This window comes from Phocoena sinus, chromosome 3 (assembly GCF_008692025.1).
Source record: "Phocoena sinus isolate mPhoSin1 chromosome 3, mPhoSin1.pri, whole genome shotgun sequence".
Classification (NCBI taxonomy): Eukaryota; Metazoa; Chordata; class Mammalia; order Artiodactyla; family Phocoenidae; genus Phocoena; species Phocoena sinus.
Genome location: NC_045765.1, coordinates 31,905,862 through 32,050,040, shown reverse-complemented (window position 1 = coordinate 32,050,040; position 144,179 = coordinate 31,905,862). Strand labels below are relative to the sequence as shown.

At 36.0% G+C, this 144,179-nt stretch overlaps 1 pseudogene; it reads left to right on the top strand.

Moving 5' to 3' along the window:
- The first annotated feature begins 53,115 nt into the window (after positions 1-53,115).
- On the top strand, positions 53,116-137,225 carry LOC116751005 (annotated as a pseudogene).
- The last annotated feature ends 6,954 nt before the right edge of the window (positions 137,226-144,179 follow it).

Here is a 144,179-nt window from a genome sequence, read left to right as displayed (position 1 = left end):
TCAGCTCTAAGTACCTCCTTATCCAAGAATCCTTTCACACAGAACACTGCAAATCTCTCAGGAGTCCTAAGCACCTATTTTCAACTCATTTTTATGTTATAAAATATATTGATCTTTATAGGTATATATATATTAAATATATATATATATATATATATATATATATATATATATAAAGTTTAGGTTTAGGCTTCCCAAGTAGACTATGAGCCCCTTGATGGCAAGTAGGGTGATATCCCCCATGGTGCCTGGCATAGTGCCTTGCACAAACTTTGTGTTCAACAAATATCTGATTTCTAAATTCATAGAGAAAGCTGTTTAGGCTCAATATGGAAGATTAAAACCACTGACCTTGACCTTATATGTTTAAGAGAGGCAGAAGAAATGTAGATTTTGAATCAGAGCACCTTCAGTAATTGTTACGGTTGTTGAAATCGGTATCTAAATCATACCCCCAAATAAATAACTTTACAAAAAAGCAAAAATACAAAGGAGGAGAAGATTTTGACTTAAGAGCTATATTAATCAATATAGAAAAAATTATTTGATCTAGATCAAAGAATCCTGACTCTATGTGTTCAATTTTAAGACCCATTCTATTTTAATCCCTGATTTAGGATTTATAAGTTATCTTTCCTTTCATCTCCAGGTGGAGAGGAAAAAAGTTGTGCAAGTGCTGTTTTCAGGTAGAGGAACACAAACTTTTTAAAATCGACTAGCATTTCCAACTTATTTATACCCTACCTACTTATACTGTTTGTACCAGATGTCCAGATTTTACATCTGAATAATAAAGAAAACCATGTGTTCTTTGAAAAGTTGAAATTTTACTTCAGCAGTAGGAAATTGAAACCATTAATAACTACTTCAAACCTATCTGCACATTCCAAATAAATTCACACTCACAGCTAGAATATTCTGTTTTCCTCGTGTCACAGAGATTTGCTATTTCAGCCTTGATACTTCTTGCCCACTCCACATAACTCATGTCCTTTTGCCTAAATAACATTTATTTTTCAACTCCCTTTTCAAATGTCACTTCATCAGAAAAACCTCCCTTAGTTTCCTCTAAGCTGAGATCATCTTCCTTTATAGTAAACTCTCATAGATGACCACTTCTTTCATTTGAAACCATTATCTAGCTGCTAAGTACACGGATATTTGCCTCCTCTGTTAGAACAGAAGCTAAGGAGGTGATGATGAATCATAGATACTTTTATTCACACAGTATCAGATAGATTAAGGTAGGTAGCTTTATTGAATAATAAATTGGAGTAATTTAAGATACACATTAACTTGTAAAGTACTGATGCTTCTTCACTTTAATGTGGCGTATGTTCCATGGAGGTTTCCAATTATTTTGGTAACAGAGTCAATATTGATCAATATTTTAAATTTGTCTTCAGCAATGATTTCTTAAATACATTTAGTCTCTTCACTTATTTACCTTACAGTATGTTACACTCTTCACAAGTCACTCATTATTGGTTGAATATATTTTTATTCCTTCCACCCAGTTCTCAAAACTATCTACATTTTTACCCCAAGCTAGCAATAGGACTTTTGTTCCTACTTTTCTTTACACTCTGTTTTTATTGAGGCCAGTTTCTTTAGGAGTCAAGAGGTGGTGAACACTATCCCTGCTGCAGTCAGTCCCTAAGGATGCTCAGCCTACCTCTTAGGCTTTGCTCATCCTTAAACATTCAACTTCTGTCCCACCTTCTCCCTGACAACCCCAGACTCTGTTTATTCCTTTCTACTCCTGATGTCAGTTGCACTTTTATGCTGTTTCATGCAGTTTAGCACTTCCTTACATAGCATCTTGTATTGTTAGTGACTGTTTTACGTGTTCGATCTTGGATTCCTCAACTAAAACACAAGTTTACATAGTCAGGAATTGTGCAAAAACACTTCTGTATCCAAAGGCAGTTCTAAGCTCATCATTGTCAGGGTCCCAGTAGCCATCCAGGTGCCAATTGCTACTCATTCATCCAGTTCCAGTTCCAGATGCCTTTGTGAAGCCTCCATCCTCCCTTAGTACCTGGCACATACCAGTATTATGGCCATTTCATTATTTTGCATTGTCATTTTTTTTCTTTTTTTCCCTCTGCCTCCTCAATAGGACAAGAGCTTAGTAAGTTCAGGAATCATGTCTTTTATCACTATTATTTCCTTAGGATCTAGCACAGTGTCTAATGGAGGATAGGGGTGCAATCATATTTGCTAAATAAATTAATTAATGATATTGACTTCTTTTCATTTGGCCAGGCATCAGATCTTCTTACTTTATAAGAAGATTACAGAAATTTGGATAAACTCTTTAAAAAATATCTGCTTAGTTCTTTAAAATGTATGTAAAATGATTTAAATTTTGTATTAACATTTTACTCTGTGCACAGAGGATAGCATAGTGGTTAAAGACGAGCTTTGCAATCAGATGCGTTAGAGTTCTGGTTCTGCATGACCTCGAGAAGGTTACCTAGCCTCTCTAACTCTCAGTAACCTCGTGAAAGGTGAAAGTATGACTAATTACCTCACATACAACAACCTCACATGTTGTTGAGAGGTTACCTAGCCTCTCTAACTCTCAGTAACCTCGTGAAAGGTGAAAGTATGACTAATTACCTCACATACAACAACCTCACATGTTGTTGAGAGGTTACCTAGCCTCTCTAACTCTCAGTAACCTCGTGAAAGGTGAAAGTATGACTAATTACCTCACATACAACAACCTCACATGTTGTTGAGAGGTTACCTAGCCTCTCTAACTCTCAGTAACCTCGTGAAAGGTGAAAGTATGACTAATTACCTCACATACAACAACCTCACATGTTGTTGAGAGGTTACCTAGCCTCTCTAACTCTCAGTAACCTCGTGAAAGGTGAAAGTATGACTAATTACCTCACATACAACAACCTCACATGTTGTTGAGAGAATTAAGTAGTTTGATGCATGTAAAACTCCTGTCAAACTGACTGGAGCAGAATGAGCTTTCAGTACATTTTAATCAATTATTACCTATTAAAGCAATTTAAGAGAGGAAAAGCCTAAATGTTGTTTCTTGTGCTTCACAGATGTGAAGGCAATCACATATTTCAGTTGAATATACATTTAAATATGTAACATACAAGCACAAACAAAGACAAGTAGACTACCTTCCATTATCCATCTATAAAAACCAGACTACCTTGAGACACTATATCAGGGGCTGGCAAACTTTCTCTGTAAAAGGCCAAATAGTAAATATTTTTGGTTTGGAAAGCTATATAATTTCTGTCACAACTACTCAACCCTGTTGTAGCATGAAAGTAGCCACAGACAACGGGTAGACCAATGACATTGGCTTTGTCCCAATAAACCTTTATTTACAAAAACAGTGGGTCAGATTTGCCTACCTAATAAGGGATATATGGATATCTTACTATATAATTCTACCACAGGTAATAGTTTAACATTTGTATAACATTTCTTCAATGATGCCATAATTTTAATGGAACTAGAATGCTTAAAAGGTAACCTTTAAGAAATATTAATGCATATTTCAACTTTTTGCACACTTGAATACATATTTCTAACCTCAGCTGTGAAATAGCTGTTTACCAAAGACAAGATTTATGTTCTTCAATGGCTGTGGTTAAGTCAAATTTATCATGACCTTTTACCCTGGCATAGTACTTTACAAATCATAGATGCTCAATTCGTATATGCATAAGTAAAGGCTAATAAAAGCCTCATATCTACCTAGGTATAATCCTGCTCATGTATCTTTAAAATCAATTGGAGACAGTATGAGTTAGTGCAAGGATCTTGGGCTTTCAATGGAAACATGCCTATGTCCCTGTCCAGGTGTTCATCTTGCTGGCTGTGTGTCCCTGGGTGAGTTCTGTTATGGGACAGAAATAATATTTATTAAATATTTAATATTTAATAAAACAGCGGTTGTTAACCAGGAACAATTTTGTCCGCAGGGGACATTTGTAATTTCTGGAGATATTTGTGATTGTCACCACTTGGGGGGAAGAGGGTTGCTACTGGCATCTGATGGGTAGAGGCCAAGGTTGATGCTCAACATCCTACAATGCACAGGACAGCCCTGCCTTTCCCCCAAAGAATTATAGAGCCCAAAATGTCAATAGCGCCAAGTTTGAGAAACCTCAATCTAAAGATTTCTGTGAAAATTAATTCACACCATGCTGTAAAGGTTTAGCAGAATGCCTGGCTCAGTCAATCTTAACTGTTAATTATGAAACCAAATTCTAGTGACTGGTAGAAAATAAACACTTATGCAAATTTTAAATACACACAAACACGTATAAAAATAAATGAACTATCCATTTTGGAGGGCTAGAAGCATGTTGATGCATTTATTTAGATTAAATAATAAAGTTGATACCTATTTACGTATGAACTGACATCTGGGTTCCACATGCTCTTTGTGAGCCTTGAAAGGTTTTGAATGATACTTGCTGTTCTGTCATTCTCATGACAAATGTTTTATCCTGATGTTAATATCTGACTTGCTTTAAATTCATGTGGGAAATTTGAAAGTTTTATTTCCTGTCTTAAAAATCAATGACAACTTAATCAATGCTGTTAAAAACAAGCCCCAGTTCTTATTCAAGCCCCAGTAGAAAAGTAAACAAGCTGGAGAATTAAATGTGACAGAATCTTCATATCAAGGACAGAGAACATACTTCCAGCTAGTTCTTCTGTATTTGTAACCTGAAAAATTCCATCTGCTTGGTTCTTTCCTCAGGAGATTGAAGCACCTTGAAGGGAATAAGAGAACTTCAGCATTGCAGTCATGTTTCATATCATTAGGTTTAAATTAAGTAAATAGCAGAATACTAAACTGTGACATATCTTGAGGTTACACTAACCTTAACTTGGGATCACCAGCACAATTTTCAGACCCTTCTTCCCTACCAATAGGCCTACTGCTGCCACCTACCCCCCCACCCCCCCCCACCCCCCCCCACCCCCCACCACACTGCTTCTAGGGGCAACTGAAGGAGGAGGCAGCCAAGAGGAAAAACAAAAATATCTCTGAGATGGTACTTACCAAACAATGACACAGCATTCACACACACCTTGAAGCTCATGTTCTTACTCAAATGTAAATTTGAGTCAATGATGGTCTACTATAAGTCATTGAAGTGGCTGGAAATGTGCCAGTTTCCAATTATATCCATATATGCAAACTCCTGCTTATGGGTGTCAGTTGCTACTAAATGGATACATTGAGTTGGAGTGATGGTTGAAATCTAAGGGAAATTGGACTGTTCATGCCCCACCTGAAAGGGTCAGTGACTAGTCAATTCCAGTTTTCTTTGGCCATATAGATCCAGTGTTGTCAGATCTTTCCATTTTTTTCCAAGAGAGCCAGAAATCTGGGTTTTTAAGGTTAGCATAAACGTTATGAGACTTAAATAAATATATAAACAATTAAAAAGCAGTATAAAGCATTACAACCATGTCAGAGAACTGGCAGTTTCTACTGAAGTTAAACACACCCCTACCACATGACACAACAATTCTACTCCTAGATATTTACCCTAGAAAAATGAAAACGTATATCTACAAAAAGATATTTTATATAAAAATATCACAGCAGCTTCTGTTTCACAATAGTCCCAAACTGGAAACAACTCTATCACTGCCTTTCAGGTCATTGTTCAAATGACACATTTCCTTACTTGCCTGACTGCTCTCCACTGAATACCTTTTGTCTGCATTCAACTTAGAATGGATCTTGAATCAACTAAAAGATTTTCAACATTCTTTGACAACAAAGGGCACAGTGGATCTGATCTTTGCTTTATACTACTTTCTATGTTTCTATAAATGTATTTAAAGAGGATGCTAGGATTTTGGTAGTTATATCTTTCCATTGATTTATATTTCTCTGGTGACTCATATTGAATATAGTTTCTGAAATGGTTCAAACACTTCTATATCTGCCTCTGATAGACTATGTCTGTTTTATTCTTTCCTTGTACAAAAACGTTTTTTCTGCTTTGCTTTGTTTTTGGCATAATGCAATTTGTTTCAATCTTATTGAATTTGGTTCATCCATTTCTGCAAGCTGTTTAACTATATGGAAACTTTCTGTTGTGGAGAGGTCATATCTTTAGGAACACCAGAGTTGTAATTATCTCCATCATAATAGATATATACTATATGCCAAGTGCATTTATGTTAGTTATGCCATATAGTCCATGCAATGTGTAGATACCCTCTCCTCTATTATGGTTTTATAGATGAGAAAACTGAGATTCAGAAGAATTAACTCACTTGCCTGTAGCCACACAACTAGTAAGTGGCAGAACCAGGATGGTATTCTAAGACTGCCAATTTAAAAGTCCACACTCTTAACCATTATGATTTTGCTTATCTGAAATTTGAAAATAATTCTTATCAGTTCTATCCATTGGTAAAATGTACAGTAAGACTTGGGTCAAAGTACTAAACCAATTAAGAAAGTTACTCTTGTGTGGCATATACCTTTTATCAATTTAGCTTAAGTAAGGTAACAAAACCAATTAAATTTATAAGAAGGAATGTTACCCACCCCAACTTTAAAAAATCTTACTTAAGAAATGTAATTTGAGGTCTGCATAAACCTGTGTGGACTTTAGCATAACATTTATTTCTGTTTAGAGTTTCCAACTTTGTTCCAGTCTACTCGTATGGTTATCCTAAGACACCTTTCTTGCCTCCGCGTGTTTTCACATTTCTGAAGTCAAGTTGCATCTGTAAATTGATGTCTATATTTAATGCAGTAGAGTTTCTAAAGGTGGAGTTATAACATGATATCTCATTGGAGAACTAGGGTAACCTATCTTAGAATCTTTTGATGCTAAACGTCATGTGCCGGTCTTTAGTTATCAATATCTATCTCTTTCTCCTTCTGGAAATGAGAGCTGTATTTTCCTTCTCAATTTTCCTGCAGCTCTTTTCTTGACCCTTTATTCCATAGGGTTAACTCAATACTGAGTTTTCAACCTTCTTTGTAAGTTTCTCACTTTGGAATGTAGTAACCGCAAGCCAGGCCGTGAAGGTTGTGAATGAAAAAATGTTGCCTGCCAATCAGTAAACAAAAGATGTTGCAGCCATCACATTGCAGCTGCCCTGACGGTGAGAGTTCTGAGGGAACTCAGGATAGAAACAGGATGCCAGCCATCTAGCAGTCAGCTTCGCAGCCCTGAGGAGACTGGGATGAGAAAGTACAGGATGCTGGCCCCAGACAGGTGCACATCAAAGGAATGATTTCAATGAGCCCAGTCTCTTGCATCTTCCATGCATAGAAAAATGCTAAATTCCATACCTTGAGATGTCTGGTTTTCTTTAATTAACAGTAATCTTCCGATGTTCTAATTCCCTGGTGTTTGTTGCAAAAACCACTGTGTATCTTGGCTCTTCCTTGCTTCTTTGGAGCAGTCCCCAGAGCTATCTGAGAGGCTGCGTCCCAGGCTTAAGTCCTCCGTTCTCTCTGCCGAATAAAACATAATTCTCTACTTTTAGGCTCTGCATTTTTTCTCAGTCAATAAGGCATTTAGAGCAGAATAGTGCTCCCCAGTACTTTACCTGTATGTCCCCCTCAACCATCCTTCTCAAGCGTTTGTTTTACTCTTGGAATGCTATGCTTTTAGAAAAAAATTTTTACCTCATTAACCTGAAGCGCTTCTTTGTTTTGTTCTTGTAAATATAAAACTTTGGAAAGATCTTTTGTTTGTCCTTGTGTCTTTATAAACACCATTCTTTGCATTTCAGCTTTCCTGACCTCATTTTTAACTCAGAAACTTCCATTTGTCTTTATTGTTTGTACACGCACCTTAATTTAAGGGTAGTACAGATTTCTGTGTTCAACAATGTTTAAGAATAGTATACCTAGCATTTTGGAGTATTTATAGATTAGGCATTCTAAGTACATTTCAAAACTTACCTAGTCTATACCTTTAAAAAATCATAAGCTGTTAGTCCTCTTTGACAGATGCAGAAATTGAGAGTTTAATTTGCTCAAGTTACACGACCTATTAAAAAAGCAGAACTAATCCATCTAACTCCAAACCCGTGTTCTTAACTAACATTCTTGCCAAAGTCTCACCTTCTGTTAAGTCCTTTATGCCTTTCTTACCACCTTGTTAGACATCTTACGGTACAGAATATTGCCTACTTTTCCTCTCAAGTTTTAAAATATTTCTGATGACTTTAGAATCATATATTTCTTATTTAATCAGGTCACGTAAGGAACTATTCAATAGTGTGTTTTTTAAACCGTATTGGAATGTAATAAATATTCTTATATGAAAAGTTATGTAAAATTTACACTCACTTTTAACATTTCCCCACTAAATTCACCTTATTCTTGTACTTTGGCAGATGTCAGACATATGTCACAAAGCAATAGGCTATAAAGCTAAAGAGATAGATGTTCAAATACTCTAAGAGTTGGTAGGAGGGAGGTGTAACTTCCAACTGGGAATGTGTAAGTGTCATGGAGGAGCTGGACTCTTCATTAACTCTTTGTAGCAGAGATCACAATTTTCTACCAAATCCCACTACCGTCTTTTTCTGTGTTAATAAGGTTTTGCTGGATGCATGGCTTGACTACATTTCCCAGGCTCCCTGGCAGGTTTTTTGACCTTGTGGCTAAGTTTTCTCAGAGGGAATGTAAATAGAAACATAGTGGCCTCCAGGCCAAGACTTTTTAAAAAGCAAGTGTCTTTTGAATGTTCTCTTTCTCTTTCTCTTTCTAATGTCTCGATCCAAACAAGGGCTCGGTGGGATGATAGAGCTGGGAAATAGAAGGAGCTTGGTTCTTGAATCAACATGGATAAAAGCTACTAGCAGAACAAGAACACCTGCCTTGTCTTGTAAAGGAACAAGAAATAACCTTCCATTATGATAAACACTGATATTTGGAGATGGGGTGTATCTGTGATGGCAGGTTAGCCTCGTCTATAATATAATCTTTCAAACATTTAACAATATATATCTACCACCTTTCATGATTTTACAGCTGGGATGGTTGCAGAAAAGTGTGTCCTGGGGGGCCAGCAAATAAAGAAGAAAAAAATTGTAAAACACAGTAATGCTGTAGAAGAGATAGCCAATGAGTGCACAATGAATTTTAAGAAGTTTCCCAGTGTAGAGGACTTGAAGGATGAAGATTACATTTTCAAAGAAATTGGAGAACAGTAACCTAGAGAGCGAGAACAGCTTGAACAAAGTTGAGTGAGTCAGGAATGGATAATGACCTGTTCGTGGGAAGTTTAGTCTGGCTGATGCACTAGGCACAAAAGAAATAAAGATGGACCCTGAAAGGATATTAGAATGGAGAGTTAGACTTGGCCAGATCTTGAAGCACTTTTAATTCCACGTGTGGTGAGCAGAATAGTAACCACGCTCCTCCCCTTGATAACAAACCAAGATGTTGATGTCCTAATCCTTAGAACCAGTACATATATTAGTGTCGAAGAAAAATTAATCAGTCGATCGAGGAAAGAAATGGAAAATTTCTTTCGAGCCAAATTTGAGGATTATAACCCAGGAAGAGCATCTCAGAAAGCTCTGAGAACTGTTCTGCCCATTAGAAATCAAGGCACAGTTATATAAGTTTTTTGAGACAGCGGGCTATACATCCAATGACTTATTATTGACAGTTTACATAATCCAGATCTAAGCGTCATTGTGGTGGGTCATGTGACACCTTACAAGATCAAGAAGGATTGCTTTCTTTTAAGGAGTTGTCTTGTTGGTGCTAGGAGAATGTTGCTCTTTGTGATTGAGCAGATATTCCTGCTGATGGGAGAGGTTTGGCTAGTGCATAATGCAGATACACAATGCACGGTGGGGGGAGAGGGAAGACCAAAGGGCAGAGAAGAACTTTTGTTTAAATCTCTCGTCTTGCAATAAAAATATGACTTTTATTTCACATTAGGTTACATGGCAAAGGGGAATTAAGGTTGCAGATGGAGCTGAGATGGTTTATCAGCTGACCTCAAGATAGGGAGATTTTCCTGGATTACCTAGGTGGTGATGATGTAATCCATGTAATGGGAGGTAACCGTAAACACAAACATCCTTAAAATTGTGAGAGGAAGATGTGACTATGAAAAACAGGAGAGAACTTGGCCGCATGGTGCTTGTTTTGATGATGGAGGAAGGGGTCATTAGCCAAGGAAAGCATGTGGCCCCTAGAAACTAGAAAAGGAAAGGAAATGGTTCTCCCCTAGAGCCTTCAGAGAGCACTGCAGTCCTGGCAACACCTTGACATGGGCCCAGTGAGATCTGTGTCAGACTTCCAACCTACAGAAAATAAATGTGTGTTGTTTTAAGTTGCTACATTGTGGTAATTTGTCATAGCAGCAATAGGAAATTAATACTCTGTGCTAAGCCTGACCTTAGAGAACAGAGAACATTGGGTTCAGAACTGCCTCAGAGGGTCAGCTAAGTGAGTTACCTGGGTAAGACCAGAAGAAGAGTGTCAGTGGCCTATTTTTAATAGGTCAGGCCTCAAATAAGATGTTGGAAGAGCAGAAATAAGGAAGCAGAGAGGAAGAATATACTAGGCAGTGAGAATAAGCTTAGTTTGGGGCCCTATGCCATCCAGAAAGTAGAGGGGAAACTGTGATGTATTTTGAGGGCAACGTGTCCTATAGGCTTATATAGTAGATAGAGGAGAATGATTTCAGCGGGGGGATGCTTTTCAAGATATTGTTACAAATCTTGATAACAAACCAAGAATTCTGGCTCCTGTTCATTCTTCTGAAGCATTTGTAAATCTCCTGGTGCTTCTCCCCTCCACATGTTACTTTACGGACAATGTGGAAGTAGTTTTACCCTGGAAGTGCAGGCCTATGTAAAAGAGACATCTTGTGTTGCTTTGATGCATTGCATTTCTGGTTTCCCCTGTCATGGTTCCTCTGTTCTGTAAGCTCTTTTGCTTTTCGTTCCTTTACTAAACAGAAAGGGATCACTAAACTATAATCACTGCAATGGAAGAAATACGACTCATGATGTACAAAACATTAGGCTGTTTTCTACCTTATTTACAAATTATATGATAGTCACAGATAAATCATTCCAGGGGAAGGAGTTGGCAGAATCCATTCCATTATCTTGTAACGGATTGTAGAATGATAGAGAAAAGTTTGATGATTAAAATTAGATTCAATAGTTATTAGGAAAATGCCTTAAAATAGAAAATCTACTGTTTCAAAGTGGCTGGAAACTAGCCTATTTTCTAGAAGCTATTTTTTGGAAATGTAACTCTCCATCACAAATGAGGCACTTGTGGTTCCAAGTGTGAGTATATTATCCTATCTCCTGCTCTAAACTCTTTTCACTGTGGAGTTTGAGCCTCAATGACATTTTATCAAAACATGCCAATTCATTTTAGTTAGGCCACAAATAAGATACTCACACATGGACTAAATAAAAAACCTGGAGAAATATCTAGGTGATCAGTACGATGAATAAACAGGGTGTGGATAGTTCTTCCTCATAGTTAAAAGGCTGGCATCAGAAATGCTAGGGAGGGAAAAATCTTTCCAGCACGTTAGTAAGGATTAAGGGAGTATGATGAAACCTAGAATAATAGGGAACAGCAAAGACTATGTGGTTGAAAACAAAGAAGAAAACTAGATGAAAGAAACCGCATGGGCTTATGACCATCTCAGATAAAGAGTAAGAGAAAAGCCCAAAGCTTAAAGCTAAAAGAGAAAGGTAGGTTGAAAATCCTGGATAATAAAACTAGGGGACCGCTGGGGAGAAACACTTTGGAGAATAAAGAAAAGGTGCCTGCATCAAAGATAGATGATACCGAATCTTAAACGAAGAGGAAAAAATGGTTGTCAAAGGGAAAGAAAACCACAGAAGCTAGAAGCCTAGTGTTGGAGAACATTGTTACAGATCCCAGCCTCTGGACAAGAATGAGACTGAAGGATAGTTTCACTTTTATAATTAGCCCGGTTAATTGCAGCATGTACAAACCCATCATTCACCCAATGTCTATAGCCCCGGCAAAATGAAGTGAAATGCCTACTGTTTGATGTGGTAAAAACAAAATGGGTTACGGAATCAGAAATCCGGGTTTGAAGCTGGCTTTCACTTTCTGTGTGATCTTTGCAAGTTTCTTAACTATTCGTCTTGTTTCCTCATCTGTAAAGTGAGGACAATTGCACCTTCTTCCTAAAGGTATTTTGAGGGAGGAATGAAATCAGGAAATCTCCTTGTGCCTGGTTGACACTAAAACTTCAATTACAATTTGTGAGGAGAACGGCACAGATTTCAATTGTTTCTGCCAAAGTAAATCGTAATGATGTGAGGGATCAATAAGAGAAATAGAATTCTAAAATTGCTTCTGTATCACTTATCTGGTAGAGGGGAAGGCAGTTACCACCACCACCCCTTTTTAGGAGAAAGAGCTAATAACCAAGAACAACAGAGATGGGAATTTGGGGCAGGCCGCTGGCAAAAGGTAGAAGTGTTCATCTCTTTACATGTCATCTCCCACTGTAGCATATAGAAACTGTGGTAGGCAAAACATTATACAGTTGCCTTTGTTTCAAAGTTAATCTGCAGTTTCAGGGATAATTTACCTGGGATAAGGTATGGTCTGTAGGCCACCTGAAGCATTACCTACTGTGGTGCTGGTTCAAACTGTGAAGTCCTGGAGTCACACCTAGACTTTCTGAGACAAATCTCTAGGTGCTGGGCCCAACAATTTAATGTTTTTTAGTAAGGGGGAATAAGTAGGTTTCAGTGGTGATCGGGTGGCATCTTTCAAAAAGAAAGAGGTAGGTTTGGCCTTGGGCCACTGCTGATGATTCTGATAACACTGTACTGCCTGTATCCTGGCTGGGAATTGTTTTCAGCAGCCCTTACTTCCTGTAACAGCAAACCGGATTTGGGTTCTTGGCAAGTTTCCCAAAACCTGTGCAATTATATACATTGGTAAAGGAGGTGACTACTTTAGCAGGGTCCAAATATGTGGCTTGTTATGGTTTGTGGCTTGTTTATGGTTCCTCCTATTGGAAATAGTGTTACCACTAAAGGGTACAGGACAACCAGGGTGGGTCATGGAACAGTTAATAGGTAGGCCAAGAGGTGTATGGATTGAGTTAAGGTATATTGCGTTATTATAGAAAGGCTGCTCGTGGTAGGAGAATTAGGATATGGGATCCATGCCATGAAAACCTCATGCATCAGGCATTCAGAAAACTATAAAAAGTAAGAAAATCAAATCGAGTTTAAGTTGATTCAATTTTACAAGCTGCATTTAGATCAATTCAGTAAGTTGGCTAAATGGAAGAAACTGAATGTCTACCCCATATAGTTCACACCTGGAAATTCTTCTACTCTTCTCTTAAACTTCTTAACTTGCCTCTAACAACACTGGCAATCTTCACTCAGCATGTCCACACAGAGGTGATCATTTCTTTCTTCGTCCCGTCACTGTGCCTCGCACTGTGCTGTATCGTTCTACAATTATGTCTTTAAACGTTTGTTCTATGTCCTAGAAAATGGCGACCCCCTTGAAAACAGATGCTAAGTCTCATTCATCTCTTTACCCTAAGTACTGAGCTCAGGGCCTGACACACGATAGGCAATCAATATATATTTGTTTAATGACTGATGTGATGGTAAAAGAAGTGGCACAAGTGTTCTCTGTCTTTACAGAGGACCATTTTAGTAAGAAAGTAAAGGCAAGTATATGAATTACTCTGTTGTAAGGTAGAGTAAGGTTAGAGTCATCAGAGATTTCATCTAATTAAGGGGATTTCAAAAGGCTTCACAGAAAAGATGGTGCTCAAGATAGGACTTAAGGAATTAAAGGTTTTCAACAAATGGAGTGTGTTTGGAGGAGAGTGGCTATTTCAGGTAAATGAAATAGCATGAACAAAGGTAGAGGCAAAAACTCAGGGAATATCAAGTGAACAAAGCTAAGGCCATTCTGAATAGAGTTTCTTGTAGGAAAGGCAATTAGATTTTCTCTCTTATGCCATATATGACAAATGGCAAACTAAGACAAAAATACTGCAAATATTTTACATTTAACAACTATAAATACTGAAAACTGCTAAAGATACCTTTTAACTCAGCAATGTATTGTGCTTCAGGAAGGTAGAAAAAGAGAAATATTTCAGTTTTGACTACATACTTGGGTTCTATCTAAGTTACTGTTTATGAGTAGCAAACTCTGCTTTCCAAAAAACTATAAGATTTGCAATTATTAAAGACATCATGTCAAATTTATTCTTGGCTTATCAGTGTTATGTAAATCCTTGCTACTCAAAGTAGTATCAGCATCACCCCAGAGCTTGTGGGAAATGCAGAATCTCAAACCCTACCCCAGATCTACTGAATCAGGATGTATAGATGAACATGATCTCTGGGTGATTCGTACACCTATTAAAGTTTGAGAAACACAGAAATAGTTGCATCATCCAAGGGCAAAACATTGCCTGGGAAATTTTCTGGTATAGTCATACTTAATTCCTATACATGGTAGAGTATTAGTATCAACCCAAGATGTTACTACATGGTAATCTGAAAAAGGATAATTGAGGGAAAGTAAAAAGGCTAATTGCAAACATTGACAATAGAAGACATTCTGAAGTTCAACATAAAATGGTCAAAAGATTTAGGAAACCCAAATCAATATAAATAAAAGGTAAGTGAAAACCATTTGGTCCATATTGGCATGATAGCGCTAATGTTATGGACTATCTTATATAACATTTTCCATCAGAATCTGTTAGAACAGTAGTCTAAACAAATCCCTTTTGTTAAAAAGAAAAGGCTTGGAGGAAGATAAAAGATAATTAATTATACCTGAAATTTGCACTGAACTGCAAATTTGAATAGTTAAGAAACTTGAACTGAGAGCAATATACCACTGAAAATCAAAGGATTATTGCAGCCTATTAACAGTAAAGATGTCTACTCTACTGGAAAAAAATCTTAATTTTTACAGTTTATGACTATGCTAATTCCCTAAACAGACATGTGGGTGACATTTATGGTAACTGAGGAAATTTTTCTCTCCCTTTAAGCATGAGAATTTGCATTTTCTAATGTCACATACATGGTAAAACCTTGTCATGGGGGGAGCAAGTTATTCAGAAGTAGATTTAGCTTACAATAATATCAACACTTTTATTTCAAGCTCATTGATTTTTTTTTGTTTTTTACCTTAATGAGTACTGGAATTAGTAGAGTACAAAAAGCCCTATATCAGTTGAAAATCTTCTCACAACTCAATTTAATTTAATTTGAAAATAGCTGTTTTACTGTCTCTCAAACTAAATTTAAGAAATCAAACAGAGCATTAACATGTTAATTAATAAGAGGTTCAGTGGGAAGGTAGGAAATGATTAGTTGCGTTACGATTCCTTCAGACTTTCTCTAGGAAACTCATTAAAGGGCTCTTCAGAAGTGCTTTTCTGAAAAGATGACAAACACATGGCACATGTTCTTCAGAAATTTCAAGGTGTAAGGCCTATGTCTGACTTCTTTCCACAGTGTGAAGACTCAGAGGTGTGTTCAAAAGGGGAGAAACCTTGGTGGCAGTTAATAAATAACATGTAGTATGTCCCAGGCCACGTACATGCACCAGTTTGGGAGGGAAGAGGTCAAACTCAATGTACTCAAGGCTTGGGAGCCATTTTCTTTGGGTTGGCCAAGAAGAGATATTCCATGTTTTTCTTCTAGGAATCAGAGATAGATGAAGAATTCTCTAAATAACCTACATTTTATAGCTTTTTACACTTTGCAAGAAGTTTCCATAAATATTAACTCATTTGATCTCAACCACTAGGGTAACTAGGTAGGTGGGACATAATTCCCAGAGGAGGCAAAAAGCAGTCAAAACGGTCCAAACTCACTTCAGCTTTCCTGTGGCATGTGTTTATAAACTTTAGGTTCTTTCTCTTTGTCTCACTATCTTTCTCTCCATACCTAAACAGACAGTTTTTAGATGCTTAAACAAGTATATACAATTCCAGATAAAATAGGCTTTAGATATTGTGATAGGAAAGTAAAGGAATGCCAGTTATGAAATCAGTACTCAACATACCGAAGTCTTATATTCTTGCTACAGAAAACCCCAGGATTGGATCTCACTTTTGTACCAACCAATGGAAGAAAGGGAATAGGTGGCATTTTAGTAGTGGTTCTCAAAAAAGTGTGGTCCTCAACCAGTAATATCAGCATCCCTTGGGAATTTGTTAGAATTGGAGATTCTTGGGCCCTACCCCAGACTTACTAAATCAGAATCTCTGAGGGTGAGGCCCAGTCATGTCTAATTTAAGTTCTCCAGATGAATCTGATGTCTACTTAAATTTGAGAACCACTGCGATATAGAATTAGTCCTAAGATAAAAGCAGCTAAACAATTACTTATAAGAGGATTATATTCATGAGATGGGACTTTTTCTATTTCATTGACCTTTGCATTCCTGCCACGTGGAACAGAACCAGGCATATATAGCACACACGCCATAAATTCTTATTGAATCAATAAACTATTCCTCAGGATATCTTACAAAAATTCTTGTAAAGTGGGTACTGTCTAATGTAGCAAACAAATTCTTAGTAATAAATAAAGCAACACATTTCATAGGGGTTTTATAATAAGTAGGGATATAGGCATGAGTGAATAAAACTAATTGCATGAATAGCCAGGACTTTGTAAGCTAGAACAGCTAGTCTCAGACTTGGCTGTTCAAACCTGGCCTGATCATCAGAATTACCTGGAGTGGCCACAATAATTCTGATACATTCAGTAGTCTAAAGTGGGGCCCAGGAATGGGAATTTTAAAATATTCTATAAATGATAATTTATATGTGCAAATATGTGTATGTATGTAAACATACACTTCCATACACCCATATACTGTGTTCAAGAATTTTGTACTGATTATGTAATTTAAAATGTAATTAAATGTATACATATATTTAATTGGAAAAGTAACATTAGCTTCTTTAAAAAAAATTAAATGCAAAAAATTATAAAAGTGAAATTTCCCCCACCCATCTCTCAGGAAGAACAAACATTCACAGTTTGGTAGCTTTTTCTGAACTCAAATTTGTGTCTGTGTTAATACAAAACTATATGCATTTTATTTAAAATAGAATAAATATATATATGTAATAATATATAAATATTATATAAAATATAATAAATAGAATTATTTTAATTTCTTCCAACTTGCAGTTTTTTACTCAGTGTATCATAAGCAACCTTCCTCACGTGACAATACATAGAATACATAGAGGGCTGATTCTTTTTAATGACTGCACAGTATTCTATAACATGCGTTAACTACATCTTATTTAATAATTTCTCTATAAACATTCAGAGCTACAAATAACAGTATAATAAATAAATTTGGAATTTTTTTTGCTAGAGAGATCCTTTAAGTGGAATTTGGAGTGAAGGGAAAGATATTGAGGACTCTGTTTTTTTTAATAGTGAATTATTAGAATAATTTTAAATCTGTAAAGAAACACAAACTTATGAAAAAAATCAATTTTTATTTATGAAGTATCACAACTAGTAGTTCTAATTTAAGGAGCAGAGCAGGACTCAAAACAGGCTGTCAGGCTTCAGAGTTTGTGAACTAAGCCACTAAGCTGCCTGCTTGCACATTTTTAAACAAAGAACCTCGATTGAACTATTTAACAGTTCTTTGGTATTTCAAAAGTTGGGCTTAAGAGAACATAGCAGTTGTACAAATATCTAATCTTGATATTTTTAAAGTATGTTAAAGAGTTCTCAACAGGTAGATCGCTTAAATGGTTGAGGGGTTAGAAAACAGGGAAGAAGGAAGGAACCCTCAAAGAAATTGGGGTAGTTTTACCTAGGAAAAAATGTAACAATCTATATAAAGAGGCATAGCACAGAAGAAATAAGACCAGATGAATGGTCTGATGATCCACTGTCACAACCTAATTCTGTTTGAGGGAAGAAGATTTATAATGATGAGTTGGTGGGAGTCAACAAAGTTAAAAACAAAATTAAAGTTCTTTTTAGCTCCAGGTTTTATGATTGCAATAAACTAGATGACTGTCATAAACTGGATTAATCCTTGATGTACAAAGCATTCTTTTTCCCATCTTTTTTTTTTTGTGGAAGCCATGAAATCAATTGCAAAAATATAATGCAAATTTAGAACATACAGAAAATACTCCTTTCTGGCAAATTTAATTTCTCATGTTTATATGAATAGAAAAACCAGAAAGAGCTGGCTTCTTTGCCATTATCTGCGATCCATATATTAGAAAGCTTTCTCCACTTTGCTAAGAAAGGCTCAGCAATCTATCCCCTAAAAGCATGAAATTACTGAGTGCTAAGTGGCAAATGGTGTTAGAAGCATAATTGTATTAACTATTTTCTACTTAACAACCTGGAACTTAGATAAAGATCGAAGTTTACATAGTTTTGATGGTGTTTATCAACACCCTGAAGTTTTAAAATGAAATGTTTGCACACCAGTTGACAAGGTTTCCATTTATGAGCAGCCCAATAAGATAGGCTGCTCTTTAGTGTTTATCCAAACCTGCAATTTTGGTGTAAAACTTTCACTTGCAGTGAATGATGGGACTAAGGACAGGTTTGAAACCTTTCCCCACAAATTGCAATTGGCTAAAATGGCACAATTTGATGGTATCTTATCTAGAGGGAAATGTCAGAAATTAGGCTTAAAAGTGAAAGACAAATGGACACGTGGGCAAATATGAGGCTGCTGAAAACCCCACCTTATACATGTTGTATTAGTAACTAATGTGCCAGACCCCAAAAGGAGATATGTGTTTCACCACATTTTACACTCATTCAGAATAATGAACATGGATTAAGGAAAGCGTTCGGATACTAGAAAGTAAGTTAATGTCTTCCACATTTTGATACAGTTGATCACTCTCTCCTTGAAACAACTCCAAGCGTGGGGCCTTTCTGAGTACAGGGATCTGTGCAGCTGCATTGGTGAGATGCCCATGAAGCCTGCCGTGCTCTGGCATGTAGCCTTGTTAATGACCCTCCTCCCTTTCTGTATAGACATGATAAATGAAGTAGCAGCCATTCTTACTCTGTCTGGGCTAGCAGTAGCACCACAGTGTGTTTAATTGGGGGACACGGCAGGGCCTCACTCATCCCTGATTTAGGTACCAATCACGTTACATTTTGGAGATTTGAAGTCCTTGAAGGTTGCCTCTCAACCTTGGGTTGAGGCAGTAGGCTAATAGGAAGGGGAGTTTGACTTCCCTGCCTCCTGCAGGGGCTCTGCATCTTCATTTTGCCATGGGCTCTGCAATTTAAAGGCTGAGAAGGGGACCAAGCTTTACATTTCCAAAAAAGAAAACCTCTTAATACGGGACATGGCAAGGAAGCAAGAGTGACAGTGTTCATACCTCAGCCCCTCTCTTTTGCCAATGAGGTAGGGTTTTAATATTCTTTCACTTAAAAAAAAAAAAAAAGACAAAACAGTTATGACAATATGTGACCAATCATTAATTACGGTTGTTGACACATGAGGTTTGCTAAGTCAGTCTCTGTAATTTCCAGTTTTCTTTCTGGAGGATGTTAGTGGCAGGCAGCAGAGTGGTCTCAGCTGAGTTTGGAGAGGGACGAAGACAGCAGAATATAAAGGGATTTAATTGTCCTTCATATTTTTATAGGTATTTTTCAATTTCTTGGCACATGGACAAAGCCTATAATCACATGCTCGCAAAAAAATTATAGATGGAAATATTTATATAGATAATATATAGCCTGATAGAGTAGATTCACCAAACAACATCCATAAAACCTTTATCCAGAAGAATGGAGGAAAGCTAAATAAATGGACCCTATGTAAATCTAAAAATTTCAATAGTTTGAATAGCAAAAATCAAAGTTACTCAGCTTTATCTGGATTGGATCAGCAATCTGGATGAAAACCTTTGTATTAAACTTCTCGCACACTAGCCTATGTTCTCATTATGAAATACTTCCTCAGTTTGTTCTGAGTTACTGGGAAGGACACTTCTCGGATACACAGAATGAATCTGGGAAATGAATCTTCAAAGCATGCCCTTGAGCTATCTGTATATGTATAGGTATTAACAAAAGAGGGAGAGGGTTAAAGGTTTTCCTCAACTGTTTATACTCACAGGATACATCCAGTATTATGGCAATGATGCATATTCTTAATAATTTCCAGAATAATTTAATCTGTTTGTTTGAAAGTTTAGATTGTCCTATGAAAATTTTCTTGAAGCAAGGGAATAAGCATCTGTACTTTATACACACATACACACACATGCAAAAATATTTGAACATATAGATTCATATATCCATGATGCCAGTTCAAATCCAAAAGCTATGCCACAGTGAGAGCTTATTTTGAGAATTAGAAGCTATGATTATCAAATATAGCATACACAACTTCAAAAGAAATAACCACTTGTCCTTAAATGTCGTAACTACTTCTATGTGTCCAAGTACAAAAGGGTGATTTTTTTAGCTCTCAAAATACATTCTTTGAAAGAAAGGAAATGAATTTCTATAATGATCTTAAATAAGCATATTTGTGAGAACAATTGCTTTGTCTTCTCAGCACACTATTACTGGAAACTAAGAAGGCTTGATTCTTCTCTCTTCTAGTAGTCCTTTTAGACATACACTTTACCAAATAGCAGTGGCTTAAAATACTGTCTTCAGGGCTGTCAAAAAAATAACAATATTAAGTGGCTATACACTGATGGTGTATGTTTCTTTGTTCTTAAAAATAAATTCATATTCCTTTTTTTAAACTCAACTAAATACTGAGCAGCTAATACATGGGAATTTTGGCAGTAAGGAGTTCTAATTTCAGCATTGCCTCTTGTGAGGATTACATATGACAATTCAGATAAGACTTAGCACAATGCTCGGTACCAATGAAGTCTCATCTTTTATCAGCCTACCTGAACATTTGAGGATATGATTTGTACCCAGTCTATAGAGCTATTCTAGAAGATCACTAAGAATCTGAAATTATTATAATATAAGCTTGATCTCATAGTATATTAGGTAGGATATTCTAAGTTCTGCTGTAGAAACAAACAATCCTCAAATCTCAGATTTGAGGTGCAATTTTTCTCATTCCCAGCGAAGGCCAGTAGAGTCTCTACTGACCATAGTTACCCAGTAATCTAAGCTTGTGGGAACATCTCGAATGAACCCCCAGAAATTTCTTGGCAAGGGAAAGGAAATGCGATGAATTGATCATCAGATCTTAAGGCTTCAGTAAGAAAGCAAGACTCTTTTGGTCCCATGTCTCTGGTCAAAGAGAGTCACAGCCCATTTACCTACTTTCACACAGGGTGGAGGAGTACAAATATGCCCTGGTGACAACTACTATCCCCTTTTAGATTAACTGTGAGGCAGATAATAGGAAATAAAGGTCTTCCCTATTAGATATTATGAACATATGCATCCCTATTAAGTAGGAATTTCTTAATATCTAGGGGGAAATTTTTGCTACCTACTCCCATAAGAACTGAAAACTTCCTCATAAATGAATATGACTAAAATCTGTATTTATAATTCCAAAGGAGTCATAAGCAAACTCTGACTAAATATCCAGTTTCTTTACGCCATTTGCCAGGAATTCAGGAAACAGGAAGGACATGATGCCACAGCACATCACTTTGATAATAAAGCTTGGAGAAATGTGATTTTCAAAGCTTGAACCTATCAAACTGATTATAGTATTTGCCAGCTCCAGTCTCACATATAATTTTTCAACCAGGACAGGATGACAAAAAAAAAAAACTGCAGCAAGCAATGTGTCTGAGGTGTTAATATGGAATGCAGGTTCAGTTGCAGATGGGTTTTATTTTAGATGCAATGAGACTGCCACACACAGAAAGGCATTTAAAACATTACCTTAAGCTAAACAAACACCACTTTTCCAAGGTGCCTCATCATTAACCTTGGAATGTTGATATGCCCAGGGACAGAAAAGCAGAAAACAACAAGATGCAAGATGACAGGTTATAGAAAAGGCAAAGAGTATTTGGGGTGTGTGTGTGTGTGTGTGTGTGAGAGAGAGAGAGAGAGAGAGAGAGAGAGAGAAAGAGAGAGAGAGAGGCAGAATGGAGGTATTTAGCAATGGAGATGCTTGGTAGCTCCAGAATTTCTGATTATGTAGGGATCGTAGCATGTGCAATCTGATTTATATGGATAGGGGCTTGAAGTTGCATTTTGATATCAGTTTATACTAATTATCCAAATCAAAGAATCAGGATAGGTGGAGATAATGGGGGAGGGGGATATGGGTTGCTGCTTATTCACCCCACAGATACCAACACTAATTGTGATCTTACATTTTCTATTTTTAGGGTTTTCCCCCTTCCCTACCCCAAACAGCAAAGTATTCATTGTTATTACAGAGTGCATAAGCCCCCAGTTTTGTTCTAAAATTGTAAACATCTGGGGTAATTTAAAGACTATTTCAGTATTTTTTTTTTCAAGTGTTCACAACAGTCTTAAAGTAGCTGCGTAGTATCTTTTCAGGTGAGAAGAAGTTGTAGTATGTGTTTTGCACATACAATATTGCTGGCAGGTCAGCCAAGTCAAATACTGTTACAATATGACAGTGTTGTCCTGCTGTACATTACATCAACAATTTTTATATAACAAAAACAGATTTCCTAGCCCTGGCTGATAGCGCATTTTCTCCAAACAACTGTTGATAAAACACAATTGCAAGACAGCAAGAGAATTTGGATCGTCCCTTGGAGTTTGTTGAAATGGACTTGGCCTGTGGCTCTGCTCCTGATAGCCAGCTGTCTTTTCACTACCACATTTCTTCTTCTGTGAATGTTATTTATAGCTTTAAAATGTTCTCAAGGATAAAGTGGTAGCACACACAAGGCATTTTCGGTGCTAGGACGATGATGGAAGCACTCAAAGAAATAACTGTTGTACTAAGATAATCACTTTTTCATCCTTAAGGAAACCCATCATGAAGGAGCGAGCTGCCACTTCTTACTGGCTATTGCACACTGCAGACAATGCCTCTTCCTTCTGTTCTTTTAAAGAGGACCTCAAATTAAACCTATTACACCTTAGATCCCAATTACATGGAAATCCACAACCTTTCCAGAATATGTCTAAGCACTAACATGAAGACCCACTCCATTCAATATTTCTGCTAACTGGTTTAAAGTCTTGACATTGCCTGGTAAGAAGATTATAGAACTGCCTGAAGGACAATTCTGGGTATAAGACCAAATGCCCGCATGTGCATTACAATTGCCAAAAAAAAAAACCCAAAAAACTCCCTTTCATCTTTTTATTAATTGTATAATTAATGCATTCTGTGTACTGATAAGAATAATGCCATGTAATTAATTTTTAAGAATTAAAGATTTGCCTTTATCCAGCCTCATGGTCTACTTTCATGTTTATAGCTGTGAATATAAATCCTCTTATCTAATTATAACATGACTGGTTTCATTGTTGAAACAAAGCAGTTCTTTGTCATTTTTTATTTGATTATGTAATATTTATTTTATTATATTAATTATAATCTATCTAGGAAAAAAAGAAGACCCAAGGACTTAATATTTTAAGTCTTCCAAAGCTTATCAGAAAACTGCCATGCTGCTTTGGATAAGGTATGATATTTCATTTGTTTTCTGTGTCTGTTTTTGTCTTCCATGATTATCCATTCTGTTTACCAAAAGGCTCAATTAGCATTTGAATAGTGAGCCAGAGAGCAGACAGGTTGAGAATTCTTATAGAACTAATTTGGCAGCCCTTCTCTCCTTTCCCCCCTTCTCTCTTCATAGCCTTTTCTTTGCCTCTAATCAAGCTGCAGTTATTAAAGCCAGAATAAAAGACCTGATTTTCCATTACATTGATGCATGCTGAACAGAGCCTTGATTTGCTTTTTCTTTCAGCAATGCTAATTGGACTCAAAGGGGAAAATCAGCAATGGAACTAGCGTATATATATGTATATATATATATATATATATATATATATATATATATATATATATATATATATGTTTTTCCAATTGTTTCTTTCCTTTAAGAGTATTTCTTTTAATGCTTCTCATAAATAATAGGGTTATTTAATTATCAATGCCTCAGGTTGGAGAAGTTTACAACTGACAGAAAAATTTCTGATTTCTGCTTGGAAGAAAAAAAAAATGTACTGTGTGTGTGAAACTTGGTTTAAGCTATGCCTGATCAATATAGAAGAAAGAATTAATTTAATCACAACTGTTTTCAAGTACTATTTGCACTTCAGATAGCTGGATAGCTTCCAGACTAAGCTGTCATCACCAGTCACTCTCCTTATCAGATAATCGTCTGGTATTGTTCATGAGACCATGCTGTTGAGATAGAACAAGTGCAGAACTTTACACAAGAAGCATGGTTGGGCTTCCCTGGTGGCACAGTGGTTAAGAGTCCGCCTGCCGATGCAGGGGACACGGGTTCGTGCCCCGGTCCGGGAAAATCCCACTATGCCGTGGAGCGGCTGGGCCCGTGAGCCATGGCCGCTGAGCCTGCGCGTCCGGAGCCTGTGCTCCGCAACGGGAGAGGCCACAACAGTGCGAGGCCCGCGTACCGCAAAAAAAAAAAAAAAAAAAAAAAAAAAAAAAAGGCATGGTTAATATTAAATCCTCATCACTTTAAAGCCTCACTTTGAGCAGGAAGTGCTTATATTAAAAGTATGAATCAACAAATTAACAGAGTTGCAGCTCAAAAGAAGAAAAGCAAATTTTCAGGTGGGTAGAGAGGATTTTTTATACACAATGTGCTGTTTAGATACTACATGAAGATTAAAAGCAATTTCTTCAGTTAGAGAAATGTTATCCCCTATGTCAATGTGCAGAACTTCCATTATTAAGGTGTTTATATTTTCATCTAATGCATCCCCTCCAATTATACATTTGGCAAGAGTCTCCTTGCGAACTATTTAACAGAAGCAAAACAAGACTTCATTTGGACATTTATGATTTAACTCCTACCCACTTCTTGAAATGAAGCTTTCTACCCACCCTAGGCATATCAAAGTGCTTTTATTTCCCAGAAAACTTCATGCTCTTGACTTTGGACCTTTGAACACAGTCTTCTGTGCTCTTGGAATCTTTCCTTTCCCCTGTGTACTTGGCTTCTTTCTATTCATTTTTCAAGGCTAAGCTTAAAAATTACTTCCTCTAAACGTCTTCCTTGATCCTTTATGCCAAATCCCATTAAAGTATCACACAATTAACCCCACACTATATATAACTATAGGTTCCTTAACACATGTAGTCTAGCACCTGCCCCACTCTGTATTTATACCTTTACTTGTGAAATCTCTTACTATAGCCTCTGGGAACTTGTTAGAGCCTACCCGATTCATTTTTGCATTACCAATGCCTAGCACAATGCCTGGCAGAGTGGGCTTTGGTGAATATGTATAGAATATGTTGAAGTAAATTAATTCAAGATTTGGTCCAACTTGAAAGGTCAAAAATGTAGAGAGAAATTTATTGATTTACTTAAAAAACTGATTCAGGTTTTAATAATTTATTACATTAAATCACCTGAGGATTTGAAATCATGTTATTGGCAAATGACATTTAAAAAACATATATTAGCCATCACTGTTTAATATGTCTCATATCGGTATATACTTTAATCCTTGGGTCTCTCTTCTCCCTCTTTAAAGTCACTGCAAACAACCTTAATCAGATTAATAACTCCCAAATTAATAACCACAGTCTAGACATCTCTTCTGAGCCCCAGATCCCTTTACAAAATTGCCTATGTGACATCTCTTCTGCAGTATCTCAGACATCTCATATTCCACATTGCTCAACTCATGATCATGCCCCCAAATACCTGGTCCCCTTCCACTCTCTTTTCTCAGTGAGTGGCAGTATCATCCATCCAGTCGTGCAAATTAGAAATCTTAGAGCCACCTTCTAAATACATAACTTTCTGGTCCAATCTGCTTATTTGACCTACTCCAATAGCTTCCCAAATTGGTTTACTTAAACCTATTATTGTCCTGTTCCAACTCAAGTGCACTAAGAATTGTCTTTCCACTGCCAAGTTTGAGCATTTCATCTCCTTGCTTAAAAGTCTTTAATGTCATCCCATTACTCTTAGGTTTAAAACAAAACTAATGAACCTCACCTACACCAGTCTTCAAAGTTCAGTTCTCCCTACCCCTCTAGCCTCATGTTATATTACATTCCCTATTGCTTTTCCTGTTCTTGTTTAAAGAGTCCAGCTTACATATCATAGGCTCTTCTCTCTCATAGACCTTTATACATTCTGTTCCTTCCACCCGTAACACCATTTCTTCACTTTCTTTCCCTGGTCAATTGCTCTTATCTTTCAGATTTCTGGTCAATTTTTACTTGTTATGGGAACAATCTGCTATATCTGATTAGGTCAAAATATTTTACTCTGATAACACATTTAATTCCCTTTTAATATTCCTTGTCATGCCTGTGGTGCTACCTTTACATGATTATTTGATTAGTAATATCTGTTTTCTTGACCAGGCTGGGCTCCGTGAGAGCAGGGCCCATGTGCAGCGTAGTAATGGCCCACAGTATCATACAAGTCATGTTCGCTGAATGGAAAATAAATAAGTGACTGTCTGCCAAGTACTGTGCTAAGAGCTTTAGCTGCTCAATAAATATTTGTCAAATAAATGAACTGTTCAGTAAGCTGGGTATTTGGTAACATGGAAAGCAACTAAGTATCGCACTTTTTTCCCCCTCTTAAAAAATCTATTTCCATGATTTCTATGTAACCTTTTGAGATGAATTATTATGACAATGCCCGAAATGTACCTAGTATTATTATCTTATGAAATAACAATTCAGGAGATATCTGTGCACCTTCCAAGTATGCTTTATGAGGTGAGAAAGAGCCCGAGTACTTGAAAAAGTAAAAGAAAAGAAGGCAAGTAAATGAATATTTTTGGTGTCCCCACCCCCCGCCTTGGTCCCTTGCCTCCACATATTTTCTGATAATTCTGAAGATATTATTATCCATTCAGTTTTGAAAATAAGGAAGCAAGGTCCCTGAGAGAGTAAATGTTGTATTACCAATGGGTGGTTATACTGGAATGCAAATCTGTAACTATCCCCCTCCCTACGACTTCTCGTTGTATCTTACACAGGCATAATTTAACTGGTACAAGTATAATGTGTTAACCCAAACAAAATCGTTTCATCCTTGGCAGTCAAGTTTTTCAGTTTATGCATGTAGCAGCTACCTATTTTCAGTTCCATTTTAACTCCATTAATAAATAGTAAGTAAGCTCTTGCTGGGAACGTATTTGTATTTGTTTTTTAAATACTTATTTCTCCCTGTTAGCATCTTTAAGATAATTAGATTTGGTTAATTTGCCTCTATTTTTTTTTTCCAATCTAAGCCAGCAAAAATAATCTTTATTTACCTTTGATATGTGTTTGTAGTAGGTTTAATAGTGTCCCTCCAAAATTCATCTCCACCCAGAAACTCAGAATAAGAACTTACTTGGAAATACGGTCTTTGCAGATATAATTAGTTAAGGGTTGAGATAATGGTCATAATGGATTTAAGGTGGGCCCTAAATTCAATGACTGATGTCTTTATAAAAAGAGGAGAGAATACAGAGACACAAAAAAGAGAGTGATATGAAATAGGAGGCAGAGATTAGAATCATGTGTCTACAAACCAAGGAACGCCAAGGATTGCCAGCAACCACCATTAAGGTAGAAAGAAACAAGGAAGGATTCTTCCCTAGAGCATTCAGAGGGAACGCGGCCCTGCTGACAACTTGATTTTGGACTTCCAGTTTCTAGGACAGTGAGAGAATACATTTCTGTTGTTTTAAGCCAGTCAGTTCGTGGTAATTTGTTATAGCAACCCTAAGAAACTAACACAGTGTACTGAATTACAATAATCCATTTCACTTTAGGGGAGTGTTCAGTTGAGAGATGCTTCTTAGATATGGTGTTCCTGTGGGGCCCCATGCATGCCACCTTTGCAAAAGCATATGGGGAGCTGACTCATTAGTAATGTTTTAGTAGCTTTAAAAGAAGATAAGCAGATTTCTAGGTGCCCAAGGACTTTTAAATCATGATGGATCTAGGGGACAAAACTGCAATTCACTGTGCCTAAACCTGGCCATCTATTTTAAGGATAGGAATAAAACACTGAGTTTATTTTTGAGAGGGAGCCTGAGTGGCTGGGGAACTAGTTGTTTATGGGAGACAGGAGGGAAAAGTAGGGCAGGTTATTATGGAAGAGTTGATGTGCACACATTCACCCACTCTGCCACTTGTCATTCAAGTTTCCCAGCTGAAACAGTTTTTAAAAACAACCAAACTTCTATAAAGGACTAAATAAACCATCTCTGATATATAGAAAAATTTCTTCTTGCTTCCTATTCCACTCTTGGATCATTTTCTCCTATCTATGTCTGAAATTTCTTCTCTCAATTAACCACAGATAAGGATGACTTCTTTCAAAATCCAAACCTCTTAAATTTTAGGAGGAAAAACACTGGCCCGAAGGTAAATTCATTCAAACCTCTCCGTGATACAGACCCAAGTGTGTATAGGGCAGACGATGTGCTGATCGTGCTCTTAGCTTCAGAAGATACAGATCGTTAAAACTCCTTCCCAGTAGCTGGGTTGTTTATTACAAAAGTAAGAATCACTAACATGTCCTCCTTGCTAGAACCATAGATCTGAAACCTCTCCTTATAAAAACTGATTTGACAACTGCGATACCATAGCGCCCCCTGGTGTTCCTATTCATATTGTCAGCTGCCTCTCGCAAACCATTTTATGCATTTCCCTTCCATTCTGCCCTCCTCTGACTTGTTTCTGATATCTAGGTTTCCATTTGTTTTTGAATTCTTTATCTCATCGTTCTGTGCTATTTAGCTACCAAATGGCAATTTTTAAATCTATTTTTTATGATTGTCATGTTAATATCATCTTTCACACTCAGGTGGTCCCTAGAATGACTCTGCTTTTATTTAAGATCATTTCAGACACTCTGCTAGAGCACCTTAGATCTTCTACCTCCTTCTTCTGAAATGCAGTTTCTACTTGCACAGATCCTTCATACAAGTCTCTCTGCATATTCATACACTGGTTGAATCAACTGCAAACAAAAGTGCATAAAAGCCAAAGTGTCATGAATAATTTTAGAAAACAACCATAGAACCGAATCAAAGCACTTGCAAATTTTTCCTCTTTCCAAATTAACACTCTATCAAAATAAAGGAGGCCACATTACCATTAACTGGTTTTTGTTGTTGCTGTTGTTTTATAAAGTATTTTTTATGACCATGTAGGGGAAGCCTCTATATAGTCATTTTCTCTGAGCCAAAACTTGCTCTGAGCCAAAACTCTGTCACCTTGGACAAAAGATCTTAGATACATACGTTTAATTTATGACTTGAGATATATTCTGGCAGGTGCCTGGAGCCTGAGTCATGGACAATTGCAGAATCCTGATAAAGTAAGATCTAGACCATGAAGACATTTTCCTAAGTTAAAATAATGTGTACACTGGAATAAGGAGCATGTGTGTACGTTGACAAGAATGGATGTAAGGCTGACTAGCTTTTAAGACAGACAAGGAGGAGGGTGCTGTTTGGTATTTGTAATCATAAACGTCCATGTATGCCTTATTGGATTAGGAGCTGGTTGAAGACAGACATTGTAAGTAGTCTTCTTCCTGTTTCAGCTTCAGCACAAAAGACATTTGATGAATTTTGTGTGGTTCAAAGAATTAATCCATGAATGAGTACTGCAGGCCCTTAATTGGCAGTATCCTTCCTTTCTAAATTAATCTTGTAGGGCTCATTCAGAATGGAAGTCAGGGCTTCCCTGGTGGCGTAGTGGTCGAGAGTCCGCCTGCCGGTGCAGGGGACATGGGTTTGTGCCCCGGTCCGGGAAGATCCCACATGCCTCGGAGCGGCTGGGCCCGTGAGCCATGGCTGCTGAGCCTGCGCGTCCGGAGCCTGTGCTCCGCAACGGGAGAAGCCACAACAGTGAGAGGCCTGTGAACCGCAAAAACGGAACAAAACAAACAAGCAAACAAAAATGGAAGCCAAAGAAAAATAGGACTTCAAACATTAGCTTGCCACTGAATATTTAGTTTGTTTTATTTATATTTTCTCAAACAGTATGTGATACCTTTATAAAATACCCTACAAAGTTCTTGGGATAGATATAATAAATATGTTACCAGATTCAAATACATATACTAGATATTCTGGAAGTCAAAACAAAACCAAAAAATAAATCGTATATAAACTACTTAATTTCCAAATTGTACTCTACAAATAAGTCTTTTAAAAACTGATGAATAAATATTTATTAGCCAGTCTCTGTGGCTCACCTCTGTTGAGCAAAGCACAGTGCTGACATAGTTTTCAAGAATTGTGGGCCTCAACTGGTGATATAGTAAACCCTGGGGCTTCTGCTCTCAAAAATCTTGTAAAATAGTGTTTCCTGGATATCCCATCACTTGGTATGGCATAATATGTGTGATCTGCTTTCAGCTAGGATCAAATGTGAAAATGAAACCCCTCCCACTATGGCAGCACTGGGCAGATACAGACCACCAAGTTCAAAGTCATGACCAAAGAAGACAGAGGAATGGTAAAGCACAGGATCCCAAAGGGTATGAAGGAGGACAAACCACACTGACAAATAACTAAAACTAGCAGCCTCTTTGGGATGACAAATAGCTAGGGGCAGGCCTTTTACAAAGCACATTACAGGAAGGAGTGCAGTTATTAGACATGGCCTTAATATGTACTTTCAATTGTTGTAGACGGAGAATGTAAATTCTATTGTTGCTTTGGCTCTCTGTCAAATTATAAAACCACATGTGCTGATAGTTAAAAAAAATTGAAAATACAGTATATCCCTGGGCTCATTCATCATCACCCCTAGACGGAACTATGGTGAAAAGTTTTGTAAATTTAATTTCACGTCATTTAAAACTGCATCTAATAAGCTTAAAAAGACATAAATTATTATGTAAAATAATACTTTATATCTCTCTCCCTCCCTGTGTATGTGTGTATAGACATATGGTTTTAAAAACATAAATGCGATTTTATAACATTGATATGAATATCCTGATAGAATTAAGTGACCACTCTAACAGACTTATAAAAGACAAAAGTACTAATTATGGGGCAGAAAGAAGAATTAGCAGACTGTATATGTATGTGTATGTGTATGTGTATAAAGATGGAGAAGCTGGACAAAAATGGAACTAATTTCTTTTCGGTGTACCTGAATAGGAGTGAAACCACTAAGTAAGGAAGAATTTAAAATGTGTATCAGAACTCTCTTGAGTTTATCTATATTTTGTCTGTTTTATTCTAGTACTGTACACCATACACTACACACAAATATATTCAATACTGAAACTTTGGTCATTCTCGACCTTGTCTTTCACAAGTTGAATAATTCTTTAACATGTTATTAGATTCAACCAAGCTCATCTTATGATTACTGTCAACATTCTGATTCCTAGCGTGACATGATCTAGGAAATTCTCACCTGTCGTAGAATGTTGCCCTGACAGAGTTTATTCTTGTCTGAATATGCTCACATCATAACTATGCCAGCATTTCCTCTCTTGGTGTTCAGTGGGATATTCTTTCTCAAGATATTAGTAGGAGAGTGATGGGGGAAAATGTTCCGTGTAAAAATAAGTTTGGGGAAGATAGGTGAAACAAAGTTTCACAGTAGTTCGGGAATTCTGAGGCTCCATAAGATACTAATGTGTGTTACGCGTGCCAAAGAAAGATACGGGATGCCTGTTTTCCAAATGAATTTCTTCAAGGAGCCTTATTTTGAGCAGTGGACCTGTTTATGTCTTCTAGAACTAGTATTTGACAGAATCTAGTTTTGGAAATATTGTTTTAGTCCTAGTAGTATACAGCGCATTAAGTTATTGAGATTGGGGTGATCAATTCAAGCATATTCTGGGAAAACTCAAGCTGATACATATTTTTTAAAGAGGTGAGGAAAGCCCAGTAATTTCTGCATTTGCAAGATAAGTCCATCTTTTAACTTGTATTTTAAAAATATTAGTATATTAAAGTGCCAGTAATTTTTCTCTTAATTATCTATCTGGAGACAAACAGCTAGAAGTTGTAAGACCCCAAAAGGTAATTGGCAGGAATACTGATGATCTCTGTTGTACAAAGTTTACATCTATCTTTATGAAACAAGATATCTTCTGTATCATTATCTTATTTCAAAATGATTAATACTTTTTACTTCATTTTAGTAGAGCTTTTTCTTCTCCTTTAAGTTTATATTAGCTTCAAGAAAAAACTTACAGCCTAGCCTGGTGTCGACTTAAAAAATTTGCACGATGTGAGACTTGCGAGTTAAGTTTTATTTGGGGCAAAATGAGGACTGCAGCCCAGGAGACAGTACCTCAGAGAGCTCTGAAAAACTGCTCCAAAGAGGTGGGGGGAAGGTCAGTATATATGTGATTTTGGTAAAGGGGGAAAGCATGCAATCCAGCATATATTTTTTGTAGAAGTTTTCTGCCAGTCTTATGAAAGTTACTGCTAGTCACGAGGAGATGTCACCATAAAGGATCTTAGTGCTTTTCTAGATACAGGAATTGGGCTCACAACATCGGCTCCTGAAAATACCTAACTATCTGAAGACCTGTTCTGTCACTTCTTCCCAGAGCACAGAGTGCCTCACGTCAGCTCTCCACCCTGAACTCCTTTCGGGGGGTGTTGAAAATCAGCAGCTGCAGCAGCTCATGATTTAATCCTTGTAGAGGTAGATGGCAAGTGCCAATTGTAGTTACACTGGCTTTAGTCATTTGAATCTGTTCTGTTCATCAGTGTTAGAAAATATTCATATTTTCACAATATATATATAGCATCAGATAGTCCTTTAAATATTTTGGACCATTTTTATTTGGTAGTTTTCCTTCTAGCAAGAGTTTTTGTTAAGTACAGGTGCTTTTATACCTTTGTCACTGATTACTCTGAAAAGAGACTCTCAGTTGGCAGCAGATCTACTAAGAGAAATACATTGTCATTAGAATCAAAGAAATATATTTCAATGGACAGTATTTTTACTTCATGAATTCTTTGGAGTTGAATAACTTATCAAGTATAAAATAGTGAGGGACACGGATTCTTTTGACTGCTACATTATAAAAATATAACCCTTTCTCTAATAAAGTCATAAAGCTCACCATTTTGCACCATTAAATTCTAGACTAATAAAAGAGAAAAAAATGGATTCCCTTTATTTTGATAGTAAATGAATGAATGTGGGAAAAACAGAATCGATTTTATTCTAATTTTATTTATCGTGTAAAGTGTTAAATGACAAAAATGCAGCTGAGTAAATTTAAGGATCAAATTGGCATTATTAAATGATTCATGAATTGGCCAGCATCCCATCTAGCAAATGGAAAGGAGCTCCACCGAGCAGTAGAAAAGGAAATGTTTTTAAAGGTGGGAAGGGGGCGGTAAGAAGAAATAATTAGCAAAGAATTCATTGTTTCAGGCAAGGGTGCCCTCCAAAAGGGAAGGGAAGGGAAGGGCTTATCAGGCAGATTACCTCACTTAGTGCTGACCAGATAATCCTGGGTTGACTGGTTAAAGGTTACGGGAATTGCGGGGATTGAAACTGCAATCAGGTTAAACTCTCGGTTTGGTGACATACGCTTAGCACAAGTGATTCCACTTTGGGCCCTGTTGTCTCCTTTTTTTTTTAAACAATTCCCCTTTTTTGATCCGACTCTCAGCTTAACTGAGAAATACTATCAAAGTTTAAGGCATTAGTGCGACTCTCTGCCACTGCTCTGTAGTTCTCACAGCTTTTGTTGATCCTGTGGGGTATTCACAGGTCACTGCAATTTTTTTGCTTAATCTCTGTGATATTCATAGGCCACTACTTCAGGCTTACAATCTTTTACATGGTCATTCTCTTCATTCCTTTTCTGATGTTCCAGTGTGAGGGAGAGCATTTGCTTGGTGGTTAGCAGCTGTGGCCACACATCTAAAGCTTTTGAGGGAATCTAATGCACCAGAGAGATTACTATAATTATTATAAGCAGGATAATTCCTGATGTGTGGAGTGCACTTTCGAGCCATAGTCTCCAGGACCCAAACCAATCAAAATCAAATGAGTCACAGAAAGACCCCTTGAAGGAGTCACCTTTTAAAGCCAAGTAACTTACTCAGTGATCTTATTTAATTGCATTTCAATTCCCCCAGAAGAGTTAATACAGGTGTAGCAGGTGGTGTTGGCCACAGCCCTGTACCTCCCTACTCAGCTAAAATATAATCAAGTGCTATCCTGTTATCAAGAACAACTTTGGCCAGAGAGGCTAGGATATTTTTGGGGGGTTTGGGGTGGAGCTATTGCCTTAGCTATTTTCAAAAGTTGAGGAGAGGTTCCTGATCATATTCTCATTTACATTTATTCCTAACCAGAGAAGTATGGCCCGCTAAAGGAAGAAAATCCTGAATCATGAGCGCCTCCTGGTAAGTCCCTTCTAACTTGATGATGCAAATTTAGGGAAGTTGACCAATGAGGTGTCTTAGTTGGCTTGTGGAAAGTTAGGGGCACAGTTAGATAACCTAAAAGGCATTGTCCAGTTATATGCCAGCCATCTAAGCATTCAGAGGCCCAAAGAGAACAATAACTACCTCAGACAAAGGTAAGTCGTGCCAGGGCACAAACCACTTTTCTTAAGGTGGGGAAATGGATATATTTGCAGGGATTGTTGCATCTGCACGTTCAAGCTAGGGGTCGGTTAGGTTTTCTTCTAGCCTGAAATAAAACGCTGTCCTGAAGTCCGGAGGTTACCCCCCATTAACAATGGCCTGGGGGATATGGATGATGGTATTATCTTTCCCGGCCAATGCCAAAGTACAGGAAAGAAAGAGAAGAGAGAGTTTCATGTTCAGTTTAAGTATGAAGTCTTGATCCGGTGTCTTGGGATGAAGCATTCTGCCTCAATGTTAGCTACTTCTCTTCCTAGTCAGTTTGATTTGGAGGTCTTTAATGGTAGGACCAGATGTCAGGTGGAGCTTCTTTAGCTGTGTGATATGTACTCAAGACTAGAGTCCCTGAAGTTTGTTTGCCATCTGGGTATTGAAGAGGACCTGGTATAGTCTCTTCCAAGGAGGTTCAAGGGCAATCTTTGTTCTTACTGATTCCAACTCAGAAGGGTCAGAGAAAACTATAAATGTTAGTTTGGAGAGCTGTAGCCAGATTTGCAAAAACGTTGGAGTAAAACAATAGCTATCTCTAAATGGCAAAAGACTTAAAAAATGCCCATTATTAAAGATCTGATGAGAGTTCATGATCATGGAATTGTCAAGGAAATTTGGTTATTTTTGTGATATACAGCATTTCCAGATGATAACTGGATTTATGACTGATAACATTATACCAGGACGTATCAAATTTCCAGGAATTTCACATAATTTCTGGAACATTTATAACATATACCTATACAGATACAACATAAAGAAGGCTTAGTATTACTTCATCTTTGATAATACTTCCCATGTAATTTAACATATCAAATATGCCTAATTAGTTTAACATCTCCTTTTTTTATAAGAAGAGAAGATCCTTTTATGTTCCAGGAGCCCTCTGAAAAATTTCATAGTTCAAGGTCAAAAGGACTTCATTTAGAATTTGATTTTAGGCAAGTTTATCAAAACGGCTTTAAACATTTGTTCACGTAGGACCATAGTTCACTGTAAAACAATAGTTAGTTATCCATTTAACCAAAGTAACAATTAGAGACTTTGCAGGCAAATATAGAAAATTACATAATTGTTCAACAACAAAACAAAACCCTTAGCTCTTTTAGTAGAGAAAACTTGGTTTTAAGTAATTAAAGACCTGATGAAGACAGTGTGAAATACAATTATTTTGATAAAACATAGAATCTTTGTTTTTTAAGGCACATTACTTTTAAGAAAAATCCTTTACAATGGCTCATCAAGAGCAGACCAATAGTCCATAAAACTTTGTCTTTTTAACATAGAAAAAAACACTAGGTCGCTTTTCATACCAAAGAGCATTTACTTGATTAAATTCTTATCAATCTTAGCCAATCCTGACTGCATATAAAATTCCTCTCCCTTATTATGTCTAGTAGTTTTAATTACACATATTAGAATTTTAAACCTTTAATAAGTAGTGAAAACTGAGTAGTAAGCAATCATGAATTGTATTTTACATTAGCTTTCTGTAGCTTGGCTGATTTATAAACACTTCTTATGATTTCTAAAAATGTGATTTTTTTATAGTGTGGCACAAAACACAATATTTTGGTTTACTAATAAATCCAAATATTTTAAAGTCCTCTGTAAAATGAAGCAAAACATGGATAAATCTATGTTCAGTAATTAATGTTTCAGTATTTTATTTTATTTGGGTGTGATCTGGGTACTTAATGAATTTACCTTAATATTTAACTTAGCAAAACTTTAAGGTTTCAGGTTACCAAAAATTGGGGGAAATTATTTTAAAAGTTCACCTAGAACCTTTTACCTTACATCCATTTAATCTACTTGTTTTTAACAATTAGGTTTAGTTTACATATGAAAATTTTATCATTTTATTATTTTCATTACTGACAAACTTTGTGATGTGAACTTATTTGACTAATAAACCCAGGTAGAATAAAAGTTGTATGTTTGTATTATATTCAGTATTGATAACTCTAAAGATATCCCTGTTTTACTTAAACAAAAGACCTCAAACTAGCTTTTATTTACTAAAGATTAGTCCTAGACTACATAAACTTGAAAAGCATTTGAGTTACTTTCTGTTTTATTTCTTTAATTCATATAAATGCTTGCTTGGTTTTAAGGCATTTAAATAGAGCTCTTTTACAAATTAATTTTTAGCAATACTATCTGAAGGTAGAACATAACACACATCTAAAACACACATATATATAGAGAAAGACACATGTAAAGTTCACTAGTTATGAAAAAACTGTTGGAATAAGTTAAGTTTATCTGCCCAGATGGCTAAAGCTTTTTCTACTAATATTTGTGGAGAAGACATATGATTTTCATTTGCCAAATTTCAAGTGACCTTTCCCCTTTTTGTTTTCCTTTGGATAAGAATAGTTTCCCTGAAGTTTACAGAATATTTACATCTTAAAGACAGAGGAAGGGAATGCAAATTCCTCTCAGAAGAGCTTTGGTTTCCCAAGGCCAATATTTATAAGCCATTTGAGATAAACAGGAGAAGTTTGGGGATTGAGAAAAGGAGTAGGTGAACTTTGAATTGTCTTTAGAGTGGTATTTCTAGGTTTGCAGAGATTTGTAAAATAAGGACAGTTGCTCTCAATTCCTCAGAGAACTCAGCAGTAGCCTAAGTGACATTGTAGGTTGATCCACCATAAATCTTCGTAAATATCCTGTCAGTTTGATAGGATCTTTAGCCACAATTAGAGTTCAACCCACTTTTTCATCCAGGTATATTTTGTGGCCCCCAGTCTGACAGTTACTAAGCCAAGTGCTCAGGATGCAAAATTCTTGGGTTTCTTTAGAAAGATTTTGGCCATTTTCGTAGATATTTATAGCTTATGGGACCATAGTTTTTAAATAGCTGTGGTGGTAGAAGGTGGTATACCTGACTTTGGAGTTTAAGGATTCTATTTTATTATTATTATTTATATATTTTTTTCAGCTAAGCCTTTGGGTCTCTAGGTGCCAAACTAATATCTAAAAGGGATGTGTCTATGGTAGCGGACTGTGTACAGGAAGTAAAATGTAGTCCATCACATAGAAATTTTCTTGAAGTTGGCAGGTGACCTAGTGTCAATCTAACCCATTCCATGACTAACTTATCCTAACGCAGGAGTCTTTGGGTGTGGGAGCAGCAGCTCTAATACCTCTTAAATGCTTTATTCATGCTCGCCAATCTTTGCAGCTTTTTGACTTCTGCAGTTCCCATTAGCAACTGGCCTTTAGCTACACAAAATAAGACAAACACGTGCACCTTAACATATGGCAGTAACCAAGAGTTGTTGCTGTGTCCTGGCCAAGAGAAGGCCCTGTGCGTACCACCAGTAATTCCTGTGGAAGCTGGGCTGGGGAAAGGCTTGAATCACCAGACCTCAACAACTGGGGACTGTGCCCTACCAATAACAGTTCCCACCTGGATCTCTGGACAAAATCCAGGGCTGGAGATTTTCCACTTGATCTGCAAAGCTAGGCGCTTGGCTCCAGGTAAAACTGTCTGCCAGGTCAAGCTATCCTGCCCTGTATTGGAAAGCCAGTTACATTGGGAGCTCAATGCAAAGAGAGCAGAGCTCAGAACAGAGAACTTACCCATGGCCCTCAAAAATGGCAAGAAAGTGAACTCAAAAAGGGGTTCATGGATATCACTCTTGTGTTTCTCCTTATCTCTGCTGCCATCAGAAGTTTGCTTCAGGTCCCAAATTCAACTGAGTACATTTAAGAATCAGATTGGCTTTCTTAAACAACTTGTGAATTGGGCAGCATCCCATCTAGCAAGTACAAAGGAACACCACTGAGCTGTAGAAAAGGAAGGGTTTTTAAAGGTGGAAAGGGGGTGAAAAAAAGAAATTATTAACAAGCAATGCACTGTTTTAGGCAAGGTTGCCCTCCTAAGGGGAACAGAAGTGCCTATTGGGCAGATTACCTCACATAGTTGCTGACTGGGTAATTCCAAGTTAACTGGTTAAAGATTACATTCCTGGGGGGTTAAAATGCAATTTGGTTAGGTATTAAGTATTGATTTGGTGACGTGAGCTTAGCGCAAGTGACTCCATTTTGGGCCTGTTGCCTCTTTTTTAACAAATGCTAATTAAGACACATTTATCTACTAAATGATTTAACATATATAAAGCATTTAACTAAATTTCTCATGCAATAATACTGTTTCTGTTTCTTTACCCTTTTACTGATAAACAAAAAACTCTCAAAACTTCACACACTAAAAGTAAAAAGTGTTAATTATGTCAGTAAATCATTATTTGAGTGAATAGAAAAAAAAAGTTACTGATTATAAAACATCAGCTGCCATCTGTTGAGTAGCTACTATTCATCGAAGATGTAACCCTCCGTTTTCCCAGTTGTTTCAGGGTAAATTCTAGAATTCACATCTATTGTTCAGGAACCCATTTTTACCTGAAGCTGAGGTGTGAGGTCAGCTGAACCTGAGTTATAAGGGTTAAAATGAAGGATAGGGCTTCCCTGGTGGCGCAGTGGTTGGGAGTCCGCCTGCCGATGCAGGGGACGCGGGTTCGTGCCCCGGTCCGGGAGGATCCCGCATGCCGCGGAGCGGCTGGGCCTGTGGGCCGTGGCCGCTGAGCCTGCGCGTCCGGAGCCGCAACGGGAGAGGCCACAGCAGTGGGGGGCCCGCATACCGCAAAAAATAAAAATGAAGGATAGGTGGTTTCCTCAAAAGAGATACTGGGTGCATATTACCAAAATAAGGGGGATTCATACTTAGTAGGAAAATCAGGGTTTTTACATCTTCCAACCTTTTAAAAAGAATCAACAGCACTTAAATATTTCACAGGATTTTAATTCTCAGCCTTCTTCCACTTGTAATGGTATGGGATATTAGTTTATTTAATGGCTTTATCTTGAGTTCTTAGCTGCTTTCTGGATCTTTCACTCCATCCCTTTGCTAGTCCCTTATCTTATACCTACCATTACATGTAGATATTTCCCAGCATTCCACCTTCTGCCCGTTGTCTACTATCTTCTTCCCTTAAACAAACATGCTGGGGCAGTCAGATTGTTGTTGATTACAATAAGGAGAATGGACTCAATTCTACAGCAATAACTTCCAAATTAGGAGCAGTAAATGTTCTCTCCACTTCTAACTTTTGAGGGACAGTTCTGGCCATTGTCCTGGCAGAAGGCTCAGGACTGAATCTGTCCCAGTGATTTCTGGAAATGGGCAAATAATACTATCCATTGAAGCTGAAATGTTTAAGGAAAAGTTAGGCCATCGGGAAAGTTTGGTTATTACTTAAATTTTATAGATCTATCAATTTCTCACCCAAGAGGCATTTTGATCACTGGCCCAGAATATAGATTAATGACGATCATTTGCAAATAGATGTTTTCTCTTACAAAAACAAAGTGGGAAAACCAAGTGTTCAATGCTTCCTACTGAAAGAATTTCAAAGAGGCTTATTTGCATTACTAAGTAAGATTAAGTTGGTATTCAGTTATTTTCTTTTGACACATGAGCAAATACTTACACAACATGTTTATTATGAAATTCAGTGAAAATAAATTACAAATAAGAAAGAAAAGATGGAGATTTATTTTGGAAATCTATTTCCATTTAATATTGTCCTGCTATTTGACATTAGGTAATTTTGTTTTACTAACAACTGAAAATCAAGATGTTCTGAGGAAAGTACATGTTCATATGAAGATGTACTACATATGTAAAAAACTTTAAGCAGCAAATCACATTGAAAATAATTCAGCACTTTTTATATCCACAGCTGTACAAGTTTAATTGAATATTAAAGTTTGAAATCCATGAATATCAGGAAATATTTTTAAAATTTCAAACATTTTAATAGACTAGTTTGTGGAAGAAAAGAGAAAAAAGTTTTGAGTCAACATTCTCTGAATAAAGAAGATTGAAAATGAGCACTTTTATGTGTGGCTAAGTCATCACCAGAAAACATAATAGCTACTTATCCTTGCAGTCATTCCATCATATGTAGGCAATGGAATTTTGATCTCTTGGAATTTATAATTGAAGAGAAGTAATAGTGAAGAGGAATATGAGTTAATTGTCGGGTATTTAGGATGACATATTTTATATCTTCAAGGTGCATTCTTTAAGAAAGTTACATAGGGCTTCCCTGGTGGCTCAGTGGTTGAGAGTCCGCCTGCCGATGCAGGGGACACGGGTTCGTGCCCTGGTCCGGGAAGATCCCACATGCCGCGGAGTGGCTGGGCCCATGAGCCATGGCCGCTGAGCTTGCGCTTCCAGAGCCTGTGCTGCGCAACGGGAGAGGCCACAACAGTGAGAGGCCTGCGTACAGGAAAAAAAAAAAAAAGAAAGTTATATAAGTGTATTTTTGATACAAGTGACAGTTTCTCAGTTCAGTAATTTGTTACTACTCATTGTCTGTTTCTATTTTATTCAGGTGCTTGCAATTATTTTTTATATCCTATGTACAAAAATTATGAAGTATTTGTAATCAACATATCACTGATGACAAAGGTACAAACAGTTAAAGTTGCAAACAGACATTCAGCTAATAATTTCTTCACTAGATCTTGGAGCTAGAGAGTTTACTTGGCTTTCATCTCCTGCCTTTAAAAGATTTGATGTTATGGACTCCCATCCCTAAAGATGTTACATCATATGCTCAGTATCAAAAAGCTAGTAAAGTGATAAGAACTTCGTTTTAGTTCCAGGCAGCATTGCACTACCTCATGCTTTAAAACAAAAACAAGGAAAAACAATAAAAAACATTACACTTTGTTTTCTTCTAATAGCAGAGCTAACAAGTAAAATTTCACTTTTACCAAAAGCCTTTAAAAATTAACAGGAAGCGTGTATGAAATTTAATGACTGATTGAGCCATAATATATTATTCATGTAATGTTGGAACCATACATCATTCACCTGGATATAAGAAAAAAAAAATCTTTCTTTGCAGAATTATTTGAGAGAGCATTATGTGGAAGGAATCATTGGTCCCACTCCATACAATATTCCTTATCTCATTTTATGTCTGTGATGAATTTTAAGTAAATACTTAACTAGTTTTTACAGCTGTTATTATATAAAAGTTCACAAAGAAAAGAGAGGAAAAAAGCACAAAATTATAAAGAATTAAGATAAGTTACTCAGATTATTATGGAAGGAAAATAATGTGCCATCAGAAAAACAAGTAAGAGTGGTACAATTCTCAAGAAATCTATATTCCGTTTCTAATTTTACCTCTGAATGATGCTCTGACTTTTGAAAAGTTTCTTGGCTAACTTTTGACTGTTAACTGAGAAAATTCTCCTTGAAATGGTAAATAATAGTTGCCACCTAGTAGGTGCTAAATACTGTAGCGCTAAGATTGCTACTGGTAAATATCTTTAGTTTCTCATTATTGTCTTTGGGTTATCTTCAGAGCACTATATATATATAGATGATTAAGCAAACAAAGTGGAAATATCCCTGTAGGCAAATGTAAATTATAGACAAAAATCCTTCTTACAAAGAGTGGGAACACAATTGGTCATATTCCTGCTACCAATCTGAACACAGTATTTCAATATGAGAAAGCTACCTGGATATATAGCCAATAATTTCTTTTTTGAGATGGCCAATGTATGAGCTTTTTATTATTTAAAATTTTAAATGTTGTTTCTTTTTTTTTAATGTTATTTCTTATACAAAGTGTTCTCTTTTTTATTTATCCCCGATATATCTTTGTGAAGCAGTGATGACATTATTATAAATATTCATCATTACACCTTCAAAATAATTACTCTGAAAAACAGTTCCAATAGCTTTTTGAAGAAACACTTCCTCTTTTAAACCTAACCCAGTTATGATTATCTTTCCACAAGTAGCCCCCTTTCTCACCTTCATTGCAAGCAGGACTTGAAAAAACTATGGACCAGATTCAATTCCAAAATGCATTAAGAAGTAATGAATATTTTACTGAAGTATCAACGGGAGATGTAGCCATGAGATAAAACTTCCTAAAATTCTCTTTAAAACTCTATATTCTCCACTTGCCACCCAGAACTCCTTTGCCACTAAAACCATCTCATTTCCTACCTCCCATCTCCCTACCTGGTGTAGAGGGTGGGTGCAGGAACAGGCAGTAGGAGGTGGGAGAAACTCTCAGCTTCATGCACCTGATGAAATTACTCCACAGAGGGAGAGAATTTGAAGTTCTGTAAACTGAGTCTTATGATGATATGGACATGGGTTCAAAGCCCAGTCCTGGGATTTACCAGTAGTAGTACATTTGGAAAGTTTTTAATAACTGTGAGTCCCTCTCTTTTTATTTTCCAAGTTGTAAAAGTGGAATTTAATTTCTTACCTCATAAAATCTCTGTGAGGATTAGATGATATGAGGTAGTAAAAATGTGCAGCATATGCTAGACCTTTAATAAAAGTTAGCTTCTTTCCCTATTTAGACGTTAGTGAGCAGACTTCTTTGCTTATATCCTGAGGATACTGGATTCCTAATGCTTCTTGAGAATTTTGTTGTGCTCCTTTTTCTGTTCCACTCTGGTCCCAGTGAGTAAACCTCTTACTCTGTGTCCAGATGTCTCAGTGAGCACTGACTGCATATAATACTCCAACACAAATACAAAAAGTGTATTCCATACCCTGTGGAGCCAGGCTAATGTTTAAGAGCCTTAGCACAATGAAAATGACTTTTTAAAAAGAATTTGACAATTCTAATCTATTGAGTTAAGTGACTGTAATTCACTAGTCATTCTGCAGAGGGTTTGGTGGTCTGCCAACAGCAAAGTTAGTGGTTTTGATGTTACAATTTTATTTTAGTTACAAAATACAAGATAAAGTTTAATGCAAGGGGCTCATCGTGACCTTGTCCTTTCTTTCTTTTGCTCTTATACTTCTTATAGTGGACATCTACTCTTTTTGTTTGTTTTATTTTGTTTTTTGTTGCTACCATTCATTCCCACTTATTTTTATCAAAGCTCCTTCCCAACTCTTACTCCATACAAATTGAGAGTTATGAATCCTACCTGTGTCTCCAGGAGTGGTATTCTGCTTAGGGCTGGCCGTTCAGACAATTACGTTACAGAAGCCATTGATTCAGGGATAGCACGTGATCCAAGAAGAGCAAATGCAACAGTTGTACAGATAGGAGAGAAGAAACAGCCTGTGGCATCTGGCTTCCTTTCCTTAGCATAATGCTTTATTCATGCTATGGAGCCTGAGGTGATAATAGGCTGGAGATGGAAGGGCAACTCTGTTGCTATGGAATGAAGACAGAGGAAACAAAGTTAAACAATGAAAGAAAGTAAAATTCCACCCCAGTGACATTGCTTGAAGTTCTGGCTCAAGCTGTACATGAGGCTGCCATTTGACATTTATCTGAGCCAATAAATTCCTCTTTGTTTTTCTTTAAGCCAATTTTAATTAAATTTCTATAACCCACAATATAAACATTCTTAAGTGATATTTCCTTCTATTTTTTTTTTTCTTTTTTAGTGAATAGTGATTTCCCACTCATTCTTTTCTGCTCTGTTTTGTTTTCTCCCCCTCCTTTCCCTTTGTGTACCATTTCCCTCCCTCTTTGTTACTTCACATGAACAAATAGCCCCACATGAACAAAAATTCTTAAAATTATTTATTATGATGTCTTTCTTTACTTGAGGTGTTACTTGCCTTTTGTATCTGATGTCCCTTCAAGGCCTTTAATTAATTTTTTATCATGCTTCTTAAAGGACCTAGCATGGTACCATACACCCCCTATGTACTCAGAGTATTAATTGGAAATAATGATAATGATCAACCTCATGAAACATTTTAAACTCTGTCCTTGTTCACCTGGCAAGCTGTGAACATGGAAGATGGGCAGAGAACGATTCACTAGGAAGCAGAATTAATGAGCAGGGACAATGTCTAATTCTATATATTTTTAATCATGTCTATTACAGTTAGCACTCAATTTAAATTAATAACCTTAAGAGCAGAGTTGGTAGTTCCCTTATAAGTCAATGTGTTCTGTCCTAATAGGCAATGAATCATTAGGTCACGACAGTCATATTTTTATTTGTTCTTTTTCCTTCTTTCAGCTTTTCCATAGAAATGCTGAAAAATTCTTTTAAAATACTTTAGAATAATCACCATTTTCCCATTCCTTCATGTCTTTAAAAAGCAGATCACATACTGGATTCTCTTCTAGGGCATTTCTTAAGGATTTATAAAGCCATTTTCATATAACCTTGACTAACCATCCTCATTTTTATTCTGAGAGACTTCTCACCTCTCTGAGTTGCTATTTCACTTGCAGAACTGTGAGCTGGGAAGAACCCGACATGGTGAAAACAAACGTGCACATTCTGGACATGGCATACAGACCTTTCCAGGATCAGTCTGATGGCTCAGAGTGGGGATCAACTAAATCCTTTGTTTTTCCCTTTTCTCTTCCAGTCTTTGGCAATGTGTATAAACACACATGAGGGTTAAAAGTAATTACAGAGGGCTTCCCTGGTGGCGCAGTGGTTGAGAATCCGCCTGCCGATGCAGGGGACACGGGTTCGTGCCCCGGTCCGGGAAGATCCCACATGCCGCGGAGCGGCTGGGCCCGTGAGCCATGGCCGCTGAGCCTGCGTGTCCGGAGCCTGTGCTCCGCAACGGGAGAGGCCACAACAGTGAGAGGCCCGTGTACCGTAAAACAAACAAACAAAAAGTAATTACAGAGCTTGCCTTCTCTTTCAGTGGCTTGTCACCAGGAGATCAGGGGAGATTATATATATTCTTTGGATGTTCTTAAATTCTACTTTGGATGTTAATTTTCCACACCCCTTTTCCCTGGGCCAGTTCCACTGATGCAAACTACTCAGTATAATTAAGACTTCTTCTCCACTATATGACAAATTTATGCTTGTTTAAAAAAAAATCATATAGATACATATATGGATAGAAAAAGACTGGAATGAAATATGCCAAATAATATATTTGGTTTCTCAGAATGCTAAGCTGGGTGATAGTTTGTTTTTTGTTTTTTTAATAAATTTATTTTTGGCTGCGTTTGGTCTTCTTTGCTGCTTGTGGGCTTTCTGTAGTTGCAGCGAGCAGGGGCTACTCTTCATTGTGGTGTGTGGGCTTCTCATTGCGGTGGCTTCTCTTGTTGCAGAGCATGGGCTCTAGACGTGCGGGCTTCAGTAGTTGTGGCACATAGGCTTAGTTGCTCTGTGGCATGTGGGATCTTCCTGGACCAGGGCTCGAACCCATGTCCCCTGCATTGGCAGGCGGCTTCTTAACCACTGCACCACCAGGGAAGCCCAATAGTTAATTTTTTAAATTTTACTTTCTACTTTTCTACATGTCTACATTTAATAAACTTATGTTAGTTTTTCATAATAATCAAATAATAAGTAAAAAGAAAACATTTTTCATTCTAATTCCCTGATATTTTTTCTTTTGTGTCCAAAGATTTCTAAGTGATCATGCCCATCACATTGTATACAGACAGTTTCCCTGAATTAACTACAAGAGTAGTTCAGAGAAAGATTATTCAGTTTAAAATCGTAATTTCATTGCTGCCTGCTAAGGCTATGGCATAATTTTTCTTTAGTTAAATAACATTTTCTTCTTATCAAATGTAGTTGGTGGGCTATTTGTTTCTGTAGAATAGGCATTGGACATGGCATAAAAAGAGTAAGGCATAGAAACACAGTAAGAATTTTGGAGTGTCTAGGAGCTTCCTAAAAGTGAATGGATGTGAGTGCACTTCCCTAGGAGGCTGAGAAGTGGAAGATGGGCAAGAGAAGGTCTGAGATTTCCTAAGGAAATGTGGAATAGAGACTCCACCCACTTTCTTCTTAGTTGAAATGCACTAAGGAGAAAATAACATAAGATCTTTGTCTATTAAGAAGATGGGGAAAAGTAAAAGTAGAATTCAAATGAACTGATTCCTTGTTCAATTTCTTTTTTAAAAAATAAGTAGGTAGGTACTTCCTCTCTGCAGTGAATTTTAAAATGTATAATTCAATACAAGCTAATTAACATGCAGAGAGGCATGATATAAAATTGATTTATATATACATATATTATGTCTTTAAACTGCTTTGCTAAGGTGAGTGTTCTAGTGAATCTTGTGCTTGCTGAAGACAGTTGAAGTCTTGACTGGTGCTGGGATAAGGCTCATTTAGGTTCACCAATGTGATATGATAGAATATTTTATAATTTTGCTTTTTTGAACATTTTTTGTTGGTTAATAATGCTACCCACAGAAGAAGATATAACATGATGAAAAATCCCTGAAAACTCTGTATTCAAAAAGCAAACATATGAATCTTGTTTGAAGGTTTTTTAACCTTTGACATTTATAACGGATTTGATAAAGTTGTTTGCTTTTCTTTTTTCAGCTATAAGGGAAAATGACTCCCAGCTTCATGGTTCCAGAAAATGGAATCTAAGCCAATGAAATTAAGAAAGCTCTATATAGGATAGTAATATATTATGGCAAGGCTATCTGAAAAAGAGCCTTTTCATTTACAGTAAGATGTATTGACACTCTACTTTAATCCTTGGGATACACATACAAAGTCACTGTAAGACGCTTTGGGCATATGTAAGGCTAACTCTTATGTTTTTAAGTTCTTGTTACTACAGTAATGAACTTCAAATACATCAGATAGAAAAGATCAGTCACGAGCTTACACACTTAGAAGTATCTCTGCTAGGAGCGCAGACTGGACTTGTAGGGATACTTTATTACTGGTCTGTAGGGGGAATCTCCTCTGAAATAGGATGAAATGTTAGACTCTTCTTTCTTTTATGTATTAAGGTAAAGGAACAATTTTAGTGAACTATGTAGTAAGTGACTATTCCCTACTGGTCACAGAAATTTAAACATTCCTGTGCCAGTGGTCTTGGCCGCTTTGAACTTTTAGTTTCTTGAAAATTGATGCATTCACACATTATGCCGTTAAACAATTTTGTTTACCTTGCTCCTGAGATAAAAAGAACAGCCCCGTATTATACAAAATGCCTTCAAATGGAGTAGTAGTAGCAAGAAGAGCTATTACTATTCAGGACTGTTCTGGAGTTTTTTGTTTTTGTTTTTCTCTGAAAAATACATCAATGATTAATTATGTGTTAATTTTCATCGTATTAAGAAAACAATCAGATCACTCAAAGTACCTACTATACACAGCACTGATTCTGTTGTAGGAGAAGGAAAAACACCTTCCTTTGTGATACAGTGCATTTTACTTTACGAATATTGTTAGCAAAGAATGAAAAACAGGAAAAAGAATAAAACTTCCATTTGAGCTTTTAAAGGATTTCTGAGCCCCACTTCTTTTTTTTTTTTTCCTGATGCATCAATCAGGAAATGTGATTATAATTCAGAAAGAATTATTCACTCAACTGTATACACAAGTAAGAGGTTTGACTGGGCTACTGGCTTTGAGGTTCAAGTGGCATTTACAAAATCAAAATCACAAGACAGGGCTTCCCTGGTGGCGCAGTGGTTGAGAGTCCGCCTGCTGATGCAGGGGACACGGGTTCGTGCCCCGGTCTGGGAAGATCCCACATGCTGTGGAGCTGCTGGGCCCGTGAGCCGTGGCCGCTGAGCCTGTGCGTCCGGAGCCTGTGCTCCGCAACAGGAGAGGCCACAACAGTGAGAGGCCCGCGTACCACAAAAAAAAAAAAAAAAAAAAAATCACAAGACAGAACAAGGTTACCATTACGGAGGCACTGAGACTCAGACAAGTGCCCTTGGGGAGTTAATATGGTTAAGGTTATCCATGTTAAGCAACATCTTATAGAACATTCTATCTTGAGTATTACTTCTGTTTACAAGAATGGGCTAATTCATTTATGTCAAATGTGGCTTTTGGGTATTCAGTTTTTTTTAATGTCACCAAAATTATCTCAGAGGAGCAGCTCTGATGGGTCAATCATTGCAGATGGTAAATGCTTTGTTAATTATACAGAAATTTAGAAACAATTGTAGAATGTCTTGCCTCAGGAGAAATTTCTCTCTTCCTGTTTGAGAGCCGTTTCTCCCAACCGAATTAATTTTGTGTTTGTGAACAGATAAGAATCTCAGCCACGTGGTAGAAATAACTCCTTGCTCCTTGCTCAAATACGCAAGTGTAAATAAGCAAAGGATATCACAAATAAACAATGCCATTCTTTTTAAATAATGCAGTCTGTGTAATTAGGAGTATGCAATTACAACAGTGTACAGCTCTCAGTGTAACAATTAGGTTTTCAGTAAAATGTAATTTGTTCCAATGTAAATGTTTTTCCTCAATTCAGAAGATTCCCTTGAGTTGTTTCAATAAGCGTATTTCTGCAAAGACATGCAGTAGTGCACTATGTTCCAATATACAAATCAAAGAGGACAACTATATTATAATAAGCTACTGAAATTTTTGAAGTATGGGTTACCAGTGTTGTTTTGAGATAGGAAAGTGGGGGCGATCACTTTCTGGGAACTGTTGACATACAAGAATGTCTATGCGGTAGATATAAAATATAGATGATAAAATTACTATATATATAAAAATTATTATATATATATATATAATTAGTATATATATTCCTTCTTATGGAAGTCACAGGTATGTATATATACCTCTTTGTGATGTGACTTCCATAGAAAGGTAGAGTCTTGAATCTGGGCTGGCCTTGTAACTTGCTCTGACCACTCTGGTGTAAATGATGGTATTTGACTTTTGAGGCTAGGTTTTAAGAGACCTTGGAATGTGGTCCTGAGGTCGCCATGCAAAGAAGCTAGACTAGCTTATGGAGGAGGAGAAGCAGGTGGAGAAGAGGCCCCCAGTGACAGCCCACAGCAACTGGCTAACATGTGAATGAGGTCTCTTGGGTCTTCTAGCCTCACTGACCCCTAGCTGAATCCTGGGAGCTGAGTAAGCTCAGGTGAAATATGCAGGTGAACTGTCCAGTCAACAAATAGAATTGAGAGAAGTAGCTAATTATTGTTGTTTTAGCTTCTAAATTCTATAGTGGTTCTATGCAGCAAGGCCAATTGAAATAGTTGAGTTTTCTCTTATCACAGTGTTTGGTGCCACTGTTTAACTGACTTTGTTTTCCCAGTCAGTTAGGAACTTATAAAGTTTACATACGGAATTGTGAAACACCATGACATTTTTAGTAGAAAGAAAAATGACTGAGAAAAACAGAACCTTAGTACAGTAACATTCAAAGTAAATTAGAGACTAGAGATCATCTAGTTCAATAGATTGAAAAGCGTACTTTTCGGATTACTAAACCAGGGAAGATGAAGATATTCTTTAGGGCTATTCCAGTGGGTATGATGGAGGAAGATGGTCTGGATTTCTCATGCCAGGTTCAGCCATACCAGCTCTATTTTTATTTGTTGTACTCCCATGTGCAGAAGTAATTCTCTGAGATAAAAAATGTAAAACCACTGCAGTCCAGCTCTCAGACTTTCCAGAGGAACACGTTAAGGCCCAGAAAGAAGATGTAATCAGTGTGAAAGTTTACCCTCAGTATGACACAATACTTCATCATAATGATGTTAATTTGTTTGTTGCACACAAGTGGTAGCTAAGTGTGAAACCCCTCACTGATTTGGCTTCTATCTACTTCTCTAGCATTCTTTCTGTCTCAGTCTCATGGGTCATCAGACTCCTACCTTGAAACTTTCTTTCCCCTAACTCAATCATGGAGCTCTAATACCACGTACAAGTTTCTTTCTCCCCATCTCCCTGTCTTAGAACGTGGTGTATTGCTCCATTCTGCCTGAATCATCTCTATTAGGAAACCTTCTCGGTATCGCCCCTTCCCCATCAACCCAGGCTGTGTTGGGTGTCCTCTTTAATATTTCAATTGCCTCGTCTTTCTTTGCATCACAAATATGAAGGCTTACAGGTTGTAGTAAACTTGTGTTTGCTTTTCTTGTACTAAAGACTGAAAGACTCTGAGGGCAAGAAGCATGACAAATGTTTGGTATCCCCAGGGCCTGGCATAAACAGAAGGCATGCACCAAATATGTGTGGAGTGAAGGGACAGATGAATGAATCAATGAAATTTCTAAGTGAATGAGGGGTTTCTCTTTCACCAAAAGCATCAAATGAAAGATGAACTACACGCTAGTAATGTTAATGTTGGGATTAAAAGGGAAGTGGGAGAAAGATTGTGAAGGGCCTTTTATATCGCGTGTAATAGGAGGACTAGAGAAGATTTTAAGCAGGGGAGGATACAAAAAAGTACCTTTAGAAACATCTTTCTGGCTGATCTGTGGAATTGTAATTTCTTAACATGCAAAATTAGAAATAAAGAGATCACTTAGGAAGCAGGAAACTTTCAGTCATTTTGCATAGTTTCACCAATTAAAAAAAGTGAGAAGTAAAAGAAAAGTGAGATTTGGAAGCAGAAGCCCTGAGTTTAAATCCTGACATAGGGTATGGCTTCTACCATACACCCTAGGCCCATTATGTATTTTCTGAGATCCTCAGTGTTTTCACTTGTGAAATGAACATTATAATTCAAGCTTAACAGGAATAAAAAGATTAAATGGGGGAAACATGGTGAGGTCTTGTAAACTATAATGCATTAACTAAATATGAGTTATATGATTGAAACCGATAATTTTCATTTTAAGCTGCTATAGTGACATCTGTTTAACCCCCAAATCCTATGAATTTAAGTTTTATATTTAGCATTACAGAGACTCTACTAACGTATATCTGATTGGTTCTCACTACACTACAACACTAAACTGGAAAAGCACACAATAAATGGAAAATATCCCAGTAAGAGGAAAAATCCTTGAAATCAGTTATCATGTTTATTTGAAAACTATTTGTTCCAGTTGTCTATTGCCATGTGCAAATCACTCCAAAATTTAGTGTCATAAAAAACAACTAATTATGCTCATGGATTCTGTGCGTCAGGGGTTTGGACAAGATACAGTGAGAATGGTCTGTCTTTGCCATATGATGTCTGAGACTTCAGCTGGGGAGATTCAGATGACTGAAGGCTAGAATTATGGGGAGGTTTTTAAACTCACATTTCTGAGGCTTGGACTGGGAAGATTGAAAGGCTGCGCACAGCTGGGCCTATTGGCAGCCTTCATGGAGCCTCTCCATGTGCCCTGGGCTTCTCTCACTATGGCCATCTTGAGGTAGTCAAACTTCTTACTTGCAACAAGAACAGGTGTTCTCACAAACAAAACAGCAGGTGCATGGACATTTGTCACTTAGCCTCAGAAATTACATAGGGTCACTGCCACTGTACCATATTGATCAAAGCAGACCCAGGGCAATCGAGAGATTCAAGGAGAGGAGAAAAAGACCTCACTTTTAATGGGAGGCATTCATGGACATGTTTTAAAATCTCCACACTGTTTCACGGATGGAACTTAAGAGGTGAATTTTTTAAGTAAAATATATGCTGATCAAACCACATATTATCCACATGAAAGTCATTGAAAAGAAAATAAGGATTTCCTTTGAACTTTAGTTTTTGTTTTTCTGATGAATTTTTCCCAGTGTTCCTCAATAAAATTGAGGTAGAGCGAAAAATGTAGTCCCCTGCAACACTGAGTAGGTCTGATCTTGCAAATTTATGTAAATTTTATTTTATAGTAATAATAATGCTTTCAATAATGATTGAGATAATTACAGGTATTATTAAATAACAACAGTTCAAAGTGGTATACAAATCCATTTACATATATTACAAGCTCACAACTTTAAGATGTATATACTCATTGTACCCATTTTAGAAATAAACTAATGAGCTTAGATGTTAAGAAATTTTTCCAACTTTTCTGTGTAATAAATAAAAATTTTAAATAATAGCTAATAAAATTTTAAATATCATTTTATAAACTTCAAAAAATGCATATTAAAAAGCAAAACAATAAACCCTCTTTAAACTAAAGTTAGAGCCACATGCACAGGGAATGTGAAAGTTCCTGGTAGAGGCAGCTAAACCAGACTGAAGAAATAAGAAGTTCCCTAGAGGGAATGGCATCTGAACTTAACCTTAAAGAGTAAGTAGTATTCATCTGGACAGCAGAGTAGACCATTCTGGTTTAAGAATGTAAATTAAGGGAGTGGTGAGAGACCTTGCTGGAGAGGTAGGCAAGAGTTAAATAACCAAGGAACTTACTTGTCACATTATATGTATTAGCTTTTATTTTCTAGTTAATGGATGTAGTGCCCAAACATGGTAGTTTGTCTTGGACATCCTAGTCTGCCTATTGTTCCAGAACAATTAGTAACTGTGCCCCTTTCACTCACAAAATGTTCTAATTTCCTGTGGAAACAGAAGAATGGTGTGGCCCCTCTACCAGTCATCAATATTCTTTACAAAGAGGAAAGACATTTTTGACTTATGATTTAGAGATGATTCGCAAGGCCCTGGAAAGAGTGAAATTGATCAAGAAAGTTTTAGGCACACTAACAAACGTAGTAAGGTAGATAGCTGGGGGGAAGCAGCCGCAAGGCACAGGGATATTAGCTCGGTGCTTTGTGACAGCCTGGAAGTGTGGGATGGGGAGAGTGGGAGGGAGGGAGACGCAAGAGGGAAGACATATGGGAACATATGTATATGTATAGCTGATTCACTTTGTTATAAAGCAGAAACTAACACACCATTGTAAAGCAATTATACCCCAATAAAGATGTTTAAAAAAAATAAAAAATAAAAATAAAAATAAAAAAAAAAAGAAAGTTTTAGGGTTGACTGCAGAGATTCATGGGAGAAATTTTGAGATACTGAATTGTAATAGGAATAAGATGAAAGGTACAGATTGTAGATACCTAACCACATTTGTTGACTGGCTAGATGTAAAGAATGAAGGAGAGAAAAGAGGCAGCCCTGTCTCCTAGATGTTTTATGTAGGTGACTAGGTGGTGGTTAGATCTGAAATTGAGGTAGAGAACATCTTCCCTGTCATCTGTTTTGGGTTTATTATTGGTGATGGGTTTGGAGTGAATGATAAAACCCATCTTAAAGGATATATACTTTGTATGAATAAAATGAGACTTCTTGGATTTTATATAGAAATTAATACTAAAAATAAAATAGAACAAGTATAAGAAATGAGGTGGATTTGATAGGGTACAAAGAAAGCAGCTTTATTCTTCTTTCCCACTATATTCTCTGACCTGAAATTTCAGGTTGGTCCTCAAAGCTTTCCCAGTAATTTCCAAGGTTTCGACAAACGTCCTCATTAAAAATGCCCAGTCCACACACAGCTGCGCTTGGGCGTCCTTTCTCTCTCTGACTCCATTTTCTCCGCAGCCGGGGGCTGGGGTCTCCTGTGGGGTGCCCAGCGGTACCCCAGATCTCCCTTCAGGGCCAGGATGAACCCCGGGGAGAGCCGGGAGCAGGGGAGATGGGCGGGGATTGGGACGGAGGGAGCAGCACACCCAGCGAGTTTGGGAGGGAAGTAACCAGGTGGGGTCGGGGGTGGGGGCTTGGATTGGTGGGTGGGGAGCCTGGGGGCCCTGGCGAACCTCTGGGCGGTGGAGACCCTGGTGGGGGTAGCGGGGTGTGGGGAGGTCGCGGGGACATTCTGTAGCAGGTAGGGACCATCACTGACCAGAGCCTGGACGAGCGAGGCCCAGGCCAAGAAACACGCCCTAAACTGCCACCAGATGAAACCTGCTCTCATTAACGTCCCTCGTGAAATCGAGGAGAAAACCGCACTCAGCATTCGAAGCTCCCAAGAGGAAGAGCCTGTGGACCTACAGCTGATGCACTTGGACACCATGCTTCTGGCAGAGGGTGTGGCCGACCCCGAGAAAGGGGATGGCTCAGGGTCAGCAGCTGCCACCACTGCAGCCTCCTGGGGAGGTGTGTCCCCTAACAACCCCATCGAACACTTGGACTATCGCAGCAAACTTGCCCAGGTACGCCACATGTACCACTCGGAGCTGGAGAAGTATGAGAAGGCACGAAGCAAGTTCACAGCCCACGTCATGAAACTGCTGAGGGAGCAAAGCCGCACGCAGTTCATAGCACCCAAGGAGACGGAGCACATGGTGAGCGTCATCCACCGAAGTTCAGCGCCATCCAGAGGCAACTCAAGCAGAGCCCCTGCAAGGTGGCCATGATCCTGCATTCTGGTTCCTGGATGCCAGACGAAAAAATCGTAACTTCAGCAAACAGGCCACTGAGATCCTGAATTAGTATTTCTACTCCCACCTGAGTAACCCATATCCTAGTGACGAGGCTAAGGAGGAGCTTGCCAAGAAGTGCGGAATCACTGCCTCTCAGTCCCCAACTGGTTTGGCAACAAGCAGATGCGCTATAAGAAAAATACTGGAAAGTTCCAAGAGGAGGCAAACATCTAGGCCATCAAGACCGCTGGTGAAGCCATCTGGTTCTGGGCTTTTGTTTGTTGGAAGATTTTTAATCACAGTTTCAATTTCATTACTTGTGATTGGTCTGTTCATATTTTCTGTTTCTTCCTGGTTCAGTCTTGGAAGGTTATACCTTTCTAAGAATTTGTCCATTTCTTCCAGGTTGTCCATTTTATTGGCATAGAGTTGCTTGTAGTAGTGTCTTAGGATGCTTTGTATTTCTGCAGTGTCTGTTGTAACTTCTCCTTTTTCACTTCTAATTTTATTGATTTGAGTCCTCTCCCTCTTTTTCTTGATGAGTCTGGCTAATGGTTTATCAATTTTGTTTATCTTCTCAAAGAAGCAGCTTTTAGTTTTATTGATCTTTGCTATTGTTTTCTTTGTTTCTATTTCATTTATTTCTGCTCTGATCTTTATGATTTCCTTCCTTCTGCTAACTTTGGGCTTTCTTTGTTCTTCTTTCTCTAGTTCCTTTAGGTGTAAAGTTAGATTGTTTATTTGAGATTTTTCTTGTTTCTTGAGGTAGGCTTGTGTAGCTATAAACTTCCCTCTTAGAACTGCTTTTGCTGCACCCCATAGGTTTTGGATCATCGTGTTTTCATTGTCATTTGTCTCTAGGTATTTTTTGATTTCCTCTTTGATTTCTTCAGTGATCTCTTGGTTATTTAGTAATGTATTGTTTAGCCTCCATGTGTCTGTGTTTTTTACGTTTTTTTCCCTGTAATTGATTTCTAATCTCATAGCATTGTGGTCAGAAAAGGTGCTTGATATGATTCCAATTCTCTTAAATTTACTGAGGCTTGATTTGTGACCCAAGACGTGATATATCCTGGAGAACGTTCCATGCGCACTTAGGAAGAAAGTGTAATCTGCTGTTTTTGGATGGAATGTCCTATAAATATCAATTAAATCTATCTGGTCTATTGTGTCATTTAAAGCTTGTGTTTCCTTATTAATTTTCTGTTTGGATGATCTGTCCATTGGTGTAAGTGAGGTGTTAAAGTCCCCCCTATTATTGTGTTACTGTTTTAGAACTGTTAGCAGTTGCCTTATGTACTAAGGTGCTCCTATGTTGGGTTCATGTATATTTATAATCGTTATATCTTCTTCTTGGATTGATCCCTTGATCATTATGTAGTGTCCTTCCTTGTCTCTTGTAACATTCTTTATTTTAAAGTCTATTTTATCTGATATGAGTATTGCTACTCCAGCTTTCTTTTGATTTCCAGTTGCATGGAATATCTGTTTCCATCCCCTCACTTTCAGTCTGTATGTGTCTCAAGGTCTGAAGTGGGTCTCTTGTAGACAGCATATATATGGGTCTTGTTTTTGTATCCATTCAGCAAGCCTGTGTCTTTTGGTTGGAGCATTTATTCCATTCAAGTTTAAGGTAATTATTGATATGTATGTTCCTATGACCATTTTCTTAATTGTTTTGGGTTTGTTTCTCTTGGTCCTTTTCTTCTCTTGTGTTTCCCACTTAGAGAATTTCCTTTAGCATTTGTTGTAGAGCTGGTTTGGTGGTGCTGAATTCTCTTAGCTTTTGCTCATCTGTAAAGCTTTTGATTTCTCCATTAAATCTGAATGAGGTCCTTGCTGGGTAGAGTAATCTTGGTTGTAGTTTCTTCCCTTTCATCACTTTAAGTATATCATGCCACTCCCTTCTGGCTTGTAGAGTTTCTGCTGAGAAATCAGATGTTAACCTTATGGGAGCTCCCTTGTATGTTATTTGTCATTTTTCCCTTGCTGCTTTCAATAATTTTTCTTTGTCTTTAATTCTTGCCAATTTGATTAGTATGTGTCTCAGCATGTTTCTCCTTGGGTTTATCCTTATGAGTCTCGGCAATTCCTGGACTTGGGTGGCTATTTCCTTTCCCATGTTAAGGAAGTTTTTGACTATAATCTCTTAAAATATTTTCTCGGGTCGTTTCTCTCTCTCTTCTCCTTCTGGGACCCCTATAATGTGAATGTTGTTGTGTTTAATGTTGTCCCAGAGGTCTCTTAGGCTGTCTTCATTTCTTTTCATTCTTTTTTCTTTATTCTGTTCCACAGCAGTGAATTCCACCATTCTGTCTTCCAGGTCACTTATCCATTCTTTTGCCTCAGTTATTCTGCTATTGATTCCTTCTAGTGTATTTTTCATTTCAGTTATTGTATTGTTTATCTCTGTTTGTTCTTTAATTCTTCTAGATCTTTGTTAAATATTTCTTGCATCTTCTCAATCTTTGCCTCCATTCTTCTTCCGAGGTCCTGGATCATCTTCACTGTTGTTATTCTGAATTCTTTTTCTGGAAGATTGCCTATGTCCATTTCATTTAGTTGTTTTTTGGGGGTTTTATCTTGTTCCTTCATCTGGTACATAGCCCTCTGCCTTTTCATCTTGTCTATCTTTCTGTGAATGTGGTTTTTGTTACACAGGCTGCAGGATTGTAGTTCTTCTTGCTTTTTCTGTCTGCCCTCTGGTCGCTGAGGCTATCTCCAGACAGCTTTATTACCTCAAAGGCATCTCATCTTAAACCAATAGCATCGGTTGGTGGGAAAAAAAAGTCCAGATCATAGTTTCATAGTGTTAACTTAAATTTCCTCTATACCAGGTTGGACCAACTTATACTCAAAGTCTGCAGTGAGCTGGCTGAGCTAACGGTGAGAGTGGGAAAAGGGACTGGGGGCACCCTTAATTTCTCTCCTCTTCCCCCAACTTATTCTTCTTCACATCTTCCTCTACTATGCTGATTCTTGGTCCTCCAGGGATGGGCAGAAGAGCAAAGTGAAATTAGGACAGACAAAGTGTTGCATGAGAGAATTGTAAGTTTTACCAGGGTTCTCTGGATGAAGAATACTTCTACATTATGGAATCTTTTGTCTTTTGGAGTACTTTTGCAGGTTCCCTGGAGCTTACCACCTTTAGGGTTCTGTAAGTATAGTTTGCTGATAAAGGCAGTGCTCCCTCTGTCTGCTTAGACCTCCCCTCACTGCCTACTTTCCAGTAGTCTTCACAGTTACATGAAACCCATTTGAGTAAAGCCCATTTTAAGACTCCCTAACAAAGACATGAGGGACAAAACATCTTGTCTACCATGGTGGGAATGTGACTCATTCCTATAAGAGGATGCTATCTTCATTCTGCTACCACATGTCTCTCTAGCCAGCCTCACTCTTATAGAATTTTTCTGACCTGAGCCCCTATATTCCTCAAACTCTAGAGGAATCTCATAATCTCTGAGTGTGGTTCCTTGAAGTCCTTCTGTTTGATTAGAGAAGGACATGGAGGAAGGCAGAGAAGATGCCCTAGTCTTCCAATATGTCCCTCCTTAAAAGAATTCTCTACAGTCTGCTTGATGGATTTCCTACCTTCCCCTCATACATTCTTCACCTAAGTAATGAGCCAATGGCTGCTAGTCTGGTTTCTTTATTTCTTAGCATATCTTGCATAGATATCTGATCTGAAATCTATTTTTTTCTGTTTTTTTGAGTCTAAGCCTAAAAGCTTTTAAGACAATAAGGAAATTTGCATTTAATAGTCAGATATATTTCCTAATGTGTCAATTGTATAGGCTACTGAACTAAAATAATAAACATAAACTAAATTATATTTAAGAATAAGAAAAAAGACAAAAAATATTAAAAAAATATTTAAACATATTTTTATTAAGTGTAAAATCTATTTTATCACAGTAAAAATATTAATAGCTTCTTACTGAGTATAACATGATTGATTTTTTAAAAATATTTTGAAAATCTGAATATAGTCTCCATGTTACAGTGACCAAATATCTGGATTTTAAGTTCAGCTTATTTTTATAGGTGATATTAATGACTTTTGTGACTGAAAGATAGTAACTCTCAATAGTACACAGGTATAAGGAGAAGTACATGATTTGTTGTGTTTACTATATTACTCAATCATGATGCATACTTTTTAATCACATCTACGAATTATGGAACGATTTTTATTGAATTTTTATCTGTAACATTTCTATGTTTGGTTATATAGCTCAGTTTTTCTCAAACAAATTGGAAAGGCTTATAATTCAGTGTATTTTAACACATGGGTTCAAGATATGCTGAAACTTTTTCTTGAGCATAGATTAGAAAATTCTGTTTCCATTTTTAGTGTGCACATATGAAAGTTGATTTGGTAACAAAATCACAAAATGATCAAAACACTTCCAAGCATTCGTTTTCTAAATACTTTTTCCCTGTATACGTTTTTTTAATAATGGTGATTTTCTCACTCCCTGTTAAAGCAGAAAGTGACTCAAAGGGAAAGATTAAGTGGTCATTTTTCAGAATTATTTTATAAGCTGCATAGTTTTGACAGCCAGCCATCATAAAAAATATTAAATGATTTTCTCTCTTTTTAAAAAAAAATATATATTTATTTATTTATGTATTTATTTTTGGCTGTGTTGGGTCTTCGTTTCTGTGCGAGGGCTTTCTCTAGTTGCGGCGAGCGGGGGCCACTCTTCATCGCGGTGCATGGGCCTCTCTTTTTGCGGAGCACAGGCTCCATACGTGCAGACTCAGTATTTGTGGCTCACTGGTCCAGTTACTCTGCGGCATGTGGGATCTTCCCAGACCAGCGCTCAAACCCGTGTCCCCTGCACTGGCAGGCAGATTCTCAACCACTGCACCACCAGGGAAGCCCTTGTCTCTTTTAATAGCTGTTTTTAAAAAAAAAGGTGAATACTTTTTTTCACTCTGCATTTGATTTACTTATTTATTCATTTATTTATTTTTACAGTGAGCTGGCCAATGAACCTCACTTAATACAAAAGATTCTCATAGCTTCTCTGTCATTCAAAGTTTGTCTTTGTTATTGTTATTGTTATCCTCCTTGAACTGTCTGTAGCACCTGTTATTATTCTAATTTCAACTTATTTGCTTCAATAGCTTCCCTGCTAAGACTCATTGAATGGATTTCCAAGTGTAGTGATAGCTTTTCAGCTTTACTCCACAGTAGATCTCTTTTTCTGTCTATCTTGCTCTCAATTCCAGTCCGATAAACTGCTCCATTAGTGGTTGTCCTTGCAGTTAAAATTTTTCTTCCCCACTTAAAGCTTTTTTCCCCTTCACTTACTACTGTTGAGGACATGCTTTTTGGATACATTGTTTCTTTTCTAGCTGCTTTAGTTGTTATTTTTATATGTGAAATGCTATCTAGCAAATGTATATGTAAACCAAAAAAAGGCTGGAAAAATGTATTTTATTTATTCAGCTGTATAACAAAAATGATTTAGTTTGTCCTAATACGTATTTCTTCATAGTTTCAGCAATATTTTCAATGCATGTGACAACACTATTTGCAAACAAAATAATGCATTTTAATTTGTTGCCAAATCATTTGCCACAAAATATCTCAGTCATTTTTACTGTGTCAGAAAAACGAATGTTTCCTCAAAGGGAAAATTTTTGTCTTTCATAAGGAAAAGACTTCAGAGGAGACTCTGAATGCTTACTTTAAAAGTATCTTGCTGGGCTTCCCTGGTGGCGCAGTGGTTGCGAGTCCGCCTGCCGATGCAGGGGACACGGGTTCGTGCCCCGGTCTGGGAGGATCCCACATGCCGCGGAGCGGCTGGGCCCGTGAGCCATGGCCGCTGAGCCTGCGCGTCCGGAGCCTGTGCTCTGCAACGGGAGAGGCCACAACAGTGAGAGGCCCACGTACCGCAAAAAAAAAAAAAATCTTGCTAATTGTGATGGCTTTATTTTAACATTAATACTCATATCTCAAGACAACATAACCACTGATGAAGCAAATTTCATCTATATTTCCAATGACCCCTAGAAAATTCCAAAATTTTCACCAATTTCTTATTAGACCTGATGATTTTTTTTAAACATAGTATTGTGGTTAAGGAAAAGTGTGTTGTTAATGAACAGTAGACCGAGTGTTGGCTTACCCATGTTTTTGTTGCCTACTTGGGCTTAGATTATTAGTATTGTCTTAAATTTGTGGTTTATGTGCAGTAATCTTTTAAAACTGTACCATCAGTTTAGGGAAGTTACTTTGTTCAGAACTTTAGAACATAGTTCATAAATTAATTTAGCATGGCTCACATAAACATCTGTGTTTCAATATGAGGAAAATGAACAAAAGAGTGAGGGTGTTTCCACCAGTCTCCTGTAGAACTTTACACTTCCCTCAGGATAGCATCATAGTACATCAAACCCTATGGTCTGCCCTGCAGACCTGATGAAAGACCAGAGTCATTCCACATATTTGATATTACTAAAACCTTTAAAAGATTTTTGGATTATATTCTCTAATATTTTCTTTGTACTCACAAGCAAATGTTTGCACATCTTGTGGTGTCTTAGACTGATCAGGTTGTATAACAAAATACCATGGGCTGGGTGGCTTATATACAACAGATATCTGTTTCTCACAAGTTCTGGAAGCTGGGAAGTCCAAGGTCGAGGCACCAGCATGGTCACACTCTGGTGAAGGCCCCCTTCCTTGTCCATAGCCAGCACCATTATGCAGTGTCTTTACATGGTGGAAGGTCTAGGGATCTCTGTGAGGTCTTTTCTATAAAAACACTAATCTCGTTTATGATGATTCCGCTCTCATGACCTAAGTACTTCCCCAATGTTCCACCTCCTAATACCATAATCTTTGGGGCTTAGGATTTCAACATATGAATTTTGGGTGGCACACCATATTCAGACCATAGCAGCTGATGTACACACGTCACACTTTTAAGAATTTTGTTCTAGATCAAATTCCTCCAAAGGTGGGGACCTCACCTCCAAACAAGAAAATTATTCTAACAACTCTGACAAGTTATAAATGCTAGAAATTCCATCATCATACGGATCCAAAATCTATTTACTCATAACTTTCAACCACTAGTCCTATGTCAGCCAAAGGAGGCAGACACAGAGCAAGCGCTTTTAATATTTCATTATTGTCTAATGCACAACATGTGGGTTACCAAATGATTTGTATGGTTAAAACAGTTATCACCCTCATCTAAGCAGAAATTGTTTTCATGTATTTCCAAAATAATTGTCTAATAGAGTTTAAATGATATCTAGCGTTAAATGACAATTTGTTCACAGACTCTGTTTCATCACGTAATTCACAAGTACAGAAATTCTGTAATTCTCCTGAATAGTTCTTCTGAACTGACCCACAGATATTCTGAAACTTACATCTCTTTAGCTCTTTTGATTCAGTTGGAAAGAACTTACTTCCTCTCTGTACAGATAGTGCTCTTACTAAAAATTGTCCCTTCATTTCCATGGAATGAACTGATGCTGTCTTTGAGGTGAAGGTTTGCTCTTGTGCCATTTTAATGTTAAACTGAGATCAGGGAAGAGGCTCTGCTGGAAGATTTCACTATGAATGCCATACCAAAGGCGATAACTCAACATATCATCTAGAAAATTCCCCAAAGTGGCCTCAGTGCAATGACAGACACAATCTGACAAGAGACTGTCACTTCTGGTAGTGTGATTTTAGCCTCTGATCAATAAATATGAGAACAGTGAAAGGTGCACAGTCAAAAATCCCACACACTCCCCAAATGTAATTCTAGAGTTAGCTGTGTTAGAGATGGTCCTGATTTGTTTGGGCCTTATGGTCTTCAAAGCAAAGAATATTTATCTTAAGAGGTTTGTTTGTTTGTTTGTTTGTGTTTTTGTTTTGTTTCCTTTCTTGATGACAAATTCTCAGAACATGGACTCTTAGCCAGTGGCCTGATAGTGAATTCACCGGTGGGGTTTCAACTGCCGGTAGACAAAGAGTGTGTTTACATTTCACAGCAAGGTCACATAAACAGTTTCTTCTAGTTGTGATCATACATCTTTTGCCCATTAACATAAAATTAGATGACCTTATAAAATACCCCCAAATTGGACACTGTTAAGAGTAAAAGTGTATGCTGATAACAATCATGGTAAGACAAGAGGCATAGACCAGGACCATCCCAGGAAAACCTGGCTATCTGATCATTCTGTGTAAAGTGTGTGATGGCCATCAAGACACAGCCAGTGAACCCCGGGCTTTCCACAGAAGTGTTCCCCTAATCTGACTACATCAGAATCCCAGGGCTGGTTATTAAAAATGTTGATGCCCTGTCCTTACTTCCTAGATGGTTGGATTGCCCATATTTTTAGGTCCCTGGGTGATTCTGATGATGACAATAATCAACTCCAAACTATTATAAGATTCTTCCCTCTGAACTTTCTCTACATTGTTTCTCACAGTGGAATTGCCATATACACACAGCCTATTCATCCTCTACATATATTTTAAAATCTAAGATACATATTTTCCATATTTTAACATCTTGAAAATATGGATATACCCTACAGTTGTTGGCAGGGGAAATTTTTCCCCTAAACCTCTTGGTTCTTTTGACTGATCTAATAATTAAATTGATACCAGATAGATTAACAGGGAAAAAATTTAATTTAATACGTACAGAGGTCTCACAGATTTAGGACCCAAGAAGCAACAAAAGCAGGTTGTTTATATACCTGTTACACAAAGAAACAATAAATTTGTGAGCACTGACAAGACAAAGAACCTTAGGCTTGTGTACTAGTTAGTGAACAAAATATGCAGAGTTTATTTACACAGCCTTCTCGACCCTGAACTCCCTATATCTAGTGATAAGGATGTCTCTCTACCTCCTAGTACAGGGATGGTACCTGGGAGATTTATTTCCTGCTTTCAGGGTGACTGAGTGGAGGGTCAGAGTGTCCTTCTTGCACTGGCTGTTCCCTAAGTAACTTTAATTCAAAATAATCAATATGCCACTTTGGCATATTTTGGGGCAGCCTACCCTTAACCCCCATCATGATCAATGATATCTTAAAATCGGGATATAATTTTTATTGCCTGTGCGTTCATGGACTTTGCTTGTTTTTCCTGGAGGCATGACTGGACAACTGTTGACGTTTCAGTGAATAAGCCATTTGAAGATAAAATGAAGAAATAATGTAAGACCTAGTTGTTATCTGAGAATTTTCTGTTGACACCTTCAGGTACAAGTAAGAAAACAGAAGCATCAAATTTTACATAATAGGTGTCAGCAGATTTGGAAAAAATTCCTGGAGGCAATACTGGTGGGGAGTGGGGGGCACTTTTAAGAAAATATTTCATTACCAGTGAATTTGGTGGCACAGGATGACACCCTGTAAGAAAATTCAGCCACTGAAGGCTCAGAGTTGAAGAATGATTCAGAATAATTGGATACGGGGTGAAGACATTTTAAGAATTTCTTAAAACGATTGTTTACATTAAATTTTCCTTTTTGTGTATAAGAGTGCTATGATAAAAATCTAAGTGCGGATTAATCTAAAAGAGTTCTTTCAATTAAAAGTGACAAATTCAATGTGATAAAAAACACGATATTATTTATGTGGCAGAAGTTTTAACTTCTCAGTGGTACATAAGAAACACTGTATTATAATTGACAATGTCTGAGACTTGATGATACATGGTCTCTGCACTAGTCAAAAAGAAAAAAAATAAGTTAGATCCTTTAGGAATTTTGCTGACTATTTCACTGAGGCAGCACGTGCCTCAGAGTGAGGGTATATCAAGGAACATTAATATCAGTTCATCTCAGTTCCTCCGTACCTCTAATAATAGGAACATTTCCTCACAAAGTGTGTGAATTCAGTGTTGAAGCTTTTTAAAATATGTTGCTCTAAAAGTAATTATCTGAAGCTCTATCTGGAAAGTTCTATGTTAGAAAAAATTTAGCTGGGTGAGTTAATGTATTTTCAAGGGCAGTATCTAGTCTGCATAATGACAAAAACAAGCCAAAGCCTGTTTAAGATACGACTCCACTACACACACACACACACACACACACACAAAGAAATAACAGCACTCCCTGCCAGACTCAATAGGATGCTTACAAAGTTGTTAAACACCCAGAGCAGTCAGGAAGAGGAGACTCAGGCCTACATAAGTAGGGTGTTTGGTCCCGGCCCCCATATTCCACAACTTTCCCCTCCAGTTATGTTTCTTTTCAGCCTGTATAGGGAAGCCCAGCTGCCAGCAGACAACAGGCTGAGCGGTAGCCAGCTGCTTTTATAACTGTGTTAGCCAGAAGCCCTCATGAGAAATATTTTTCCTGGAAAATAAATTATAACATGTCTAAGTGGTGCCTGACAAAGCTAAACAGGAGGCATGCTGCTCTATTGCAAATTCATCTGCAGTCTCTGGGTAGGGAGACAAATAAAAGCACTTCATCAAAATCAGTCACAGAAATCCAGGAATACCCAGAGGAGACCACTAAACTCTAAATACCAATCAATTTCTCCAACTTTTTTTGTCAAACTTGCAAGTCCTTCTAAGCACTGTCTTCTTGAATTGCCTGGCAGAAGCTGGCTGGTATGGAGGAAGATCAGTTTGGGGGCCTTCTGTGACACAGTGGCTTATCTAGCTGAGGACCCTTATTGCTGAAGGGGTTTTTCGGCCTTAGAACATCAATGAAGTAATGTTAAAGCTAAAAGTCTGCTTTCACTTCTATATATTCACAATGTCTCTATTCAAAGAGGTTTGCCTAAATATACTAGGAAATTATATAAATAGAAAGTGCATTAAGAAGCTGCCCCGTGATTGCAAGTTTAAAACTGCACCTGGGAAAGCAACTCAAAATGTAGCCTGTAGATATTTTAATATTTGCTGATCTCATAATAACCATAATATCACTAGGGCAAGGCATTGATGATTTAATAAGATGCTAGTCTCAGTTTTGACCTTGATTTAATCAAGGTCTTATGATGGTATTTAATCAAAGTATTTACTGATGAACCTATTATACTTAAGATACTTTGCTAGTTTCTGCAGTGATGCATTATAGTATATACCTTTCAGAAGTTTATCTTTTCATTCAGGAATCTAATAGTCAGAAGAGATGAGTTTTTTCCAGGCTAGGCATTTGACTAGTTGTGTGACCATGAGAAAGTCACTTAGATTTTATTGAGGAGGATTTTGGCATGTGATTTACATGCAAAAGGCTCATTTTTTAAAACTCGTGAATGGAAGAAGGAAGACCAACTTTGCGCCTGTTGAAGTGTGGAGAACATCAATCAAGGTGACAATAGAGATGGAGAGGAGTGGATGGGTCCATGAAATATTTGGAGAAAAACTCCACAGTTCTACCAAACGCTACTTGCCAGGCTAAGGATGCCATATTAAATTTACATTGATTCTGTGGAGCTGGTGAGGTTTTCATTTGGAGAACTGAAAGATAGGGCTCTAGATGTGGGACCTTCAAATATCATTTAATCTCACTGGAGATCAGTCTTCTCTATAATGAGATAGAGGTAGTACCCTTGTGACCCATCTCTCTTTCAAGAATATACAAAGTATAAACAAATGATAGGTGTGAAAATAGTTGGAAAGCAAAATTCTTTTTGGATGTGCAAGGCAGTATTATTATTTGCAGAAATGTTTTAAGTGCTAAGGATTCAAGTAAGTGGGCCATTCAGCTTTTAAATTGTCTCCTCTAATAGCTGCAGCCATATGTAATTTACATAATATAAAATTAAAGACACTAAAACAGTTAGAAAAATATGACTGTTTTCTTAAATGCATCCCATTCAAATTAGAGAAATCTAAGGCCCAATATCACGAGGTCAAAGTAGTCTTACTCAAGCCTGACTTCAAATTGCCTTAATTTATGAAATAGATTCATCCATGAGGACATTGCCAAATGAGATAATGTTAGAGCAATTCCAGCCATGAAATTAGATAGTGTCTGCATGTTGATAAACTCTAATTCTGTGCAGATTGCACTGGATTTATTGATTTTTTTTCCCCATGGCTAATAACAAAACAGAATTATGTTTATATTATAGAGTAATCTGATTTTAAAAAAGGACAAAATATAAGTTCACAGCACGAACATGTGAACCACTGGGCCAATACCCAACATGACTTGGGATAGACAGAGGAGTCCTTGTTATATGAGTATAATTGGTTAACAACAACAAATAAAAGCAAAGGTGATTTCACACTTCAGGAAATGTTTTGATTCAAGTTACTTCTTGAAAAATAAAATTAAAAGTCATGAAAAAAGTTGCTGTCGTATTTTTAAAATGTAGGTCAAAAAAGCAACTATGGTCTGGTTTTTGGAAGACCAACTCAACTGCAGATTTCTTAATTGTACAGAGTTATACATAATTCCATAAAATGGTTTGTTTGTTAGAAAGTAAAATTTATGAACTCTCCCAATATTTAACACATATTTTATGACTCATGCAGCTGTTTCATTCTGAAACTTACCTAATTAATTCTAGTCATATGCTATATGTCTCCATATACATTGCTTTAAAGATCTCATAGTTAAAAACTGACTTGGAAATAGGAAGCCTATCAAAAGTTTTATCATTTAAGTGAAGTTTAAGAAAGTTGTTTAAGGCATGCTTCACAGACGTTGGTTCTATGAGCAACCCTCGAGCCTACATATTCTTTTCTTTTTTGTTGTACATTATCTCTCAGTGGCAAAATATAATATTGTAAAAGCACTAGAATTATATAAAAATATGTTGGCAATTATGACAAAGGATGGATTTGACACAGCCTAGTTGGTTAATGTTAATAAAACTAATTTGTTTTGTAAATACAGAAATATTTCACTGTACCTAAAATATAAGCGTAGTTTAGATTGAGAAGCATTGGAACCAGGAACCAGAGTCATTAGTAACCTTGGCATACTCCAAATCTCTGGTTCACTCTCTCTCTGCCTGTTCCTGCCCCCATGCCCCATAGAGTGGCTTTCTCTAATTTTTTTTTTTTTTTTCTGTACGCGGGCCTCTCGCTGTTGTAGCCTCTCCCGTTGCGGAGCACAGGCTCCGGACGTGCAGGCTCAGCGGCCATGGCTCACGGGCCCAGCTGCTCCACGGCATGTGGGATCCTCCCAGACCAGGGCACGAACCCGCATCCCCTGCATCAGCAGGCGGACTCTCAACCACTGCGCCACCAGGGAAGCCCCTTTTGTTTTGTTTTGATTTTTGTTTTTCTTGCATAAAATTGTTCAGAACTGGAATTTTGTTGTTGTTAAAACCAACAAAGTGACTTGAACCCTAGTGACCCAACTCAAAAAATACATTTAAAGAAAACTTGATTAGTCTACTATAGGGGAGGTATGTACTCAATTGATTTTGGTCAGGGAGATGAGCTCACATAGTCCAAATGTGTTGAGGTGAGGGGGGGGAGTAGAAATTTCTTAAAAGTTATAATTGGGCTGGGGCAGGTGCCCAGAAATTTTCTACTCCATTGTTAATTCACCAGTGCTCCTTTTCATGGGATGTTTATATTAAAATGCTGGAGGCACAGTGCCATTGCTATTTCTTGGTCTGTTTTAACTTCTCTCTGGTAAGTGTATTGTACGTATGAAAATGTACACTTCAAAGAATGAGAGGCACATTCTTTCTATTTGGGACCACGTTTGAAATGTGGCCAGTCAATAATTAACTAAAGTTAGTTCCTATACATTGACTTTAGTTAGTTTCTGGGAAATTAATGGAAAATAGCATTTCAGTTGTAGTAAATCTCTAGAAAAAAGAAATTCTATAAAAGAGGATTGTCTGAGACCAAGAGGGGGGGAAGAGCTAGACTTTTTGTTAGATACTTCAAATATCAGCCTAAATGGTTAAATGCAAATTAAGAACTTCAGTTCAGTTCTAAATATTTATAAATCATTCCCCCAATCTGAAATATCTATTATAGTTAGCAAAGCTAACATTTATTGAAATTATAGGAATGTGTGAAGCAGGATGCTTCCTCTTTGCACACATTGCTTCATGAAATTCTAAGAGGTAAGTATATTTTATATTCACATTTGAATATCAGAACGTTTAAGAGTAGCTTGCAGGGCTTCCTTGGTGGCGCAGTGGTTGAGAGTCCGCCTGCTGATGCAGGGGGCACGGGTTCGTGCCCCGGTCCGGGAAGATCCCACATACCGCGGAGTGGCTGGGCCCGTGAGCCATGGCCGCTGAGCCTGCGCGTCCGGAGCCTGTGCTCCGCAACGGAAGAGGCCACAACAGTGAGAGGCCCGCGTACCGCAAAAATATAAAAAATAAAGAAATAACATCCAAATGATTGGTTATCATTAAAAGAGTAAGTAGTGTGGAGATGCTAATACTCACAATATGATTACCTCTACTTTACTCATGAGGACACTGAAACTTAGAGGAAGGGATTTCTATCTAGAAATCTGGTCACCAGCTCAAGCTCCATTGTCACTTTACTTGACCCATCACACATAATAGACTAATATTTCTTTAGAAAATATTGTCTATCAAACCCCAAATCTAAAATGAATAAAGAAAGGTAACAGGAGATCTTATTAACCTGAAAATATAATAGTAGCAATATTAAGAATATTAAGGATAATGGCAAATGTTCACTGGAGACAATATCAAGTTGTGTATACATTATCTCATTAGATCCTCACAATAAGTCCATGAGTTAAGTACTGTTGTCTTTTATTTTCCAAGCTTCCACAGAAAGTGGCAAAGACAAGATTTAGATCAAAAAAGGCAGACTCTTGGTTCTGGGATAGTAACATGATGCCATCCCACATTCTACACAACGTGCTATGGTTTTCAAAGCCTTTACCATGCTTTAAAAACGTCAGCCTTGTGTGTGTGTGTGTGTGTTTGTGTGTGTGTGTGTGCGTGTCTGTATGTGGTGTCCATGTATTTTCATCTGTTGTGGTGTTTTAGAGTAAAAGTACCCGGAACATGGGAGGCCTCACATATTTTTGGTACCGATCACTATTTTTCTCCTGTTATGCCTCATACTTCTAAAAAAAGAATATACTCAAGCCACATAATTCTCTAGGGTCTTCTGCCATGCCATACCATAGGACTGATTATATGCCTATCTTCCCCACCCTAATACAAGCTTCTTGAGGTATGGATTACACATTGTTTATTTTAGAATGCCCATAATGTTTTTCACAGTAAATCCTCAGCAATATGTTTAACAAATGCTATAAGCATGGTGAATGGTATAAATACATGTAACTGTTTAGCTCTATTCCAATAGGCACAGAGCTACCTAAATATATCAAAATGGAATTCTCCTATATGGGCTTTATACAAAATCTACTTGCCTTCAGTGGACAACCATCTACAAAACTAAATTAGAACAAGCTTATTACCTTACATAATTATTCTTGAATGTGTAAAATCAAGTAGTTCTCAGAGCCATTTTATATAATACCCCTTGTTTAACATTTCTAAAACAATCAACATGGTTCTATGCAAAGAATATTTCAATTAGTTTCTCTCAATGAATGGTGTTTCAGAATATTAGAGAATACAATACTTGAAGATGTGCTTTGCAAAGCAAAAGCAGGCTTTGAATTTATGATCCGTCCTTTTAACCTTTGTTCATGTCAGGGATAACAGTATATATTAGCACTTCGGTTACCCTCCCAGATAAGTAATAACTGTCATATGAATCATTAAAATATGTTAAGGCATTACATTTCATTATAGCTGTTCTTATTACAGTTGCATTAGTTTGTTAACAGACTTTTTGCATCAGTAGAAATAAAAGATCAATTCTCAATAACTCTTTTTAAAATTGCCTAATGATCCCTTATCTACAATATGACAAATAAATTAAATAATATTTTCAGTGAGTAATTTCTCATTTTGGACTATATTATGAAGACGAAAAAAGAGCAATGAAAGCTTTTCCTCAAACAGTTCCATAGTATGCAGATAGGCATGGTGCACACTGCTTTAATAAATGAAGCACCATCCTGATGGTCTGGAGGAGTGCTAGCTATACTTAACATACCCATCCATCTTAGCATTCTTACGTTTATTCTGTTTAGAAGATGGCTAAATCTCAGTGGAGAAAGCTTTAATTCCTTTCAAATGTCATTGGCTTGGAATGCTTTGATCATACTGAGATTTGTCCAACCCTTGTCATGGCAATTCTCTGATGATTTCAGGCTGATTTGCTTTGTACATCAAAGGCATGAAAGGGCCATTCTACAACACATGCTTTTGGCTCAACATTTTGAAGTCTCTTGAATACTCATCAGTTCTATTGTTACAAGAAGTGGCTCACTGTTAGACATGTAGAAAATATGGTGACTAGCTGCCCCCAGCCTTTATTTACTTTTTCTCAAAAGGATTCTTATATGGCTATTCCTCCATTACTTTATTATTGTGTTCAAATAAGTAGTTACTTTAAACATATAAAAGATGATTCTAAGTTATGTTCTAATGCTAACATGTCAAACTTTAATTTTGTCAGATATAAAACTCTTTAAGTAATGGAAAAATTAAAAGTCAAGAACTAAAATCAATAGGTATTTGAAAAGAGTGATGATCACAGTGGTTTATAATCCACCAGTTTCTGAACTTACATTTCAGATACCGTAATAGCAAATATTCTAGAGAAATAGACATAACTCTTGTTTATTTATATCAGGATGCAAGTCTTCTGTAGATCTTTGTTCCTTTTTGCTATTTGTCTTTTGGTCTTGTGTGTGTGTGTGTGTGTGTGGTGGGGAGGGGGTGTTAGGCAACCAGATAACAAACAGAAAAAAATTGAAATGTGAATTAAATTTAAATTGCCCAGTTAATATTTATACAATAGGATGTTAAATTCAAAGAGAGTTTTATCTATTGATTCTTATAACAACCTAGAAGGCTGGAGCATGTGCTGCTGTTTCCACTCATCATTGTCATCATCACTGAACAAAGATAAGTAATGTTAGTACTAGGAATGTTAGAATTTAGATGTGAAGGATACATTATCAAGATAATAACAATGGCTGGCATTTATTAGTCATTTACAGTGTATCTGGTACTTTTCTAATGTACAGTTTTCAGAAGTGTCCTGTGAGCTAGATTCTATTATTACCATGGTTTTACAGATAAGGAAACTGGAAGGTAGATGAATAAACTGTACAAAGTCCAAAGGCAGTTGATCATCAGAGCCCATGTTTCTAGCCTTTGTGCTCTACTATCTCCCATATAGAATATTTTACCTTCTCTGGTATTAAGATATTTTATGATAATTTTAGATTTCAAAAGTTTCCCCAATGATAATTTACTTTTTCACACCAAAAGATCTGTTCCAGTTTGCAGCAATCTAGTCAATAATTCAAAATTTTCATTATTGAGTCTTGGGCTAGAGGGTATACACTTGTTTTACAAAGATTTTAAAATGGCTATAATGAAACAATCATTCCATTACTTAAAAATTACAGAAATATTTACTTTCTAATTATTTAATGGAAACATTTAGCAAATCTTTCTCTCTTAAACCTTTTTTATTGTTTGCCAATCAGAAATATATATATATATATATATATATATATAAACACACACACACATATATATGTTAGAGAACATGCACAACTAATAGATTTTATAAATTTGAATGTTCAAAAATCTCTGATAATCATAGCGTATTCCCAATTCAATATAATATCCACCATTAAATCTTATATATGTTCTAATTACTGCTTAAAGCTTGTAAACATTATAATTATATGTTACGATTCTTCAGTAATTCATTAAAAGTAAAAGTATTAAAAAAATCTTTGATGAAATGCCTGTCACATCATGTCAGTTAATATTTAACACCTACAGCTATCTATGCAGTGAATTATTTTCAGACCTTATAACTTAGCAAACTACAGATACATCAATTGAATTAATTTGGGGTTGGTTTAACTAAGGTATAAGCCCTGAAAAAACTAAAAGAGATCAGATATATCTAAATATGTTGGAAATATGAAAATATAATACAGTGTATTTTTCAATATATATTAGGAAATGAGTAGGGTGTTTTACATAAAGATAATTGAGTGTAAAGAAGTAATATTTTAATCCTAAATTCTATTCAGAACAATTACTTTAATTCTTCCTAAGCCTTGTAAAATATGAATTGTTGAAGCTGTATTTTAAGCTTTTATTTCATAACTTGTTTTATTATTAATAATTCCATTTTGCATTCATAGTGTGCTTTAAAAATAATTTAATAAAATTATATTCACCTATTAAAGTACATGATAAGAATGACCTGAACACTTAATAATTAAACTTATCAGACATTGTTGATGAGAATTTACTGCTGTGAGCAACTTGAATACCAACTCTGAAAATATGAATGTAAGTAGTGATAGAAAATCCAACCCCCAGAGGTGATTGTCAACTCTGTTTCTTGTTTTCAGAAACATTAAAAATATGGGAAAATGTTCATCTGAAAGCCAGGAACATAAAATATATTCCCCCCAATGCAAATCTGAACCCAGATGTTTTGTTGTGGGTTTGCAGAAGGAGTATATTCATGTAATAATTTCTTGGTTTCCACTGCTTCTTTAAAATGAATCAATTTACTACATTCTACAAAATGCCAATGATCCCCATGAGTTCTGAGCATTATCAAAGCTAAGAATATTATCAGGTAGAAAGTATATAATTTGGACTAATTTTGAAATGGAATCATGTATCTAAGCCGTGTATGCTGCGCATTTCCTACGTTGTTACCAACAATTTTATAACAATTATTCTGTTTCTCTAACTATTTACAAGGAAACAGCCCCTCTTCATTTCATTCTTGGCTCTATGGAAGCAGCCTTTGTGAGAAATCTGGATTCCATTCTCAGTATAAATCCAAGCTGACTGGCACCAAGTCTATGGAGTAGAACATTTATATTCTCAGCCAAAACAACTCACTTATAAGGGAAAAACAATCATTTGGATCTGTGAATTGGTTTCCCGTGTTGATTTTAGTCACATTAAATAGAAACAGCCTCTGTCTCCATGTTTAATTGTTCTCTAGTTCTCTCCTGATAATAAGTGGAGATTATACCAAACCTCATTCAAACAGCAAGAAAACAAATGAGACTAGAACTAAAGTACAATTTTTATAACATGGAGAGCATAAAAAAGCCTTTTAGAAATTATTGCATAAGGAGTCTGAAGTGTCTCCAGTCTATACAACCAAAGAAGCCAAAAAAGTTCTATATTTAGATTGCTATATGACCTTATTTCTTCATCTAAATAGTGATCAATAGACACATATAAATTTATACTTCAAGATAACATTCATGGCAAGTATACCACTTAATGGCCAAAAACAAATCCTCTTTTCTTAAGAAACTGTGTAATATATTTTTGTAAGCCGTTTTTACAATAATACCATTTAATGAACATCTATTACGTGCCTATTATATTTTTATTTGCAGTATGTACACTTCCATTAATTCATACAGCAGCATATGCATTATTGCTCTCATTTAACAGAACTGAAGAAAACCAAAGATCAGAGAGATTCTATATACATTCATTATTTTAGCAAATGCACATTGAGCACTATTCTGCTAATATAATTTGCTAGTAAATAAATTAGGGATATAAAAGCAAATAAGTTTGTTGTAATTCCTGATCTCTCTGAGCCTAATTCCTATTGACAGTTGGCTAAACAATATGCTCAATAAGCTAGTAAGTACTTGAACTCAGCTTCCAAATACTGTACTTTTGTACTATAGCTTGTAGATGAATAGAACATACTGAGTTGTTAAAGTAATTACACAGAAAATTCTATGTAGTATCATTATTTTTATTCTTGCCATTTCTGTCTTCAGACGATTTAAATACACATTCATTTCATTTGATTTAGGGTATATGTTATTTCCAATCATGTCTATGAGTGAGATGTTCACAAAGATGCAATGAATTGGTATTTGATTTGACCCTTGAACTGATCGTGGATTATAAAGAGTGAAAAAAAAGCATCTATTGCTTTAACACGTAGCGGCAATTTTATTAATATGCTGAGAAGCTATGTACAATGTGTAAATGGAAATCTCTCATTGTAATATTCTTTCATAGTTCTAAATGGTGCCACGACTGAGGTCATGCCATGATGTTTAGCCTGGTTTGTGAAACTGTAATAGCTTGGCTTTTTTGACAGATTTTTCATTTAAATATTTGGCTCCACTTACACAGACGGTTGCCATCATTTGTAAGCTTTCCTCTTTTTCATCTTTGAATCTCTGCAGGATGAAAAATGTTCTGATGCTATGGAAATTATTCCAGCACAGATGCATTTAGATTGCAGAAATTGCTTTGGGTTGTTTAAGGCAAGACATTTTTCGATTATTTCCATGATGACTGGATGCTTCATTAACCCCTTTATTGTTGACATCCTATGGAGACTCGATATGTAGTCTTAATTATTTTAAAAGACATTTCTTTGTTGTTTAGCTGGTGATTAAAAACACATTAAAAGATGGCACAGAAAGACTATTTTTGTTCATTACCAGATCCGAAAATCTAATCATGTAGTAAGAGACTAATTTTCACATAATTCTTAAAACAATAAGTACACTACTGTAGAAATTATTTGTGCTGCCTATATCAGTTAATTAACCAAACTGCACGAGAGAGAGTGAGATAATTATTTTCTATTAATCAAATGGAAAAGTCAAGAGTAGGCACTTTTATCAATGCTTTTAAGAAGATACCTCAGAGTGGATTCATGAGATGAACCTAAAATATTTGAATGCAAGTAGAACCAATGCAAGGAAAGAAAAGTTACTGAAAGTATATGAAGTCAGTTTCAAAGAAAGAAAACAAAAAGCCTGTGATGGAATTACAGGTTTTAGGGGGAAAAACTTGGGGACATAGGTACCATATCTATTATTGAATGTATGTTAATACATTCCAAAGTAAAATAATCACACCTAATTCTTTCATAAATACAACCCAATTACCTTCATGCTTAGAGTGACATGTAAACATTTATTTCACTGTGTTCACATTGCGGAATCTGCCATTTCAAATGATCATTGCAACTTTAACAATAAAGGAAAAAATGATCACAGTGAACATATTTCAGAAGAAAATGGCATATTCCACCTAGAATATGAGATTATTTCCATTATGTTTCAGTTGCTCTAGTTGCTAAATCTTTTAGGAGAAATCTTATTTTGTTTTTAATTTCAATTCCCCACCTACCCTGACCTCTCATCAAAAGCTTTTATTTAAGAATAAGCAAATGTTCTGTGAGCATTTTTTTCTGCTTAAAAGCCCCCTCCAGTGTTTACTATGTGCCAGGCAATGATATAAGTAGCTTTACATACACATTTTAACCTTTAGCTAAAAATTTACCAGATAGATATTATGAACATAATATAGATGAAGAAAGAGACTTAGATTAAGGTTAATAGCTAATAGATGACAGTTATTCTACCCAGGTTCTCTTGAATTCTAAAGCCGTTGAAGTAACTAGTGTACAGTAGTGCTTGCCTACCAATCCTCCACGGATTTTTTTTTCCAGTCTGTAAGAGACAAGGATCTAAAAATAAGATTTATTTCTTATCAAATGCACATTATTCACAAAATGTTAACCGTAATCTCAAAAGGCATATGTAATCTTTATATTTTGAAAAATATTGCCATGTTCCATTGACTCTCTTATTCATTTAACCAACATTTATCATATTGTTGTTATGCTTAGTGACCAAGCCTTTGTGGTAGGGCCTGGCATTGGCCACTGTGTAGATAGTTAAATGATATTGGGCTGTGTTAATGTGACTTAATTTCCTCCATTCTCCAAAGTGACACATGATCTTGACTTCTCCTAGGGAAAGGGTACAAGTTAAGTTAACAAAAGTGAAGCTCACCCTTCTATTTTACTATATTCTGGTTATGCATATGGGGACAATTTAAATACTCCCTACAACTGAGATTTTGCTTTTCATTGTTTCACCATCTAAAGGGAGCTAGAGCAGTTTTTTTTTAATTTCTCACATCTGAATGATATCTAATTTTAATTGAAGACATGTAAAACAACTGGCTTCTGTTAAGCATCAATTGGATTTCATATAAAAACAACCATCTCCATCAATAAGCTGACCAAATGGCAACTTAGGTAAGGGAAGGAGATAGATGGCTTTCTAAAATGAGGGATGCCACATGTAGCGAGGTAATGAGGGTCAGTTGAGAGGTATGAGTGTGCTTTGTTTTGCTGAATAATAAATTCATGTAAGTTACACAATAACTGTGATGCATGAGTTTTCACTATAAATTCCTGTAGGATCAGTCTTACATTATGGAACATAACCGCCCTTTCAGAGCAGATACTTTAATCCATTATACCAGAGGGCAGAGTGGTTTAAAGGAATAGGTAAGGCTTAGGGTGGGGAGAGAGAGCATATTGTTCAAAGCTTTAAATTTTGACATTTTTTAGAATACAACTTTATAAACACAAACTAGACACACTACCACAAAGAACAGAAACCCCCCACCTCTCTCCCAGGACCTGAAAACAGCCTCTTCTGCAAGGTAAAGGCAGAGCAGAGCAAGGCAACATTCATTTATATCTTTGATGACCAGCTATACGGATGACTTACAGCCCTATGGCACTCCTGTGCTAAATATAAACATGAACATAGACCATATAAATACATGCTCTATGGCTTCAGCCTTATTTTAGAAATTATTTCTAAAAACCATTTTTAATGAACAATGTAACATTTTAGAACAAAAATTGGAAAATATAATGAATATTAAAAAGGAGCTTAGTGTTTGAAATCATATGAATTATGAGACTATACGAAGCTATTTTCTGTGAGGAAAAAAAGAAAATTTTCAAATGTGTTAAGTCAGAGTTGAAACAAATAATGAGCTGAGAGAGAGAATTAGCAACCAAATAAAGACATTATTTGCCCTACAGAAAATTCAGGAATGTGTTTGCCCTTCTGATAATTAAAAATGTAAACATTGGCAATTACCTATTTTGGCAACTTCATTCTTTTCTTTTTATTAAAAATATAGAAGGAAAAATATATCATAAAATGGAAAAAAAATTCCCAGCTCTGAGAATTAAGTTGGAAGAGGGTCAGCCCTTCATAACAGGAAATGAAATGGACAACTGGCAATCATCCAATGAGTTGGATGGTACCAATCCAAATAATTTAATATAAATAAAATGCTGTAATCTTGGTGATTCAAGGAACAACCCACTGAAACAACCCACTATCATCAAAACACCATCTCATTAACCTTCTAAACTGACATTCATTACATTTTTAATTCTTCAATCCCACTTGAATATCATTGCAATAGCAGAAAAGCCTGTGGTTCATGCCAACTCCACTGCACAATAAGAGAAATGACACAGTGCAGCTCCAGGGCAAGTAGATGTGAAGGACACAGTAATTTTCCAATGTTACTTCAAGTCTTAAAGAGGAAAATAATAGCTTATGCCTAGATGGTATTTATATGTTTAAGATATTTTCTTTTCAATTGTCATATTTTTCTTTGGACATAGAAATTTTAAGATGAGTATTATAGTCTGCATTGTAAAACTGAAACTTCTACATTTTCACTTATCTTTATTTGCACTTAATTTTTATAAAATGGCAATAATTTTCATATGGTTATATAAATTGAATTATTGTAAGGCAAACATCTGTGTCAAGAACTAGAACTTTGCCAACCATCTCAGAAGTCCCTCCTGTGTCTCCTTAACAAAAGCAATTGCTATCCTGAGTTTTATGGTAATTATTTATTATTTTATCATCCAAGTATACATCTCTAGACACTAATAGTCTTGCTTATTTTTTAAAAACTGAAATTAAGAAAAAAATCTACAGGTTCCACCTTAATCCTCTTTTCCTCCCATATAATTTACCTGCTGAAGAAACCAACCACTGGGATTACAAAACTGATATTACAATACTAATATTGTAACCATCAATAAGATGAATGAAAATGGTTTATGTTTCTTATGCATATTCTTTCCTCACATCTGCATTGTTAGAGCGTATGACCGTTATATATTATACACACGAGTTAAAGTGTCATTTAGTTTTGGCTTCAGAAGTAATTATATATTAATGCTCACTATTAGTGTTTATATTGATGGCTTTCTAGTCATGGTGATTGTCTGAAGCTCACTTTCTACTAAATTCCTAAGGACACAGTCCTAAAACCAAAATTCCCTGAGTTTTTGCATGATGTTAACAGTTTAGCTGTGCCTTTTGTACTTGAAAGTGAGTTTTGCTGAAAAAAATCCTTTGCTCACTTTTTCTTTCCTAAAGTATCTTTAATATACAGTACCATTTTCTTCTGTCATAAAAAATGTCACTGTCAAAAGTCTTGTGATAATTTAATTTCATTTGCCTGATACTCTAAAACATTTTTTTTTTTTTTTTTTAATGCTGTACGCGGGCCTCTCACTGCCGTGGCCTCTCCCGTTGCGGAGCACAGGCTCCGGACGCGCAGGCCCAGCGGCCATGGCTCACGGGCCCAGCCGCTCCGCGGCATGCGGGATCCTCCCCGACCGGGGCACGAACCCGCGTCCCCTGCATCGGCAGGCGGACTCGCAACCACTGCGCCACCAGGGAAGCCCTAAAACATTTTTTAAAAAAAATATTTTTCTTTAAAGTTAACTAATTTTACAAGAATATATATTGGTGTTTATTGCTATGGGTAAAAATTAACAAACACATGGCATGTCCTTTCCATATGTAGTGTCATTGGTTTTTTTTTTTCTGGATTTTTTTTTCTTAAATTACAGTTTTTAGTATGTATTCTACTCACTGGCTTTGGTTTTATTCCTCAAGGATTTCTGTTATCTATGTGTTGGAACTTTTGTGTGTGTGTCTCTTTTCAGTATTTGTCATTTTTCTAAAAAAAAATTATCTCAATTAATTTCATTTCAATTTTTTACAATTCTCCTGTTTTTTTTTTTTGTATGTGGTACGCGGGCCTCCCACTGCCGTGGCCTCTCCTATTGTGGAGCACAGACTCCGGACGCGCAGGCTCAGCGGCCATGGCTCACGGGCCCAGCCGCTCCGCGGTATGTGGGATCTTTCCGGACCGGGGCACGAACCCGTGTCTCCTGCATCGGCAGGCGGACTCTCAACCACTGCGCCACCAGGGAAGCCCCTCTCCTGTTTTTGATTTGTTTGTTCCTGTCCTCTGGTTTTGTGTTTATTTCTGAAATGAGATTTTTCTTTTATCTGTAATTATTTTCTGAGTTCTGTCACAACATTATTTTTCGAATCATCGTTTATATGGTTATTTCATGTTTTAAAACATTTTCTTAAAGGCTTTAGTGTATTTTGAAGAAGGTTAGAGTTGTAATTTCTTTTATGGGCAATTTTTTCTGGTTATTTTATTTTCTGTATGGATGTTAGTCTACTCAACATTCTCTTTTTCCTTATAGTAACTCCATATTGAATGTGACCTTGATACTTTGTTGTACCTCCTTTTGAATTAAAATTGGTTTTCCTGAAATTTTATAATGTGTGAATCAGTTTAGCTTTCTTACTTCACAGAGCTCCCTCCTGTTGAATTATGAAGGTTGTCTCAGATGTTTGCCCTTAGTGTCCTGGAGGGAAGCCTTGGCTCATGAGATTTCAGAATTATTTATTAAATACCCCTTTCACCCTGGTTTGTCAGATTAGCCCATTGTCAGTTCTAGGGAAAATCTATGGCTATTCTGGTTTATCTCATTCTCAGGCTTCTCAGAAGCCCCCTTGTTTTCCTCTGCTTTCTTCAGCAGTCCTGGGTATTATTCAGATTCTCTTGCGACTTTTCCTGTCTGCTTGTAGTTGGTTTCCTAGTATATTGTAAGTGTTGTCCGTGGATTTTGGATTTACTGTTAGTAGCTCTGTCTGCTTTTAAATGGAAGTTCAAGGAGTTTCAGAATCCACTATTGTCTCAGAATCCCCTTGGTAACATTAATAGTAAAAATAGCTCCTCTTTGTGTCTTTATATGTGAAAGCCATTGTGATAGGCAATTTATGTTAGATTTCCTCATTTAATTCTCACAGTAATATTCTTAGGCATTGTTGTTACATTTATATACAGATGATTTTAGGAAGAGGTAAATAATGCACCCAATATTTTACATGTAGTAAATATGAAAGCAAGATTCAATATACCAGTCTAATTAATTCTTAAGTTCTTTATAACTCTGACATTAATAACATGTTTTAGCGTCCCATTTTTCATAGTGGGTGACAAGATTTCTTTAAATACAGGGTAACTTAATTTTTTTCATATTTTTGGTTTAAACAAATAATAATTCATTTTCTCACCAAAGTCAAGGGTAGTGCTAATAGTCAAATTCACTGTTATCAAGATAATTGTTTAATTTTCCTTTGTGATATCACTCTTTTTTTTCAGATTTATTTATTTATTTTTTTAAATTTATTTTATTGAAGTATAGTTGATTTACAATGTTGTATTAATTTCTGCTGTACAGCAAAGTGATTCAGTTAAAAATATAAATGCATTCTTTTTCATATTCTTTTCTATTATGGTTTATCACAGGATATTGAATATAGTTCCCTTAGGAACTTGTTTATCCATTCTATATATAAAAGTTTGCATCTGCTATTACCATGCTTGTTGTATGTGCAATTGTTAAAATGAAGTTCAAGAGAGCTTTTCTTTTAACTTCACAAAGTTCCCTGTTCTGTTTTGAATATTTTTGTGAAATATTCAGAAAAATAATGTCTTACTTTATGAGAGCTTTGGTCATTTACATATGATGACTTTAAAAGTGAGGTAGAAAAGGTATGAAGTCCTGTAGTATATAGGCAGTCAAAATACTCACAATTTTAGTTGCTGTAGCTCCATAAGACTGAGAGACAGATATGGGGACAAAGTAGCTGTTAGTCAAAACGCTAAAATATTCTTCTCTAGTAAATTTTGGTAATGACTTCAGGTCCTGATAAAAAGGGTTATATACCTTGTCTGGTGTCCTTATCGTTTGGCATTTATGGGTTTCACTACCACCATGCAAGCCATAGCCAGATATCTTAAGAACCATCAAATGTCCTCTTACATAATGATTTTATTTCATACATAAGGGAAAACAATTTTCCCCATCTTTTCTTACCTTTATCATCCAAAATGGTTATAAATGGGTCAAAGCCAAAAATTCTCTAGAACTTTGCAAAAAAATGATTGTCTGAAAACCAAAGAAATGACAGAAAAATCCTTATGAAAATATTGAAACATTTGGTTTGGAGAGAAAGTATCATTTCTAGAGTCAACATATTGGGATAAAGGCACATTCAATATTTTCTGTGTGTTTTTATTTTATTCTCATTCTATTTGAGTATTACCTCTCCATTAGATTGATGTGCACCTTGTAGCAACAAGCTAGTAGTTCTGTCTATTCATTCATCCATTCTCATTTCTTCTACAAATATTTTTGAGTATTTCTCCCTGGTCCAGTTCTAGGCTGGACACAATACAATGGTGAGCACCTGTAGACACAGTTTCAGTCCTCTTGGTATTGACACTGAAGTGGTAGAGACCAATGTTACATTTCTTAGTGTGTAGTTATTTCACTTAAATTATAACTTTGATAGAGCATATGCAGGGGAAGATCTGAGTCCAATGAGAATTTAAGAGATTTTGGTCTTGTTAGGAAGATCTAGAAACTGATGAGATTAAAGAATATGCAGGAAATAACTAGGAAAAGATGGCAGGAGAGAGAATTCCAGGAGGAAAATACAGCATTTATTAAAGATCTTTTGGAGCCCATGGGCTCAATTGGGCCTAGTTTTGGACATATTGGACTTGAGACACAATTATGATATTTAAAAAAGATTTCAAGTAATCAGGTTATTATGAATCTAAAGCTCTGGGGAGATGTGTGTAGAGAATAATTGGAAGACGTGTATGCATGAAATTATTAGGGAGCAAGTACAGAGTGAAAAGAAGAAATGGATTAGGATAGAGCCTTGAGAAATTATGACAGCAGTACCTTGGCAGAAGCAGCTCAACTTGTGAAAGAGAGAAAGAAGAGCTAGAAAGGCAGGAGGACCACGAGGTAAGTGCTTTGAAAAGGAGAAAAGAGCTCTTCCTCTCCAAAATAATGACATCGCCAAAGCTCTGCTTCCTGTGTCATTCCATAGTTTTTGTTGTAGAATAAGATAATTTTGAAGTGTCATTAAATTATTTGCAAGATTGCTAGAAAGATCCTCAGGCTTCAAAACCCACTGTTGCAGAGATTCAGTGGGTGTGCAAATGTAATTAGCAGAATTTGTTACCGCAGGTCTCAATACAGCTCCTTTTGAAAATGCTAGATCCTAAGATCAGAAGTTAGTGTGGCTTTCCCGTTACCAAATAGCATGCTCCTAAGACCCTTTTCTATTCTGTGCCTATCATGGGGGTCACCGGGCTTACTCGCTGGTACTTGTTATTGCATTTCATTTGATCTGGGTTGTCCAGATTCCACATAAGATGACAGACAGCTGAATAATTGAAAACACATAAAACTTGTATACTGTCAGGCCTTCTTTTTAGCATCTAGTCTGACAAGGTGACTCAAAAAAAATATGATAAATCCTTAGGAACGTAAGAGGAAAGTTCTCATGACTGAGGCTTAGAGATGGAGAGAAACTCGTACACAGGTCTGTAAATTATAGAAATCTTCCTTGATGTGATGAGCCATTTACTATGAGATGGCAACAAGCAGAATTCAGCATAGAATCTCTGAATCCGTAAAATGTTAATATATGTTTAGAATATTAAAATGTTTTTATTAATTCCTCATAGATGATAACATTTGCTTGGATACCTAAGATTTATGTATTAGATGAACATGAAGTAGTTTTTACTTTTCTATTTAATGGACGTCAGAAACTAAGGTCAAGTAATATTTGCTATTAATAAAAATGTTATGATTTTTGCTTTCTTGGTTTTAGCTTTAGTTAATCATGGCTTGAGAAAATTTAGTTTATGATGTTGGGCTAACAGGTTTCATCCATAGTAAATCATTTCCTTGTAAGAACTGACCTTTGCAGAAATACATGCAGAAAGTTAGGAGAGTTTGGAACTAAGCCAAATGAAAACTTATGAAGAATTTTTCCTATTTGTTTGAATTTAAGGATAAAGGCTATATATATCATTATGTTATAAACTTTTATATATAGTATCAAAGTTTTCAGTTTTTCCAATTCATATGACAGGCACAAAATCTTTTCCTCAAGCAAAATAAGAATAAGGGTAAAACTAATCCCACACTACAAATTTAGAAATTTTAGTATTGGAAAACTTTCTAGAAGAAAAATGATTTTTCGTAAAACTATTCATTCTGTTACCTCGAATGCTGCTATTTCTAAAACATTGATTTAACTGAAATGAAGAGTCTTCAAAAAATAGAAAAGCAGTCTCAATTATTTTGAAAAAATAAATAATTTTTATCTGTAGTACATAGGCCAATTAATTATATATTATTTCTCAAAATATCCTTCATTATTGAGAAATATGAAATATTGGTTATGGGGATGGTAGCTCTTCAGAAAACCATCCCCGCTGATGGAGAACATCTTTTACAAACTCAAAGCGTGTGGCCTACATTCGTTTAAGATATAAATGACATCTCTTTGTTATTATATATTTTTCTTTTTCTGGTACTCAGCACTGTGCCTGGTACATTGTCAGAGTTTATAAACGCTTGATGAATAGGTAAAAATAAAAGCACAGTGCATTGACAGTTTCTAGTTAGAAACTATGCAAGTTTTAGAAAAATGGAATATTTAGTTTAAACCAAAGCAATCATTTAGGCTAAAATGATTAGCCTAATGCAGAGAAACTGCGTTATCATTTCTTTACCTTTACGAGAATGAGACATAAAGCCAAACCCTGACTGAGACAGGAGCAGGGAGAGATTAGAAGTTAAGGTGCTCTGGGGTCTTTTTGAAGATGGTTACTAGTGGGGAAGAGAGCGATCATATTGTGAAAGGGTGACAAGATGAAAGAAGCTTCTCTTCACAATCAAGATCAGAAAGAAAACTGAAAAAGCAAAGGAGAAAGTATCACAAAATGTTAGCCTTATGTTAAGGAAAAGGGCATAAGAAAGAGCTTTGGGGTAGAAAGTAGCCCTTTTACCTAAGACCCTCAAGAACTGAACTTGCTTACTGAGAATACACACACACACACACACACACACACACACACACACACACACACGTAATTACATACACATACATCCCGTGAATAGAAGTGAAAACAATTCACAAGCACTAGCTAACATTGCATTATATGATGTAAGATTTAAATACAGTGATAGAAGTGGCACCAGCCATGCCTTAATCAATTCAATATCCTGGCATCTTGCTTCTCTCATAAAATATGGGCATAGCATCTCCATTCAACTACACAGAGGTCTCATGTAACTTTCATGTATTGCTAGTCAGGTTAGGGATAGAAATCAAAGTAAAGGGAAGCAATGTGAGGGCTGCAAAACAAACGACAAGATCAATCTTGACTTTCTTTTTATGTCTAGAAAGAAAAAGAAGCCTTGATCAATCAACACGTATTTATTGAGTGAAAAATCTCATTAAAATCTTAAATGTTAATTTTGACCTGAGAATACATTCTTTTAATTAGACCTTTAAGCAAATATATTCTATTTGTGCATGCTTATGAGCTAGTATAACATTAATCACCAAGTGTCTTGGTATATGGTCTTATGGAATACTTTTCTTTTTAATTTGGATAGACAAGACTACTATCTTTTATGTCTATTATGGGTAATTAAGTATTTGGCTTTTCTAAAAAAACTTTTCAGTGTTGAAGTCAAGGGTAATAAATGAGCTCTACAAACCCCAGAAGAACTTGAGAAGGAAATTATGCAATCTATTTTTTTTTCTTTTTGTAGTCCAGTTACACCTTAATTATTTTAAGTTATATTAGAAGTTAATTTTTCTGTTGTAAGCACTAGCACTGTGATGAGACAGACATTTATAAATAAATGGCCTTTTCTGTGGCTTGAGGCAGTTCATGAAATTACGAAAGATGTTTAAATGATTAAACATATAGGAAATTATTTAGCCGTTGAATGACCTGGCTTATTCTGTTTGATCTATATTATAGATCTATAATATTGTGAATACATATTGTATACATTGTGTATATATGTTCTATATTACATGTAATCTTAAATATATAAGGATGAAGACATATTATAAGAACTTTCTAATCATATCACTTTGCTTGACAAAATATAATCAACATTTTCCAAAATACTTAGGAGCTCCTCAGAGAATAGGATAAGATATACCATAAATTTAGTCTCTTTTAAAACTTGAATTTCTAGGGTGATTCAATTCAGACTTTAAAACTTATTGTAGTAGATTTAAAAAATTCACAACCAATATGGAAGAAAATTTGTGGTAAAAGCAAGGGAAAATAACCTGGGAGTGGAGAGGGGAGCAACAACCATCCAAAAGAAGTGATCATCAAAAGACAGAACATTACTTGGTGATATGAGGGGTATACTGAACTTCTAAAAACAGTATAGAAGTGCTGGGTTCCGGCTAACAAGTTAAAATCCTTTCAGAATGTCAGACAATCTTATGAGGCTTCTCCATTTCTAATTCTACACACTAACAAGGTTAATCAAACCATGAAGTAACAGCGAAGACTTTCACAATTAATGTTGTAAAATACATAAAACAACAGCTAATTAATCAGCCCTAAGGTCACTATATCGCTCGTGGAAAATTAGTAATAGCAAAGATTCATGACAGAGAGAGAGAGAGAGATGACAGGTCATGCTCTGTGAGTTTCAATTTTAACTAGCAAAGACTGTCAGAGTTATATCTAAAGCTGCAGTAGTCTTTTTTTCCTTTTTTTTTTAACAGCAGTAGAAGCTTGACTAGCATTAGAAAGAATTATATTTTGAACATATTTATAAAGTTCGAGTAACTATATCTTTTGTAGTTTTTAACAATGAGAGGAGACAAGAAAAAATCATTACATTTATGTTTCGGATTTCTCCACCAAATAGCATTTCATCAACTTATTAGTGAAAGAAAAGTTGGGTTAAATACATGAAACAAGTTTGCTAGATGATATATTTAACCTTTTAAACATTATAGCATAAAAATGTCTTACTTGCTTTTTTAAAATGCATGCCAACCATAATTAACATACTGCTCAAGAAAGAGAAAGATGAGAATTAGAGAGATTAATCATAATAAATTAACTATATGAAAACAGTTCTGTAAATCCTCTTATTTTAGATATAGAAACTGAAATTATCAATTACAGACCTTATTTCCTTGGGGAGACCACATTTGACATTCTAAATAAAAGGAAATAAAGGTAATGTTTCAAGTATATTACTATGGTCTATTTTTCAGTGGTGTTACAATTTTAAAATTATAGAAATCACAAGCATAGCTCCCTCTCCCTCTAAAAAAAGAAACAGACAAGCCAACAATATAGCCAAGCTCCATATTTTAAATAAAGTTGAATATGAAGCATTGGCAGTGTGAGTAGAGACTCTTGACATTGGGACTTGGTATATAGAAGATGATTAGTCAAAAGTATATAGTATGGATCTGAATTGAGAAAGAGGTTACAAGACTGAGATAAAAATGATTGGGAAATTAAGGTACAGCCACACTTTGGAATAGTTGGTGACAGTCTAAAAGAATTGGGCGGCCATATGTGCACATATATGGAAAATGTTGATTATATTTTGTCAAGCAAAATGGTATGATTAAAAATGTTCTTATAGGAGTCTTCATCCATATATATTTAATATTACCTGTAATATATAACATATATACACAATGTATACAATATGTATTCACAATATTATAGATCTATAATGCACAATATTACACATACAATATTATATATAATTTTATATGTATTATTTATATATATTATTTCATGCATAAATATTTGTGTATCCATGTGAGAATACCTACCAAACTGTCAATACTGATAGCATCTAGGAAAAGGAGTGCATGAAATATAGGTTGAGTAAGGGGTTTTCCTTTTAATTGTAAATATCTTGGCATGGTTTTTGTCTTTTGCATATAATACAAAGTGTGCTGATCACTTGAGATGATTAGTCTATGAAATATATATTTTATATGGGAAATATATAAATGGTAGGTGTTCAATAAGTGCATCTCAGAAAGAAAATATTTTTAGGTGCTATTATTTTTAGGAATGATGAGCTTTATCAGTTCATGTGGTTAGATGATCATAAAGTACCATGGATTATGATGCTGCTGTATGGCATGGTCAGAGAAAGTGAAATAGTGGGAGCATGTTTAAATCTAATAGTGGTTTAGCTGAGAACAAATATGAATTAATACAGAAAAAGCCTCTCAAAGAAATTTTTGCATCTCATTCAAAGTTAAGGAAAATAGAAATAATAACTATAAATAAAACAGTGATGCTTATGAGACCTTGTTAAAGGAAAAAGTAGAGAAATTAGTGATTCTGTGGAGAAGAGTTGTGGGTCAACAGAAAAAATGAAGAATCTAAGTCACTGTAGTATTTGTGGGTTATGTGACATGTTCAAAGGAAGAAAAGGAAAAATAGGTATATAAAATGTATATTTAATTTTTAGTTTAGAGAGTGATTTTTGGTTTTTTGTTAAGTGATGGATTTAGTTAGAAATTAGGTGTATTTTACCATAAAAATTAAGTATAATTTTCTAATTGTTGGCAATTCAAAAGTTTTTTCATATATCACAGTAAGACTTTAAAAATATTTTAATATGAAGAAGTATGAGGAAAAAACCAAATGGCTCATAGGCCCAGATAATTCTTGATTATAATTAAAACAAAACAAAATTTAAAGTAAAATGACAACATTACAGAACAATATTGAAGAAATATAAAAGCATCCTGAGAAGCTGGCTTTAAAATTTTATGGGAATGCAGACACAAGATGTTCTTGAGGCAGAAAAGTTTGAAGCTCTTAGTTTATTAAATAACAAAGCTTATTATAATGTTTAATAATTAGAATAATTGGTGCAAAAGTAACTAGTACAATGGAAAAATGATAGTTCAGAAACAGATCCACACATATAGGGACCCCGGATATTTGATTTAGGAGGCACTACAGATTTTTGCTTTTTTTTTTCCTCTATTTTTTGTTTTGATTTGTTTACTTTTTTGATGGGAGAGAGGAAGAAAGGGAGAAAAGAGAAAGGCAAAGGGGGAGGTTGAAGGAGAGGGAGAGGGAAGTCAGGTAATACCAGGTATTGGTGAGGATGTTGATCAGTGGGAACTCTCGTATATTGCTGGTGATAGTGTAAATTACTACAGCTTTGGAAAATGTAGGAGTTATCTGGTAAAGTTAAATAAATGTGTATCTCGATAATTTATATCCCTATAGATATAAGAGAAATACATAGACTAGAGAAAAAAATGGGTGTGTTCATATACAAGGATATTTAAGGTAGCTTTATTCTTAATACCCCAAAACTTGACAAAAATGTCCCTCAACAGTAGAATGAATAAATAAATTGTGCAATATTTGTACAAGATGCATAGAAATTATAATGAATGAACTTTATGCAAACAGTGTGCCTTAATCTTATAAACACAATTTTGAGTAAAAGAAGCAAGACAAAATAATACATTTCAGAGTTGCTAAAATTATAAAGAAAAGTAAAGGAGTGGATGTCAGGCTAGCAGTTCTTTTTTTTTTTTTTCATGAGCAAACAAATGTTTATTTGTTTTAAGCCATTGAGTTTTGGGGTAGTTTGTTACACAGCAGTTGATAATACACCTCTTTCAAAGACTGCTCAAATGTCAACTTTTTTTTTTTCAGCTTGTTTTTTTAAAATTTTTGTTGGAGTATAGGTGCTTTACAATGTTGTGTTAGTTTCCACTGTACAGCAAAGTAAGTCAGCTATACGTATACATATATCCCCTTTTTTGGATTTCCTTCCCATTTAGGTCACCAGAGAGCACTGAGTAGAGTTCCCTGTGCTATACAGCAGGTTCTCATTTGTTATCTCTTTTATACATAGTATCAGTAATGTATATATGTCAATCCCAATCTCCCAATTCATCCCACCCCCCTTTTCCCCCTTGGTATTCATATGTTTGTTCTCTATGTCTGTGTCTCTATTTCTGCTTTGCAAATAAGATCGTCTATAGCATTTTTCTAGATTCCACATATATGCATTAATATGTGATATTTGTTTTTCTCTTTCTGACTTAACTTCACTCTGTATGACAGTCTCTAGGTCCATCCACGTCTCTACAAGTGACCCAATTTTGTTCCTTGTAATGGCTGAGTAATATTCCATTGTATATGTGTACCACATCTTCTTTATCCATTCCTCTGTTGATGGACATTTAGGTTGCTTCCATGTATAGTGCTGCAGTGAACACTGGGGTTCATGTGTCTTTTTGAATTATGGTTTTCTCTGGGTATATGCCCAATAGTGGGATTGCTGGGTCATATGGTAATGAGAATAAAACAAAAATAAACAATGGGACCTAATTAAACTTAAAAGCTTTTGCAAAGCAAAGAAAACCATAAATGAGTTGAAAAGACAACCCTCAGAATGGGAGAAAATATTTACAAATGGAGCAACTGGCAAAGGGTTAGTCTCCAAAATATACAAACAGCTCATGCAGCTCAATATCGAAAAAACAAACAACCCAATCCAAAAGTGGGTGGAAGACCTAAATGGACATTTCTCCAAAGAAGACATACAGATTGCCAACAAACATGAAAAGATGCTCAACATAACTAATTATCAGAGAAATGCAAATCAAAACTACAATGAGGTATCACCTCACACTGATCAGAATAGCCATCATCAAAAAATCTACAAACAATAAATGCTGTGGAGAGGGTCTGGAGAAAAGGGAACCCTCTTGCACTGTTGGTGGGATTGTAAATTGATACAGCCACTATGGAGAACTTTATGGAGCTTCCTCAAAAAACTAAAAATAGAACTATCGTATGACCCAGGCTAGCATTTACATCTAAGGAGGGAAGTAGAGGGTTGAATCCAGAGAGGTGAGATGGGAACTTCTGAGTTGCTAGTATCTTAATTTTTTAAAAAATCTGTGTGATGAAGACATTGTTATTCATTTTATAGTATTTATTTTAACTTTTACATACTTTTCTGTACATATATTACATTTTTAAAAAGAAAGAAAGTGTTAAAATTATAAAGGAAAACTTCCACCTGTTGCTTTTCCTGGACCTTCAAGTTAACTGTTAAATTTCATTGTGATCCCCTCAAGGTGGAAAATAATTATTAAAAGACATTACTGTATGTCTCTTTCTCTCTTCACGTGTCTTTCTGAATACAAATGCACATTTTATTTACGAAAGATGTATCAAACTCTCCACACTGTCCTGTACCTTGATTTTTCCCACTTATGTATCTTTTGGGGCCCATTCCACATATGTGCATACAGACCTGTCTACTTTTTGAAAAACAAAATTCTATTATTTTCCATATGGATGTAGTATAATTTGTAACCACTTCTGCATATATGAGCTTTTGGTTGTACTCAGATTTCTTTGTTTTGTTTTGTTTCTGTCACATAGGTGGCCATTAGTACAGTTTGATATAAAATTTGATCTCCAAATGTATTCTTAGGGCTTGCCCTGGGATCACTGGGACAAAGTATTATAATTTTATGCTGTGACAAATGTTGCCAAATTGTTTTCTAAAAAGGTGGCGCCAATTTACTTTTCTAACAAGAAAAGTATGAAAGTGAGCTATGAGACTTCTGGAAGGTTTTCTTGAAACCCTTAATCTTGATAGAGTTTATAGACCTTTGAAACTTCCATTATATAAATAAATATCAGTCATTTTAGGTTTTCAAAGTAATTGATGTATTTTAAAATAAAAATGACTGCTCTTGAAAATTGTTTTTGCATTAAATATTAAAGCAATACAAAAAGCAAAATTAAAAAAAAAAATACAAGAAGAAAGAAAATGTCCCACAGTATCCAATCACAGAGAACCACTGTCAAGGTTAGGAGAATATCATTTGCAGAATCTCTCTCAGAATGTACATAGCTAAAGGAGAGATAGCTAAGGGAGAATAATTTTAGTAAAACAGGATGATGCTACATATTTAATGTTATTGTATTTGAATCAAAGAGAAGTTATAGAATTTGAAAAGAAATTGAAGGAATTGTTATGGAGCAGATATATTATTTTTTCCCTCATATAAGATATGAGATACTTAAAGTATCATTCTCAGGTTAGAAATATAAAAAATATTAAAAGAATTAAGTAATGTTTAACAGCAGTTCTCAACATGGACAACATTTATGATTCCCTAAAGTGAAAGATGAGAATAATGGCACTTATTCCTAGTTCTCCTCCATCCATAACCTACTCTTTTTTTTTTATCGTATTAGCAATTGACAAGGTGTAAACCATTTTTGTTCTATTTTGTAATTAAGATAAACATTTAGAGGTGCTTAATCATCTGATTAAATCATCCCATATTTACCAGCAATCCTTTTATCATAGCACCTTTGTTCTTCAGGCCCTTGTTCAAATTCACCATTTTGATACCTGTTTTTTATTGTTAAGTAGTGTTTTGTAATACTGTACTATAAATAATACTACTTACATTTAGAGGAAACCCAAAAGCTGCAACACATATGGGCCAAAGGAATCTAACACTGCATTTGTCATTTTCTCAAAAGCAGGTGAAAACTGCAATGAAAATGATAAAAAGCTATCAAAATGTTTGATTGATCATTAAGCACATATTTTCAAGAGTTAAAAATCTTAAAGGAGTAATTTACTAGTAATTTACAACTCCCTCTTCTCCTTCACTCTCCTTTCTCTTTTCTGCTTTCCTAGCTGACATCTATCTATACTATCTGTCTATCATCTATCCATGCATGCATGCATACATCCATCTATCTCTCATCTATCTATCCAGCTATCTCTCTATCAATATGGTGTAAAATGCTTATTTTGTGCAGCTTTTTCCATTATAATGTTGATTTGAAACAAATAAACTGCCAGATATTTCTCCAGCAAAGATGGGTTTATTTGGGATCAGCAGAGAATTGCAGTTTGGGGTCTGCAACCATGGTGAGCCACGTGCAAGGCCTCAAATGCCAAGGGTAGGAGAATGCCTTTATAGGGAGGAAAAGGAAGTTGGGAAAACTATAGTAAAAATGGAGTCCATGGCTTTTCAATGGCTGAGTCCTTGCCAGGAAAGAAAAGTCTTTCTTCTTCCTCATGGATTTTGTTATAGTTGCAGGATGTGGGAGCTCCCCCTACTGGTCTCCTGACTCTATTTACTTGAGGTTTCTGGTTATTAATATTTTACAATAAATAGGATTCTAGTTTTCAATGACTTTATATTTCTTCTTGGCCCTCCTACTTTGGATATTCTCACTAAAACAGGGAAGATACAATGATGGAAAAAATAATAGAAATGTAATTTAAGTAAGATTACACATCCAAAACAGACAAAACCTGGACCAATGCATAATTATGTCAAAAGCTGAAGCTGAATTTTACGTGTGTGTGGTTTTTTTCTGCCTCAGGACCATCAGTAATTTCTCTCATATATTCAAATACAATGTTACACTAAAACATTCTTATAGAACACTCCTAAAATGAAGCTAAAATCCTTAATAAAATCACAGGTATCTTTTGCATAAAACTCACATGATATTGGCGAATGTCTCTCCTCCCTGGAGAAACTACTTTATCCTCATATGTTTTGGAGTTCAGATATGTACACACACACACACACACACACACACACACACACACACACACACACCCCTCTCGTTGTATAACTAAATCAGAGATGAACTGAATCTCTCTTATTAGAAAGAGTTAAAAGTTTTCCTTGGCTTCTATTAACCTGTATAATGTGATTTCTTGAAGAATGAGATCTTAATTATTATGATTTATTCAGCATAAGAGTTCAAAGTTTTGCATTTTACATTTTGATTTGAAGATTCAAAAAGGCTTTTGCTGTGAGAAAAGCAATTTCTATGATTACTTTATGAAATAGAGATCACTTGAAAATGGAATCTATATAGCAAGTAAATTTTTGGCTTTAAAAATTGAGCCTGCCTTGTTTTCTAACCTCATTTTTTTTTTTTTTACATTTGATCTCATCTTTTCCTCCTTTCCACAGCGTTAATAAAATGGGAGATGAGTGAAGAATGTTTGTGGGCCTGATTATAAAACAGTGAACATTTCCTGTATGGGCACATGCACATATGAATCACCACGCAAATGGATCTTTGATTACTCCTATAGCTTTATGCAAGTTATGATTTGTAATATCAGTGAGGACCAGAAATCATTTTCAATATTTTCACTGCAGCACAGATCAAACCTACAGTGGAAAAATGAGTCAAGTGTTGTGCTAGCTGGTTGCTCTCCCTATCATTACAGAACACTTTAGGAGGTCCCCTTTTATTCATGTCAGCTGTATGGTTTAATTTAAAAGTAATTCCAAGCATTTAACATGCTTCCTTCACTTTAAAGAGTACTTCTTAAAAATGAAAAGGATTCAATCACTTTTTGGAGACAGACAGAGGGTACGATATGAATGTAAGTCCCATCAGTGCAGGTCTGATGGTTTCTGATTTAAATAGTTTTTATTAAATATGAAATGTCCAAATTACCTAATCATTGTCTCCTGTAAGATAAACACAGTTTTCCTAGGCCTTTCTGCAGAGTCTTATCTCAGAGCTGCAGGATGTCAGTTGATAATGTTGCCTTCATGTTAGACAAGCAGACAAAATAATTTGATTGTACTGCTTGCCATGTTGTTCTAAGCAGTTCTTTAAGAACTAAAACCACTTTGTTTCTGGTGGCATGACAAAGCCCATTACTTTCATTTTTTTGAACTCCTTAGAAAGCTTCAACATCAATAGGACTGATTTCAGAGCACACTGGTATAATGTGTTTAGTCTTGTCTAGTCTATCCATCCAGAGGTAGACATAAAACAAAAGTTAGGATGGTAGGAAAAACGTTTTTCATGCTGCAGAAACATGGCAAAATTATAGGTAATTACTTTTTAAACTGACAATCACTGAAGTGAGTGTTTAAAGTTAAATTTTAAATAAATTATTCAAAAACCTATAAACCTATATCCAAATGCTAGGCAGTAACTTCTGTACTGTTTGAATATTTTGCAATGCTCATGCAAACAGAGACTGTGGAGAAAAAAATGATCAAAATAATCTTTACCATTATTTTCTGGAAGTAAGAGTAAAATGTTTTAATTTTAAAAATGTGAAATGATAAGTTTTCTAATTATTTTTTACTCTTGTGAGAAAGGAGCACAGGAAATGTAAAAATCAACTCAAGATAATGACAATCTCATTTGAAATAAGAGGGTAAGTTAAGTGATTGGGTATGTCTAAAAGAAAAGCATGAATAGATTTAAAAATAAAACTTAAGGTCAATGCACAACCACTTTGTGACCTCATGCGTTGTACACATTCTAAGTCCAGTTTTCTAATTTATAAAATAAGAATATAATCATAGCTACATGAAGGTAGGTCATCTAATCAACTAACTCTGCACTCAAACTGATGGACAGAAATCAGCATGGCCCCTGTACTTAGGGAGCTTATGTTCTAGACTGGAGAGCAAAAGATAGCCACATCATTGTATACATAAGCGTAAAATTGTGACTGTAGTAAGTACTACAAAGAAGAACTACATGATTTTATGAGAGCTTATGCAAAGGACAGTTTGATGTAGTTAGGGAAGTCAGAAGAGACTTCTATGAGGACACAGATATTGTACTGCAGTTTGATTGAGTGAACTAGGTAAATAAAGGTGGGAAGAACATTTCAGACAGAGGGACTTTGTATGTAAGGATACTGTCAGGGTCCCTGAAGGAAGAACTAACCTTATATAAAGAATGGAGAACATGGTAAAAAATGAGATTTAAAAAAGAGAAGACTGCACAGAGCTCTCGAGGATATTGTAAGGAATTTTGTCCTTATCCCTCCAAGGGAAGCCTTTGAAAAGATTTAGACAGAAGGGTGATTTCTAATCTGCTCTTCAGAGTAGACTAGTCTGAGCTGCAGTGGAGGTGCTGGGCTTGAAAATGTGCTGTAAATTTTCAGATGCCCCTAATGCTGGTCCTGCATTGCTGGTTGTGCTTCTGAACCTTATCATCACTGCATTCTGAAGAGAAGTTTACCTGCTTTTCTTTTTCATTTCATTTCATTTCATTTCATTTCTTTCTTTCTTTCTTTTTCTTTCTTTCTTTCTAAATAAGGATAGGAATAATGTACATGTGATTGTAATACACAATAAATAGGTGCCAATTTATTCGCACAATGACACTGTAGGACAAATTTTTCAACAAAAGGTGCATTAGGAAGTTCTTAGATTTGAAGTATAAATGTTCTTTCCAAGGAGAAATAATTGTATTCTAACATGATATCAACTCTACTCATTAATTATGAAAATGCATTATGATAAAAAGCAAGTATATCAAAAAGTCATGTACCACAATGTTCATTGCAACTCTGTTTGCAACAGCCAGGACATGGAAGCAACCTAAGTGTCAATCAACAGATGAATGGATTAAGAAGATGTGGCACATATATACAATGGAACATTACTCAGCCATAAAAAGAAACGAACTTGAGTTATTTGTAGTGAGGTGGATGGACCTAGAGTCTATCATACAGGGTGAAGTAAGTCAGAAAAACAAATACTGTATGCTAACACATATATATGGAATCTAAAGAAAAAGAAAATGGTTCTGAAGAACCTAGGGGCAGGACAGGAATAAAGACGCAGGCGTAGAGAATGGACTTGAGGATGGGGGAGGGGGAAGGGTAAGCTGGGACGAAGTGAGAGAGTAGCATTGACATATATACACTACCAAATGTACAATAGATAGCTAGTGGGAAGCAGCCACATAGCACAGGGAGATCAGCTTGGTACTTTGTGACCACCTAGAGGGGTGGGATAGGGAGGATAGGAGGGAGGCACAAGAAGGAGGCGATACGGGGATATATGTATATGCATAGCTGATTCACTTTGTTATACAGCAGAAACTAATACACCATTGTAAAGTAATTATACCCCAATAATTTATTTTTTAAAAAGCAAGTATAAAATATGTTTAAGTGAATGTGTTTATAATTTAAGATTATAAGAAAAAAGATAAATTTATGCCCACAATTTATTACTTGATCTTTTTAAGCAACATAGAATGGTTGAACTGATATGAGTTCATGATCCTGTTGAGTAACTCCAAACAACAACAACAACACAATGCACACTGATTCCTATAACCTCCGATTTAGGAACAAATGGGAGAATCATTATGATAGAAATATCTGCTCCCTTGGATTCTCCTTTAGGAGAAATTGCCATTTTGTCCATTAAATAACTGTAAATGTACACAATTTACCTAGCTCCTCTGGGATACAGAATCTTCTTTTGCAAAATGAAGGCACTATTCAGAATGACCACCAAGATCCCTCTAACATAGTGCTGTTAGAGACCCTTTAAGTTGTGATTATGAAAATATTTTCAATGAACAATTGTTGGGAGCCAGCCATCAAATCCATCTCCTGTTCATCTGAGCACCAATATTGTAAAATAGCACTTTAGGGAAATTGCCAACAAACTATATCATAATGAATATACCTTTTTACTCTCTCAGTATCAGTTATCCAAGTTTGATTTTTCAAGGTATATCTCTTGTATTTTAACGCCACAATATTCTGTATATTTTCCATCAAATTGCAATCACCAAGAGTAGCTATTATTTTTTTCACACAACCATTGATATATGATTTTTAAAATAGTAAAACTAAGGCAGGTATTTTTTAAAGATCTGAATTGATGTGCACATCTGGTTAAAAGGTGTTCCCCCAGTTTTTAAGTACTTGACTAACTTCTTAATTCTGAGGGATCAACACTAATTTCCAGTGTTTACCAGCAATCATAGATGACTAGCAGTTAAAAAGCCATCAGCCCTGTCACATTTTTCAAAGAACAGAATCCCTTTCCAGATGGTCCTTCATTTGGCTAATGGACAGCCTAAGGGGATAAAAATGTCACCTGTTGTAGCTAGTCAACAATATTAATAAAAACACAAAAATAGACCTCTCATGCAATGGCAACGACCCAAAAACAGATTTATGAGTTCCTTTACTGAGTTAATTTGCAATGATCATCATTTTAGCATTCTAAAATTTCCAGTTCTTCTCTGAATTTTCCAATGCCATTTTTTAAAAACACTGAAAGATAAATATTAGAAAATAAAAATTTATTTTCCAAAGCAAAGCAATATTTAAAACATTTGCACCACAAAAATACAAGTTAATAGTTTTTAAATGTATTTCTCATGTGAAAGAGAATGGTCACATAAAGAATCAACCATGTATATTTTTTGAAACTTTGGTAAAATAAGCGAGATTTTACCTTTTCTAATTCATCTTTACTAAATTACATTTTGGACTCTAAGCCAATACAACCCAATTGCTGTTTCTCAATAGGCTGTTTTCTTTTCACTTTCTCTAACTTTATACAAGTGATGCTCTCTATTTGCAATGTGTTTTCCACTTGGTAAAGTCTTACTGATGATTCAAGATCCATCTTCAAATTTCCATTATTTATATCCATATATGTGGTGACTAACAAGGTCATAAATGCTCAAAAAATGAAAGCATGGATGGCTAATCATTGTAATAAGATTCTTCTGAAGTCACCTTTTCAAGTCACCCACTGAGATGATAGTGCAGAACGTGCTGAAATCTAATCTATAGGACAATCCAAAATCATAAATATATTCGTTAAATTCTAACTAATCATTTAGATTAGTTAGATTAGTTAAATTAAATTCTATCTAAATCATTTTCTTTTAATTTGTATGGAAAACTTATTTTTTAATTACTATACAATCGAGAAATGTAACAAGGCAGCATACATTTAAAAAGTCCACTGGGAATAAAGGAAGCCAGTTCTGTTAGCCTATTCTATCTCATCTTTTGTTTCAGTGAAGTAAAACCAAGACACATACATTCCATAATTTCCTTTTTTATATATTCCAAAAATTATGTTTTATATATTTCTAATAATTTAGATCTTTGATTTTCTCATTTTCTAGTGTGCTATACTTTTTCTTCTTAAAAATCATAGGGTATATTGAAAGCAAATGTCAACACTATGCATGCATAATAGTATTCTCTCTTTTGTGTGTCTAAGGGACATGGTAAAAATTCAGCAAGTCTTCATAGCTCACCAAGCAAGTCACTAACAAAGAAGTGAAGTAATATTTTTCTTCCAGGATTGATTATGATGCCAATGTCCATTCAGCTACATTTAGTGGTGAAGAAAGGGCACAATTAACAGTGGGACATGGTCCCACCAAAGGATTCCCATATGAGAAAAAAACCACAAGATTAGAAACTAGTTTAGATAGTTGTAGAATTAAATTTACTGGAAATTGAAACAGTGTCATAAATTTCTTTCTTTCTTTTGATTTTTGTGTAAAATATGCAAGAAAGTTTTCAGGGATAATTTTTAAATTTAATTATAACAATAGGAACTTTGGAGAAGATGCACATTTTTCTTAAATGAAGTAAGATTCCAAATCTAGCATTACACAGGCAGAAACATGCTCTTCAGTTGGAATTTTAAAAAAAGTCATGATGTTGGCATTTTATTTTGTGAAATCTTAGAAACAGTATTCCAAAGTAATTGACTAAGAGTCTTTGCCAGATTCCTCATTGCATTCTTAGCAAATTCACTTTAAAAATTTCAAATAATGATATTTAAGCACTTTTCCAGAAATCTTTGTTTTAGGTCCTGCAGCACATCAAAATGAGAATAGGTCTCAAACTGAGTAGTTATATTTTTTTCACTTTTCTCTAAAATCAAAAAGTAATAACTAAAGGTTCAGACACAAATACATATACAAAAAAAGAGAGAAATCTTTATATAATATCAAGAAAAATAACCCACATAAACAACTGAAAACAGCATTACAACAGAGACTTTATATATCTGTAAATAAATGTGCATTTGGGAATCTGCTTTCTACTTTGAATTGGCAGAGAAATCATGTTACCTAATAATGACCCTGAATGTCATATTTTCATTTTTTTCTGTATACAGCTCAATAAGCTACATTGAAGCCTTTAAGAAAAGAATTTGTGACTGAAATTCCTATGTTCTGGGATCATTAGCAGCGATATAAATAATGGCTTCTTATCCATTCTGAAATCCCTTACAGAAAGTAAACCACCACTACAAAAAGAACATTTAAGGGCACACCTCTAAATGATAATATTTCTAGATTTAAGAGGTATTTTCCTTATCATTTAAGTAAGTTATCACTATTAATCCAGAAAATTGTATAGAAATTGATCAAAGCCAAATTACTTAATTTGATCTTTTATCTTCAAATTCATAGGGGGCCACATAGTGTTTGATATTTTTGAATCCCAGATAAACATATTTTCACACTTTTCTCTCTAACCTACCTCTTTTACTGAGCTGCTCCTGTACCAGTTTCAATTCATTCTTTTCCAACAGGTGCCTTTTGTCTGTAGCTACTGTACCTATGGCAAACAAATTGGAGAAAAAGATCCCAACCAGAAAGAAATACTCTTCAGAGCTTGCAAAACAGATAAACAAAGAAGGCCATCTATTACATTTTCCCAGAAACTTTTGGCACTTAATCTCTAAGGGATCAATTCAAGAACTTTTGGCCTTTTACCTCCAAAGGAATCAATTAAAGCAGTTGATATATTTCATCTTAATAAAGGGCTTAGCCATAAAATGCCTGGGTAAACTTTGCTTCTAACTAAATATTAGTTGTTCTAACTGCATTATAAAATAGAGGTTATTATAATTTCTAACATTAAGAGTATTATAATGATTGCAAGAGATGATTTATTTAAACTATTTAGATCATTATTTGGGAAAAAACAAATCCTCAATGAATGTTAGATAGTAATTATAGTAAGACACATGAGAAATAATAAATATGAAGAGCCTGTCTCCATATAATACCTTGGTATAAATATAAGCGCTTTAAGTTTTAGTTACATTTATAAATGTCTTATCAGGTTGTGGGATATAGATGTCTCCCTTTTGACCTGAAGATTCATACCTTAAGAAATTGACAATATAAAATAATTTTCTTATCCACCAGTTGTGATCATCAGTTTTTATAGGGGAAAACCCCATCAAAGATGGTATTTGCTTTCCTAACAAGACAACTATAGCATTGATACAGGTACATTTAAAAAAATTAAAGAAGAAAAAGATAACCATTACCATCTCATTTTTATGACTATGCCACGGTCTTGTTAGACATGGACTATTTTATTTCTTTGGATAATTCAGGGACTAACAAAAGAACATCTGTGTAACAAAGCACTACCACTTGAAATTTAAAATCTCATAAATGAATTAAAACAGAACATTAGCCACCTCAATATCATGGAATTAGTCAATTATGAAAATGATCATCCTTGTTTAACAAAGTCAAATGGAAATATTGCAAGGATGTTGTCCAAGGTCACTAAGAATCACAAGCCAAATTTATAGTCTGCTTTTCATGTTCAATTTTGTAGCTAATTGATGCATTTCGATGGATAACACTTGGTGATAGACTTAATTTCCTAAATGTATTGAAAGAATCTTTTCAAATACTTCATAAACATTTATTTTCGTAAACATATTTTCCCCAACACAGTAAGTTACCTAAGTTCAGGATCCATATTTGTCTTATTCACTGCTGTATCTTTAGCTCCAGCGGTAATGCATGGGATGCAGTAAATTCTCAGTAAATATATGTTAAGACAAATTAATATTGAGGCATTCAAGCAAGACTAAGAAGCTGCTTCTGTAACACTGGTTATTCAGTTTTTTGAAGGCATACAAAAATTCCCTTAAAAATCCCTTTATTGAGTATGTGCAAAGGAATGTACTATTTATTATGGGGGGTATGAACTCTGAATTGAAATGTATACTTTGCCCCCAGGAGTTTGCAATACAATAGGCGAACTAACTAAAAACATTGGTAAGTAATACATACATTATGAGAAGTAAAAATAAGTACCGAGGACATAAAAATCAATAGTGAATGAAGAAATCAAGAATGGTTCTGGAAAAGCAAGTAAACGGGTGTGTCAGTGGTGATAAAAAAGAGAGTTGTGCAGAAATATTCAATGGAAGCAAGGTCAAGTTGACATGGACTTAGACTGGATGTAGAAGGCAAGAAAGATTGAAAGAGAGAGAGAGATGAAAGCAAAGATATTTATGGTTTTAAGGAAAAACAGAAAAGGGATGCAGAAGGGGAAGCTGGTTTGGATGTAAATGGAAAATGATACATCTGAGGTACTGTGTTAGGCTTATTTTCTAGGATCCTGTTTTTGCTAAGTGCATTAGTGACAATTTTGCTGCTATAATATAAAATGGTTAGGGAGCACTGAGGAATATGTAGGTGAAATGCTAGGTAATTGAGATTCATTTTAGTGAAGAATGAGTTTTCATATTAGCAACATGCTGAATGTAATGCTGTTAAAAGTTCATTATAGTGTTGCCGATTATCCGATAATTTATTGGTAAATACGACAGTTTGACCTGCATTTGATAGTGAGTGATAACTCTTAATTATGTGGTAATTTTACTCCCTCGTATAGATATTTGCATATAGCGTGAAGTATGTATAACATGAACTATATGTTTAAGCATTGACGCATTATAAAATTGCCGGATAGCTCATACTATGTTTCAGGCACCCACTGGAGGCCGAGCAAAGTCAGGAGTAAAATGAGGTTTACAATTTGAGGAAGAGACAGACACACATTTAATAAACTCTAATCTAGCATTTTAAGTGCTTCATTAGTATAAACAAATTACCAGGACTGGTCCGAGAATAGAGTGGCATTTATACTGGGTTGAAGAAGATTCAGAAATCCTCAGAAAGCGGGTTCACTTGAGATGTGCCTTAAACAATGACCAGTGTTACAACAAATAGAAAAGAAAGGGAGAATATTAAGAAGAAGAGGATAATGAATAAAATATTAAAGGAATTACGTATATCATTTGTTTAATGAATGGCATATATCAAGAAGGAGCTTAAATATTAGTTAGAAGTGGAAAAGATGGAAGGGAAAATAGTGTCCAACCAGGCTTTGCACTGAGTTGTATATTGTGCTACTCAATAGGTAGAAGTGAATTATCCAGAAGAAGACAAATAGTAATAGCAACATTTGTACCTCTGGCAAGCAAGAGAAAAATTGCTCACCTCTATGCCTAAGCAATAGATTCCACTAGTCTGGATATCTGTGTGCAGGCTTGACCAGAAAAAGGGTCCTGTTCAGAAAGCCTAGGCACCTTGAAATTCATTTTGGGGTGGTACTTTGCTGGGTGCAATATAACATAAACCTCTAGATCAACATGGGATTGCAAACTAAAGAACCCATTCTATTCAAAGAGGAAGTGAAGACATATTCAAGGTAATACACAGACACATACATGCACATTTATAAGTATATATATATATATATATATATATATATATATATCACGTGTTTATATACATACATACCCAAACACATATATAGATATGGACATGCACACACATATAAATAGACAAAGGTCCATTTTTGTACATGCAGATTTATTTTACTCTCTTTTAAAGGCTCTATAATATTCCATGACATGATATCCCAAATGATTTATTTATTTCCTTTCGGAGCATTTTTTTCATTCTTTTTGCTCATACAGTGAATACTATAATAAACATCTTTGTACATGTAACTTTGCCTACGTTGATCTTGTTCCTAGTAAATATTCTGACGTTTATTAGTTGTTTACAGTTTTCACCTCATTCTCTCAAATTTGGGTAGTTACTAATGTTGAGAATTAATAACATTTTTTTCTTTCTAGTACTTATAATTTTAATTATTCTATAAGTTTAATACATTATAAAAGCAAAGTAAAGTAAATTTGATTGATAGCAAGTGTCCATGTAATGATAATAATGTTGATAGAAATGCCCTTAGGAATCAATCTCTGTACTTGCTATAGATTTTGATAGATGACTTTTTTTTTTAATTCCCTCTTTGATTTCTTCAGTGATGACTTCGTATTAAGTAGTGTATTTTTTATGTTTTTACATCCTTATTGGAGTATAATTGCTTTACAATGGTGTGTTAGTTTCTGCTTTATAACAGAGTGAATCAGTTATACATATACATATGTTCCCATATCTCTTCCCTCTTGCATCACCCTCCCTCCCACCCTCCCTATCCCACCCCTCTAAATGGTCACAAAGCACCGAGCTGATCTCCCTGTGCTATGCGGCTGCTTCCCACTAGCTATCTATTTTATGTTTGGTTGTGTATATATGTCCATACCGCTCTCTCGCTTTGTCACAGCTTACCCTTCCCCCTCCCCATATCCTCAAGTCCATGCTCTAGTAGGTCTGTGTCTTTATTCCTGTCTTACCACTACGTTCTTCATGACATTTTGTTTTTCTTAAATTCCATATATATGTATTAGCATACGGTATTTGTCTTTCTCTTTCTGACTTACTTCACTCTGTATGACAGACACGAGGTCCATCCACCTCATTACAAATAGCTCAATTTCGTTTCCATTTATGGCTAAGTAATATTCCATTGTATATATGTGCCACATCTTCTTTATCCATTCATCCAATGATGGACACTTAGGTTGTTTCCATCTCCGGGCTATTTTAAATAGAGCTGCAATGAACATTTTGGTACATATCTCTTTCTGAATTATGGTTTTCTCAGGGTATATGCCCAGTAGTGGGATTGCTTGGTCATATGGTAGTTCTATTTGTAGTTTTTTAAGGAACCTCCATACTGTTCTCCACGATGGCTGTACCACTTCACATTCCCACCAGCAGTGGAAGAGTGTTCCCTTTTCTCCACACCCTCTCCAGCATTTATTGTTTCTAGATATTTTGATGATGGCCATTCTGACTGGTGTGAGATGATATCTCATTGTAGTTTTGATTTGCATATTTCTAATGATTAATGATGTTGAGCATTCTTTCATGTGTTTGTTGGAAGTCTGTATATCTTCTTTGGAGAAATGTCTATTTAGGTCTTCTGCCCATTTTTGGATTGGGTTGTTTGACTTTTTGTTATTGAGCTGTATGAGCTGCTTGTAAAATTTGGAGATTAATCCTTTTTCAGTTGCTTCATTTGCAAATATTTTCTCCCATTCTGAGGGTTGTCTTTTGGTCTTGTTTATGGTTCCCTTTGCTGTGCAAAAGCTTTGAAGTTTCATTTCATTTTTGTTTTTATTTCCATTTCTCTAGGAAGTGGGTCAAAAAGGATCTTGCTGTGATTTATGTCATAGAGTGTTCTGCCTATGTTTTCCTCTAATAGTTTGACAGTTTCTGGCCTTACATTTAGGTCTTTAATCCATTTTGAGCTTATTTTTGTGTATGGTGTTAGGGAGTGATCTAATCTAATCCTTTTACAAGTACCTGTCCAGTTTTCCCAGCACCACTTATTGAAGAGGCTGTCCTTTCTCCACTGTAATTCCTGCCTTTTTTATCAAATATAAGGTGACCATATGTGCATGGGATTTTATCTGGGCTTTCTGTCCTGTTCCATTGATCTATATTTCTGTTTTTGTGCCAGTACCATACTGTCTTGATTACTGTAGCTTTGTAGTATAGTCTGAAGTCAGAGAGCCTGATTCCTCCAGCTCCGTTTTTCATTCTCAAGATTGCTTTGGCTCTTCGGGGTCTTTCGTGTTTCCATACAAATTGTGAAATTTTTTGTTCTAGTTCTAGTTCTGTGAAAAATGCCAGTGGTATTTTGATAGAAATTGCATTGAATCTCTAGATTGCTTTGGGTAGTAGAGTCATTTTCACAATGTTGATTCTTCCAATCCAAGAACATGGTATATCTCTCCATCTGTATCATCTTTAATTTCTTTCATCAGTGTCTTATAATTTTCTGCATACAGGTCTTTTGTCTCCTTAGGTAGGTTTATTCCTAGATATTTTATTCTTTTTGCTGCAGTGGTAAATGGGAGTATTTTCTTGATTTCACTTTCAGATTTTTCATCATTAGTGTATAGGAATGCCAGAGATTTCTGTGCATTAATTTTGTATCCTGCTGCTTTACCAAATTCATTGATTAGCTCTAGTAGTTTTATGGTAGCATCTTTAGGATTCTCTATGTATAGTATCATGTCATCTGCAAACAGTGACAGCTTTACTTCTTTCCAATTTGGATTCCTTTTATTTCCTTTTCTTCTCTGATTGCTGTGGCTAAAACTTCCAAAACTATGTTGAATAAGAGTGGTGAGAGTGGGCAACCTTGTCTTGTTCCTGATCTTAGTGGAAATGCTTTCAGTTTTTCACCATTGAGAACAATGTTGGCTGTGGGTTTATCCTATATGGCCTTTATTACATTGAGGAAAGTTCCCTCTACGCCTACTTTCTGCAGTGTTTTTATCATAAATGGGTGTTGAATTTTGTCAAAAGCTTTCTCTGCATCTATTGAAATGATCATATGGTTTTTCTCCTTCAATTTGTTAATATGGTGTATCATGTTGATTGATTTGCATATATTGAAGAATCCTTGCATTCCTGGAATAAACTCCACTTAATCATGGTGTATGATCCTTTTAATGTGCTGTTGGATTCTGTTTGCTAGTATTTTGTTGAGGATTTTTGCATCTATGTTCATCAGTGATATTGGCCTGTGGTTTTCTTTCTTTGTGACATCCTTGTCTGGTTTTGGTATCAGGGTGATGGTGGCCTCGTAGAATGAGTTTGGGAGTGTTCCTCCTTCTGCTATATTTTGGAAGATTTTGAGACGGATAGGTGTTAGCTCTTCTCTAAATGTTTGATAGAATTCGCCTATGAAGCCATCTGGTCCTGGGCTTTTGTTTGTTGGAAGATTTTTAATCACAGTTTCAATTTCACTGCTTGTGATTGGTCTGTTCATACTTTCTATTTCTTCCTGATTCAGTCTTGGCATGTTGTGCATTTCTAAGAATTTGTCCATTTCTTCCAGGTTGTCCATTTTATTGGCATAGAGTTGCTTGTAGTAATCTCTCAAGATCCTTTGTATTTCTGCAGTGTCAGTTGTTACTTCTCCTTTTTCATTTCTAATTCTATTGATTTGAGTCTTCTCACTTTTTTTCTTGATAAGTCTGGCTAATGGTTTATCAATTTTGTTTATCTTCTCAAAGAACCAGCTTTTAGTTTTATTGATCTATGCTATTGTTTCCTTCATTTCTTTTTCATTTATTTGTGATCTGATTTTTATGATTTCTTTCCTTCTGCTAACTTTGGGGTTTTTTCGTTCTTCTTTCTCTAATTGCTTTAGGTGCAAGGTTAGGTTGTTTATTCGAGATGTTTCCTGTTTCTTAAGGTAGGATTGTATTACTATACACTTCCCTGTTAAAACTGCTTTTGCTGCATCCCATAGGTTTTGGGTCGTCGTGTCTCCATTGTCATTTGTTTCTAGGTATTTTTTGATTTCCTCTTTGATTTCTTCAGTGATTACTTTGTTATTAAGTAGTGTATTGTTTAGCCTCCATGTGTTTGTATTTTTTACAGATCTTTTCCTATAATTGATACCTAGTCTCATAGCGTTGTGGTCGGAAAAGATACTTGATACAATTTCAATTTTCTTAAATTTACCAAGGCTTGATTTGTAACCCAAGATATGATCTATCCTGGAGAATGTTCCATGAGCACTTGAGAAAAATGTGTATTCTGTTGTTTTGGGGGTGGAATGTCCTATAAATATCAATTAAGTCCATCTTGTTTAATGTATCATTTAAAGCTTGTGTTTCCTTATTTATTTTCATTTTGGATGATCTGCCCATTGGTGAAAGTGGGGTGTTAAAGTCCCCTACTATGAATGTGTTACTGTCGATTTCCCCTTTTATGGCTGTTAGTATTTGCCTTATGTATTGAGGTGCTCCTATGTTGGGTGCATAAATATTTACAATTGTTATATCTTCTTGCATCGATTCCTTGATCATTATGTAGTGTCCTTCTTTGTCTCTTCTAATAGTCTTTATTTTAAAGTCTACAAAAGTCTGATATGAGAATTGTGACTCCAGCTTTCTTTTGGTTTCCATTTGCATGGAATCTCTTTTTCCATCCCCTTACTTTCAGTCTGTATGTGTCTCTAGGTCTGAAGTGGGTCTCTTGTAGACAGCATATATATGGGTTTTGTTCTTTTATCCATTCAGCCAATCTGTGTCTTTTGGTGTGAGCATTTAGTACATTTACATTTAAGGTAATTATCGATATGTATGTTCCTATTCCCATTTTCTTAATTGTTGTGGGTTCGTTATTGTCAGTCTTTTCCTTCTCACGTGCTTCTTGCCTAGAGAAGTTCCTTTAGCATTTGTTGTAAAGCTCATTTGGTGGTGCTGAACTCTCTCAGCTTTTGCTTGTCTGTAAAGGTTTTAACTGCTCCATCAAACCTGAGTGAGATCCTTGCTGGGTAGAGTAATCTTGGTTGCAGGTTTTTCTCCTTCATCACTTTAAATATGTCCTGCCAGTCCCTTCTGGCTTTCAGAATTTCTACTGAAAGATCAGCTCTTAACCTTATGGGGATTCCCTTGTGTATTATTTGTTTTTCCCTTGCTGCTTTTAATATGTTTTCTTTGTATTTAAGTTTTGACAGTTTCATTAATATGTGTCTTGGCGTATTCCTCCTTGGATTTATCCTGTATGGGACTCTCTGTGCCTCCTGGACTTGATTAACTATTTCTTTTCCCATATTAGGGAAGTTTTCAACTATAATCTCTTCAAATGTTTTCTGAGTCTCTTTATTTTTCTCTTCTTCTTCTGGAACCACTATAATTCGAATGTTGGTGCATTTAATGTTGTCTCAGAGGTCTCTGAGACTGTCCTCAGTTCTTTTCATTCTTTTTTCTTTATTCTGCTCTGCGGTAGTTATTTCCACTATTTTATCTTCCAGGTCACTTATCCGTTCTTCTGCCTCAGTTATTCTGCTATTGATCCCATCTAGAGTATTTTTAATTGCATTTATTATGTTGTTCATCATTGTTTGTTTCATCTTTAGTTCTTCTAGGTCCTTGTTAAATGTTTCTTGCATTTTGTCTATTCTATTTTCAAGATTTTGGATCTTCTTTACTATCATTATTCTGAATTGTTTTTCAGGCAGACTGCCTATTTCCTCTTCATTTGTTAGGTCTGGTGGGTTTTTATCTTGCTCCTTCATCTGCTGTGTGTTTTTCTATCTTCTCATTTTGCTTATCTTACTGTGTTTGGGGTCTCCTTTTTGCAGGCTGCAGGTTCGTAGTTCCTGTTGTTTTTGGTGTCTGTCCCCAGTGGCTAAAGTTGGTTCAGTGGATTGTGTAGGCTTCCTGGTGGAGGGGACTAGTGCCTGTGTTCTGGTGGATGAGGCTGGATCTTGTCTTTCTGGTGGGCAGATCGACGTCTTGTGGTGTGTTTTGGGGTGTCTGTGGACTTATTATGATTTTAGGCAGCCTCTCTGCTAATGGGTGGTGTTGTGTTCCTGTCTTGCTAGCTTTTTGGCATAGGGTGTCCAGAACTGTAGCTTGCTGGTAGTTGAGTGAAGCTGGGTGCTGGTGTTGAGATGGAGATCTCTGGGAGATTTTTGCCGTTTGATATTATGTGGAGCTGGGAGGTCTCTTGTGGACCAGTGTCCTGAAGTTGGGTCTCCCACCTCAGAGGCACAGCACTGACTCCTGGCTGCAGCATCAAGAGCCTTTCATCCACATGGCTCAGAATAAAAGGGAGAAAAAGTAGAAGGAAGGAAGGAAGGAAAGAAAAAAGAAAGAAAGAAAGAAAGGAAGGAAGGAAGGAAAGAAAGAAGATAAAATTAAATAAAATAAGATAAAATAAAATAAAATAATTAAAATAAAAAATAATTATTAAGAAAAAAAATTTTTTTAAACAAAAAAAACGGACAGATAGAACTCTAGGACAAATGGTGGAAGCAAAGCTATACAGACGAAATCTCACACAGGAGCATACACATACACACTCACAAAAAGAGGAAAAGGGGAAAAAATAATAAATCTTGCTCTCAAAGTCCACCTCCTCAATTTGGGATGATTCTTTGTCTATTCATGTATTCCACAGATGCAGGGTACATCAAGTTGATTGTGGAGCTTTAATCCGCTGCTTCTGGGGCTGCTGGGAGGGATTTCCCTTTCTCTTCTTTGTTCGCACAGCTCTCGGGGCTCAGCTTTGTATTTGCTCTGCCTCTGCGTGTAGGTTGCCGGAGGGTGTCTGTTCTTCGCTCAGACAGGACGGGGTTGAAGGAGCAGCTGCTTCGGGGACTCTGGCTCACTCAGGCCGCGGGGGAGGTAGGGGCACGGAGGCGGGGCGAGCCTGTGGCGGCAGAGGCCGGCATGACGTTGCACCAGCCTGAGGCGTGCCTTGTGTTCTCCCAGGGAAGTTGTCCCGGGATAGCGGGACCCTGGCGGTAGCGGGCTGCACAGGCTCCCCAGAAGGGGGTTGTGGAGAGTGACCGGTGCTCGCACACCGGCTTCTTGGTGGTGGCAGCAGCAGCCTTAGCGTCTCATGCCCGTCTCTGGGGTCCGGGCTTTTAGCCGCAGCTCATGCCAGTCTCTGGAACTCCTTTAAGCAGCACTCTTAATCCCTCTCCTCTCACACCAGGAAACAAAGAGGCAAGAAAAAGTCTCTTGCCTCTTCGGCAGGTCCGGACTTTTCCCCGGACTCCCTCCTGGCTAGCCGTGGTGCACTAATCCCCTGCAGGCTGTGTTCACGCTGCCAACCCTAGTCCTCTCCCTGCCCTCCAACCGAAGCCCAAGCCTCATTCCCCAGCCCCGCCCGCCCCGGCAGGTGAGCAGAGAAGCCTCTCGGACTGGTGAGAACCAGTCGGCACCGATCCACTGTGCGGGAATCTCTCCGGTTTGCCCTCCGCACCCGTTGCTGTGATCTCCTCCGCGGCTTCGAAGCTTCCCCCTCCGCCACCCGCAGTCTCTGCCTGTGAAGGGGCTTCCGAGTGTGTGGAAACCTTTCCTCCTTCATGGCTCCCTCCCACTGGTGCAGGTCCCGTCCCTATCCTTTTGTCTCAGTTTATTCTTTTTTCTTTTGCCCTACCCAGGTACGTGGGGGAGTTTCTTGCCTTTTGGGAGGTCTGAGGTCTTCTGCCAGCATTCAGTAGGTGTTCTGTAGGAGTTGTTCCACGTGTAGTTGTATTTCTGGTGTATCTGTGGAGAGGAACGTGATCGCTGCGTCTTACTCTTCCGCCATCTTCCCCCTGAGTCTCGATAGATGACTTTTAACAAGTTAAAAAATATTCCTTCTATTCTAAGCTTAACTTAAAAAATCAAGAATAGCTGTTCAATATTAATGTGTTTTTTTCTGCATCTAGTGAGATGATTGTAAGATTTTCCCCCTTGGACCAGGGATTGAACCCGCACCCCCTGCATTGTAAGGTGGATTCTTTACCACTGGACCGCCAGGGAAGTCCCTGTGTCATTAATTTAATATTAAATTTACTATTCTATTGTACAGATCTTACTGATACTTGTATCTATGTAATTTATATTTTTAACATGAGTGTTTGTGTGCTCATATGCATTTCCTTTGAACTTTATTTCCCTAAAACTAATTTTTCCATCATTTTATGTTCTAGTCTAATAAAATTCTCACCCCTCATCATATCTGGCCTTTGTAGTACTTATGGAGTGTACCCAAATGTTCTTTTTCTTTCTAAGTTAGTTTTGGTGATGATATATATTTTTTAAACTATATTAACTTCACTCATTTAATCTAGAATGTTAAATTTATTGGTGGTGTAAATTTACACTTTTTTTCCCAATTACTTTTTTTTTTTTTTTCGGTACGCAGGCCTCTCACTGTTGTGGCCTCTCCCATTGCGGAGCACTGGCTCCGGATGCCCAGGCTCAGCGGCCATGGCTCACGGGCCTAGCCGCTCCGCAGCATGTGGGATCTTCCCGGATCGGGGCACGAACCCGTGTCCCCTGCATCGGCCACCAGGGGAGCCCCCAGTTACTTTTTTAAAAAGCAGCATTTATGGCTTTATGACAGCTAGATTCCAAAAGAAGTTATTCACACCCTTGGACTTGCACAGCTCTCTGAAAGCTCTTAATTCTCCTGATGGCACATTCATAGTTTGCACATTAACTGAGTCCATTAATTTGCATCAGAAAACAAAAGGTATTTTTTCAAATAAAATAATCAATGTTATATTTTGGAGTCAAATCCAAATTTTACATTTTAAAGACAAAATAAGAGGTATTAAAAAACTTTGCATTTGAAACCTAGGGCCATGCTCCAGTCCCTTTGGGGATACATATACTCTCTCTTCAAATTTGAAGTATGAAAGAAGAGCATTTTGAGAAGCATAGGAGAAAACAATTTAAAGGGAGAGACAGAAAATATGTCAGGTGTGCTGTCATTTCTCCTTCCCTTAGCTGTAACAGACGTTATTAATCAATGACTTTACTACATATTTCTGATGTTACTTGTAACTGATTACTATTAGCATGAGCAATGGAATCTTTTATTCTTGCACAGAAAGTCAAGAATGTTAGTTTCAAGGTTCTACCATGATCCTAAACAACACTCTTATCTTGGGTAAGTCACTCACTTAGAATTTCTTCATCTGTAACAGGCTGCGATTAAAAGTTCTGGCTGGAATTTGGTGGGTAGTATCATCAGGCTACTACAAGAGACTTTGATAAAGTAGCAGACGTGTAAGACATCTAAATAGAATCACCATGATCAAAATTGCCCAAAATCTAACCAAAAAAAGCCCTTCATATACTTCTACTACCAGTTCTTCAATTATTAATATGTATTTTTAATTGATGGAAAGAAAAAGGTATTTCAAAAGATACATAAATGGGAAAGAGCTTAAGATAACCACAGACATCATCTAAAATCAAACTCCAAGTCAGATAAGAATGCTAAAAAAACAGACAAAAACAAAACAAAACAATAAGATTAAAGTATATAGGTAAAGCTAGGAGATAAAGGATAGCATTATGACATTATTTTGTCCTAAAATCCAATGTTATAACAAGTACGTTTTTCTTTATTCTAGTTTTTTAATCTAAATGGCTTCCTTTTATTACCCCCATTCCCTGCAAAGTATCACAGTTTCTCCACACTCATAATATTATGGCAGTCTGTGACGGTTATAATTTTTACCTGGGATTTCAATACCATTTTTCTCATGATTTTCTAATCCTGCTGGAATTTTCTAAAATATTTGTTTAAATTGATTTATTTTTTTAAGTTTAAAAAGTAGAAACAGAGAATAGCTACAATGCGATATCTGGGTTAATATAACATGTAGGTACCATATTCCTTAACATTAACTATTAAAGAATAATAAAACTCCAGAAAGGAAAAGACTCACTAAAAATAGCTGGGATTTAAAATTATATTTTGCTGCCTGTTAATTTATCATACAGAGTAAAAATAAGCCATAGGTACAAAATGGAAACTCTACCAAATGCCTCTGTGTTGCAGTAAACTTAATTATACAGCACACCATAAAATGACAGTAATATTAGAGAGGAAAAGTAGCAATTTCAGATGGGCAATAACTGCTTTTTACAAGGGAGAAATTACATCAAGCACATATACCTATTCAGTCTAATACTGTTTTCTAGCAAGAGCCAGTGGGACTCACAGTCAAGGGGAGGGAAAGATTTAACTAAGCAGAAATCTGCTTAGTTCAGAAAAGGCTTGCCTGCAAAAACCACTGCATTGTAAGTGTGTTCATTTGCTAATACATAACAAGTATCTTATATAAAAGCTCACATTTAATCTTTAAATGTATAGGTATACATGTGCTTATAATAGCTTCAATCAAAACCATTATTAATGGATGTATTCTTGGCTTTTAAAGGGGCTCTGAAATGCTTTTTACTACATCTGATCTATGTGTATATCACATAGAATGACTTTATGAGAATAGCATCCTATTATGAATTTAATAGAAATAATCTTAATGTTTCTGAAGAAGCTTTTTTGTAATCGTGCCAAAAATCTTTCATTTAAAAATCTAAAAGATTATTATTGACTTTTTATTTCAAATTGGGAAGATTATTATTGACTTTCTGCTGTCTACTATTATTTTCATTAATTTAAGGAGAATTAACATAATACCTTTCTTGGTATGTTGGTATTTTGTTTATTAGTTTATTAGTGACCCAATCATGACCTTGCTTGATATTTGTGCCAAAGTTTCTATAAAGAAGTTTTCTTGTCACACAAGCCTTGCTTAGAATGATAGCTCTGTCACTTAACTATCTGTGTGACCTCAGGGAAATTCTCTAAAATTGAATCTGTCTCCTCATCTACAGAATTGATGCATTAACACCCTAAGTTTTATAATTGTTATCCAGGGTAGAAATAATGTATGTAAAGTTCCTACTACATTGCTAAGCATAAAGTAGGCTGATAAAGTACTGATAGTTATTATTTATCCTATCATTATGTACATAGTATGGTATACACTGGACTGAGTTCTAATTTCAGTTTTAAATTTCTCTGTTGTCCACGGGCAAATCAACATCTTTGTGACATTGATAATGTCACTTATTTTTTACCAGATCATGGCAACATCTTCAGATTCTGTTAAAATGAATATGTGCCTTGATACTATGTATGTCAGATACTTATCATCTCACATAAAAAGTGACAAAGAATTGTGTTTTAAGAAACACAGAATAAAAATACTGTTGTGGAACAAAAATATCACAGATTACCGTATAAAAGTGTTACGTAGCTGAAAACATAAAATCAGTGTCTTTGAGGCTAAAGGAATTGGAGGGGAGGGGTTACATAGAAGGAAAGTGGTTGGAATGCCCTAATTTTGTGCTCATAGAATAAAATTGAGGAATGGAGAGATAGTTTAAAAGGGAGTGGCCCACAGTCAGCTTTGATACGATACAATGTACCTCCTGATAATCCTGAGAAATAGGAACGAGTGGATGGATAAAGTCTGATGCTTTAGTGTTGTTGGCAATAGGTTTCGTCAGCTGGAAGATGAATGATCTCCCTATTTGTTTGTTAATGCTTAAAATTCTTTTACCAGGAATCAAAAGTTTTTTGCACAACTAGAGGGTGAAAAAGCTCTGTGCTCCTGAGTATGTTCCAAGATGATCTGTTAAGCAGATTGATTCATCACGTTGTTCCTCTGGACATAGATATGTCATGGCCTGTTTATAGTCATATGAATATACTCCCTCCTTTCTTCTCTCACTCCTTTCTTTCATCCCCCTCACCTGCCTTCCCTCCTTCCTTCCTATATATTTACCTGGGGAGGGATTGTTCATTTCTTCTCTTTGGGAATATTTATACCTGTCTTTGACTAATGTCTAAGAATGTTAAGACTAAGGATTACATCCCTAAGTTTCTCTTTTTTTTCCTCTGGGGAATTCTGGGTATAATGATAGACATATAACCAACAAGGAACATGTTGAGTGATTTGTAAGAGAGAATCAGCTTCTTCCATAAATGTGACTATATGTTCCTTAGGGATAAAATTTGAAATATTCACTCACCTCTTAGACAGATCATTTGGCCATACATGCCATAGGGCGTATGTGGTGAAGTTAATACAAAAATAATAGTGTATCCTTTGAAGACTGCAAAGCATGACAGGGCACCTCTAGAATGACTGAGATTATTGATAATTGTCTACTAAAAACTTGACAATGTACATGCTTTTGATATACATTATCTCTGAGCTTATAATAATTCTGGAATGGTAGATAGTGTGATCCATCTTATGGAGAAAAAGAATGATCATCAAAAATCAAGGATTAAGTCCACAACAGTAAACAAGCAGTAAAGTGAGTATTAAAGTAATATATGTATGTGATCCTATGATAACTCCAGAGCCAATAGAGTCAACTTTTACTACCTACTTTAAAAACAAATTTTATTTATTTTATTTATTTATTTTTGGCTGTGTTGGGTCTTCGTTGCTGTGCGCAAGTTTTTTCTCTAGTTGCGGTGAGCGGGGGCTACTCTTCATTGCGGTGCTCAAGCTTCTCATTGTGGTGGCTTCTCTTGTTGCGGAGCACGGGCTCTAGGCGCGTGGGCTTCAGTAATTGTGGCTCGTGGGCTCAGCAGTTGTGGTTCACAGGCTCTAGAGCGCAGGATCAGCAGTTGTGGCGCACGGGCTTAGTTGTTCCACGGCATGTGGGATCTTCCCGGACCAGGGCTCAAACCCTTGTCCCCTGCATGGGGAGGCGGATTCTTAACCACTGAGCCACCAGGGAAGTCCTTTACTACCTACTTTAAATTTTTCTATCATCATATAGACATAGTCTGTTTTTTGTACCTGTAAGCGTTATTATAAAATAGAGAAAAAACTCCAAATATATGATATTCATGTTTTAGGTATCCATTTATTTTTTAAATGGAAATCATAATTTTCACACTTGTAGGATACAAATAGGAAGAGGTCACAGATATTCTGATGTGATGTCATTCGAGAATTAAGTAGTGCTTTTCAGCTTGAAGTAAACCATCTATCACCAGCTGTGTGAGCTCAGGGAAAAAATATGTTGTAAGAGTTCATTATTTTTCTCCATTTCTAGCCACTGTCCCTATTCAGGTACAGCAGCACAGATGGTGTTGTGGTAAAGACACATAACAGTGTCAGGAGCTGTAACATGTGGCAAAAATCTGTCATTCCTCATTCCAAGTTTCAAGGTTAAGATAGAAACTTGTCACTTTTCTGACGTTCAATTAACTCCTTTCCTTTGTCTTTATATGAAAATAATAAAGGATCTTTTATGAGATTTTTTTCATAGTTAACTTACTTCTATGACTCTACCTACTTTTATTTCATTAACACTGATCTAATGATGTTTTGAATTATTGTAGTGTATCCTGTGTTAATAAGTATGTTCTTAAAAGTTATTCAATTAGGAATTAAATTATATTTAAATGCATTAGAGAAGCTTGGTAAAGGGGTGGATGTATATAATGCTTTTGCAAAGTCAAAGTTGTACCTATCTTCTTATATGTGCAGTTTTCATACATATGGTTCACTTGAAATAAGAATGTACTTATTTTCATCAATAAATCGCAGGTTTGTTGTAGGATGTATATATGAGAATGTTCTTTCCTGAGACTATAAATTACAAAGTTTCATAGGATTATAATATTCTCAAAAGAGACATGGTGAAAAAAATCTTACTAAAAATGAAAAGGCAGTAATTATCAGGCAATAAAGATAAAAATTTGGTCCGCCATAAAGCACACATAGAAATAAGTCTAAAATCATGTGCTTTCCTTCCAGGATTCTTCCTTTGAAATTCAATAACTTATTCATGTTCTCACTCATAGTCTTCATCCAGATGCCCAGTCATCCCAAGGAACAGAACAATGAGCCATCTTTGTGAAAAAAACTAATTAGAGAAATTTAAAATATGTCTCTGAATATAGAAGGTATTTAACTCAACAGGGTATTGTTAAAGGATATTGATTAATGTGCTTTCCCATAAAAGGCTGCAAAATTTTCTCTTTTGGATGTTAGAAAATAGAACTAAACAGAAAGAGTGGATCTGCTTTTAAAAATGAGCACTGTTGGAGTAGAGGCATTGAATTAAGTTGCTTGTCCTCAGAAAGGTATATTTAGATTCCCAAAATGTTGAGCTTCAAAGGCTAATATTTATAAGGAGCTGAGGGCTGTGTTATGTTTAGGACAACATAAAATGTCTTTTTAATATCTCTGAACCAAGATAGATTACTAGACAGACAGGTTGTTTCTCAAAATCATTTTCTCGAAGGAAATTGACAAAGTCAGCTATATTTTTATAGACAAAATGGAAATATAAATGAGAAGATAGTGAGTATAATGTGTGTAATGACCAATCAGGTTCCAAAGAAACCCTGGATGATAGAAATGACAAGAATAAATCTAACAAGTTAATATAGAAAACATTTCTGTCTACATCCCAAATAAACACACGCGGAAGTACAAATGAAAACAATTGAGTTCCTTTTATGGGAGGTAAACCTAGAATCAACAGGGTCAAAAGTGTAATATGGCCATAAGAAATTTATTTGATTGTAGTTCACATTAATAGAGCCATTGTATTCAGAAAATGGCTTAATAGGCATTGCATAATTTAGGTTTTATTACTTCTCCAGCTTTATCCTTTACCATTCATTTTGCTTGCACTCCTGAGTCCAATCACATTAAACTTTGCTTAGTTTCTCAGAGACATTGTGCTCTATTATTTGAGAAGTGGAAAGTCATTCTTGGGTTGATCCTTCAGATTTCACCTTAGAGGCCCCACGATCAAGCAAGGTGTCCCTCTTATGCATTCCCATTGCACTCTGTACTTAAGAATTCTGTCCCTGATCACACCACTTTGCAATTGTTCCCTGGCTTGCTTGATTTCCCCCATTAGACTTTAGGATCTGTGAAGGCAGGAGTATGTCTATTTTGTGATCACTGTTGCATTCATCTTCTGTGCCTAATAGAAAGTCTAGAACACAAACATCTATTAAATAAAAGTATTCAAATAAGAAAAGAGATTGCTCTGTCCATTGTGCATGTGCAGACAACTGCAAAAGAAAGTCCTCTATTCTGGAATATTTCATGTAGTATTAACTACCTGGCTGAAAAATGTACTCAGATGAGGACCTACCAATAGGGAGAGGGGAAACTGTTCTATATAATGACAGAAGAATTATCCTCAATGAGAGAAGCACTGGAAAAGATATAGTATTTTTTTCTCAGATGAATGTACCACAGAAGGAAAATTATATATATTGCATGCAGCACCAGAAGACATAACTAATCTTAATATATAGAAGTAACAGAGAGATGAATTGAACTTCACTGTAAGGAAACATCATCTGATGATTAGCTCTCTCAGAAAATGGAATGGGATCTTCTGGCACGAATTGTTTGTCATTGGAATTGCCACTTTTGCATAAAGAATAGAAGCAGTTTACAAGTTCATGAATTAGGAAGGAAGTAATACCATGTGATTTTGTAGGAGAGGAAAAGTCATTTTCTCTCTACTCATCTAGGTTCTTGGCTGAGACCCACCCCCTACCCCCAGTAATAAAAGAAAGATTAACAGGAGAAAAAACACAAGTTTAATAACATGTACATAATAGGTTAATAGTTCCCCCAGGGTCACACAGGAAGTAGTTGGCAGCCAGGGCTTCAACCTAGGTTCTCTATGTAGTTGAAATCAGGACTGAAGGAGCACCCCTGGCCAAGTGGCTAGAGGTAACTCATTTTAACTGCTGCACACTATTCTCTTGTATGAACATCCTGATATAAGTGCTTTAAAATCTTTATTTTCAAAAATTTTGCACTGTTTTACAGGTACTTTTTATACACACATATCATTCCTTTTTTTGTAAAAGTATCCAGTCTGATTATGTCTTCTAACAAATGGGTTTGATCTGTTTACATTTATTTTCTTTTTCTAAAAATTTTATTTTATTATTATTATTTTTATACAGCGGGTTCTTATTAGTTATCTATTTTATACATACTAGTGTATATATGTCAATCCCAATCTCCCAATTCAAGGCTCGTTTCCTTTTTTTTCTTTTTTGACCACGTAGTGCAGCATGCGGGATCTTAGTTCCCTAACCAGGGATCGAACCCATACATTTATTTTCTTAATAGGAATTTTGGATGTATTTCTTCAAAATTTTTTTTGTATTTCCTATTTACACTCTTGTTTTCTTGGCCTCTTTTCCCTTCCTTTTCTGCCTTTTATTGAATTAAAGTTTTCTATATTCTGCCATACACATATTGTTTTCTTCTCTCTTCAGGATTAGAAAATATAGATTATATGTTTCAATGCTAACTTTAAAATTTTAATATTCATGCTCAATAGTATATTTTGATCTAACAAACTTTATGATCATGTAATATTTCTTCTTCATAAAGACTTCAGTATGTATAAACTACTCATTAACCATTTCTCAACAACTTATTGGTTACTTTTTCCTGAAGCACCACATATACACATAAACACAAATGATATATAAAAGTCATTAGTTGTTGAATGTATCCACATATTCTCAAAATTTCTATGTTCACCATTATCCTTTTACCCAATGCTGTTCCTCTGGTCACACTTCTAATTAAAATCCATGCTTTAATAATCCCTCTGCTGAGAATTTATGTGATGAACTTTTAATCTTTCTATGAATGGTTTAGCCAGGGATAATATTTTAGGCTGACATTTTTTTCCAGATTATGAAGGCATTTTTTAGATCCATTTCTATTGATAAGGACATTTTCCTTTGGTTTAATTTTTTTCCTTCCCGGTTAATGCCATTTGTTTCTGGTTTTTAAGATTTTAAATTTATCATGGACATATGCAGTTTCTCTATCATGTTTAAGTGTGCATTTTTATTTATTTAGGCTTTTCAATACTTGGAGTGCCGTGTGAACCACAATATCCATCCTATTCCTTGATTCTGGAAAATTATCACCAGTTCCTTTTTTCAAACATGACTTCCAGTTCATTTACTCTATTTTATTCTTCTGAGACACTTAGATGTATGCTGGAGAATCCATAGTATACTCTGTATTTCTTTAATTTTTAAGACAATGTTTATATTCTTGTGTTTCAGGGCTGCTGTGCTCTAAGTAAACTCCTCAGTACCATTTTCAAATTCAGCAGGTCTCTCCACAACTATGTAAACTCTATCTAAAGGTTAGTCTGTTTACTGAGTTGGTGATTTTTTTTTGTTTTGTTTTGTTTGTTTTTGATACATGCTTCTTTATAAAGATTCCTTAAGGGTCCCTTTCCTATCCACCAGTTTTTCTTTTATCTATGTTTAGTTCATTTAAAAACCTTGATATAACTGTAATTTGTCCCTTGGAGGATTGTAACAATTGTTACATAGTTACATAGGATAGTAACAATTGTTCTTTTTCCTTCATTGCTGTATATGTGTATTAAGTTCCACATTCAAAAACTGAGAGAGAGGAAAAGGTAAACCAAATGATGTAAAAAATAAATTACAAGACATAGAAAATCCTTAGGTAATCAGTCACTCAAAATCCATATCATGGTCATCCTTAAAATTGTCTATGTTATATGCGTCCCTACTTTTCTTTTTCTTTCAGGTACAGGGAAACTTTCAACATTTCCATGAATAACCCAAGCAGTGAAAAAACCTTATAAGTGTGACTCTGCCTCTGTGTATTTTAAAATGGTTTAAACAAAGGAGAGAATGACATTCAGGTTTTCTGAAATTAGATATTTGTAAAACTCTACTATAGAAAATTTTATAATGACGACAATATTGTTTGAATAGAAAATTAAAATTTCATTGAGTATGAAGCTGTTGTAATACTATTACAAACTTCCTTTTACCCATTAAGTTTTGACTACTGTAACCAATTTAAAATGTAATTTTTCTTTTTGGAGTTAAAACTATTCTTATTTCAAATAAATTGTTTGTCACACTTGTAAGATAGTTTCACGGGGAAAAATGTTCCTTGTGCCTTCCCTATTCTTTTCAACTGAAGGAAATAATGTATTTTATAAAAGTTCTGATAAGAACTCTTCAATGATGACTAATATTTGATGCTATAAGATAGAAATTAAATGTTTAATTTTTTAATATGTAAAACACTGTCATGCCTTGTGAGAGAGGGTGAGAAACAATTGGTGGAAATATATTTCACCTCTTCAGTAATAATGTTAATTTCAACTTTGTAAAGCATTTCTTTATTTTTATCATATTAAATTTACCTCATATTACCTCATATTAAATATTTTACCTCATATTGGATAATTGTTGCTACAAAAATAGATAACTATTAAAATTTAAATAAAAATTAAATAAACAAAAATATTTAAGTATAAAACTTTTAGTGAAGGCACTTGCCAAAAGATAAAAAAAAAAAAGTAGAATGATTGAGATCTAAGAATGTCCAACAATACTTTATACTCTTCTGGCTATTTAAAAATCAGATGTAAAAATGTTGAATAATAGTGGAGAGTAGGTAAACAGCATATCAAGTATCTTTTCTGACCACAATGCTATGAGACTACATGTCAATTACAGGAAAAAAATCTGTAAAAAATACAAACACATGGAGGCTAAACACTACACTACTAAATAACCAAGAGATCACTGAAGAAATCAAGGAGGAAATCAAAAAATACCTAGAAACAAATGACAATGAAAACACGATGACCCAAAATGTATGGGACACAGCAAAAGCAGTTCTAAGAGGGCAGTTTATAGCAATACAATCCTACCTCAAGAAACAAGAAATATCTCAAATAAACAACCTAACATTACACCTAAAGCAATTAGAGAAAGAAGAACAAAACACCCAAAGTTAGCAGAAGGAAAGAAATCATAAAGATCAGATCAGAAATAAATGAAAGAGAAATGAAGGAAACAATAGCAAAAATTAATAAAACTAAAAGCTAGTTCTTTGAGAAGATAAGCAAAATTGATAAACAGTTAGCCAGACTCTTCACGAAAAAAAGGGAGAAGAGTCAAATCAATAGAATTAGAAATAAAAAAGAAGTAACAACTGACACTGCAGAAATACAAAGGATCATGAGAGATTACTACAAGCAACCTATATGCCAAAAAAATGGACAACCTGGAAGAAATGGACAAATTCTTAGAAAAGCACAACCTTCTGAGACTGAACCAAGAAGAAACAGAAAACAGAAACAGACCAGTCACAAGCACTGAATTTGGGATTATGATTAAAAATCTTCTAACAATCAAAAGCCCAGGACCAGATGGCTTCACAGGTGAATTGTATCAAATATTTAGAGAAGAGCTTACACCTATCTTTCTCAAACTCTTCGAAAATATAGCAGAGGGAGGAACACTCACAAACTCATTCTACGAGGCCACCATCACCTTGATAGCAAAACCAGAGCAAGATGTCACAAACAAAGAAAACTAAAGGCTCATATCACTGATGAATTTAGATGCAAACATCCTCAACAAAATGCTAGCAAACAGAATCCAACAGCACATTAAAAGTATCATACACCATGATCAAGTGAGGTTTATCACAGGAACGCAAGGATTCTTCAAAATATGCAAATCAATCAATGTAATAAACCATATTAACAAAATGAAGGAAAAAAAACCATATGATCATCTCAACAGATGCAGAGAAAGCTTTTGACAAAATTCAACACCCATTTATGATAAAACCCTCCAGAAAGTAGGCATGGAGGGAACTTATGTCAGCATAATAAAGGCCATATATAACAAAACCACAGCCAACATCATTCTCAGTTGTGAAAAACTGAAACCATTTCTTTAAGATCAGGAGCAAGACAAGGTTGCCCACTCTCACCACTCTTATTCAACATAGTTTTGGAAGTTTTAGCCACAACAATCAGAGAAGAAAAATAAATAAAAGGAATCCAAATCGGAAAAGAAGAAATAAAGCTGTCAATGTTTGCAGATGACATGACAGTATACATAGAAAGGTGCTTCCAGACAACTACTGGAGCTAATCAATGAATTTGGTAATGTAGCAGGATACAAAATTAATGCACAGAAATCGCTGGCATTCCTGTACACTAATGATGAAAAATTAGAGAAATTAAGGAAACACTCCCATTTTCCACTGCAACGAAAAGAATAAAATACCTAGGAATAAACCTACCTAAGAGACAAAAGACCTGTATGCAGAAAACTATAAGACACTGATGAAAGAAATTAAAGATGATACAAACAGGTAGAGAGATGTACCATGTTCTTGGATTGGAAGAATCAACATTGTGAAAATGAGTATACTACCCAAAGCGATCTACAGATTCAATGCAATCCCTGTCAAACTACTGACGACATTTTTCACAGAACTAGAACAAAAAATTTCACAATTTGTATGGAAACACAAAAGACCCCGAAGAGCCAAAGCATTCTTGAGAAAGAAAAATGGTGCTGGAGGAATCAGGCTCCTGGACTTCAGATTATTCTACAAAGCTACAGTAATCAGGACAGTATGGTACTGGCACAAAAGCAGAAATATAGATAAATGGAACAGGATAGAAATCCCAGAGATAAACCCACACAGTTATGGTCACCTTATTTTTGATAAAGGAGGCAAGAATATACAGTGGAGAAAGGACAGCCTCTTCAATAAGGGGTGCTGGGAAAACTGGACAGCTACATGTAAAAGAATGAAATTAGAACACTCCCTAACACCATACACAAAAAGAAACTCAAGGGCTTCCCTGGTGGCGCAGTGGTTGAGAGTCCGCCTGCCGATGCAGGGGACACGGGTTCGTGCCCCGGTCCTGGAGGATCCTGCATGCCGCGGAGTGGCTGGGCCCGTGAGCCATGGCCGCTGAACCTGCGCGTCCAGAGCCTGTGCTCCGCAACGGGAGAGGCCACAGCAGTGAGAGGCCCGCGTACCGCAAAAAAAAAAAAAAAAAAAAAAAAAAGAAACTCAAAATGTTAATACATTAAGACCTAAATCTAAGGCCAGACACTATCAAACTCTTAGACCAAAACATAGGCAGAACACTCTGTGACATAAATCACAGCAAGATTCTTTTTGACCCACCTCCTATAGAAATGGAAATAAAAACAAAAATAAACAAATGAGACCCAATGAAATTTAAAAGCTTTTGCATAGCAAAGGAAACCATAAACAAGATGAAAAGACAACCCTCAGAATGGGAGAAAATATTTGCAAATGAAGCACCAGACAAAGGATTAATCTCCAAAATTTATAAGCAGCTCATGCAGTCAATATCAAAAAAAAACAAAAAATAACAATCAAAAAATGGGCAGAAGACCTAAATAGACATTTCTCCAGAGAAGACATACAGACTGCCAACAAACACATGAAAGAATGTTCAACATCACTTGTCATTAGAGAAATGCAAAGTGAAACTACAATGAGGTACCACCTCACACCAGGCAGAATGGTCATCATCAAAAAATCCGCAGACAATTAATGCTGGAGACGGTGTGGAGAAAAGGGAACCCTCTTGCACTGTTGGTAGGAATTTAAATTGATACAGCCACTGTGGAGAACAGTATGGAGGTTCCTTAAAAAACTAAAAATAGAACTACCATACGACCCAGCAATCCCACTACTGGGCATATACCCTGAGAAAGCCATAATTCAAAAAGAGTCATGTACTGCAATGTTCATTGAAGCTCTATTTACAATAGCCAGGACATGGAAGCAACCTAAGTGTCCACTGACAGATGAATGGATAAAGAAGACGTGGCACATATATACAATGGAATATTACTCAGCCATAAAAAGAAACAAACTTGAGTTATTTGTAGTGAGGTGGATGGACCTAGAATCTGTCATACAGAGTGAAGTAAGTCAGAAAGAGAAAAACAAATACTGTATGCTAACACATATATATGGAATCTAAAGAAAAAAAAAAATGGTTCTGAAGAACCTAGGGCCAGGACAGGAATAAAGATGCAGGCGTAAAGAATGGACTTGAGGACACAGGGAGAGGGAAGGGTAAGCTGGGACAAAGTGAGAGAGTAGCATGGACATATATACACTACCAAATGTAAAATAGATAGCTAGTGGGAAGCAGCCGCATAGCACAGGGAGATCAGCTCAGTGCTTTGTGACCACCTAGAGGGGTGGGATAGGGAGGGTGGGAGGGAGACACGAGAGGGAGGAGATGTGGGGACATATGTGTATGCATAGCTGATTCACTTTGTTATGAAGCAGAAACTAACACACCATTGTCAAGCAATTATACTCCAATAAAGATGTTAAAAAAAAAAAAGCATTGTAAAGAGAGTCATGTTTTCTTTATTATTCTATTTAGCTTAATGGCTTGCCCGTGTGACCCCTAAGTTATCTTGGGTACTGTACTAGATGGGGCTTGTAAAATATTTAGCCAAGTGCCTGGTACATCTCATATATTAAAAAAATATCATGTATTGTTATAAATATCCCACACTTTGTAACAGTTGTAAATACGAACAAGTTCTGTTCCAAGAGTGTGTTCTTAGTCCAGTTTGTTCGTAAGTCGAACAGAGTTAGCCTAGGTACCCAACTAACACAACCAGCTATATACTACTGTGCTATAATAGGTTTATAGTATTTTTCACACAAATAATACATTAAAAAACAAACACAAAAATTAAGAAAACATTTTTAATCTTAAAATACAGTACCTTGAAAAGTACAGTATTTCAGTACAACAGGTGGCATACAGGGGCTGCATGGAGTAAACAGGTCAGAAGAGTTAGTGACTGGAGGAGGGAGGGGAGGTGAGAGATGGTAGAGCTGAAGGATCGTCAGTAATAGGAGACGGAGGGCAGGTTGCAAGTGCACTAATACCTGACCTTGATGGCACAGGTTCTGATTCCTTGCTGGATTCAATTCTATTTGCCCTGTTGAAAAAATGATGCAGTGGTGTCTGGGTAGTAGCTCTTTTTTTCTCATCATAGATGACACAGTAGCACTGGATTGCATTCTGAATGGCTCCTGCAACCTTAGTGTATGCTTCTACATTTGGGTTCTGTGCCTCAAAAACTAACAGTGCCTCCTCTAATAAAAAAAAAAAAATCCCCTTGCCATTTCCTGTGTCGTGAATCTCTTCTGTTCTTCAGTTACTTTTTCTTTCTCTTGTCTCTCTTCATCCTTTCTCTGGGCCTCCAATTCCATCAGGTCTTCATTAGTAAGCTCCTTGTGTTGCACAGCAAAGTACTGTACAGTAAAGTACACAAAAGCACAACCACTTGTAGAGAATGCACTCATGTGACAACATACGCCAGACACATGAGCTGACTTTCATGATTGCACATGAGAACGCACGTTCGCATCTTTGAAAGTTTGCAACTTGAAGGTTCTTATGTAGGGGACTTACTGTAATACTATCTTGATCCTAACGGAGTAGAATCAAATGGGATCCCTGTCCTTAGAATTGTAGTTCATTGGGACTGTCAGTCCTTTTTGAGTAGTTCCTGCCCACTACCACAAATGTTAATATTGATAAGATTTCTGGCAAAGAAAGTCACTGGAAATTTCTGAAGAGTATTAAAGTAAATTGAAAAAAAGAGTAGGAAGAGAGGGCTATATAGATTTTGATTCACTAAGGAGACAGAAGCTACTGGACCAATGACCACCTTCACCAGAGTCAGAGTTAAGCCTGCCCTAAGATGTTACACTATTAAGCAAAGAGCAATGGTGTGTAACAATTTCTGGAAACTGAAAGAGGAGAAAGGATATTGGACTTCTAGCAACTAGTTCACAGTTATTAGAAAAGCAGACATTACTGACACTGAAAAGAAAATAGTGATTACAAATTTATTGTTTGATGCTTGAGATGCTGCAAGAAATTATGTTTAATTCCAATCTAATTAATATTCATTGGGAATATGATTATTACAAATATGCAGTGACAAAAATAGACAATAATAAAACGGCACACATTTCATATTAACAAAGTTGTTATATCTTCCACATTTTATTAAATTTCCTGCTTTAAAAACCAAAAGACCAGAAGCGTTAGGATTCCCCCAAATACCCTAATCTGTGTGAATCCCATGCTCAGATTATTTCAAATAATTAATTAATTAGATTAATTGAGGTGAAAAATAAGCATGAGTATTTGTGAATTCATAACAAATACCCTTTTACATAGCTAAAAAGTCAAGTATGTAACCTGGGTCTGGTGAATCACTACCATCCATAGAAGAGGCACTGACAGAACACTCTCGAGTGTCCAACTGACATTTGCAAAAGAAAGAGTAATGAAGTTTGTTGTAATTAACTATGAAGCCATGAAAATCCACAGGTTGACAAAGCACACCCTATTTATCAACTCCCTGTTTGAACTGTGTCTTTCTTCTAACGTATAAATACCACCTGTGTCAGTGCTTTTCCAAAGCCTGAAATTGTCATAAGCTTGTTTTCAGGAAAATCAGCAGTGTATTGACATTGCTTTAACACAGAAGGACAAGATTGTCCAGGCTTTAGATAGCTAAAGTAAAGCTATTCACTTAAAGAGTTGGTCAGATCCCTTCATGACTAACACCTGGTTTGGAATCCTTTGAGAAAATACTAACACTTTTGAAAAGAAGGCAACACATACTTGTAATGGTTATTCCTTATATTTTGAAATGCCATACTTGTAAGAAATTGTTACTTGATTCATGAATTGGTTATTAGGTTCCTGTCATATATTTCTTTGTGGTAAAATATACATAACATAATTTTTTTTTTTTTTTTACGGTACGCGGGCCTCTCACCGCTGTGGCCTCTCCCGTTGCGGAGCACAGGCTCCGGACGCGCAGGCTCAGCGGCCATGGCTCACGGGCCCAGCCACTCTGCGGCATGTGGGATCTTCCCGGACCAGGGCACGAACCCGTGTCCCCTGCATTGGCAGACGGACTCTCAACCACTGCGCCACCAGGGAAGCCCTTATGTGTACATTTTTAAGTGTACAAGTCAGTAGCATTAAGTACATTCACATTGCTGTGCAACCACGATCACCATCCGTCTACCAAAACTCACTCTGCTCCCATTAAACAGTACCATATTACCCTCAACCCCAGCCCCTGACAACCACCATTCTAACTTCTTTCTCTGTGAATTTGACTACTTTAAGTACCTCATATAAGTGGATTCATATAATATTTGTCCTTTTGTGACTGGCTTATTTCACTTAGCCTATCTTCAGGGTTAATGCATGTTGTAACACGTGTGAGAATCTCAGTCCTTTTTAAGGCTCAAATGTTCCATTGTAGGTATAGATCACATTTTGTTTCTCCACTTATCTGTTGATGGATACTTGGCTGCTTCCACTTTTGACTATTCTGAATAATGTTGCTCTGAACATGCATGTACAAATATCTGTTTGAGTCCTTGCTTTCAATTTTTGTGTGTGTATATACCCAGAAGTAGATATGGCTGGAGCATATGGTAATTCTATGTTTAATTTTTTGAGGAACTTCAATACCATCACGGCTTATTTTTATCCAAAGGAATCCATACTGTTGTTTTTTGTGTTTCTGTCTCATCTCACTCTTTCCACACCATTAGCACCACACACACACACACTCTCTCTCTCTCTCTTATTTTCATCTTTATTCAGATTAGTTTTAGCAGGGGAGAGTCATTATGAAGCCTATTAATCTTCATTTTTCACAGCAAGATTCATTTTATAGGACTGGAAGATGCAGAAATGGAACCACACAGCACTTTGTCAGCAGCTAGGATTTCTAAATGTGATGCCGAGTGAAAATTAAACACAAGAGACCAGACAGCAGCTCTAATAACTCAGTAATTTCTAAATAAATAGACTGAGATTGATGGAAATGAAAACAGTTTTCTCTAACAAGGGAAAGTGTGCAGGGTAGTAATATTTGCCTCAAATGCGCTTTGCATAAGGGATTAAAATTCCTGAAAGCCTCTCATTTCCCCATCAGAGAATTTGTTTCTTCTATCAGTCAAATGGTGGTTAATTATCATATTTCAAGGAGCAGCTCATTAATTCATTAACTAAAAATAACTAGGTATTTATGTAGGAAGATAACACATAATAACAGATAACTTGAATAGCTCTGCCAACGTAAATTTTCTTCCAATTTCATGAAAGTTTCAGGAGGTGACTGCATGCTAAAAGTTTATACCAGCTGTTAATTTCCACTTCAAGAATTTAAGAAATTTTAAATTTTGGAATGAAATAAATTTAAAACTAAATCCCCAAGGAAAATCCTTCTCATTCCATTTGATCTATTTTGTTTGGCTGTTAGGTGTTGACAAAGAAAGGTACAATCAAGGGAATAAGAAACTGGAGAGGAAAGATATAAAGTATTAAAATGACAAACAAGGTCAAGGACCTTGAAAAATGGAATAGTAGAAAACCAAGCCCCAAGAGAACTGGGGACCTTATCTTTTCTCTCCTCAATTCCAAAATATGTCCCTAATTTCAGAAAGAAAAAAAATGTATTTAGCAAACTATTTAAAAAGGTCCTGCTGCAAAGTTAACCCTTTCACACTTAAAATACCAGTGCTTGAGAAGTGTAATTTGCTTCTTTTTAATTACTTTATTGAAAAATATTTGCCAAAGAGCATGTATATGATATTTATGATGAATTAAAGACTAGTGATTAAACAAACACTTGGTCACTATGCAACCAAGGAATATATAATTTTAAATTAGAGAAAACTTGATTTACATTTAAAATTTCATGACAGATGTTGTATGTTTTTCAAGCACTGACACAATTTCAACTACTGTATTTTATTTATGTTTAAGAAACAGTTAAGATCATTTGGAAAGATAGACTTTAAAGGACAAAGTTAAAACTCAATTTGCATACCAATTTACATAATCCTTAAATGCTGTTTATCCCCTATTAAAGAAAGAAGGATAAATCTCTCCAGAGATGTATTACATTCCTACACAGGTGTGAAGGGCTCTGATTTTTCTCTTGTCCCTACATTTTTCTTGCTGCCTACCTCTGAATAAAGTCTCATGCACTGCAAAGATATGTTACCAGCAGTAAATCTGTTTGGAGAATCTGGTTTAATTAAAAGTTTCCCTTTTATATCTCTGCAACTTGAACCAAGATAAATATCTGTTAATACAAAAGTATAATGATTGAGATTGGCCCTATGCCACAGAAAAACTAAGTTTGACTTACAACTTTTCAGTTTTTACTACTTTACTATGATCACAAGAAGCAGCTTCCTCCAGGAAGCCTTCCCTGATCCTGTAAATGCTCCCCTTGGCCCTGTCCCTCAGGAACTACGGTATACTATCACACTGAACTGTGTCAGTTAACCTATTGCATTCCCCCTCAAGAGACCTGCTAGTTCAGTAATGGCAGGGACTCCACTTGTTCTCAGTTGCATCCCAATAAATAAACTAACACAGTGCTTGCTCCATAGTTGACAACTATTTTTTTTTTTTTTAATTTATTTATTTATTTTTGCTGTGTTGGGTCTTCTTTTATGTGCGTGGGCTTTCTCCTAATTGCGGCAAGTGGGGGCCACTCCTCATCGCGGTGCGCGGGCCTCTCACTATCGCGGCCTCTCTTGTTTGCGGAGCACGGGCTCCAGATGCGCAGGCTCAGTAATTGTGGCTCACGGGGCTAGTTGCTCCGCAGCATGTGGGATCTTCCCAGACCAGGGCTCGAACCCGTGTCCCCTGCATTGGCAGGCAGGTTCTCAACCACTGCGCCACCAGAGAAGCCCCAGTTGACAACTATTGATTGCACAGTGCCATTAATCTTCCCTGAACAAAAAGGTCCAGTCTGTATCTGTGCACAGAATCACCTACCTGTGGAATTTAGAAAACTTTAACTTACGTTTGTCAACTTTTACAGCATAGCCACTGAGTCTAGAAGCACAGATGGACACATTTAAAAATAGTGTTGTATTGTTTCACTATTTCATGTATAGTTCTCATGGACAAATGGATTTAGTCTACATCAGTGCTTCTCAAAATTTAATGTGCATAACAATATCATGAGGAACCTGTTAAAATTGAGATTCTGATTCTATGGGTTCTGGGCTGGGGCCTGAGATTCTATATTTCTAACAAGTTCCCAGATGTTATTGCTTCTCCTGTTCCATGGACCACACTTTGAGTAGCATCATTTTACATAAAATGTCATTTGTCATTTAATCACCTATAGTTATTTCCTCAAGATACAAATATAAAGACATGGCCAATAAAACAGGAAGAGGAGGAGGAAAAGGAGAAGGGAAAGAAAAGAGGAAGACCCATCCTACTAACCAAGGATAATGGCAGCCATTTTTCCTGTATAAAATATTTATGTAGAAGCTTTGCATTTGAGCAAAGGAAGGCTTTAGAACAACACTGCCAAATTATAAGCAAAGGCTTAGACCAAAAAAAGGATTTATATTTGACAAATATTGAGGATTTAGTGATGAGATGACCAATAAAGCACCTATTTTAGAGCATTGGATACAATTGAAAGCTCCTGTGTTAAATGATAGACTAAATTGGCAGGGATGAAAATCAACAATTAATAGTAAAGAGGAAGAAGCTGGCAGAAAAAAAAAAGATTCTCGGGAAAGAATTCAAAACTCAACTCACAAAAGTTGAAAGAAAATAAGTGTTTAATGTACTAGGAGGAGGAATTAGAAAAAATATTTTGCAGAACTGATGTCTGGTGGCCCCAGCCTGCAGCTGCTTGAAGCAGGATTTCAGTTCCCAGCCAGAGATTGAGGTCGGGCAGTGGCAGTGAGAGCGCTGAATCCTAGCCACCAACCAGGGACAAGTGACCACGACAAGGCCCTGGCCTGTCAGCTGTGTAGAAATGAATTTCCACATAGAGACAGAAAGTAATGAAGCAAGTAAAGCATTTATTAGGAGGAAAAAGAGTGCAGTACGTGTGGATAGACACACGGGTGGGCTCAGAGAGAGAGAGAGAGAGTTGCGCCCTCGTGGTAGTTTGAATCACTTTTATGTGGCATTTCTTTCGGGTTTCCTTTGACCAATCATCTTGCTTTGAGTGGTTCTGAGTTCATATTTGGTATATCTCAGGGTCCTCCCATGTGTGCTTGCACATCTCTTAGCCAAGATGGATTCTAGTGAAGAGGACTGTGTGTAGTTGACATCACTTACTGTGGGGTGACGTCTCCTCCCTTTTGGACCTCCAAGGAGCCTTTCTGCACATGTGTAGTCGGGGAGGTTTTCTTGACTTCGAGAATGAGGCATATGTGGTCTTTTATCTCTTATCTGGGCAGAGCCTAGCCTCCTCCATCATCCTGCTTCTATGGAGTTTCTGCTATTATGGAGTTTCTGGCCACAGGGGATGAACTTCAGCTGTTTGGCTGGGGCCCCATCTATCTCCGGCCTCAGAACAACAATAGAGTGAAAGAAAGCCTGGAAAGAAGGTTCAGACACCTAAATTCATTTTTTTTCAATATATATTCAGGAAAGAATATATATTGAATATATATTCAATATATATTTCAGTCAGGCACTTTATTAGGCTTATGGGATAGAAAGTTGAATAAGACATTAGGAAATATATAGTTACTTTAGGTAGACATGCATACGTAAAAAAATTACAATAAATTGTGCCATAAAAGACATATAAAACAGGCATTTTATAACTAAAATGTTAGCATCTGATTGCTTGGCTGGGGACATACAAGGGAAAGGTGACAAGAAGTCATTTGAGCTAAGTATTAAAAGATGAAAAAGTATCCCATTCTGTGCTCCTTCTCACCCCCAACAAGAGAAGAAATAGCATTCCAGGCAAGGAAAAGCACTTAAAAAGATAAGTAAATTGGGCTTCCCTGGTGGCGCAGTGTTTGCGAGTCCCCCTGCCGATGCAGGGGATGCGGGTTCATGCCCCGGTCTGGGAAGAGCCCATCCATACCACGGAGCGGCTGGGCTATTGAGCCATAGCCACTGAGCCTGCACGTCCGGAGCCTGTGCTCCGCAAGGGGAGAGGCCACAACAGTGAGAGGCCCGCGTACTGCAAAAAAAAAAAGATAGGTAAACTGAGCCATGTCACTAACTGGGCCTGGGGCAATTGGTTTTATTGAGGAAGGCAGACAGCTGTGTGTGATTATAGAAGCTTGTAGGAGGGAGGGAGAGCCCTAAGGAGAGAATATGTATACAAATTAATTTGGGGGAGAATAAGAGAAGATATTTTGTGTTTTTTGTTGGTTGGTTGGGAGAAGGATACTGTTTTGCTTAAATTATATAGAGCTGTTTGGAGCAACATCTTCAAGCTTCTTTGGAAAGGAGGAATACTAGTGGTGAAAATAGACCAGAGAAAAGATTGGTATACAGAACAGAGAAAGGAGTGATTAGAAAATCGTAATTTGATGCAACGTTTTCAGATATAAATACTTTAGAATCTATACACAATAAAATTTTGGAGGGAGGAAACTAGGAAAGCTGAGGAATAGTAATATCTTACAACTACGGAGACTTTGGCCTCGAGTATCTCCAATTCTGAGATGCAGGTCACAGGTTAAATCACAAAGTGAAAGTGTGTTATAGTGTTTATGTTGCTCCTTTGTATTAAAGAATATTAGTTATAAAAGTAGTAACTTTCATTAAAACATTTCTTAAACACCCCCCAAAATCTTTATGATTAGTCTGGTTGGGAATAACGGTAGACTAAATCTCTGGTTTGATTTTTCCTCTTTACTTTTTTTTTCCCTATAAAATGATAGGATTAAGCAATTACGTAGTAAATTGAGACCAATCATTTTAAAGTGAAATCCCAAATAATAACAATAACACAACATAAAAGGAGAAATGTATACATGCAAAGTAACAGCTTTAATACTTATGGTTGTATCCTGTCTCTGTCATCTATCAGCCAATATATTCCAATATATGACATAGAAAAGGGAAATGAGTTTGGCTTTGCAATTGACTTGCAAATAGCATCACAGGCAAGTGGAATTCAATGGAAAACTACAGCAGATAGACATTTCTCATTGACTTTCATTATACGTGCAGCCTGAAATATGAGTGAGAAGACGGTGCCTCGGGGTTTGGCCTTGTCTTTCTGCAGAACTGGCAGAAAAAAGGAGAGCTCAGTAGATTCACATCAGGGAAATGCTGAAAAATACTGTTAATTTTTCCCTAAGTCACTGTTTGCAAAACAAGTAGAATAAATAAGGGGAGAATACCAATTTACCATTCTCAAATCTATATTCCTGAAAAAGAGTAGCAATGTTTGAGCAGAGTAAAAATTAATTTTCAGTGAAAAAAGTTATATTTAGCCACATATACATATATATATTCTTTTCCTGTAGGTAGGTATTATCCACTTTTCAGTCCTGGGCACTGGCATTTTATGAGAATATGCTCCTGGAGTACTTTTATAATTCACATCTTGCATAAAACCATATAAATATTGACAACTGAGAGATTTCCATTCACCTGCCAATTGATTACTGCTACTGTTATTAGTAACAACACATTTTGCAATTTGAAATTATGTGATAACTGACATACTTCACATTATTTTAGATTTTGCACATAAATTTTCACATAAATTTTATGCTACACTATTTTAAATTACTGTAATTCAAATTCATATACACATACATGTTTAAAGACACATTTGGAGTTTTATTTCCAAAAGTTGGCCTAATTTAACAGCCCAAGCTGATACGGTTATATCCTTATCTATTTGTTGACCCACCTGTGTTTCTCAAAGAAATTAAAGCTGAAAGAATTAAATGTTTCTATGAAATAATAATAAAATGCTGACCTTAATATTATATACTTGGATATAATATCTTATTAGAATTGTTACTTGTCTTCAGTCTTAAATCTTTAATACAATTAGGTAGATTAATGACTTAAACATTTTTTTATTAGCTAAATAGTCATGCATGGTTCTTATTATACACAGTGTTACCATAGTTATTTTCCTTTTAAGAATGTGACTTTTGCAGTACTTACAAAGATGATATTATTACACAAAACCTGACACAATAGGTCTATTTAGCACACTCAATAATTAAGATTACTTGAAAATTGCTAAAAGCATATGTTCCCAAGAAGAGAAACATCTACTTAATAATCTTTTTTATTTAAAAAATGCCCTATCTTTCTTACAGAAAACTTCAGGGCTTTGTACCATTGTCAAAAACAACATTGTCTCAGTTTATAGAATGATAGATATCATAACATAACATAAGATAAATTACCAAACAATCCTGACAGAAGAAACAATATGTATCTTTTTTTAAAGATTATTTTTGCAACATTCTTTAGAATATGATTATGTTTTTGCTGTTTTCTATCCAATAATGAGAAAATTCTAAACTTAAGTACTAGAAGTAGAAACTATATATCTACCATATAACTGATGGACTAATTAAATTAGGTTTCACTCTAAGGGAATTTTTTGTAGGTGAAATTAATGGCTTAGAGTTTCTTCCTGTAAATAAGCACTTTTTAAATACAAGGCCATAACTAAACCAGTACTTTGCATAATATCAACACTAAGAATGATAGCAGCTTTATGAATTTGTGTAATAAGCTCCTTAAAATAGATGACTATAGTCCTCATTTATTTCATCTGAGGAATCCAAACTGTTATTACCAATATTAAATCTAATCATATTATATCCTAAAACATTATTTGAATTCACTGACGTGAAGGCAAATGATCATAAAATGTTCTCTTAAGTACATTACAGAGGAAACAAACACCCTAACCATTATTTCTGACAGAGGACAGAGTATTAAAATGCTACTAGATGATAGCCCAGCTTGGGCTTACAGAATTAATGAAGAACAAATGTTCTAGGTGACGTGTATGCATGACATTCTCTCTCTGGGATGACCTACATTCTTCCTCAGTTAGCTAATGAGGATTTCTTTGTTATTTTTCTTGCTGAAGGACCTCAGGGCCTTGTATCATTATTGAGTGAACACAATGTCACCTCAGTTGGCAGAAATGTTTCGTCTCTTGTCAGGAAGAGAAGTTTCCTTATGTCATCTGGAGAAAGCACAACAGAGGGACTTGCAATTGAGACCAGACATTTCAATCAGTAAATTCAACCCAGTGGATATGTTTAGGCTGCTAGAGTTGTTTGGATCAGAATATTTAAACTCTCTTGTGTATGTCTTGGAATTTAGGATGTTGGTTATGGATGAAGAAAAAGTCACATTAATCTATACTCAGAATATTTCTTATCTGGTTGTCAATGTTATTTGGTTAGGAGGACACCTATTTTTGTGATATTATGTATATGACATATGTGTATATAAGTACATGGATACTTTTGATCCCCAAATTATCAATACATTGACACAACCTCTCTAAACCAAATTCCCAAGCAGATTTAACTGATGGTTACAAAAAGAGGGAAAGGAAAGGATAGAAGAAGTACGTAACAGCTTACCAAGTAAGATACTAGCATGACATCTTCCTTTTAACCTTTAGCTTTTCTTTAACAATAAGAACAACGAAAAGCATTGGATAATACTAATGTATTGCTGTTGTGAAAATCAGAACACCAGAAGGTGCTATATAAAATGACAGTCATAACTTGTATCAGTAAGTCTTTTGGAAGGCAGGTTTTTCAGGGAGCTTACATATTAGTTCTTTGCATTGAAATGCATTAGGATGTGAATGTATCTCTCTATGGGTTAAATCCTATCATTTAACTGTTGAACTTTCTGCAGTCATTTGAATGCTATTCAGGGACTTGTCAATATAAAGCAGTAGCAAAGAGAAAGTATAAAACCTATTTCTTTTGATAATGGCATCAATGGTTAATGACTGAAGTTATACAAGTTTGTAAAGAAGAAATAGCTCCATGTTTTTATTACTTTTTCTTTAAAGGATTAAATTATAAGAAGGTTTCAGCCAAGGTGTTCCATGATACAGCTCCTAAAGATTTGGCTTCAGGTGGCTGGAGTATCAGATCTAGCTACAACAATGTCTAGCTTATAAATCTGGGCAACAAGAAAACTTTTTCAGGCTCACAGTTCCCTCCTTCATGAAAACTGAGATAGAAAATGTACTGTAGGTCCTAGAGGGTTAATTAAATGATGTTCAATATGAGAAACTGCTTTGAAAACTTGATTTAGGGTCTACCATCATTTATCAGCATGTTATCAGTGTTTATAAGTTTTGTTGATTACCTTGATGCTTCAACCAAGTAGACTGAGTTGAGAATTCTGACCATACCTTGGAGAATTTGTAACTTCTGGATAAGATGGTTCTTAGTGGCTAATTAACTAGGTATGTCAACCATGTTTCTGGCTTCTGTAAACTTGGTGCTGTAATATCTGTTCTCCATGCATATGCTGAATATGCCTTATTCTGGACAACCTGATAGTATGTTTAAGTCATCTTGCTTTGGCGTGCTGCCTCCCTCATCCCCTTCCTACCAGAAGTCCTCCTCCCAAGGGTGCACTTTTCAAATACAAACCAACCGATCTAGAGCCTATATCCCCAACCACCTAACTTACTGGGCTCTCACAATCAGGCCACTAACTGGTCTAATCACTGCAGGGTCCAGGACTAGACAGCAAGGACCGCCCCTATGCCTCTGGGCTTGCTGAAGTTTTTCAAAGGAGACAATTCTAATCCTGCTAACTCTACCTCACCCATCCCCTTCCACAGAAACCACAATAAAGGTTTCTGCCCACAATTTGTCCCTCTCCCTCCACCTCATGTCCAACCCTGGTGCTTCTCTGTGTGCTCCCCTCCCCCATGGCGTGGTGTGGCTTGCTCCTTCCTTTTGGAAACTGTGAGTTATAAAATCTCTTTTCAATGTCCAATTGTCTCCTGATCTGTTGGCCTTACTATACCTCAAATTTTCTATTAATATACTATATTTTAAATGATTGGATTATTTTTATACCTAGATGTGGTCAAAATTACTTTAATTATTAAAAGACATAAAATAATTGTTTAGATAATATCCATTTACCATGGCCAGGTAGTCTAACAAAAGGACTCAAAGTAGTAATCTGATAAACACGTTTCAGGGTCTTTTTTTATTTAGGTTTTCTTATTTTAACTTTCCATATGCATATTATTTGAGCCATCATTCAAAATATTTATAGGTATAAGTAGGAGGAAATTACTATTTTACCTTCTTTTCACTTATTCAAAATTCATTCAATAAATATTTATTATGTACCTCATGCAGTGCTAGGCACTGTTCTAGACATTGGGGATATAATAGTGATCAAAACTGACAAACGTCTCTGTTCTCATAGGACTTACATTCTAGTGTGAAGACAATGAAAAGATAAATGAGATACTATATTTTTACATGAAACAGAGGTAAGTGCTAAGAGGAAAAAATAACACGTTGAACAGTGATACAGCATGTTGATATTTGTGTGTCTGTGTGGGAGGTGAGGGGAGTTAGATAAGTCACCTGACACTCTGGGAATGTGACTTTTGAATAAGAATCCAAAGGAAGTCAGGGAGTTAGCTATGAGCATATCTGGAGGAAAGGTATTCCAGCCAGAAGAACAGCAAGTGCAGAGACCCTGAAGAGCAAGGTCAAGGATCAGAGTAGAGACTGCTGTCGCTGGGGCAAATTAGGACATGAGAGAAGGTAGGACATGAAGTAAGAGGGGAAGTGGGAAAGGAAAGGAAGATCAGTGGGGCCTTGAAGGTAGCACCTGGAGATGGGAAGCATCTGGAGGAACTGACTGATATTTTAACAGAACCACTTTTGCTGTTATATGGAGACAATGCTATAGGAGTTCAAGGGCAAAAGCAGGGAGAGTTAGGAAAGCTATAGCAACCACTGAGGTGAGAGAGACCATAGCGACTTGGGCAGGAGAGTGGCAGTAGGAGTGGTAATGAGTGGCAAAATTAGTTAAAAGGAAAAATCAAATGGCTTTTTAATAGATTGTATGTAGAGTTTGAGAGAAAGAGAATCAAGGACGACACCAAATTTGTAAGCCTAGAAGAATAGATTTACTAATGATTGAAATGATAGTTTGGGGAAGGGGAGATGAATTTCCAAAGCTCAGCTTTGGATGTGTTAAGTTTGAAATTCTTATTGAAAACCCAAGAGGAGATGTAAAATAGGGAGCTTGATATATGGTGTGAAGTTTATGGAAATATGCAAGCCAGATGTAATTTGAAAGCCATCTGCATATCAATTATATCTAAGTGCATCAGGACTAGATAAAATCACCTAAGGAGCAAGCATATATGATGCAAGTTAATACATTATCACAAAGTAAACACCCATGTAATTACTACCCAGGTCATAAAAGAATATTATCAACACCCAAAAGCATCCCTCATGTCACCTCCCAAACAATACATACTTGAAGGATATTTCACTGAGTGTATTTTTTTGTTTGGCAGTTATTTCCATTCACACACTACAGATATCATTCCAAGTTCTCTGGATTTCATTTTTCCTCTTGAGAAGGCAATTGTCATTCTGCTGATCCTTTGATCATAAGATGTCTTTTTCTCCCTTCTGGCTGTTTTTCAATTTTTATCTTTTTTCCTTCAGATATTGTGCTATGAGGTGACTAGGTATGGATTTCTATTTATTTGTTCTTTCTTGAATTTGTGAAGCTTTGGGAATACTTGGCTTGATACATTTAATTAGTTTTGGAAAATTCTTAGCCGTTATCTCTTCAAATATTACTTCATTCTTATTCTTTTCTCCTCTCCATTTGTAGATCCAAACTTTTCTTTTGTATCCTCTATATTCTAATTCTTATCTTCTGCATTTTCCATCCTTTAATCACTCCATTTTTCTTATAGGGTGTTTTTTAACATGTCTTTTCTTTCAGTTCATTAATTTTCTCTTCAGCTGTGGTCAATCTGCTCGTGAGCTCATCTCTGAAATTTTAGTTCAGCAATTCCCAGTTCTTGAACGTCGTCTGCCAAATTATCAATCTTGTCTTTTATATCCTTGAAAATAGGACATATAGATAGTTTAAAGTCAAGATCTGAGGACTCCAATATCTGGAGTTTCTGTGTGTCTATTTAATTGCTCTTTGTTTTGTGCTAGGTTTGGGGGGGGTTAGTTTTTTTGTTTTGTTTTAATTTTCTCCTGTTCCCTTGTGTGCATGAATATTACTTATTCTGTACTTACAGAACTTTAAAAAAAAATAATTAATTTTGGCAGCGCTGGGTCTTGGTTGCTCCACGCGGGCTTTCTCTAGTTGCGGTGAGTGGGGGCTACTCTTCATTGCGATGCATGGGCTTCTCAATGTGGTGGCTTCTCTTGTTGAGGAGCATGGGCTCTAGGTGCACGGGCATCAGTAGTTGTGGCTCATGGACTCTAGAGCACGGGTTCAGTAGTTGTGGCACATGGGCTTAGTTGCTCCGCGGCATATGGGATCTTCCCGGACCAGGGCTCGAACCTGTGTCCCCTACATTGGCAGGTGGATTCTTAACTGCTGCGACACCAGGGAAGCCCTGTAGTTACAGAACTTTTTAAAGAAATGTTAAGACCTCTCAATTTTTTTTGAGCAATTATCTTACCTTATATTATTCATTTATTATTTTCACTTGCTCTTGCCAGCATCTGGAACCAGATAACTTCAGCCACATTTTAGAGATTGTCTTAATCATTAAGATGATTCAAAGCTGAGCTGAAATCCATATGAGCACCTATTTCCCTTTCTTTCTCTTACTACTAAGGTATAGCCATTTGAGATGCAAACCCAATGTAAAGAAAAATCACATGGGACCCTTTACTGACAGTTACTCTATTCTTAAACCCAGATGCTCTCAGAAACATTTCTCAACCTCTCAGCAATCCTTAAATAGATGGTAAATGCCCACAGGAGAAAAGCAATCCTCAAATACCAGGCACACTCCTTAGAAATTCATCCTCTCCCATGTCCTGAACATGGTATCCTGGGGCAAAAATACACACACACACACACACACACACACACACACACACACACACACGTATATAACAGCTCCTCTCATTGTCCACACTGTGTGAATTGTTCGAAATCACCTATCTTCCATTACTAGAGGTTTCAAATGCTGTATATTTAATGAATGCAATATTTTTCTTTTAGATCAAATTATAAGGCACAAAATAAAATTTGACAATGCAGTAAACTATGTAAAGACAATTAGGCTTGTTCCTGATAGTATGTACCTTTAAAATCCATTTGACTGGGATATACATCCCACAAAATACCCTAAATACAATAAAACTTTCATCTTGAAGCTAGTATATTATTCTTTGTATTGGTACTCTTCTTTATGTACACTTTATTTACAAAGCAAAAACATTTACACAAGCAAACCTTGTCCAGGGAATAATTTGTAATCTACCTCATAATATGATTTTAAAATAAACAATTTTGGCTAAGTAGCTGATTCTGAATGACACATTCAATCTCTTTTTTCCACTTCAAACAAAATTCTTTACATTAATTTGCACTTAAAGATATTCAACACTTCCCATATTTGAAAGATCTTAATGGACACTGTGTCCATAGATAGGGAAATCCCCATGAATTTAATTAGAATAATTTTTTTAACTCCCATCTACTTTCCCGTATACTTAAAAAAAAAAAAAAAATATATATATATATATTTATTTATTTGGCTGTGCTGCATCTTAGTTGCAGCACACGGGATCTTTGTTGCCTGCATTTGAGCTCAGTTTTGCCATTTAGTAGTTCTATGACTTTGATTAAATAACTCATTTCTTCTTTGTCTAAATTGATTCATCTCTTAAAATGGGGATGGTACCATTACCTTTCCATACAATTAATAGTACATAATACACAGTCATTAGGTTTAAAAATATCATTGTTTTTTCTTTAAGACATTAAAAAAGATGGTGCCTCCTTTTGTGAACTTTAGCCAGATACTTATCTTGAGAAAACACTATATAACTAAATCTTTACTTGTTTTTTTAAAAATATATAATCTGTTATCTTTCACACAAAAGATATGAACCTTCCTATTATATAATGCCCCCAAAATAGACTTCACTTTTAATCCAAAATAGACAGATCATACTTTAAGACTTTTACAAAGTAAAAAAGGAAGATGATCTAGAGAATATTTCAATATGAAGTGTTCCTCTTACCAGGGGTTATTACACTGAGCATACGGTACTCATGAAGCTTGCCTCAGGGCTATATCAAGGCTAGCGTGAATAGGGAAGAACATTTGAAGCCTCTGTGTTATAGAACCCACGTTGCATAGTGACCAAGGTGTAGGAATGCCTCACAGAAAGCATAGTGAAGGATGACATACCTGTCATGAACCAGAAACAAAACAAAAACAAGATAAAATAAAATAGAATGGCCTGTGGTAGATTCATGTGTTCAAAGGGCATGCTGAGATTAATTCTGAAACCTCTTTCTTATTCTTTAAATTCCCCCTCAGAATATATATATACATATATATGTGTATATATATATATATGCCTTGCTTTGAATTCCTTTCCATGTTTTTTAGTACTTTGAGCATAGCCGTTGACCTGTATAGAAAAGTTGGGGAACAGAAGGAAACCTAAGTAAGCTTGACTCAGTGTAAACGTTGTAACATCAAACAAATATCCAAGGAACTCGTCACCTGGTAGTTGGGATTTATTGTTCTCAGCTGGTTTTCCAGTATGATTACTTTAAAATCTTGAGATTATCCTCCACATGTGTGATGTATTATATGAATATGCACATCAAAGAAAATGATAGTACAATAAAATATTATTCCCAGAACAATGAAATTAATTAGCTATTTATTATGGAATCTATTTAAGTTTTTTTATTCAACTATTTTTTAAAACAAACAAAAATGTTCAGGCATGGACTAAGCATATAAAACTTCATATTTTTGTCCTTGTCTGTTTCATATCATTAAGTTATCATAAGCCATAAGATGATATATATTTTTCACAGGTACTGTTATACATTGTAGTAGGCAGTATGTTAGGACGTTGGAAAATTCCCTTATGTTGGTCACCTCCTATCATGTTAAATAACCCCAAACTGAAAAATGAAAGGAAATGCAGATTTAAAAAGTGAAGAAATTTTATAATTTATATTACCTTCTGAATAAATATTATCATTAAAGAAAATCATTTTAATTCATGCAGGATTCTGAGTCAATGTCTGCAGCTGCTATCAGTAAGGAAACTTTCTGATGGTCAGGTAGATTTTTGTTTGTTTTGTTTTTACTATTTTCTATTGATGAGACCCACTGTCTGATTCCCGTGTGTACCTCAAACATTATTTGAGAAGCAAGGCTTTCAGTTCAGGGAAGGACAGTAGGAAGAAAGTGCTAGTGGTTTTCATAGAAGTAAAAAGACCAGAATATGAAAGAATAAGTAGAAGAATGTGAAAAACCTAAATATGAACATATAGTCAAGCCACCTAGTACATAAGGTAGGACTCAATTTTTTTCTAGAGCAGTGCAGTAGGTCTAGAGTCACTCAAGAAAGTCATCTGAAATTCAGTAATTTAAAAGTCTAAATTGAAGCTGGCTCTGGAAAGAATCAAGTTAAAATCTTTGCCTTTTATTTTGCTGTTTCACAAATTGGTAGGCAAGTCAAAAACTTATTCTAGAGTATATATGCAGCAGTATGGTGATATCCACACACTGACTTTGAGTAGATGTTGTTATTAATGTTTTAGTCTTCAAATCTTCCCAGCATTAAAAAATAAAAATCAGAATTGTATGTAGCAACAAACAAGACATGGCTATTTTTCACATTCACAGTTCTTCTGAACAAAATAAATCACCAGACTGCACTTTAATGTCACAATTTTGTTTTTTGTCATAAATGATACTTTATTACATTACAGTTTATATAATTTATTGTTAATTTTTACTTTATTATTTTTGTCTCAAAAATGAGTCAAAAATACCTGTTAGCTGCTAGTTATCCGGACACACGTGTCCACTATACATTCATTTCAGAGTCC